Source organism: Macrotis lagotis, chromosome 1, assembly GCF_037893015.1.
Source record: "Macrotis lagotis isolate mMagLag1 chromosome 1, bilby.v1.9.chrom.fasta, whole genome shotgun sequence".
Lineage (NCBI taxonomy): Eukaryota > Metazoa > Chordata > Mammalia > Peramelemorphia > Peramelidae > Macrotis > Macrotis lagotis.
Window position 1 is genome coordinate 929,582,681 of NC_133658.1, and position 137,136 is coordinate 929,719,816.

General features: G+C 50.1%; 4 protein-coding genes and 2 non-coding genes across 7 annotated transcripts; 2 read left to right on the top strand and 4 right to left on the bottom strand.

Moving 5' to 3' along the window:
* Nucleotides 1-2,845: 2,845 nt before the first annotated feature.
* On the bottom strand, nt 2,846-19,616 carry SYT3 (synaptotagmin 3). The gene is made up of 11 exons (XM_074220138.1): nt 18,461-19,616; nt 13,599-13,724; nt 11,117-11,274; nt 9,925-10,444; nt 8,822-9,218; nt 7,919-8,137; nt 5,371-5,491; nt 4,801-4,972; nt 4,425-4,557; nt 3,816-3,884; nt 2,846-3,432 (listed from the first exon to the last, which is right to left on the bottom strand). The coding sequence occupies exons 2-10, from the start codon at nt 13,607-13,609 to the stop codon at nt 3,819-3,821; spliced, it is 1,797 nt and encodes a 598-aa protein (XP_074076239.1). The 5' UTR covers nt 13,610-13,724; nt 18,461-19,616; the 3' UTR covers nt 2,846-3,432; nt 3,816-3,818.
* On the top strand, nt 14,537-19,955 carry C1H19orf81 (chromosome 1 C19orf81 homolog). 2 transcript variants are annotated; one of them, XM_074220140.1, is made up of 7 exons: nt 14,537-14,693; nt 15,180-15,269; nt 17,564-17,756; nt 17,951-18,029; nt 18,212-18,332; nt 18,440-18,579; nt 19,684-19,955. In XM_074220140.1, the coding sequence occupies exons 3-7, from the start codon at nt 17,564-17,566 to the stop codon at nt 19,877-19,879; spliced, it is 729 nt and encodes a 242-aa protein (XP_074076241.1). In that variant the 5' UTR covers nt 14,537-14,693; nt 15,180-15,269; the 3' UTR covers nt 19,880-19,955. The 2 variants fall into 2 exon arrangements, with proteins under 2 accessions (XP_074076241.1, XP_074076240.1); XM_074220139.1 differs by lacking the exons at nt 14,537-14,693; nt 15,180-15,269 and adding an exon at nt 16,479-16,845.
* Nucleotides 19,956-22,771: 2,816 nt separating this feature from the next.
* Nucleotides 22,772-100,390, bottom strand: SHANK1 (SH3 and multiple ankyrin repeat domains 1). Its single transcript, XM_074220254.1, has 24 exons — nt 100,243-100,390; nt 99,492-99,914; nt 98,281-98,376; nt 97,863-97,978; nt 96,241-96,364; nt 94,882-95,033; nt 89,838-90,005; nt 89,352-89,468; nt 82,698-82,775; nt 81,243-81,309; nt 79,961-80,285; nt 77,575-77,768; nt 71,296-71,409; nt 71,072-71,147; nt 59,832-59,914; nt 59,618-59,742; nt 57,973-58,108; nt 57,431-57,511; nt 56,630-56,653; nt 56,353-56,415; nt 55,475-55,593; nt 28,725-28,821; nt 24,144-27,240; nt 22,772-23,492 (listed from the first exon to the last, which is right to left on the bottom strand). Exons 1-24 carry the CDS (start codon nt 100,388-100,390, stop codon nt 22,772-22,774), a joined length of 6,744 nt encoding a protein of 2,247 aa, XP_074076355.1.
* A 4,779-nt stretch (nt 100,391-105,169) lies between these two features.
* On the top strand, nt 105,170-108,364 carry CLEC11A (C-type lectin domain containing 11A). Its single transcript, XM_074193785.1, has 4 exons — nt 105,170-105,726; nt 106,190-106,358; nt 106,730-106,921; nt 107,062-108,364. The coding sequence occupies exons 1-4, from the start codon at nt 105,580-105,582 to the stop codon at nt 107,514-107,516; spliced, it is 963 nt and encodes a 320-aa protein (XP_074049886.1). The 5' UTR covers nt 105,170-105,579; the 3' UTR covers nt 107,517-108,364.
* A 16,807-nt stretch (nt 108,365-125,171) lies between these two features.
* Nucleotides 125,172-125,261, bottom strand: LOC141510735 (small nucleolar RNA SNORD88). The gene has a single exon (XR_012475153.1). It is a non-coding gene; the product is annotated as a small nucleolar RNA SNORD88 (small nucleolar RNA).
* Nucleotides 125,262-125,682: 421 nt separating this feature from the next.
* LOC141510737 (small nucleolar RNA SNORD88) lies at nt 125,683-125,773 on the bottom strand. Its single transcript, XR_012475155.1, has one exon. It is a non-coding gene; the product is annotated as a small nucleolar RNA SNORD88 (small nucleolar RNA).
* Nucleotides 125,774-137,136: the final 11,363 nt, after the last annotated feature.

The following is a 137,136-nucleotide window of genomic DNA, read 5'->3' on the forward strand; positions in this document are numbered from 1 at the left end:
TGTGAGAGACAGAGAGAGACAAAGAGATAGACAGATAGAGACAGAGACAATGTGTGAGAGAGAGACAGAGAGATGAAGAGAGAGAAAGAGAGACAGAGAAAGTGTGTGTGTGAGAGAGAGACAGAGAGACAAAGAGAGAGAGACAGAGATGGAGAGAGAGAGACAGAGAGAGTAAGAGAGACAGAGAGAGTGAGAGAGACAGAGTGTGTGTGAGAGAGAGACAGAGACTGTGTGAGAGAGAGAGACAAAGAGACAGAGAGTGAAAGAGACAGAGAGAGAGAGACAGTGTGTGTGTAAGAGAGAGAGACAGAGAAAGACAGAGAGACAAAGAGAGAGACAGAGAGTAAGAGACAGAGAGTGAGAGAGACAGAGACAGTGTTGTGAGAGAGAGACAGAGACAGTGTGTGTGAGAGACAGAGACAGAGAAACAGAGAGACAAAGAGAGAGACAGAGAGAGAGACAAAGAGATAGAGAGAGAGACAGAGAGATAGAGACAGAAGAGTAACAGAGACAGAGAGAGAGACAGAGAGAGAGACAGAGATAAAGAGAGAGACAGAAACAAAGAGAGAGACAGAGAGAGTAACAGAGACAGAGAGTGAGAGAGACAGAGATAGTGCGTGTGTGTGAGAGAGAGAGACAAAGAGAGACAGAGAGTAACAGAGACAGTGTGTGTGTAAGAGAGAGACAGAGACAGAGACAGAGAGATGGAGAGAGAGACAGAGAGAGTGAGAGAGACAGAGACAGTGTGTGTGAGAGAGAGAGAGAGAGAGAGAGAGAGAGAGAGAGAGAGACAGAGAGAGACAGAGAGAGACAGAGAGAGAAAGACAGAGAGAGTAACAGAGATAGAGAGACAGAGAGAGAGTAACAGAGACAGAGAGAGTGAGAGAGACAGAGAGACAGAGACAAAGAGAGAGACAGAGACAGTGTTTGTGTGAGAGAGACAAAGAGAGAGAGACAGAGAGAGACAGAGAGAGAGACAGAGACAGAGAGAGTGAGAGAGAGTGAGAGAGACAGAGACAGAGAGAGTGAGAGAGACAGAGACAGTGTGTGTGAGAGAGACAGACAGAGAGACAAAGAGGGAGAGAGAGACAGAAGACAGAGAGACAGACAGAGAGACAGAGAGAGACAGAGAGAGACAGAGAGAGAGGGGGGGGGGAGAGGGAGAGAGAGAGAGACAGAGCGAGCAGCCTGAGTGCCCAGCAGCAGCCACAGAGCTTGGAGGGGAGACGCTTCTAGGCTGGAGAGCTGCTGAGGGCCTGGGAGCACAGCACCCAGGGGACAGGTGAGGACACTAAGGTAGACAGAACCTCCGATGGGGAGGTGAAGCCAGGCCTCCAAGGCCTCTGGACCAGGACCTTACCTGCTCCATCTCTCCAGCCTCTCTGAGAAACTCAAGCAGAGGCCACCTGAGCTCCCAGGCCAGTCCAGCCTTTGGCCTCAGCTTCCTGAATACCGCTGAAGCTGTTAGCCCTGGTGAACCGCACCCTGCTGGCCCTTCTTCCCAGCTACTCTTTATAGAAGTATACAGTAAGTGCTTAGTTATGCATCAAATGGAATGGAAATTGTTGAACTGCCTATGGGCTTCTCCAATTGGATGTCATGTTTCTCAGTCAATAAACTTGGATGAAACCCCTTAAGCTGTCATTATTTCACACACACACACACACACACACACACACACACACACACACACACACACACACCTTGCCCTCTCCCAGCTTCTCTCCTGCTTCTGAGGGCCTCACACCCACATCTAGGAGTCATCCCGAACCCCTCCCTCTCTCGTTCACCCCCCCCCCATATCCTGGCTGTTGCCAAGGTCTGATGATCTTGCCTCTGCATCGCCTCTCAAATGCACCCCTTCTCTCCTCAGATGCTGCCCCCACCTGGTACAGGCCCTCATCACCTCACACCTGGCCTATGGCAATAGGTGCTGGGAGGTCTGCCTGCCTCCATTCTCTCCCATTCCAATCTATCCCCCAGCCACTGGTGGTTTTCCTCAAGCACAAATCCAACCATGTCACTCCCTCCTCTCTAAACTGCTGTGGCTCCTTTTGCCTCCCCAAACAAATACACAACGCTCTGTTTGGCATTCCAGCTCCTCACACCTGGCTCCCCAGTGGGCACTCCTCCATTTGGTGACACTGGTCTCCCGGGGAGTCCCGGAGCAGGACACACTCTTCCCACTTTCTGCATCTTCACTGGCGGTGACATTGCCTACATTTCCCTGCTGCCTGGAATGTGCCCACTCCCTGGCTCTCTCTCCCTTGATGCTGGGCCCTTCCTTCCAGCCATATGGCCAGTTGACCCTGGAAGGATCTTGGCGCTACATACTGGATGGCAACTTGTCTCCCCCTTTATACCTTACTCCTCAAGGGCTGGCCTTGTTCCCCATTCCAGTGGGGGTCTCCATAGACTTCTTGGTCCTGGTCCCCAGGTGCCATTGGTGATCTCATGCTCACCCATCGCTCAGAGCTTAGTTTTCAGAGTTCCAACTTTGAAGCAGACAAATGAGGTGCCAGGCCTTGGGGTAGTCAGACATCTATCTGCCTGCAGGGGGGGGCAGGCTCAGAGAAATAAGCTGGAGACAGACACCATCCCCAGACTCTCCCTCTCCACCCAATTGACAAAGTGAGGCTTGGACCATGTCACCCACTGCTCTGCAGTCTTCTCTAGCTCCCAATTTAAAGAAACCAAAAGACCAATTTAAAAAAAAAAAAAAGGAGTTTCCTCATATTTCCCAGTGAGGGAAGGAAGATAAAGGGAGGGAGGGAGTTTGCAAGAAATGCCCCCTCCCAACAACCTCCTCTGGCCTCCACAGATGACACTGGTCTGGTCAGGGTGAGAGACCCACGGTGTGTGTTTATTGTGGTGTTAGCAGCAGCAGTGAGGGAGCCGGAGACACAGAACAAGACACAGGAGGAAGGGGACGGGAGGAGGCCAGCCCAGACATTTCCAGGCTCAGACACCAGACAGGCCTGCCTGCAGGGAGGGCTGCGACATTCACACAGGCCGGGAGGGACACAGGGAGAGGTACTGGGCTGGGGAAGTCCATGGTAGACATTCACAACAGGACGCAGAGGAGAGGAAGTGACCACAGTTCCTGGATGAATCCTGGGAGTGGGGAGGCAGACAGAGGGGAGGGGGGGCCCCCGGGCCCCTCAACATGCACAGTCCCTCCTTGAGAGGAGAGCCCAAGGATGGGGTGGACAGACACAGTGGGCTTGGGGGCCAGGACCCCCCCATACATGGCCCAGACCCTCAGGTCTTGGCCTCCTCGGAGCCCCAAATCCCTGGCTGGGAGGAAGGGGTAGAGGGATGGGTCGAGCAGCCTGGAGCCTCCCTCCCTCCCCAGCATTGGACAGCAAGTCCATATGGCTTTGAGGAGATGAATTCTCTGTGGGGGGGGCATGAGAGCCTAGAGGGCCAGACCTGGTGGAGAGAGGTGAAGCAGAGGCTGGTCAGTCACTCACCATGTGCCAAGCACCCCACCCCCTAAAGTCCTCTCTCTTCTCTTCCCTTCCCTCCTGACTCCCCTCTCTCCTCCCCATTCTTTCCTGGCTCCCCTTTCCCCCTCCACCCTGGGTCCCCTCAGCCCACCCTACTCCCCCTTTCCCCCCTTCTTCCTGACTCCCCTCTCCCCCACTCCCTCCTGATTCCCCTTTCCCCGCTTCCTCCTGACTCCTCTCCCCACTCTCTCTTGGTTCCCCTCTCCCTTCCCCACATCTCCTGGCTCCCCCTGTCTCTCCTGGGCCCAGGGGTTTTCTATGTGGGGTCTCACACATGTCCCCAGGTGCCATTGGTGATCTGCTCACCCATCACTCGGAGCTTTCCCTCTCACTCAGTCCCTTAGTCCCCTTGGTAAAGCTGGTAAGGGTCTTCTCCTGGAAATGAAAATCCAAATGAGTATTTTGAATTAAGAGGCACCAAGTATGGTCCTGGGAGGAGAGCTGTCCGGGGTCATAGAGACCTGGCTAGTCCATGGGTGACTGACCTGGGTGAGGTCACAGGCAACTGGCTTAAAGCTTTTGGCAAATCTTTGAATTCAGAATGCTCCTGAGGGGATGCCGGCAAAAATGGTGGAGCCAATCGTCCTCTGATTGAATTTCAGACCCCACCCACAATTTATTCATTTAGAGCAGTCTAGTTGTTATTAAGAAGCTTGGCCTTTTAGCTGTCTCCTTGTTTCTAAGCTTCATTCCACCCAAAAGCTGTCTGAGAGACCTTCCACGGATGAGGAAAGTGGCCAGGGAGAGGTTGTGATGTGGGGCCAACCTCAGGTAAGTTTGGCAGGCCAGGGAGGGAAACAGAAGGAAATGGGAGCTGTCCTTGGTAGAGTGGTGGGACAAGAGTAGGGCAGTGAGCAGGCCAGGTGAGGCCCTCCTCACCTCTCCCAGTACCCCCCCCCATGACCCAGGCCCCACCTCTACCAGCTGATGCCAATATTCCACAGGCTTTCGGGGATTGGCCAACATTTCTGCCCAGTGTTCTCGGCCGTGGGCATCAGCTGCATCTGCCCCCACTCGGCAGACCCCAATGACCTCATTGTGACCAATGCTTTGATAGAAGTGTGAGAAGGGGAGAAGGCCGGAATGAGGGAGAGAGAAGAGAAGAGCGCCCATCAGTGCATGGTCCTAGTTGGGCATGGGGCCCATCAGTGCCAAGCCTCCCTCCATCCCAACTTGTCCCAGGACCCCCATGCCAACTCTAGTCCAGGCCCCATTGGCCCCTGGTCCCCAAAGTTCTGGCCCAAGCCCCATTAGACCCATGTCCTCCATCCCCATTCCAAGCTGGGCTTACCAGTCATAGTCCACCACAGCAATACTCAGTCCCACTGCCTCCACACTCTCAGGGGCCACATCAAACACCAGGGCTTCATTGTATGTGGGGTTCAGTGTGTTCTTCTTAATGGAGGTCTTGCGTTTCTTTAGCCTCCGCCCCTCCGAAATCAGGGAGGCCTTCACGTAGGGGTCTGGCCGTGGAAGGAGGGAGCAGGGAGAGCAGAGCCTCAGCCCCTCTCCGGAGCCCTGAGGCCCCAGGCCTCAGCCAGACAGCCTTCTAGGGCTCTCAGCTCTTGCCTATAGGGACTTGGGTGGCCAATCCCTTTGTGCTGGGGTCTTCTTGGGTCCTGGTTTCCAAACCCTTTCTGACACTTAGTTTCCCAAGGATCCGGGTGCCCATGCTCCTTGCCCTTCTCTCTGGGATCCAAACATGGCTTCTAGGTTTCCTCCTGAAATCCTTAGGGGACCAGGTGTCTGCCACCCCCAAATAGGGGCTCCCAGGGCCCTTTCATTCAGGCTCCTCCCCCTCTAGGGGAGGCCCTTCCAGGCAGCTGGGGGTGAGGAGAGCTGGGCAGTCCTCTTCCAGTACCTGAGAAGCCTGTGAGATCCATTGCTTTGAGGTTGGAGGCTTTGATGATGGTCACAGTCAGACGCCCGGCCGTGGGGAGGTAGCACAGGGAGAAGTTCAGCTCCCCAAGGTCAGCTTTCTCCTGGGAGGGACAGAGGGAGAGTGAGGAGATGCAATCAGTGGACTGGCCTCAGCCAGCTCTCACATCCCCTTACCTCAACTGCTTACCCCTGTCTGTGACATGGTGACATAGACTAAGAGGTGACTCTTTGGTGTGACCCATCCTCCAAGGAGCCCCAAGGAGGGTGGAGTCCCTCCTACAACCCCTACCCCCCAGGGGCAGAGTGGACCTCTTCCAGGTCCCTTCTTCCGGATGGTGGAGAATGTCCCTATGGAGGGTGGGTGGATCTTCCCAGCACACCGCCCATCCTCCAGCACTCTCAGACGCAGGTCTTTCTCTCCACTCCCAAAGCCCTCATCTCCCCTGGCCCAAGCTCCTGCCTCACATCCCTCCCCACACCAGTCCATCTTCTGTAGAGCTTCTAAAGTCATTTTCCTCTGATGCTCCTCAGCTCCTTCCAAACTCTCACCTATAGCCTCCAGTCCTGGTCTTCATATCCATTAATCCCCTTCATCCCTCTAAAGTCTATCCAGACTGGTCTTTCTGCCTGTGATACCTCATCTCCTGTCTTTGCACTTTTGCACCTTTGCACAGGTGGTCCTCCAAACCACCTTCATCTCTGCCTCTTAGCACCTATGACTGCCTTCAAAGGCAGCCCAAAAGACACCTTCTATCCTACCCAAGACCTTTGCCAGTTCCCCCTCCCAAAATGAACTAGCTAGAATCTACTCTGGGCATATTTATCCCTGGATAGAATGGGAGCTCCTTGAGATCAGGAACTGACCTGCTTTTTGCCCTTGCATCCCCAACCCTGAGGAGAATGCCCATGTGCTGATGGGTCTTAGTGGAAGGCTATTGGTGATGGAGCTGTTCTGGGTGAATACAAGGGTCCCAGGACAGCTGGGTCTTCTCTTTACTTCTCCTTGGGGGAGGGGGGGGGATTCTTCGACTATTCTCTCCTCATGTCTCTGCAGCCCATCTCTTTCCAGTCCTCACTCTCTGTAGCTCTCTCTGTCTCTCTCTTGCTCTCTCTCCCAGCTATCTATGTCTTTCTCCTCTTTCTTCCCATCTTCCCTCCCTTCCTCCACTCCTCTCCATGGCCCATCTTCTCCATCTCAGTTCCTGTCTTTGCTTTCTGAATGCTCTTAGGTTTCGATCCATTTAACATCCTGACTCAGTGCCAGGCCTGGTAAAGCTGTGGCCACAGCCCCCCCCCCCAGGGACCCGTCAAACCCCATTTGTTCTTCAGGGAAGATGGGAAGAGCAGCCAAGTCTGATGGGGTGAGAGGAGGGGAGGGGAAGGTGAAGGGAGGCGAGAGAAAGCAGAGACAGAGAGGGGTAGAGGCAGGAACAGAGACAGAGAAGTCAGAGTCATAGACAAATGAAGGGGAACAGTGAGTCAAGGAGAGTCAGAGAGAGATAAGCTGAGAGTAAAAAAGAAAGACTATCCAGAAACAATGAGAGAAAGAGAAGGGTCCTGAGCAGGGCAGGAGAAGGCTTCAGGAGCTCCAGAACCAGCTGAGGGGAGGGGGTGGGGGAGAGATGAGAGGGCTCAGAGGAGGAGATAAGAGAATCAAGGAAGAGGACTCCCTTATGGGTCTGCACATCAGGGCCAAGGGGCCGTCTACCTGTCTTGGGGCATCTGGTAAGACATGCAGGATTTCAAAGTCAGGAGCATTCAGGATTTTTAGTATGAGCCCTTGGAGATGACCAAGCTTTTTGACAGATAAGGAAGCTGAGGTCTAGAGACAGGAAGGGCCTTGGAGACTGTCCAAGCTGGGATTCAAGGCCAGGTCTTCTGATTCCATCTTTTGAGCATCACACCAACATTTTCAGAGGCTGAGGTCAGGATGCCCAGAGGGAGGGAGAGGAACCTGGGTGTGAGGGATTGGGGGAAATCCAGAGAGCAAGAATCTGGGAAATGAGTGGTGGTCAGATCATGAGGACTTGGGTTGAAGATGGGAAGGGGAGGGGAGCTGTGGAGAAGTCAGAAGCTCAGGGTGTAGGGGAAGGGAACATCAGAACATCTGGGGGTCCAAAAGGCAGCAAGAAGGGGTCAGGCTGCCAGGCAGTCAAGCCTGGAATGGGTGAGGCCCTGGGGGTCAGAATGTCAAGGGGCTGGAATCAGAAGAGCTGGGAGTTGTGATATCAGGAAGACAACACTTCTGGCAGTGTAGAGGCCAAAAGGGGGAGACTGGGCTTGGAATGGGGGGAGAAATCAGGATATTGGGGAATCAGCTCATCTGACCAGAGTTGAAACCTTGCAAACATGGACTATTGTGGGGGTCAAGGAGTCCAAAGATCAAGACCAGGACAACTTAAGGGCCTGGAGGTTAGGAGGTCAAATGTCAGGAAGTCAAGAGATTCAGAGGTGAGGACCATGAGGACTGGGGATCTGGAAATTGAGAGATCAAGGTCAGAGTGATGGGTTCAAGTAGGGGGACTGACCGAGCCGCCTTCAATGATGTCTCTCCAGAGTGGGCGATCAGGGGGCTGCTCTGCCAGTTCCAGAAGGTTGTCCAGCACCACTTGGCCAATAAGGTCATGTCTTGAGAATCGGTCAAAGTCATAGATGCTAAAGTGCAGCTTCCTCTGGGCCAGCTCTGCTAGCGGCACGGAAAATTGGAAAGTCTCGTTGAACACAGGGTTCAGAGTCTTCCTGTGCACCTGGGGATGGGGAATAGGGGATGGCATTTCAGGATCCAAGCATCCAGTCCTCTGGCCTTCTTGAAGACTCAGAGATTCAGGTCCTGTAGGCTGACCTCTTTTGGAGACCAAACCTCCCAGAACCCAGACTCCCAGCCCCTATCTTCCTCAAGAATCCAAACGTGGTTGTCTTTATAACCCAATCAGCTACAATATTAGGCTCATGTTTCTATTACACTTTAGCACTAGAGGTAAGCATTTGTAGTCAGGATTTCATTTGATCCTCACAACACTCTCTGAGGTAGGTACAAGTATTGTCTCCATTTGGCAGATGAGGAAAGAGTAGTCAGATGATCATACAGCTCATGTCTGAGATGGGATTTGAACCCAGGTCTTCCAGACACCAAGTTCCACTCTCTCCCCACTGCCCTAAACTTCCTAACTTTTGAAGCCTCAGATATCCAATGCCCGGTCTTCTACCTCTTCAGGTCTCGATTATGAGAGCCTAGTACCCGCCATCCTTCAGAGAACCATGCCTCCCCCTGCTTCCAGTGCCCATGGGACACTTGCCTTATCACCCCTCCTTCCACCAGCCCTTCCTCCATCACCCCTTCCTCCAACCCTCTCTCTATCACCCCTCAGCCTCTGCCCACTTGGCAACCCAAGTCCCTCTCTCCTTGGGGAACCCATCGTCCCAAACCAGACCTTGGTCTGAAATTTTTTCTTGCGGTCTGGTAGCAGGTAGATCTTGACATAGGGATCAGAGAAGCCATTGGAGTCTTTGGCTGGCAGGTCAAGGGCCTGGAGGACCCGGACGACCAATTGGTCAGAGCCGTAGAGATAGCGCAGGGCGAAGCTGAAGCGGCCGGCCCCTGGCCCCCCACTGGGCCCAGCCCCTGCCCGCCGGCCCCCGGCCCCGGCCCCTGCCCCCTGGTACAACTCAGGCTGGATCTGCCCAATGAGCCTGGCCTTCTCCTCGCCTGCAGGCAGGGGGAGAGGCAGGGCTGGAGCTGGGGGTCTATCCTCAGGCTCAGTCAGGCTCGGAGCTGGGGGCTGGGGAGTCAGGGGCTGCTGAGTGAGGGGCCGGGGAAGAGCTGGATACCTGTTGGGGGGGGAAGGCAGAGAAAGGGTCAGGGAGAGTGTGACCACTTGACCATCATCCCCACCCTGCAATTGGGGAGGTCTCAATTCAGAGACCCATGGGGTCTGAGAGACCTAGGGGGGCAGAGAGACTCAGGGGGCCAGGGGCTGGCCAGGATAGAGGGGCAAAGGCAAGCAGACAAATCCATAAAGAATCAGCAAACAGAAAGAGGGACCCAAACACATAAAGAGACAGAAATACAAGGAGGTGAAACAGACCCTGGTAAAGAGTAATTTCAACAGGTAGAGAGAGGTAGAGGTGCCAAAGAAGAACTGGACAGGGGGATAGCCTGCAGACTAGAAGGAGGGAGACCTGGGGACATTGGGGGGGGGGAGGGAGAGGGGAGAGAGAGAGAGAGAGAGACACACACACATACAGAGAGAGAGACAGGACACAGAGAGAGACAGACAGAGACAGAGACAGACAGACAGAGAAGTATAAACAGAAGTAAAGACAGAGAGACAGAGAGAGAGAGAGAGAGAGAGAGAGAGAGAGAGAGAGAGAGAGAGAGAGAGAGAGCCCCTATCCAGAACTTTAGAGAGAGGAACAGAAAAGATGTACAAAGAGTTAAGAGTAAGAGCAATAAGAGACAGAAGGAGGTAGAGGAATGAAGAGACAAAGGGAGACAGGCATCAAGGTGTATCCAGAGCCCAGGGATACTTCTTACCTCGTAGGAGGGGCCAGGCTGGTGACCTGCTGGTGGGACTGGGCACTGGGCAGCCCACCCCCCCCAGGGGGCACCAGAAGGAGCCCCCCACCAGTCCCAGCACTGCCCTCTGCAGGCAGTTCAGGTGATGTCTGGCTGGGCTTGACCCCAGCAGCCACTGCTGCGGCTGCTGCTGCGGCATCTGGGTAAGAGTCCATATCCAGGTAGGATGGTTCAGGAGGGTCAGGGCCCCCCACCCCTCCAGGCTCGAGGAGCTCAGAGAAGGGTGGATGGTGGTGGGGCCCACCCAGGAGATGATGTGGGCCACCCAGGCCAGGCCCTAGGTGGTGACCAGCCCCACCACCCACCAGCCCTGCCAGTCCGGCCCCAGGGTCCTTGCGAAGGGGTCCACCCCCAGGGGCCGATCCCCCCTTGTCTCGCCAGGGCACCCAGCACAGCTTCCATGACACGAAGAGAGAGACACCCAGCAGGACAATACCACAGAAGGTCACGATCACTGAGAGCAGGCTCACCGAGATGTCTGGAGGTGGGGGAGAGGTGGAGGGGGCATCTTAGAAGGATGGCCAAGCACCAGCAAAAGCCTGCAAGGGGTGATGGGGGCCAAGGCCCCACTTCATTCCTGTCTCATCTCCTGAATTAATTCTCTTGTCCCTCTCTCTTTGTGGGCTACTGACTAATTCACAAATTCATCCAGATGGATGAACTTCTGGGGGGGGGGGCAGGAAATACAAAGGCAAAAAGAACCAGAAGCAAACAACAGCTCTTCCCCTTCCCCCAAGTCCAGCCATCAGACGTGATGAAAGTAGTGGTGAGATGAGGGCAGGATGAAAGAGAACATGGAGAATTTCTCTTTAAAGGGAAAGTGGGGAAGCTAGGACAAGGGGATTATGGGATACCAGATTGAGAACCAGAAAACACCTCTGTGGATGTTGAGTCCAGAAGCGTATTTACCAATGAATCTCTTGGAAACCCAAAGAGAGTGACTTGACCAAGAGCACCAGGTAGAAAAGAATTTGAACCTTGGTCTTGGGAAAAGTTAGAAGAAATTCACCTTTGGGGGTCTCTTCACAGTAGTGAAAATGCCCTTGTCTTAAAGGAGATAGATAGCTAGTATGGAGTTGGTAGGGAAAGAGGGTAGACAGATGGGCTTTGAAAGACAGGAACCTAGACAGAGGGCTTCTAGGAGACAGACCTGCATCTGAGGGCCGGGGGTAGCCTCGCATCCGCCAAAACTCTTGGCATTTCTCATCAGCATCATGGAGCCGGGAGCACAGGTCAGAGACTAAGGTCAGAGCCCGATGACAAAGATCATCCTCATAGTCCCCTGACATGATTGCTAGGTGTCCTGTCCTGGAGAAGAAAGAGAGAGAGAGAGAGACAGAGAGAGAGAGAGACAGAGAGACAGAGAGACAGAGAGAGAAACAGAGACACAGAGAGATAGACAGGGAGACAGAGAGACAGACAAAGAGAGAGAGAGAGAAGAGAGACAGAGAGAGGAGAAACAGAGAGAGAGGGAGAGAGGGAGAGAGAGGGAGAGGGAGAGGGAGAGAGAGGGGGAGAGGGAGAGAGAGAGAGAGAGAGAGAGAGAGAGAGAGAGAGAGAGAGAGAGAGAGAGAGAAAGAGAGTCAGAAATAGAGTGAGGGATAGAGCCAAGGGAAATAGAAGGAAGAATATACTTGGTGTGATAGAACCAAGAGTTGAACAGCTAATGGGACACTAGGGTCAAGCCCAGAAATGGGGAAAGCCAGAGATAATGTGAGAACACTTAAGGCAAACACACCAAATTTAGTTGGAGGGGATATAGGAGGCTGCAGTGGATAGCAAAAGGAAAAGAAGCAGGAAGAAATAAAGGATAGATGGACAGAAGAACAGGAGCAGGGGAGTGGAGAGGAAGCCTGAGATACAGAGTAAACAGGAAGGAAGATGCCAGAGAGAAAGTTTAGACAGATGGTGGGACAGGAGGAGACCAGACAGATGGGGACATCGAGAAGTGATGAATGAAGGAACAGGAAAATCTAGACTAGGAAACAAAGATAAAGATTAGAAAGACTAGGGAAAAGGAGAGGGCATTGGATATGACTACATGAGGATAGAGATCAGGGTTGGGCAGACCAGGAGGCATAGAATGTGCCAACATTTGGGAGAAGGAGATGGAGATAGGAGTTGGCTGATTGGGAGATAGGAATGAGGTTGGATGTAAAGAAAGACTGAAGGAATGCTATATAAATAAAAAATAGACAAGGGAAAGAAATGGCCTAACAGGAAAATGGAGATAAAGATGGGAAGGTAAAAGGATGGACACATGGGGACAGAACCAAGGGATGGTGGGCAGGCAAAAGGAGGACAAATGAAGCTAGACATATGGGACAGACAGGATGAACAGTGGAATAGGAGAAGGGATGAACAGAGGAAAGGGAGAAGCAATGAAGAGAAAAGGAATGGGCAGAGAAGAGAGACAGATGGGATAGATACAGGTGACAAAAGGAATGGGAAGAAACAATGACTAGATTGAAGGACCGGACAGATGAGGGACAGAAAAGTGTACAGAAGAAATGGTCAGATACAGAAAGTGATTAAGTTTAGATAGATGTGAATCAAGGAGAAAGGACCAAAAAGAGGACCAAAGAAGGGATAGGTAACAAGGAAACAGGAAATGGGGGGGGGGGCGGGATGAGAAAGGAATAGAAGTAGGAGATATGAGAGATGGGACAAGAGTAGGGAGTGGTAAGGGAGCAGAGATAAGGGGCAGATGTGCCTGGTAACAGAACGCATGGATTGATGGGGTCAGAAATAGGAAAAAGGGCAGACTGAATAGGAAAGAAAATGGACAAGGTAAGGTTTGTACAGAGGAGAAGAGAAGAGAGGCTGGCCAGGATTAGCAATGAGAGGAAGGGAGGCAAAACAAGAGGGAATGTTCAAGGAGACAGATAGGGACTGAGAGAAAGAGACTGAAGGATTTGATTAGAGGTGGCCAAAACAAAAGACAGAGTTCGACTGGACCAAGATAAGGATAGGGTTAAGAGACGGGGGCAGAAGAGGAAATGATGGGGGCAGGGTTCAGACAAAGGCTAGACGGGCCAAGAGGAGGGTCAGACAAGTAATAAAAAGTCAACAGTGATGACAAAGGTATAGGAGGGACAGGAGGTGAGGAACAGGAAGGGAAGAGACAAAGATAGAAGGTAGGATAGATGGAGAAAGAGATAAAGTTTCGACAGATGGGAGCTAGTAAGGCAGCAGACCAAAGACTAAAAGACGGGATGGAGAAAAAGATGGGGAGATAGAAGGGGACAGATAGGAAGCCAGTGGAAGGGGGATTAGGGGTGACAAAAGAGGGAACAGATTAAAGGATGGGGAAATGGAAGAAAAGAGCGTCCAGAGAGATGGGCTTCATGGGGACCCTGGCAGGGAAGAATCAAGACAGAAGCTAAATAGGGGAGAGTGGCGAGGGAAGGGCAGGACAAGCAGAGGATGACCGAAGACGGAGATGGGGGATGGACAGATAGGGAGACAAGCGACCAGAGAGGAGAGAGAGAGAGAGGAGAGAGAGAGAGAGAGAGAGAGAGAGAGGGTGTGCAGATGGGGAGAAGAAGAGGGACCGAGACTGGAGAGGGGAGCGAGTGAGGGCTGCTGAGCCCAAGGAGGACAGGAGGGCAGGATCGCGTTGGGGCGCTCACCTTGTCCTCATTCCAGGCGAGTCCTAGGGGGCATTCGGGGCGGGCGGGGAGAGCCCATTGGGGAGAGCAGAGTGGGAGGCGACCCCCCCAGCCCGGTCCCCCACGATCTGGGAGATGCCACAGGACCTGGGGGAGGGAGGAGAAGGGAGCCTCAGCCGAGCTCTCCTCTCCCACCGCAGGCTCGGATGGAGGAGCCCTCCCCTCCGCAGCGCTTCTCGGTCCGCCAGCTCTCTAACCTCCGCCGGGATCCCCAGTGCTCTGCACCCCCAGTCACCCCGCAGCCCGCGGCCCCCTTCCCGGGCTCGGGGACTCCATGTCCCAGCAGGCCGCGAGGCGCCGGGCCAGGCGAGCGGGGGCAGGCGAGCCCCGCGGCCTGCCGGGACATGGAGTCCGCGCAGCCTCCGGCGCTGTCCCGCCGGGCTGGGCGCCTGGGCTGGGGCCGGGGACCCGGCACGGAGGCTGCGCCCGAGCGGAGCGCCTGGGCCGGGGAGGCTGTGGCGGCCCGCGGCCCGGGAGGACCCAGGACGCCCGGGGGCTGGAGGTAGGGGGAAGCCCCGGGAGCGCCCGCCCCCCCCGCCCCTCCTCCCCTCCGGAGCCCGGCCCCGGCCCCGGCCCCGGCCCCGGCCCGGCAGGGCCTTCGTGGGGCGGCGCGGGGACACTCACCCGGAGCCGGAGCGGAGCCGGAGCCGCCACCGCCGCAGCCGCCGCCGCAGCCCCGGCCCGGCTCCGCCCCCGCCCCCCCAGCCCGCAGGTTGGCGGCTCCGCCCCCCGCCCCGCGCTCCAGCGGGGAATCGGGAATCGGACCCGGGCGCCCGAGCACACGCGGGCCCTTCCCGCTCTGGCTCAGGGGCCCGGCATCCCGGCCCCGCCCCTGCTCTGCCGAGACCCCCGGCCCGCCCCGCTCCGAGAGCCAGGCGTTCTCGCCCCTGGCTGTCTTGTCCTCCAGGCCCCGGGCGTGACTCAAGTCGGGGTCCCCAGAGTCCTTCCCCCTCAGGGACTCGGGTGTCCTGGGCCCCAGTTCTCCTGCCCCTCTGAATCCTCCTGCTTCGGGGCCTATCGCCTGCCATCTCCCCTCCCCAGTCTCCGAGGACTCCGGTAATTAATTCAGTTCGACTCCATGGAATTCAATTTAAGCATGTATAAAGCGCCTGCGGTGTACCAAGCCCTGTCCTGAGTGCTGAAAAGCCCATCCCCAATCTCCCAGACTATTCCCGTTCTGAAAGAGCTCTTCCATTCTTCTGGGCCCATTTTCTTTTGCTCTCCCCTCCTCCTTCCACTTAAGGACTCAGGGCCCTGCCCAAATCACCCTGAACTTTCTATGCCTCTGCCTTGGTTTGGTGGGTAGAGAACTCTCAGCCCACAAATCCTAAGGGACCTGGGGGGAATGGGGGGGGGGGTGGAACTTGTAGAAAAGAGGCGCCATAGAAAGTCCGAGAGCCAGACTTGAGGGGGAGGGAGGGTAGAGCAGCTCATTAACTTGGCCCCTCTGGGGATCTGCCTTAGTCCTCTCTGAGGAGGGCCCAGTCCTCTCTGAGGTCTTCACTTTTGTCATCTCATATGGGAACAATCTACCTCTTACAGATTTCCCATGCTTCTCCTGAGGTCCAGATGGAGTGTCTGGGGAAAGGGGCCATGTAAAAATCTCAGCTGCTATCTCTGTGGAGTTTTAAGGTAGAAAACACTTTCCTCCCACCACAGTCCAGTGAGGGAGGGAGAGAGTGAAGAATAATTGCTCTTCCTGTTTTATAGATGAGAAAAACTGAGGTTTATAGAGGGGAAAGTGACTTGTCCAGGGGCACAGAGCTGGTAAGATATCAGAATGGAGCCTGGAACCCAGGACTTTTTAACTTCAAGATTCACAAATAGGCACAGAGTGAGACACCCAGAGACACACACTCAGGGACCTAGAAACCCAATATGCAGAGAAATTCAGAGAGCCAGACAATGGGAGATTCGTAAGTAAATAGAGACAATGAAAGAGCTTTTATATATGCAGAGACCAACACACAGAGAGGCATAGACACAGAGGGAAACTCAACCACCCTTAGAAACACCCAGTGAGGGAAATTCAGAGACTTGCTTAGACACATAAACACCCCCCTCCCATGGAGACATGCCCCCTCAGAAATGTACACAGGCACACTGAGGCTAGAATACACACACACACACACACACACACACAGAAACAGCCAACCAGTTTACCAGAGACAAATGATTATAATCTCATAAGCATACACATAGACACACCTTGAAATTCAGATGTATTCAGATAGTTTCAGACAAACTGGGACACGGACACACACAGACACACACACACACACACACACACACACACAACCCAGCTTACTGGTGGTCTGGGTATTTAGGATCCCTTGCAACTCTAACATAATTTCTGTACTTCTAGGGAAAATGCTGAGAGAGACAGAGATATGAGACAGAGAGACAGAGATAGAGATTACATACAAAGAGATATATAGAAAAAGATAAGAAAGCAACATAAGTCAGAAAGAAAGACAACATTTAAAGGATGGTGGAGAACAAAAGAAAGTCAGAGAGAAAGAAAGGGGGGAAAGAGCCAGGAGAAGGCCACTAATAACAAGCAGCAGAGAAGGAGGGAGATGGGAGACAGAGTGCCCCAGATGCATAGATGTGATCAAAGACCAAGAGACACAGTCAGAAATAGAGACAAAGGGCTGAGGAAGGCCTAGGTATGGGCTGGAAATGGAGAGATAAAAACAAGGCCCCCAAACCAGGATCAAAGAATGAACTGTGCAGAACAGTTTCTGTGTGTCATCAAAAGAGAAAAGACACACACACACACACACACACACACTCACATAGACTCACAGAACCACAGGGATGGCTGTATAGAGGGGCCAATTTAGAGAGCCAGAAGCTTGAGATGGGAGGGTAGACTTGAGGGTGAAAGGTTGCAATCCAGAAAAGTCAGAGAGGAAAACAAAATTAGGGGCTGTGTTGAAGAGAGTCAGAGTAGAAGAGAGGACTAAACTTGAATAGAGATCAGAAAAAGTCTGAAAGGATGTTGAGACACAGGTAGACTCTAATTTCCTCATGGAGGTATGTGAGACGTCCATAGAGATCCTGGTCCAGCCAGCCCAGAAGTTCTCATTTAGATCACTATTTCGGAAAGCAGATGCTTTCACCTCGAGAGTCCTTTCTTTCCAGACTGGAGGCTGAGTCCAGACTCCCAGCTCCTACTCAGCCTTTGGGGGCAGCACCAGAGAGGGTATGGAGTTAGCTATTGCCTGACTTTGGGATCTGGTTCCACTTTAGGGCCTCAGGCAACCTATTACCCAGTCCCTAACTTCCCTTTGGGACTCAGGTATCCAGGTGCTCCAGCCTGCCCCTCCCCCTCCATTAGAATCCACTTTCTGTTTGAATCTTTTCTGTTTGTTTATTTCTGAGTGAGATGGGAGACATGGGAGAGAGTCTGGGGAGAGACAAAGAGGCATGGGATGAGATGGAGTAACAGAGAGAGATGAGGAGAGAAGAAGAGAGATGGAAAGAAAGATGGGAGAGGATGGAGAGATGAGAAAAATGGGGGAGAGAGGGGTTAGAGATGAAGAGAGGAGAGAGAGAGAGATAAAGAGAAACTGAGATGAGGATAGAGATATAGAGGGACAGAAGGAAAGGGAGAAAGGAAGAGAGAAATAGGAGGAAGGCAGGGAGAGAAAATGGAGAGTGGAGGGGGAAGAACATCAAGTGGGGGGGGAGATGTCATGAAACATGGTATGAGAGTAGACAAGTCACAGGGGTAGGAGGGGAGAGGCAGGAGAACCAGTGGCCCATGTAGATTCCCACCCAGGTGTATCCCTCAGGGTTTGCACTGTTCCTGCCCCCTCAGCTGGCCTGAGAAATGGGCAGGTGATTAGAGATGGGGGGACTGGTTGAGTTAGGGCCAGGATCATCCCTGACCTCCCTTGTATCCCCACCATTATACACAGATGCAGCAGCCACAACAGCAGCCACAGCCACAGCCGCAGCAGCAGCCACAGCCACAGCCACAGCAGCTGCAGCAGCCACAGCAGCAGTCACAGCAGCCGCAGCCACAGCCACTGCAGCTGCCTCCGCTGCCTCTGCTGCCTCAGCAGTCACAGGAGTCACAGCAGCTGCAGCAGCTGCAACAGCTGCTGGAAGGTGAGCTAGGAGGCTCTGGGAGCCTTCCTGGGCAATAGAAGACAGGTGGTGTGTGTGTGTGTGTGTGTGTGTGTGTGTGTCCGTGTGTGTGTGTGTGTCTGTGCATATGTGTATGTGTGTGGCAACAGGATTAGGGTTCGGGGTGGAAGGGGAAATGGGCCAGGAGGGCCCACCAGCCTTGACTCTGTCTCTAGGACCAGTGCCACTGCTCATGGACCTGGAGTCTCCAGAAGATGTGCAGCTCCGGAACTTGGGCAAAACCATTAAATCCTCGTAAGTTGGAGGGCCTCTGCCCCAAGCTTGGATTTTCCAGTCCCTGTCTTTTGTACCAACTTTCCAAGCCATCATGTGACCTGACCCTTGCCCACCAAGGCCCTGGCTGGGTTCTGACATATGACTTCCTATTTTTGACCTTTGACCTTTCCCTCCCCATTCCTTCCCCCTAAACTTCCCAGGAAGCTTCAAGTTCGACAGATCCTAGCAGAGTATGAGGCGCTGGACCGGGAGCTCCCATGTATTCGAAAGTTCCCCAGCCCACCCCCAGCCCAGCCCCTCTGCTTGTGCATGGAGTCCTTGGTGAGAGGGGAGGGGAGTGGGGGAGGGAGGGCGGAAGCAAAGAAAAGGGGTATGGCTTTGAATGGCCCTAAGCTTGGTGTTAAGCCCTGAGATCTCTCCCCTCCTAGCCTGAACATGACTTCACCCACCTGGACTTGCTGAATGCCCTGGAGGCTGAGGTGCCAGATGCCATAGAGAGTGGGCGAGTGGGCAGCATTCAGTATGAGAACATGAACGTCATCTGTGGCACAGCTGGACGCAAGGACCGGTGAGCTGCCCAGCCTGGGCCCCATGTGGAGAGTAATGACTGAAACGGCAGGCCATAGCCAAGGACCCAGTGGTCATGCTTGGGAGTGACCCCAAGACTGAGCATAGGTAGACCAGGGACTCAGGGAGTCACCCAGAGAATGACCCTGTGACTGAGAAGGGCCATGGGAATTGACCCCAGACTGAGCATGGCCAGACCAGAGACACAGGGAGCCACACTAGGACTGAAAGGGGCTCAGGGAATGATCCTGTGACTGAGGAGGACCATGGAGAGTGACCTGAGATTGAGCATGGCCAGACCAGAGACACAGGGAGTCATCCTAGGACTGAAAGGGGCCCAGGGAATGATCCTGTGATTGAGGACTTTGGGGAGTGACCTGAGACCGAGTATGGACAGAGCAGAGACCCAGGGAGTGACCCAGGGAATGACTGACTATATGACTGAGGAGGGCCATGGGGTGACCCCAAGCCTGAGCATGGACAGACCGGAGGGAGATACCCTAGGACTGAAAGGGGGCTCAGGGAATGATCCTGTGACTGAGGAAGACCATGGGGAGTGACCCCAGGCTGAGCATGGACCAATCAGAGACCCAGGGAATGACTATATGACTTAAAAGGGTTATGGGGAATGACCCCAAGGCTGAGCATAGACAGACCAGAGACACCCTAGTGGAAAAAGGGGCCCGGGGAATGATCCTGTGTCTGAGGAGGACCATGGAGAGTGGCCTGAGACCGAGTATGGACAGAGCAGAGACACAAGGAGTGACCCAGGGAATGACTGACGATATGACTGAGGAGGGCCATGGGGTGACCCCAAGGCTGAGAGTGACCATGGGGAGTGACCTGAGACTGAGCATGGACAGACCAGAGCCCCGGGGAGTCACCCTAGGACTTTAAGGGCCCTCGGACCGCGGAGGGGCCAATGAGACCCCATGGGAAGCCGGGGTTCGAGGGGGGCCACCTCCGCCGTCCTTCGGTGCGCCCCCTTCAGGAGGAAGCTGAGGCGCGGAAAGCTGTGGCCGCCTCGGGGCGGGGCGGGCGGGGCGGGGCCGCCGGGGCGGGGCCGCCGGGGCGGGGCCCGCCGCCAGCCACGCCCTCCCCGCAGGTGGCTCATCAAGGTGACGGACTTCCAGACCCGCTCGCTGCTGCTGCGCTCCGGGCTCCGTCCCCGCGGGATCCTCCACCCCTTGTCGCGCCACGACGAGCTCCTGCTGGGCGACTACCGCCTGCACCTGCGCCGCGCCCTGGCCCGACGGCGCATGCTCGAGGCCCTGGGGGCGGGGCCCGCCGAGGAAGACTGAGGGCGGGGCCGCACCTGCGCACCGGGCCCGCGGCCCCCCGGGGGCGGGGCGGGGCGGGGCTTCCGGGGCGGGGCCTCCCCAGGAAGGAGGCGGCGAGGGCTCGAGGGCAGGGTGGATACTGTGAGTTTAATTATAAAGAATGACCCGGTACAAAAAGCCATTTCTTTGCAAAATCGGGGAGGGGGAAGGGACACCCCTGGTCGGCTCCCCCCACCCCTGCGCCTCCCCAGGCCAGGCCCGGCCGGGGCGCGGAAAGCCGGGGGCCGCCGAGGGCCGCCGCCCCGCCCGCCCCGCCCCCAGGACCCCGGGCGCCCCGCCCCGCCCCGCCCCGCCCCGCCCTTTGGAAGACAATTCTTCGGGGTTTGATTTGAGCTTTTTTTTGTGGGTTTTTGCGTTTTTTTGCTTTGTATCACCTCCCCGCGCTCGGCCCCGCCCCCGCCCCCCTCCCGTCCCACCCTGGGTCTCGCTCCCCTCCCTCCCCCTCCCTGACCCCGCCCCCTTCCGCGGTGCCCATCCGGAATGAACAAGCCCTTGATAGACGGACACCGCGGGGTCCCCGGGGGTGGGGGAGAACAACGGACGACGGACATGAGGGAGGGAGGACGGATTCCCTCACCCCCTTCTCCCCCCTCCCCCCAACCCTCCCGCAAGATAACCCGCAGATCCCTGACGTGGAGAGGGGGAGGAGGGCTGGGAGCCCCCCCCACCCATGGACGGAGCAACCCCCCGGGAATTTGGGGGGGTGGCAGAAGGGAGGGTGGGCTTACAGTGAGGGGGAAGAAAGGGAGCTCCCTTCTTTGGCAGCTGAACGTGTGTGGGGAAGCTTAGAGGGGCTGTCCTTCCCCCCATGGACGTGGGGGAGGGGTCCCGAGGGCAGGGGGAAGGGTGACTTCAGTCCCCTCCCCCCGAGGGCCTGTGAGGGAGCTGGTAGAGGGAAGGAAGCATTGGGGCAAATGGGGGGGGGGGAGCAGAAAGAGGGGAAGCCATGCTGGAAAGGGGAATGAGGGTGGGAGAAGGGAGGAGACACCAGCATGCAGGGGCGCGGGGAGAGGGAGGGGAGAGGCTGACCCCGAAGGCAAGCCAAGAAGGGAGTGGAAAAGGCGAGTGTGCAAGGGGAGTGTAAGGCTAGGGGAGGAACACGCGTGCCGGAAGAGCCAGTGGGTCCGAGAGAGAGGCTGCAGGACCCCCCGAGAATCCTGAAGGGGGGGAGATCGTGGCAGCGAGCTGCAGTGAGCGTGCAACGACAGGGACCAGAAGGCCAAGCAAGGGGTGGCGTGCGAAGGGTCACCGAGAGAGGAGGGAAGCGGGTATAAGAAGTGGGTGTGCAAGAAGAGCAAGGAAGGGACAGAAACAACGTGTGCAAGAGCGGAGAGAGGGACGAGTTTTACAAAAGCAAGCTGGGGAGAGAAGGTCATGTGTCAGCGCTGTGTGCTCGGGACAGAGGGAGAGGAGGAAATGAGTGTGTGAAAGAGGCGGGAATTGAAGGAGAGCACAGGTCGAGTGTGCGAGAGACTCAAGGAGAAAACAATTGCAACGTATGTAGCGCGAGGCAAAAGGGGTCCAAGTGTGTAAACAGGGCGTACAAGGAAAAGGGCGGAAACAAGAGTAAGAATGAGTGAGCGAGAGGAGGGATCAGAAAGCGGGCGAGAACAAAGCGTAGGAAAAGGCAGAGGGAGGTCCTGGGGAGTGGGCAAGACTGAATGTGGTGGTGAGAAAGGAGCGGAAACAGAAGGGGGAGTGTGCAAGGCCAAACTAGAAGTTAAGTCCGAAACGGGGAGGGGAATAAGGAACCGGCACGGACAAATGAGTGCTAGTGAGTGTCCAGGGGAGGCTAAGGAGAGCAAGTTGTGCACCAGACACGTAGGACAGTCAAGGTGAGGTTTTGGACAGGAGATGGAACATGTACGGGTGTGCAGGTGCAGATGAGACAAGGAAGGCTCGGAGCCGGGAAATGTGCCAGTTGGTACCAGAGGGGACCCCCATGGAAGAGCTAGTGTGAGAGGCAGCCCCAAAGGAGCAGTGATCCTGAGCACGTGTGGAGCAGGGTGAGCGTGCAGGCGAGGGGGGGGGGAGCAGAGAACTCTGGGAGCCAATCTAATGAAGAGGGAGGGGAAGGAAAAAAGTGAGCGTGCAAGAGAGCTGGGTCGCAACAGCTTTAAGGGACCTGCAAGCACCACCTTGGGGAGTGTGCAAGAAAGCAATGAGACAGCGCAAATCTGTGCAAAATAGCAGCCCAGGGACGGGGGTGGCGCATAGGCGAGCGGGCGTGCAAAGGAGCGTGCAAGAGGCCGGGATAGATCGTTTGGGAGGGAAGGGAGACAAGAGAGCAGAAGAAGGATGTGAGTTAGGGTTGAGGCGGGAGGTCAGGCGAGAGATGGGGATGGATGTGGGGCTGGGGGAGGGGATTGGGGACCCCTGCTTTGCCCCCCTTCCCCTGCTGCCCAGGGAGCCCCCTTCATCCAAGTTAGCCTTGGGGCTCCCCGTCTATGGCTCTGCTATTCTCCCTTCCTCTCCCAGGGACCTGGAGAGGGGGAGGTCGGGGTACGTCTTCCCTCCTCACGCCTCTCTCGCTTCAGTCATCTCCCTGGGAGGGAGCCGGGTCGCGTCTCTCCCACCGGTTCCCCTCCCACCCCACCCCCCTTCACCCAACCCCGACGCACACACACTGTCCAGTCCCAGCTGCCCCCTCCTCGGAGGTGAGCATGTCCAGTGGGGTGACTGTCGGCGGCCGGTCGAGCGAGTGGGAAGCGAGTGGCCAGCCCGGGTGGTGGTGGGGGGGGGGGGGCGTGGGGCGAGGGCGAAGGGGAATGTCACGTGACATCTGGCCAGCCTTCCAGAGGGGCGGGGCCGCTGCGCGAGAGCCCTCCCCGAGGGTCCTCGGTGGGCCGGCCATCACCTCTCCAGAAAGAACTTGAGAGCGCGGTCAATGTTCATCCGGTGGCCCACCCGGGTGACGCCCAGGTCCACGTAGTCCTCCTTGGTCAGGGCGGGCAGGTGGGAGCCATCGATCTCGTGGTCCAGGAAGCGAGCTCGGTGCTCCGCCAGGCCCAACCACTCCAGCCAATCGGCCACGTCAAACTTGGTCCAGAAGCCCAGGGGTTTGGCCCCAAACGGCTTGTCCGGGGGCAAGGAGAGCAGGCGCGTAGGCGACAGCGAACGAGAGGCCCCTGCCAGCGCCCCGCCCAGGCTTCCCGCCATCCCCGCGTGGGGGGGTACGAAAACGGGAGCGAAGGGGTCCGAGGCGCCCCCGGCCCCTCCAGTGGGCGAGCCTCGAAGGTCGAAGAGGCCGGGATAGAGGGGCCCCGAGGGCAGGATGGGCAGAGAAGAGGGCCGGGGGGCCGGGCTGACTTTGTGGTCCGAGGGGGGCAGCAAGGAGGGGCTGGGGGCACGTCGGAGTAGAGGGGGGCGCATTTCAAAATCCACGCCCTGGAGGTGGCGGCTGGATGAAGAGGAGGACGGCGAGGGCGCCCCGGCGCCGGTTCCCCCAGATGCTGGGGTCACCCCAGACCCTGAGGGGAGCGGGGGGAGCGGGGGGAGCGGTGGCTTGGGCCAGTTCTGGAATAAGCTGCTGACGGGTTTGGAGAGAAGCGAAGATGGGGGGTCATCCGCGAGCCTGGGGGACGGGCGGGCGAGGACGGCCCCATCCGGGGTTGGAGGAGCCGGACAGAGAGAGAGGGAGAGAGAGGGAAGGGGAAAAGGGGGGAGGGGAGAGCGCAGGAATCGAGAGACGGAGAAAGGAATGAGTGGCGGAGGTGAACCACGGACGGACAGAAGGACGGATGGGAGAGAGGGAGGGAGGGAGGGAGAGAGAGAGAGACAGACAGACAGACGGACAGACGGACAGACGGACAGACAGAGAATGGGATGGAGAAAAGGATAAACAAAGATACGGGGAGATCAAGAGAGGAGGAGGAATGTGAAGAGGAAGAAGGAAAGGGAGGAAAGTCGAGCAAAGGAGCAAAGGACAGGAGGAGGAAGAGATGGAGAGGCGGAGAGAGAAAGGGGAAAGTGGGGACGGGAGAGACGTAGAGGGATAAATGAGGAGAGGAAGGGAGAGGGAGGAAGAAGAGCCCGGAGACAAATGAGATCAGGCAACAAGAGGGAAGATGAGAGAGAAAAGAGAGAAGGGAGACTTGGTGAGAAATCTCTCCTCTGGACTTTGGGCCCCCCTCTCCCGCTCGCCCCCCCCCCTCCGGGGCAGCCCCCCTTTCCCTCCGGAATCAATACCCCACCCCCACCCCGGAGGCCTCGGCCTCCTGCTCACCTCTGTCTCTGCAGGGAGGCAGTGCGGTCATAGCTGGGGTTCTCCCCACCTCCCCCACTGCCTCCTCGGGCCCAGGGCAAGGCTCCGCCGGCCGCGGCGCCCCCAAACTGTTGCAGCTTGGAGCTCAGCTCACTGATGATACTGGCCTTGACGGTGGCCAAGGCCGAGGGCGGGGGCTGGGACAAGGGTCCGGGCAGCGGGGGCAAGGGAGGCGGCGGGGGGCCTGGCCCTTCCTCCCAGGGTAGCAGCTTGCGGGGCAGTGAGGTCGCCCCCGACGGACCTGGCTGCCCGTCGGTGTCGGAGGAGCTGGGCGGCTGGGGGCCCCCACAGCCGCTCAGAGCCAGCAGGCCGTCGGCGCCGGCCACCGAGACCGTGGGGCTGGTGGGGGTGGTGGGGTCGCGGAGGCCCCCGCCCGGGCCTGGTCGGAGGGCCCGGCCTCGCAGCTTGGATGGGGTCATCAGCTGCGGGGGGTAGGGCGGGACCCCGCCCCCTCCCCCGAAAGCCTGGCCATCCAGGTAGGCCACGTAGGTGTCCAGGAGCTCGGGCCCACCCCCGCCGCCGCCGCCGCCGCCGCCGCCGCCGCCCCCGCCCCCTCCTTCGGCCGACAAACTGCTCAGTGTAGACGCGCTGCTGATGGTCTCCAGGGGGTGGTCACTGCTGCTGCGGCTGTCCACCTCCTCGATCCCCGAGTCCGTCCCAGGGGGCGGCTCAGGGCCTGAGCCGGGGCCCGGGGCGGCGGGGGCGGCGGGGGCGGGCGCCGCGGGAGCCGGGGGCCCCGGAGCCGGGGGGTCGCCGGGCCCGGGGGCGGCTCCCTGGGTCAGCGTGGCCACCTCGCTGTCGTAGGACGTCAGACTGGACGCGGTGGAGTCCAGAGCCGGGCCGGAGGCGGCCGCCGGGGAAGGGCCCGGGGCCGGGGCGGCGGCGGCGGCGGCAGCGGCGGCGGTGGCGGCGGCGGCGGCGGCGGGGGCCGAGGCTCCCGAAGGCGGGTCGGGCAGCGGGGGCGGGGGGCCGGGGGTCAGCGGGGATTCGGGCTTCTCGAAGCTGTTGGAGAACTCCAGGGGCGGGGGCAGCGGTTCTGCGAAGAGAAACTCGCCGTCCTCCACGTCCACCGACGGGGCGGGCGGGGGCAGCACTAGCAGGGGCAGCCCGTTCTCCTCCCGGCTCCGGGGGGACGAGGCCGAGGCCTGGGGGGGCCCCGGGGCCGCCTCCTCCGAGGGGCCCCCTCGCCCGCCTCCCCGGGGCTCGCAGTTCTCCAGAAAGCGCACGTGCAGCGGGAGCCGCTCCGAGTCGTCGGGGCCGCCCCCGGCCCGCCAGCTCTTGGCCGCAGGGGGAGGCGGGCCGGGCTCGGGCCCCAGCTGCAGCAGCAGGGGCCCCACGCCGGGGGGCCCGGGAGGGAGCCGGTGCAGGAGGGATCGGCGAGCCGCAGGGGGGCTGGCAGGCAGGGCCTTCTCCTGGCTCCCGAGCGCGGCCCGGTAGCCTAGCTCCCTCCGCCCGGGCTCGGGCGGGGAGGCGCCCCAGAGGCGCAGCACTGGCTCGTGGTGGGGGAGAGGGTGCGCGTGGTGGGGGTGCGGGTGCGGGTGCGGGTGCGGGAGGGGGGGCTCGTAGCGGGGCGACGGGGGCCGAGGCGGGGGCTGCGGAAGGGCGCCGCTGCCTTCCGACGACTCCTTCAGCGCCCGCTCCCGGGCGGCCAGGGCCAGCCCGAGGGGCGAGGCGGGGTCCAGGGCTTTGCCGGTGAGCGGGTGGACCAGGGGGCGCGGGGGCAGGAAGCTGGTGAAGGCACTGACCCCGCCGCCGCCGCCCCCGCCACCCCCGCCGCCGCCGCCGCCGTAGGCCCGGCCGGGCCCGTAGCCCCCGTAGGCGCCGCCGGCGCCCGCCTCCAGCCGCAGGTAGGGCTCGGCCGAGAACATGCCCTCGTCGATGGACTTGGAGTGGCGGAGGCGCGGCCCCGGGGGCGCCGAGCCGCCCAGAGCGGCCTCCCCGCCGTCCTCGTCCCCGGCGTCGGTGGACAAGAAGAGGGTGGAGCGGCGGCGGGCCTCGTTCTGCCAGCCCCCCTCGCGCCGGGCCGCCCCCACCAGGGCCGCCCCGAACTGGCTGGTGAAGTCCAGGGTGGCCGGGCCGCCGGGCGACGGCGGGGCGGGCAGCGGCGAGGCCGGGGGCCCGGGGGAGGCCGCGGGGAGCGGGGAGGGCGGCGAGGGCCCGGCCTCGGCGGGGGCCGGGGGCTCGGCCTCCGTGCTGCTGCCCTGGCTGCTGCGCCCGCTGCTGCTGGTGGACGGGGCTTTGATGATGATGGTGGGGATGGGGATGGAGTTCTTCTCGGCCGCGGCCGGCTGCGGGGCGGCCGGCGAGGGGGGCGGCGGGGCGGCGCCCGCCCCGGGGCTGACCTTCTGGGGCTCGCCTTCCACCTTGGTCTGCTTGACCAGGGGCCCTTTGCGGCCGCGGCCCGAGCGCGCGGGGACGTACATGGCGGCGCTGGCCGCCCGGGGCGGGAGCTGGAAGTAGCGCAGGGCGGGCGCCGGGGAGGCGCCCCCGCCGCCGCCCCCGACGCCACCGCCGCCGTGGTGGGAGGGGGAGGGCCCGGGGCCCCCGGGGGACGGACTCGGGCCGCCGCCCCGCCAGCCCCGGAGGCTGGGCTGGGGACCCAGGGCCAGGCGGGGCGGGGGGTCGTCGGGGGCGCCCCCGGTCTCCATCTCCGGGGGGTGGGGCGGGTGGGCGTGGTGGTGGTGGGGCTGCGGGGGCGGGGCGTGGTGGTGGTGGTGGTGCGGCGGGTGGTGGTGGGCCGGGGGCAGGACGCCCGGCCCCGCGTGGTACAGCCCCTTCTCTCGACCCGGAGGCCGGGAATCGGGGAGGGTGGGCCCGTCGAAAGAGGCCGGAGAGGAAGAAGGCAATGGGCCTCCGCTGCCTGGGTTGAATGCTCCAGCCCGAGGGGAGGGGGTGAGACGGCCAGAAGAGGACGACGGGGCCGGCGGCGTGCTGTAAGGGGGCTCAGGTGGGGATGTCGTCGGGGGTGGGGGGATATCTTCTGAGCCCGGGACTGACAGACTTCGGCTGAACTTCATGGCTGGGGGCGTCAGGTACGGCCTGTCGTCCTCCGCTGCCCCTGAATGGGCGGAAGCGAAAGGGGGGGGGGGAGGAGTGAGTCGCCTCCCGACCCTGCCCGACAAGCCTGGGGTCCGGACCTTCTCCATCCATCTTTCGTGGGGGGGGGGGGGTGGCATAGTCCCTCTCTTACTTCGACCTTGCGAGCTCTGTGGATTCTTTCCCGTGGGCTGCCCTCCATCCACTGGTGCAGATCACAACCCTTCCTGCCTTGGAGTCTCCTTGCTCAGTTGCGTTGGCCAAAACAAGCCGTCACTTAGTGACCAGTCCACTGGTGCGGCTAGGCCTCTGTGGATTTGGTCAGACCCGGCCTCGGACTGCAGATCCATGGTCTAGCTCTGAATTAGTCCGAGAAACCCGCACCCACCCACTAAGGAGGAAGGACTTGTCAGGGGCCTTGCCAAGGGCCTGGGCCTGGCCCTTTCTGGGCTTTCCTTTCGTCCTCGATAAGGGAGAAATAGAACTGAGAGAAGGCTTTGCCAGCCTCGAAACTTCTGGAAACAGCCAAGCTGGAATGGGCAGAGAGCGGCTCAGAACCAGGAGGGCCCTGCATTCCCATCCTACCTCTGAAATTACCTGACTGTGTGGCCCTGGACAAGTCACTTAAGCCGGCCACTGATTTACCCAACTCTCTAGACTTGGTTGGGAAGAACTAGCACCCGGTATTTGTAAAGGGAGTTTCTCCCTACTTAGGAGATTACAGGGCCGGCCCCAAGAAGCGGATTGTTAGCAGAGGCCTTGCTGCCAGAGAGGTCTGGAGGAGTCACCCACTGTCCAGCTGCAGAGGCTGCTGGGAGGTCTGCAAAGAGCTCGAGAAATAGCTCAGCTGACCCTCACAAAGATCCTAGCGGGGAATTACTCTCATCTCTGTTATTATCCCCATTTTGCAGAGGAGAAGATTGAGGATGAAAGGATGACTGGCTGGGACTTCATCGGCCAGGGGATTCAGCTTTAGGAAGGCCAAGGATCCTGTCTCGGGTCCGATGGTTTTCTGAGGCAGAATCCAAAATCAGCTCTTTGTGACTAGTCCAGGACTCTCCCCATCCTGGGATTTGCCCCAGGTCTTTGGAATGTGGAGGCCAGCTCTCTGGGCTGAGAAGTAACACTGCCTCTCCCATGGCTGCTTACCAGGCTTTTGGGGGACTGCGGCAACAGGCTTCCTTGTGAAACAGTCCACCATCTCGACACAATTCTGAACCTGACTAGCCTTTCTACCACATCTGAAGTTTGAAAAAAATCCTCTCTTCCCAACAACCCACTGACAGAGAGGGACAAAAAAATGGCCGTCCCTTTTTTTACAGAAAGGGTAAATTAAGGCTTGGAGCAGGGAAATGATGCTCCAAGGTCACACACACACCCCTGAATCTGGGGACAAGGGAAGAAAAGAAGGCTCACGGGATCCCAATTCTGTGGGTGATGTAATAATCAGGTCCTCCACAAAGGTGGTTTGCCCCAGCCCATTTTCTAGCCCCATGCAGGACTTACCAATAGACTTTTGTCGCAGCATGAGACCCGGTCCAGGGGGTAGGTAAGATGGCCGTTCATAACTAGGTTGGGAGCGGTGGTGGGGATCAAAGCTAGACTGGGGAGGGGGCAAGGGCAGGGCGATAGAATAGGCAACAAGGAGAGAAGTTAGAGTCCTGCTTCCTTTCCTTAAGCACCTTCCCAGCTTTCCCTTCCCTTTCCCTTCCCCAAGGAAGGATCACTGATGACAGAAAAAAAGGGGATCAGATAAATTTAGGAGGGGAACCACTAAGATGTACAGATCTGGGTCCCCAGAAATCAAAAGGAACAAAGAGCCCCACCTTCTCCCCCAATCTGCAGTGGTTAAAGAAAGAACCTGGTGTCACCAAAGGCATTTCTGCAGTATATATTTGATTGTGGAATGTCTGAAATATTCTTGGGTGTGGGAGGGGAGAAGGATGAACCCCGCCAGAGATGAGGTATCAGCAAGGAGTCCAGGAAACCATAATAGTAGCTCACATTGCTATAGTGACCCTGGGTAAGTCCCTGTACCTATCCTCATCCTCATACCTAATAAGCATTTCCTTCCCAGGGTTGTTGGGAGGATCCAATGAGATGCTGTTTAGAAAGCACTTTGCAAGCTAAAAGTGTTACCCTTGCCAATTACTATTATTATTATTATATTGTTATTGTATTTCTGTTTGGGAGAGGACCTGTGATAGCAATGACAGAAGGAATTCCCCTTACAATTTAGTCTCAGGAGTTTCCAGGGGACACCCAGGAACCAAAGCTCTCCCAGGTCTTCATGACTCACCAACCAGCTCCCCATCCATCATGACCAGCTGAACCTGCCTTGGTCCTTAGGCTTACAAACCTTCTGGCAAGGGAGCTGACTTCTAAAATCCCACCTCTGAGACACACTGCTTGTGAGGACATCACTTCAGAGCATGCCTTTCCTAAGACTAGAAGTTGCAGACCCAGGCCTGATGGTTAAGGGAGTCCCCTCCTTGGGAGGTCACCAAGGAGACCCCAGGCTGCTCCCCACCTCCCCTAATGATTTGTGAAACAAATTCCTCTCAACAACCCTGGGAGGAAGAGAGTGCAGAGAGAATTAACTGAGGCCCATAGAGGCTAAGGGACTTGCTCAGGGCTAAATGGATAATAAGGGTCAGGAACTATTCAAACTCAGTTATCTACTGATTCTAAAATCCACTCTGCCTCCTTGAGGAAGGGGATATGATTGTCTCATGATCTTCTCTGGAAACTGGGAGCTTGGGAACTTGGAGCATCATGGATCAAAAATTTTGAACTGGAAGGAGTCTCTGAGGGCAAGTCTAAAGCCCTCATTTTAGAGATGGGGAAACTGAGGCCAAAGTAGGAAAGCAATCTGCTTCAAGGTCACACAGACAGTAAGGGGTAAGGGGAAGGATTTGAGCCTGTCCTCTGACTCAAAATCCAGTCTTCTTTCCCTGAGTCTAGTCAGTCACATAATACCTTATGCATATTCCCTTGAACATCACTGTAAATTAAGGAATGCCAAAGTTTCCATCAAGAATAGTTCACTTAGATGCACTCAGTGAATTGCTTTTCTCTGTCCCAAGGAAATGTTCAACATGGAGGGGGGGAAGTACTTCTTGACTTCTGTTCGGTAAAAACAAAAAGGCCTCCATGAAAGAGAAACACAAGGAGCCAGTCCATGCCATGTTTCTTTTTTTGGAAAGGGCCAAGGAACTGGTGGATAGAAAGAATACTTTTGATAGAGTTTATTTAGTTTTTTAAAGCATTTGATAAAGTATCTCATGATTTTCTTGTGGGGAAAAAAAGGGAAAGACGTGGGTTAAGTATGCAATTGCATAGATTTGCACTTGGCTGGAAGGTTAATTTTCTAAAGCAACCATTAAAGGCTGAATATCAATTTGGAACAGGGTTTCTAGTGGAGTGCCCCAGGGATCTGTGCTTGACTCTGGGCTGTTTAGCATTTTCAACAAAGACTTGCTTAGAAGGTATCCTCGTTATATTTTCAGATGACACAAAAGTGGGTGTGAGAACCCACAAAGATATAGAAAGGACTTCACAGGTTAGAAGAAATCCAAGAAGGTCTCACCTAATGAGGAAAAATTTTCATTCAAAAATCAGTTTTTAATGTCTAGGATGGAGGCGACCTGACCAGACATTGGGGAGCTTTAGTAGGTTCCAAATTCAATACATGCAGGTAGTAGAATATGACATAAAAAAGCCCTGGAACTCTGAGGCTGATTAGAAGAGTCCAGAGACACCATCCCCAGATCAGAGTCTTCTGGAATCCTCAAGCTCAATTCTGGGCATCGGAGTTTAGAAAGGATATCGATACTATGGAGGATGTCCAGAATGGTGGAGGGTTTCAAGTTCAGGCTGCCTGGATTATTGGAAGGAGATGAGAAAGCTTAGGGGGTGGAAGACATCTAATGGGGGAAGGAGGGGACCATCAGGGGAATGTGATCACTGTCATCAATCACTGGAAGGGTTGACCCACGGAAGAATGTTTTGACAGATTCATTTTAGTCCAAGAGGGCAGGACCAGGATCATAGGTGAAAGTGAGAGAAGATGACTTAGATTTGACATCAGGAAGAATTTAATTATGATGAGGGGGAATCTCCAAATGGAAAAGGACACCCCCCCCCTTAATGGAAGGCTTTTAGGAGAGGCTGGAGGATCATTGTAGAGGATGGAATAGAGGGCTGCTTCAGGTTCGACTACATGCCTCTGGGCTCCCTTGGAATTCTAGGATTCTCTTCTTCCTCCCTTCAGCCCCTTCCTCTGAAATTGAGGAGCACACTCCTTATACTCCCTCTTTCACTGGACAGATAGCAATGATCCTTTTGCCATTAGAAAATGACAGAAGTTATGGGGGACGACACTGTCCTTCCTAATGATCAAGACTAGACAGATCTTTCTCTCATAAATTCTGGCAGTAGAAATACTTAAAAAGTCAATTTATCTGAGAGTCCCCTGGACTAGTATGATGGCATCCTATAAGATTTCATCCCCTCCATTTTTTTCTCTTCAGTCTTCCCTTCTCCTTCTGAGGGACTCAACCCTATGTTTAGACAACTCCCCCATCTCAGAGTTGACCTGATAGACACATCCTCCTAAAGGTGTCTCCTCCCCTCATGCCCATCCAGCTGCTACTAGGAAAGCTCTGACAAAGGGGAGGGACTGCTTCTCAAGGTGGTCTATCTTACCCAAATTTGCCCCTTTGTATCTTCCCCCTTTCTTCTTCTTCTTCCCTCTAGGTGCAAGAAGAACAAGGCTAGTCCCCTTTCACATCATGGTCCTTTGAGCACTTGACTTTTGAGCACTCTCGGGCTTCTCCCCATTATCAGTTTCCTTTCTAAAATGCTGTGTCCAGAACAAAATAAAATATTCCAGATGGAGCCTGACCAGGTCAAAGGATCACCTCCCTAGTCCTGGAAATTGGGTCTCCTCATGCAGCTCAAATTTGCATTAGCTTAGAATCCCTAGAAGCAAATCAAATTCCTATCTAACCATGCCTATCTCTATCTTATACTTGTGAATTTTTTTTGACCCAAGTATAATGATTTGTATTGAATCCCATCGAATTCCATCTGGTTAAAATCAATCTGTAGTGGGAAATATCTTTTGGGATCATGACAGGCATTCTATGTTGGCTATTCCTCCTAGCTTGGGGGCATCTATTTATTCCTGCTCTCTAGGTCTCAGTTTTCCCACCTGTGTCAAGTGAGAGGATGGGATTAGCTTTCCATTTCAGCACCAAATCTCATCATACCCTCCAGCCCTATTCCTCTCCAAAGCCAAATATAATCACATATTTTCTTCACAAGTTGTAGGATTTCAGACACTGGTGACACTGACAGTCTCCTAGAATGCTGAGCCAGATGGAACCTTCATGACCATTCTTGTCCTTCCTGAATCCAAGACTAATATGGAGCTATCAAGAGAGTGAAGAAGTAAGGATTAAGCAGCTCCTTGGAACCAGACCAAACACCAGTGCATCAAGCAAGTTGAATCTATCGGTACCTCACCCACATGGGTGGTCTTACCCTGGGGCTGAAAACCTGATACTTTAAAAAATAATATTTTGAGAACTGCATTTCAATATAATTGATTTTCTTTGGAATGTTATGTATCTTTTTTTCTGCATTTGAAAATATTATTCTGAGAATGGAGTCAGACTGCACAAGGGGCCGGGACCCAAAAAAGGTTAGATGCCTTTGATCTATGAGACTATAAAAGGGAGAGAGTAACAAAGAAGAGATCACAATGGCCCAGAACTTCCTCTTAGGAAGTCAGGGAGCCCCTTTTGTTGGTTGGAGACATCTGCCTCATGGTTAAGAATCAAGCAGCCTTGGGACTCAGAGGTGGCTACGTGGATAATGTTTTCATGCTTCTGAGTCCCTTTATATTCCTGATTTCATTGGAAGCAGAAAAAAATCCTTGGATGGCATATAATGCAATTATTGTCATGTGCATTTATAGGGGGGAAACTCAGGCCCAGAGATGCCAAGTCGGTTACCTAAAGTCACACAGATAGTAAAGGTCAAGGTTGGACTTGAGTATCAGGTTCTTAAATTCAATGACAACTCTTTCTAAGGCTTTATGCTATCTCCCAGATCCCAAAAGGAAGATGGCATCTTGCCTGATGTCCCCTTGTGGGCTAGGACAATGAACTAAGCTTCTCCCTTTCTAAACCCTGCCATGCTCAATTGCCCTGCAGCAGCCTTAGCAGGGAGGCCATTCCTACATGGGGTGGGGGGGGGTGGATCTGGGAAATAGAAGGGAATAGGAGACACAAGCCTCCTCTATAGAGCTGGGACTAACAACTACCTGGCTCCCTGCCCTCTCCCAGCTGTATCCACCAGCCACAAAGATCCTCTGGGACTCACCTCTCCCCACACTCTAAGGCTCGTTGGAGAGCCTTCTGCTTTGCATGACAATAACAATTCACACTGGTCCCACATGACTCCTTCCAAAGCACCCTCCCCCAAATCTCCCTGGGCCACATGTCAGAAGATTGTCCTGCCTATTTTATAGATGGGAAACTAAGGCTCACAGAAGTCCAAGTAGTTGTTCTCAAATGCCCTCTAGTAGGTGTAAGTATGCTACAGGATGGGAACTCAAGTCCACTTCCTCCAGTTTCATTGTCTTTCCAAAACAACCTGCATTCTCTTCACTCTACACCAAACTGGAATCTCTCTTAGCAGAGGCCCCACACTGGTTACTCTGAGTAGGTCTGGGCTCTGCCTCTGTTTGCCCAGCCCTTCTGCTGGGATCTCTTTCACTAACCCTACTCTTCTCCTAATTTGGATTATGAGTCTGCTTGGGTCTGGGACCTTCCTAAATCCAAGGAATTTAAGAGTTCCTTTACATCAGAAGCCCTTCCTCCCAGAGACTCTTGGCTGAGAGGGACTTCAGAAGTCATCATACTGAACTTTACCTGAAAGCGGGGTGCCCACAACCACAGTCCTAACAAGTGATTGACCTGCCTGAATTCACTTGAACTCCAATAATTGAGAACTCACTCCCTTCCAAGAAAACCAATCTCTCTTCTAGAAAGACTCACCCTCCTCTATTGACAAGTCTTCAGTAATTCACTGTAGCCTTGAGAAATAAAAATTAAATACAAATGCCTCAGTGTTGAAGGTCCTCTCCAGACTGGCTTCAATTGACCTTTATAGTCTGTCTTCTTCACACAGTCTGATCTGGCCAGACTGGATTACCAGTATCCCTAGAGTTCCTGCCTTCTCCCATGCCATCTTCCAGTTCCTGGAATGCCCTTTTGATAGACCTAGAGTTAAAAGGATCTTCAGAAACTTGCTAGTACATTTAAAGATGAGGAAACTGAGGCCCAACATTGTAAGTATCTGAGGCGGGATGGAACCTCAAGGTCTCTGCTTCAATTGGGGCTTCTCTGCTATATCATAATACTTAATCCTGATGAACTCTCTAGCTTTTCTTTTTCTTTTTTCTTTTGCAAGACAAATAGGGTTAAGTGGCTTGCCCAAGGCCACACAGCCAGGTAATTATTAAGTGTCTGAGACCGGATTTGAACCCAGGTACTCCTAACTCCAGGGCCAGTGGTTTATCCACTGTGCCACCTAGCCGTCCCTCTCTCTAGCTTTTCTTGCACAGTCCAACTCAGATCCTCTGCCTCCAGGAAGCTTCCCCTGATTCTCCTACAAAGGTAACTTCCATCTTAAAATATGGTTAAAATATTATTAAAATATGTACCACTCTGAGTGTGTTCTCATTCTTCCTTGTCCCCAATTCTCTGAGTGTGTTCTCATTCTTCCTTGTCCCCAATTCTCCCTCGTAATATAATAACAAATAATGTTGTTTGTCTTTATATCTAGAGATACATTTGTATAGATATCATAACACCCTTGTATACATATCTAGACATAGATACATTTATATAATATATAGATATTAATACATCTGTATATGTGTGTAGGCAAGGATATATTTATATACTCACAACTCCTATAAGACCATGTCATTTTTCCTTTTTGCCTTCATTCAACATTCAGTAAGTATTTGTTGAATTATATTAGGTATCTGTGAAGATAGACTGGTGGGGAGAGGAAGTGGAGATATGATAGAATTTCTTTTTTACTATCTGAAGGACTATCAGGGGAGAAAGAAGGAGGAAGATTCAGTCTGTTTGTCCCCAGAGAGAAAGACCAGAAGTCTGGAAGGAAGCCATAAATGGGCCCATCTAGGCTAGGTAGCTGGAAGAATTTGCTAACAATGGGAGCCCTCCAAAGTGGACTTGATGTTACTCTGGAGAGCTCTCCTGGAGAGGGGCTATTTGGATTAAATGCCACTGACGTCCCTCTGACTCCTAGAGCCTGTGATTCTGGGAAGTTGTGCCAGGCTCTTAACTATTCATCAGGTGGCTACAGAAACAGTCCCAGGGTTTCTGGCCTCAAGGGGATGTCTTCTCTATTAGAATGTGAATTTGAGAGCAGAGACTATCTTACATTTTCTGTTTGTTCCCTCAGTCAGTGCCTAATAAATGTTCGATTTATTCATTCAAAAAGCTTGCATGTTACTTGGAGGAGGGGGACAATATGGTCACAGAGAAGTAAAAACAACAAAGTACAGGGTTATTTCAAGCAGATGAGACCCACGGGGGGGGGGGGCAGAATGGCTTCTTGGAGAAGTTAGTGCTTGGGCTGAGTCTGGAAGGGAACTAGAGCTTTCAAGGGACAGAGAGGGAGAGGGAGAATATTCCAGGCATGCAATACCTGGGCAAAGGCCTGGAGGTTGAATGGCATGTCATATAAGGAAATAACATCCCTACTTTATCACAGAACCTTCAACATGGGATGTATTTAATAAATATGGATTCAATTGCATCATAATGAGCTGAAAATTGCCTCTGTACTAATTATGCTTTGTTTTAGTTCTGAGAAAAAAGAACCTCTGAATCCCTGTCCAATGACAGAAATTGTAGAGATTCTTTCTTCTCTGGGTTGCTTACTAGATTGGACTTGTTTACTGACCTGCCTCACTTGGGAACCTGACCTTGACATTGAAGTTTACCTTCTCAGATCCTCGATTTTTCCATCTGAGAAAGGGCTCAGACTTGATGGTCTTTCAAGCCCCTTTCAGCCCTGACAGTCAATTATTCTATAGGATAGTGTAACAGCAGGGGTCTGAGCCCCTTTGAAGGAAGAGATTTGGGAAGGGTAATAGAATGAGGAGGAAAACCTTTTGGGGAAGTAGGGAAGGAAAGACACTGTTGAAGCACCAAAACCTCCCCAAAGAATATTAAATAGACAAAAAGAAAAGAAGAAGACATTAGAGAAAAAATTAGGCAAGAGATCCCCAAAGTAGATCTGAGGGGTTGGGAAGGAGAAGAGGAGGTATGGACTTACCAATCCCTGAGGCAAAAGTCAGGGAGGACTGGGGGGGGGGCTGGTGAGGGGGGCAGGAAGGGCCGAGTGGGGCCCCTACCCCCACTGCCAGGGGTCTCGAAGGAGGCCCAGGGAAGGGAGGGCTGACGTCGGAGCCTGAGAGAGACAATGGAGATGAGATTATGGGGGTGAGGTACACTGGTGGAATTGGGAGGTCCTTGTAAAGAAGGGAATGAGGATGGGCACTGTCCAATCTGGACACAATTCAAAGTGGAGGGAGCTAGAGACAGATAAGTGAAAAAAAGATATGACATAGATAAAGAGGACAGAGGCTGGTGGGTAGACATATGTATTAGCAGGGGCAGAAGGACTGAGAATGACACAGGTGATGGAGACAGATTGAGGGGGGATTATAATGTCAGGACAGAGCTCTTGAGGAGGGGAGAAGGGAGAATTGAAGAGAGGTAAATCAAGGCAGAGATAGACAAATTGAAAGGGAGAAGGTGGGGGTAGCCTGTCTGCACAGAGCTCATAGGATCAGATTGAAGGGAGACAGACAGATGAAATGACAAGACAGACTGGGACCAGATAGATTGAAGGGGAAGAGGAATTGTCTAGTTTGTACAGAATTCATTGTGGAGGAAGAAGACATGAGTGGAAGACAGATTGACATTGGGAGGAGACACATAGACTGAAGGGAGAACAAAAAAAATAGACTCAAGGCAGACAAACCCACATATTGATGGGAAAAATCTCTCTCTGTCTCTCTGTCTCTGTCTGTCTCTGTCTCTGTCTCTTTCTGTCTCTCTGTCTCTCTCTCTGTCTCTCTCTCTGTCTCTCTCTCTCTCTCTCTCTCTCTCTGTCTCTCTCTCTCTCTGTCTGTCTCTCTCTCTCTGTCTCTGTCTCTCTCTCTCCCTCCCTCCCTCTCTCCTTCTTCCGCTCCCTGGGAGAGGCAAGGGAAAAGAGAAGAGAAAAATGGAGAGTAGATACTAATGAAATAGGAATAGTCAAATAGACTGAGGGAACAGATAGATGAATGGATGGGGAGACAGAAAAACTGAAGGGGACCAAGTTGAGGAAGAACAGACTAAATGAAAGGGGCAGGCAGACTATTGAACAACTGCCTAAAATGACCACTTCTAAAATATGATTTAGATTTTTGGACTACAGTGTGATGGAATACTATTGTGCTATATAAAGAGACAAGTAGGTTGATTTCAGAAAAACCTGGAAAGATTTCTATAAACAGATGCAATGTAAAGTGAGCAGAACCTGGAGAACAGTGACAGCAATATTGTATGATGATCAACTGTGAATGACTCAACTATTCTCATCAATGCAATGATCCAATCCCAGTTCTAAAGGACTATGATGAAAAATGCTGTCTGCTTCCAGAGAAAGATCTGATGGAGTCTGAATACAGATCAAAGCAAAGTTTTTTTACTTTATTTTTCTTGAGATTTTTTATCTGTTTTATTTTGCAGCAGAGCTAATATAAAAATATGCTTTGCATGACTGCATATGTATATTCTATATCAAATAGCTTGACTTTTCAAAGAGAGGAGAGGGGAGGGAGAAAATCTGAAGCTCAATTTAAAAATGAATCTCAAAAATTATTTTTATGTATAATTGAATAAAAATAAAAAATGCTTCCACCCAGGAATGGATGTATGTGACAAAAGTTGGTAAGAATATATTTGCTTTATATCTTACAAATATTATCAAAAGGATTTTAATGTTTAAAAGGATAGGGGAAAGAGGAACTCCCTTCAACCAGATTAGATACCATAGAAAGTAGCTACAGGGAAGAAGGAGAAGGGGAATAGCAAATGAGACAACCAGATCACAGGAGACACAATCCCAGGAAGGAAGAAGTAGTTAAACTTATCACCTCAAATGTTTACAAACAAATATCCATAATTTAGGCACAAGCAAGATGAATTGGAGATCTTAATGCAAGAAGGCATATATGACCCAGGTATCACTGAGTCTTGGTGGGAAGAGATTTATGATTGGAATGTGTCTTTGCTTAACTGTACTTGTTTATAAGAAACAGGACAAGCAATTAGGGTGGTGAGGATAGGGGCAGCTGGATGGTGCAGTGGATAGGGCACCCCAGTGTTCTCTGTCATACTTGCCCTCTTGTATTTTCCTTACTGGTTTATTTTCATAGTACACAATGCTGGGGTTTTTTTGCAAGACAGTGGTGTTAAATGACTTGCCCAAGATCACACAGCTAATTAAGTATTAAATGTCTGATATCATATTTGAACTCAGGCCCTCCTGACTCTAGGGTGAAAATCAGTGAATAGAGAAATTAGTAATTTTTCAATGAAGGATACTACAGATCATTTGGATAGAAAGAAAAAAAAGCAGATGATGAATTTGGGAAACAGATCACTAGCCTGGCACAGAGGTGCCATATAAAAGTGATCGGAGACTTAATTCATCCAGACATTTGTTGAATAAATGCACATCCAAAGCAAAGCAACTAATCATTTCTTTACTCATCTTTGTAAAAATTTTATTCATCATGTGTTTAGTGAAAAGACTGTTTGAACTCTTAGTCCCTGAATGATTGATTGGACCAGATATAAAGCCACAACTGTGATAGTGTCATTGGTATAAATAAGGACAAAGATTACATAAGGGTCATCAACTGCAGTCACATCAAGAATCTGCCCCACCCGATCCATTGACTTGTCTTCCTGCCTGAATGGAATGTTTTGTTTTAGGACTAGTTAGAAGAGATGCTTCTATTACTCAACTGAATGTATCCATAAGACTGGCTAGTTCAAGAATAATAAAATCATCTATTGAATGCATTCATCAAGTGTGGCCTATCTGAAAAGAATAACTTCTTGAAGGTTCTGTTAAAAAATTATTTTATTCATCAAAATGCAGTGCAACCTACAAAATAAGTTCTTTTCCCAGATTTGATATCAAAAAACATCTACTGAGGTAGAAATGATAGGCTCTTTGGAGCAGAAATGTCAAACAGGTGACTTGGGTATACAACACTTTCCAGTACCACCCAACCAGATTAAAATGCCCTTGAGAGGGGGGGCTAGTGCAGTGGATAGAGCACTGATCCTGGAGTCAGGAAAACCTGAGTTCAAATCCAGTCTCAGACACATAATAATGACCTAGCTGTGTGACCTTGGGCAAGTCACTTAACCCCACTTCCTTGAAAAAAAATGTCATTGAGAATTATGGAACAAAATAAATTTAAAATATGCTAGAACATAGATAGTGTTACTATGTGGTTTTCTAAGTCAACATGCAGCACACAGGGATACTTAGGATTTAGTGGTCCCCTTCTATATTTGAGTTTGACACCACTGATCTGGAGCTTTTTTGATAAAGACAGAGAAGAAAGTCAAGCTTCATTTGACATATATCCTATATTGGGAAAGCAAACCTTTAAAAAGTTCAGAGGAAAGATAGGTAAGAACCTAGTGACAAATTCTACAGGGCAAGTCAGCCCAAGAAGGATGGGAGATACTCAAGAATGAAATCCTAAAGAAATAATGAGAGGAGCAGCTAAGTGGTGCAGTGGATAGAGCACCAGCCCTGGAGTCAGGAGGGCCTGAGTTCAAATCTGGTGTCAGACATTTAATACTTACTTAGCTGTGTGACCTTGGAGAAGTCACTTAACCCCATTGCCTTGCAAAACAAATTAAAAAAAAGAGATGAGAAAATTTGTATAAGAAGGAAAAATGGGAATTGTCTGAAGAGTCTAGTGTGGTTTCATAGGGAATTCACTGAGTAACAGGTTTAAAAGACATGTGAACAAGATGCAAATAAGGTTAGGTGATTGAGAATGAATATTAAAACATAACAAGGTCATGTAAAAATCACATCAGGAATGGAAAACTCATAACAATATGAGGTTGGTGATGGAAGAAGGATACAGAAGAAGACATCTTATTTTCACTACAATGGGGGAAAGGAGATCAAAGAAAGGATGAGACTTCTGATTGGGGTACTTGAGGCAGTGGTACCAACAGAGAGAAAACAGGGTTGCTTAGCCCTTACTTAATTTCTGTTTTCTTTGGCAAGTACAGTGACCTTTGGATTGGAAAGGGGAAAACAAATCTGTCTAGTAGGGTACTGACAAATAACAGGGCTAGGAAAGAGTGAGAGAACACCTTATTACTGAGGTGAGCATAGAAAACTGTGCAGCACTGACCAGCAGCAGGCCTTGGGGGGTGATTAAATCTGAAATGGTGGCTTCCAGAGCTTTTGACCAACAGACAGTAAGGAGATTGGACAGCTGGTCAGAAAGGAGATGACAGGGTTCCCTTGCTGGTGCAGGGAGCGGGACTCTGTTGCATTGCCCATATAAGGATGAGAGTCTGCTAACTCAAGGACACTGAGCTTGTCATCAGTTTATGGCCGCACTCTAGAACGAGTTATTAAAGAAACCATGAGTGGATATCTAGAAAAAGGAAGGCGCAGATCAGGGAAATTCTGCAGATATAATTTACCAAAGCTTTCACAAAATGTAAAGATGTATCTCATGTTATTCTTATGGAAGAGATGGGGAGAGGTGGAGTAGATGATGGACAAAATTCAGCATCTGTATGGTCAAACTAAAAAAATTCTTACTAGTTCAATTCAGCTCCCACTGACTATATGTGCTTGGTCCTGTGTTGTTTACCATTTTGACCGATGATATAGACGTATAGACAGAATGTTTACCAAGTGTGCAATTTATTCGACACTGGGAGGGAGAGCTGAGCCACTCAGTGATAGTCAGGATCCAGAGAATTCTTGACAGTCTAGATTCTAATATGAAAATGTCAGGACAAATTATAAAGTATTATATTTCAGTTCAAAGAATTCATTTCACAAGTACATGATGATGAAGTCAGGACTAGGTAGCAATTTGCATGAAAAAAAAAATCTGGGTTTTGGACCACAAACTCAACTTGGTTGCACAGCATTATTGCTTGGTTGTAGTCCTTCAATCTCAAAGAAAACCAAAATGGCATCACTATATTGGAGTTGAGTTACAGTGTGACCATCTGTGACTGCTCAGACCATTACAAACTTAGATTTCTACCGCAGGACGGGAACAAATAGTCCCAATGAACATTTTGAGTGGAACAATATTATAGAGCAATTGAAAAATCTAATAGGATTTGGAATTGAATTAAGAAAAACTTGGCTCCATTCCCCAATTGATAAATGGTCAAAAATATAATTTTATTTATATGAAAGCCTCTCCATACAGCAAAGTCATTTTAATTCGCTTTCTCTTAGTCTGTTATTGTTCTGTTATATCCTTTTATTCTTTGCCAAGGCAATTAGGGTTAAGTGGGTTTGTCCAGGGTCCTACAACTAGTAAGAGTCAAGGGTCGGACCTGAAATCAAGTCCTTCAGACTCCACGTCGCCACCTAGCGGCCCCGACAGTTAAAAAGTGTCAGAAGACAAAATGAACACTATCTATAATCGCATGGAAAATGCTCTAAATCACTATTGATACATGAGGAACCCCCTCACCCCTGTCAGAAATGATGCGGAGGGGGTGTGGAAAAATAGGGAGCCTCCTGAACCGCTGGTGGTGGAACTCTACCCAAAGGGCAATAAAACTGCCTGCCCTATGGCCCAGCAAGGCCGCCCCGTATCCCAAGGAGCCCAAGAAGGAGGGGAAGGCCTGATAGGCGCGGGGCAGTGCGAGCCGGGGCGCTCCGTGCAGGAACCGGGGCCCCAGTGCAAGGGCCGGGTGGGGGGCCGGGTGGGGGAGGGACTGCGGGGGGGCGCGGGGCACCGGGAGGGGGAGGAGAGAGGCCGCGGAAGTAGTAAGGAAGGAATCGTTTCCCGCCTCAAGACCTCCAACCAATCAGGCCGCGCCCCGTTCTCGGTGACGTCACTCGAGGGCTCGTGCGCCCCCTGGCGCCTCGCGCAGGCTCAGGAGGGCCGAAGGTCGCTTCGGACGCATGCGTAGAAGGGAGGGCTGGGGGGAGCTCAAGGCCGCAGGAAAAGAGCGGGAAAGGACGCAGGGGGAGGAGCCAGGAGGGGGCGGGGCCTGAGCCAGGTGTTCCGGCAGAGACTGGCCGAGGCCGCGCGAACAGCCGCGGGGGGCGGAGCCCGATGGAGGGGCCAGAGCAGACCCTGTCCCGGGGAAGGGGCCGTTGTCCACTGGAGCCCCCCAGCTCCATCGTCCCGCGCGAATTCTCCCGCTGGACCCCCCATGGGCACGTGACTTCCCCCATCAGTCCCCCCAGCCTAGCAGCCCGCTCTTCTCCCCTCCCCCACTCAGCCCCCCACTCCCCCCCACTGCCCCGGGGCGCCGGGCCTCCTGCCCAGGCAGCCCCCTCCGCTTTCCCCCAGGATTGCCTCCTCTGTGTGTCGTCTGTCTGTGTGTGTGTCTGTGTGTCTGTGTGTCTGTGTCTGTGTCTGTCGTCTGTGTGTCTGTCTGTCGTCTGTGTGTGTCTGTGTGTCTGTGTGTCTGTCTGTGTGTCTGTGTGTGTGTGTCTGTGTGTCTGTGTCTGTTGTCTGTGTGTCTGTCTGTCGTCTGTGTGTCTGTCTGTGTGTGTCTGTGTGTCTGTGTCTGTTGTCTGTGTGTCTGTCTGTCGTCTGTGTGTCTGTCGTCTGTCTGTCTGTGTCTGTGTGTCTGTCTCATATCCAGCCTGTGTGGTCCAGTCTATACAGCACCGGGTCTGGAGTCAGGAAACTCAGAGTTCAAACCCTGCCTCACACACGCAGGAGCTGTGTGACCCTGAGCAAGTCACTTGATCCTCTTTGCTCCGATTCCTCATCTGTAAAATGAGTTGGAGAAGAAAATGGCAAAAGCACTCCAGGATCTTGACCAGGAAAACCCCAAAATAGGGTCACAGAGTCAGACGTGACTCAAACAACTGAGCAACAAAAAGCAGCTCATACACTCGGCGCTCATCCTCCACCTCTCCTCCCCTTCTTAGCCAAACTCCTACAAAAAGCTCCCTGATTACTTCCATTTCCTCTCACCCTCCAGCCTTTTGCAATCTGGATTCTCAGCTCGTTGCTTGACTCAATCAGCTCTCTCCAAAATTATCAATGACAAATCTAATAGCCTCCTCGCCCTCCTCTTCACTCCCACCCTCTCATCATGGATGTTTCCTCCAATCTGGGCTTCCAGGAAGCCCCTCCTTCTCTTGGTTCTCTCCTTCTCTGCCTAATCTCATCCATCCCAAAGTACCTGGATCTGTCCTGTGCCCCCTGCTCATTTTTCCCTACACCCTCTCTTGGTGACCTCATGACTCCCTTGGATTTAAGGATCACCTCTCTGACCCTGACTCCCAGATAGACAGCTCCAGTCTATCCCTGAGGTTCGGTGGCACCGACAGTTGGTTGCCTGTCAAACTTTCAAACTGGATGTCCTGGAGTCAGCTTAAAGAAACCATGTCATGACTCATCCCCCAAATTCACCCTTTTCCTTCCTCTTTTTTTTCACAATTTTCATTGCAGTTCATAACCTTGGCATCCTCCTGGACTCCTCACAGTCCCTTCATCCCACAGACTAAATCTATTGCCACACTTCCCTGTACCTGTTCTGGGCTTCTGCTTTAAAAGTTCAGGCCCTTGCATCTCCCCACTTCAACGTCCCTCCCCACTGCTGCCAAAGTAACTATTTTTAAATGCATGTTTGGTTTGACCATGGCACTCACTGCCTCAATAATGCCTGTGGCTCCCTATTGCCTCTAGAATCCAAACCTCAGCTTCCAGCCTCTTTCTCTCCTATCTTCAACCAAACTGCCAAAGGAGCCTCCCACCCATCATCTCCTTTCCCCTCCATCTCCTTGAATCCCACTCTCTCCTCTCTTGTGTCTCTCTATTTTTTTTAGTTTTTTTTTTTTTGCAAGGTGACGGAATTAAGTGACTTGCCCAAGGTCACACAGCTAGGTAAATAAGTCTCTGAGAGCAGAATTTAACTCAGGGCTGGTGCTCTATCCACTGCACCACCTAGCTGCCCCTCCTCTCTAGTCTCTTGAACAGACCAGTCCAGGTAGCCCTTCTCCACAAATCCATTCCTCAACTTCAATGCCAGCCTCCCTGAAGAATTTGTATAGTTCTATATTTATTCTCCTTGTTTATTCTGTGGGCACTGACCTAGGACTTTATGGTCTCTCTCCAGGGTTCAGATGGAAGCCCTTTGCAGGAGAGATGGCTGCTTCCATTGCCATAACATCCCAAACCACCCTCATAGTGACTGGCACACAGCAGGTGACAAATTAGTGCTTGTCCTGAGTGGATGCTCATGCTGCTTCGGGTCAGCCAAGCTGATCTTTTGTCTGTTTCTCCTATCTGTCCTCCCGCTAGAAGCACACCACCTTCTCTTGGAGTCTCTAACTTTAAGACTCATAGCTGGAGCCACCATCTGCAGGAGCCCTTTGTGAGGTTCCTCAGGGAAGGTCCCCGGTATCTGTTAGGAACACATGTACACATATGTGTCCATATGTAAGGAAAGATACTGATAGCAAAGGCAGGGTATGCCAGTGGGTAGAAACAGCTAGAAGCCCTCTTACTGGCTGTGGGATGTTGGGCATCTCTACACCCTATCTCATGACCCAAAAACTTCTCTATGGTTGGAAAGTATGGACAAGGTGCCAACCTATGATGGACAGATGATGCCATGACCTGACTGCCTCCTGTGGGCATGTATGTGTGCCCAATACTCACACAATACTAATGAAGTCCTGAAAGTGCAGAGTCAAAACCTAGGCCTAACCTTCTCCTGTGAATGTATATACAGAGGCATGGGACAAACTCATTCTATGCTAATGAGATTGTAAAACCACCCATCTAGTCCCTATTTCAAAACCTTTCCTACATTTGCACATCTGTCTTTGTGCATACACAGACACAGGCACAGAAGCACACACACATTATTAATGAATCATGGAATCAGACTCACTAAGCCTCTCCTATTTATGTGTGTGTATGGTCACACACACACACACACACACACATATCGTTCCCATTTCTTGAGGGCAGAGGCTGTCTTCTGTCTTTCATGACTGGCACACAATAGGATCCTGACAAATGCATGCTGACTATTGAATAAATATGAATAAAAAAAGTTTATATGGATCTTAGGGTTTTCAAAGGACTTTGCCATCCAGTGGGAGCTACCTGAACCTTCCCAGACTACCTTGTAGAATGGTTATCTGCTATGTGCCTTAGGACCCCCTGGTCAGGTTCCCTAAGGAATGAGGCCAGGGTATACCAGTCTGCTCCTTGGGCAGCCTTAGACCCTAGCCTGGCTCTTGCCACCCTGTGAGGTTAGTGGGGGATCCCACACATCAGAGGTGAGAAGTAACTGGTCCAAGGCTACCTAGGAGAGGGATGAGACTCCTGCTGAGCTTCTTCTCAAGGCTCAGATCATCCTCTTCTGAGCAGGAAGCTCAATGACATGATTTAGAGTTAAAGGATCACAGATTTAGAGCTGAAAGGGATCTCAGCAAGGGCTTTGTCTCATCTCTTCCCAATAGGAGGAAACTGAGTTCCACTGAGATAAAATGACTTGTTTCCAGTCACCCAATGAGTCAACAACAGAACCAGCACAGCCTCAGTCCTCTGACTCCAGTCCCGGGTGCCCCCAAACCAAGGTTTTGATCAGCTCTGAGCCTCTAAGATTCTCTGCTGTTGGGGAAATTCCTCTGTGGGTGAAGTGGGAACACACATAAAATGACATCTGGGGTGCTACCTAGCCCTGAGGTTGGCCAGAATCACAGGTTTCTTTGGAGATGGAGCTGGTAGCAGTCTTCTGCCACTTTGCTTTTTCCATCCTTCCCCATTCCACTTATTCTATGATCCAGTGACACCGGTCTCCCTCCTGGCTCTTCCTCAGACATGACCCTCCATCTCCTCACTCCAGCCATTCTTGCTGGTCATCTCCCATGCCTGAAATATTCCCCCTTTCATCTCTGCTTCTGGGCTTCCCTGGCTTCCTTCAAGTCCCAACCAAAATCCCAGCTTCTGAAAGAAGCCCTCCCCAATCCCTCTTAATCCTAGAGCTTTCCATAAATTGATTATCTCCAATTTATCTTGTCTCTAGCTTGTTTTGCCCCCCTTATTAGACTGTGAAGAGGAAAGGCTGTCTTTTGCTCTTTTTTGTACTCTCAGTTCTAAGTAGGCACTTACATAAAGATTGGTTCACTGACTTGTGTTCGATCAGAGAAATAGCCATTCTTCAAAATCTAATTTACACAAGGGAATCAAAGAACAACATGACGGAAGGTGGTCTAGTCATAACAGAGCTCCTGCTATATTACAGGACCATAGTCGTGGCAACAACTTGGCATTGGCTGAGAAACAGAGCACAAATTAAGTGGAATAGATTAGGTAAAAGAGACACAAATGACCACAGTAATCTAGTGCTGGCTAAACCCAAAGGTCCAATATTTGTGTGCAAGAACCAACTACTTGACAAAAACTTAGGGGAAAACTGGAAAGTTAGTTTGGCAGAAATTAGGCAAAGACCAACATCTCACACCACAGACCAAGATAAGGTCAAAACACACACAATTTAGATTTAAAGGATGACATCATATGTAAATTAGGGAGCCTGGAAAATTTTACTGGTCAGATCTAGGTAACTCTTCAAGGGAAGAGTTTATGACCAAAAAAGAGAGAAAGAGGATCATAGGAAGTAAAATAAATTATTTTGATTATATGAATTAGAAAACTTTTGCACAACCAAACCAATGCAACCGAAATTGGAAAGAAAGCAGAAAACTGAGGAGGAAATTCTCAACAAATTTTTCTGGTCAAGGCCTCATTTCCTAATTATATTGGGAACTGAACCAAAATTATAAAAATAAGAATCATTCTACAATTGATAAATGATTAAAGGATATGAACAGGTAATTTTCAGAAGAAGAAGAAATCTTAGTTAGCAATAGTCATATTTTAAAAAATTCTCAAAATCACTAATAACTAGAGAAATGTAAATTAAAATAACTCTGAGGTACCATCTAACTCCTATCAGATTGTCTAACATGGCAGAAAAGGAAAATGATAAATGCTAGAGGAGATATGGAAAAATTGGAACTTTAATTCACTATTGGCTGAGTTGTGAATAGTCAAGCCATTCTGGAGAATGATTTGGAAGAATGGCCAAAGGTTTATAAAACTATACCTAACCTTTGACCAAGCAACACCACTACTAGGTCTGTATCCCAGAGAAACTAAAGAAAAAATGAGAAGGATCCATATGTACACAAATATTGGGTAAATTTACACAATTTTTTTTTCATAGCAGCTCCTTTAGTGGCAGCAAAGAATTTGAAATCAAAGGGATGCTCATCAATTGGCAAATGGACAAACATTGTGGCATATGAGCAAAATGAAATATTATTATGCTGTAAGAAATTATAAAGGGAATAGTTTCAGAGAAACCTAGGAAGACTTATATGAATAGATGCAAAGTGAAGTGGGCAGATCTAGGAGAACATTATACAGAGCAGCAGCAATATTGTAATGATAATCAACTGTGAAAGACTTAGGTACTCTGATCATGATAATGATTCAAGACAATCCCATAGGATCTATGATGAAAAATGATGTCCACCTCCAAAGAGAGAATTGATGAACTCTGAAAGTAGATTGAACCATAGGTTTTCACTTTATTTTTTTTTTGCAATATGGATAACATGGAAATGTGTTTTGCATAACTTCACATATTTAATGGTTATCAGTGCTTGCTTTCTCAGTAAAGGAGAGAATTTGAAACTCAAAATTTAAAAAATAATTTAAAAAATAAGTATGTTAAAAAACTAATTAGAAAATATCTGAGGGACACAGGCTGGTAAATTCAGGAGGAGTGGAGGGGGCAGAGGGAGGTAGTCAATAGGGTTGGATACCAGAGTCACCCTAGAGGCACAGTGGAAAGAACTTTAGACTGAAATTCAAAAGAGATGAATTCAAATTCCATCTCTGCCACTAATTTCACTGAATGATTTTCAACAGGTCAATTCTTTTTCCTGAGGCTCAGTTTCCTATATGTTAAAAATGAGAGATCTAGAACTCCAAAAATTACTCAAAGAAAGTCAAACTTTGAGAGATTTAAAAGAGATGATGGCCTTGGAGAAGAGATAATGAAGCATTTCACCTTCCCACAGCTGAAGTTCAGGATACTACTGGGGCAGATGTGGCCACTACATTTGGGTAGTTTTGCTTAATCATTTTTCTTTACTACTACAAAGAGTTCAGTATGAGTGGGGGAGGGTTTCTTCCCTCTAGATGACTGGGTTGTAAAAACAGAAGACATCAATAAACTGTATTTTAAAAAATAAATTGAAATGAAAGTATTATATAGAGTTCTTCTAAGTCAGTCAGTCAGTCAATAGGCTCCAACTGTTCACCATGCATTGTGCTAAGAGATAGGGATGAAAAAAAAAGACAATTCCTGTTCTTAAGGGTCTCAGTCTAAATGGGGAGACCAAATGCCAATGGTCATGTGCAAACAAGATCAAGACCAGCTGAACCTGATACAATCAAGAGAGGGAAGGCACTAAGATGAAGGTACATTAGGAGAGGCCTGCCAGAGAAGGAGGGATTTTAAGGATACTAGGAGGCAGAGAGGAGGGAGGGCATTCTAGTCATGGAAGACAGCCCAGTAAAGTATCCTAATTGGAGATCAAGTATGGAGTTCAAGGAAAATCCAGGAGGTCAATGTCATTGAGTCTGAATGTGTTATGAAGGGCTTAGAGCATCAAACAGAAGATTTTATATTTGATCCTAAAGGTGATAAGGAACATCAGACTTTATTGAGTTGGAGTTGACATGGTGAGATCTGTGCTTTAGCAAGTTTAGTTTGTAAATGCATCATTTTCAGATCATGATGCAAAACAGATCAAGTGTCATAAAGGGCCTTGGAAAGATAAGGATAAAAATTAATTTGAAACTAAATAACCTAATTTTACAGAATGAGTGGATCAAACAACAAATCAAAATATAATTATAATTTCATTCAAAAATAACAATATGAAACATATCAAAAGTTGCAGGATACAGCCAAAGCAGTTATTTGGGGAAATTGTATATCTCTAAATGCTTACATGAATAAAACAGAGAAAGAGAAGAACAATGAATTGAGCATGCAACCAAAAAAATCTAGAAAAAAATTAAAAATCTTCACTTAAATATCAAATCAGAAATTCTGAAAATCAAAGGAGAGATTAATAAAAATCAAAAGCAAGAAAACTATTGAACCAATAAATAAAACTAAAAGTTGGTTTTATTTTTTTAAAAAACAGTAAAATAGATAAACCTTTGGTTAATTTGATTAAAAAAAAGAAAAAAAGAAAATCAAATTACCAGTATCAAAAATGAAGAGCGTAAATTCACCACCAATGAGGAGGAAATTAATATAAAAATCTGGAGCTATTTTGCACAACTCTATGCCAATAAATTTGACAATCTAAGTGAAATGGATGAATATTCACAAAAATATTAATCACCCAGATTAACAGAAGCAGAAATTAAATACATAAATAACCCTGTTTCAGAAAAAAAGATTGAACAAGCCATCAATGAACTCCCTAAGAAAACATCTCTAGGGCTAGATGAAATCACAAGTGAATTCAACCAAACATTTAAAGGACAATTAACTCCCATTCTATTTAAACCATTTGAAAAAACAGGTGAAAAAGGATTTATCGTTTTTGTTCTATGACATCAAGAGGATTTTGGATAGCTAAACTAGGAAGAGTCAAAACAGAAAAGAAAACTGTAGATCAATTTCCCTAATAAAAATTGATGCAAGCATTTTAAATAAAATAATAGCAAAGTGATTACAGCAGTTATCACTAGGATGATATACTATGAGCAGGCTGGATTTATATTAGGAATACAGGGTTGTATCAATATTAGGAAACTATCAGCATAATTGACCATATCAGTAACAAAGCTAAAAAGCTAACAGAAATCATACAGCACCCATTTTCATTAAAAAAAAAAACAACACTAGAAAGCATAGAAATAAATGGAATTTTCCAAAATGATAAGCAAGTACCTATCTAAAACCATCAGCAAGCATTATATGTAATGGGGAGAAGCTAAAAGCATTCCCAGTAAGATCAGGGTTGAAATGAGGATGCCTGTTATCACCACTATTATTAAATATTGTATTAGAAATGTTAGCTTTAGCAATAAGAAAAGAAATCGAAGGAAATAGAATAATCAATGAAGAAACAAAACTCTCACTCTTTGCAGATGATTTGATGATAATCTTAGAGAATCCTAGAAAATCAACCTAAAAAACTACCTGAAACAATTAGCAACCTGATCAAGACCAGCTGAACCTGATACAATCAAGAGAGGGAAGGCACTAAGATGAAGTTGCAGGATATAAAATAAATCTACATAAATCATCAGCATTTCTAAATATTGCCAACAAAGCACAGCAGCCAGAGATAGAAAGAGGAATTCCATTTAAAGTAATTGTAGATGACATGAAATTCTTGGGAGGAAGATGACTTTGACAAACTGAACAGAGAAGATACTGAATTGGGGAGAGACTGAAGGCAAGAAGGCCAACAATAGGTTCTTGCAAAAGTCCACATATGCATTGCTAAAGTCTTGTACCAGAGTGGTAGAGATGTTAGAAAAAGAGAAGAGGGTATATATAATAAGATGTTACAAAAGTAGAATTGATCTTGGAAACAAATTGGGTATGGGAGCTGAAAGGCTGAGCAGTCAAGAATGACACTTGATTTGCAAGCTTGTGTGACTGGGAGGATGGTGATACCCTCAATAGCAATAGGGAAGATAGGGAGAAAGATAAGGAATTCAATTTTAGACATGTTGAGTTTCTGATATTTATAAGACATCCAACAGAAGATGTACTACAGGCAGCTGGAGATGCCAGACTGAAAAAAAGGTTAGGGTTAGATAAGTAGATTTGAGAATCATCAGTATAAAGATGGTCATTAAATTCGTGAGAGTTGAAGAGGTCACCAAGTGAAGTAGATAGAGGGAGAAGAGCAAAGGATCCAGGACAGAGTCCTGAGAGATAGCTATGATTAGAGGGTGTGATCTGGAAGAGAATTCCACCAAGAAGAGAGAAGGAGGACACAGAGAGGTAGAAAGAGAAGCAGGAGAGTGGTCCCAAACACCTAGAGTGAAGAGAGGGTCAAGGAGGAGTTATGACCAATAGTGTCATTTTCAGACAGGTCAAGAGTGAGAACTGAGAAAAGGTCATTGGATTTGGCAGTTAGAGACAATTAGTAGATCTGGAGAGCAATTTCAGTTAAATGATAAGAAGTGGGTCAAAGTTAAGGTTAAATAGGGTCAGAATATGTTAATCAAGATAATAAAGGGAGAAGAAAGGGAGTGGAAGTGCCTATCATAGATGGCTTTCTCAAGGCGTTTAACCACAAAAGGGAGTAGAGAATATATGGGAATATAGGTAGAGGATGGATGGAGCAAGGGAGGATTTTTTTGAGGATGGCGGAAACATGAATACATTTGTAGGTATAGGGAAGGAGCCAACAGACAGAGAAACATGAAGATGAATGAGAGAGTGGGGATGATGGGATGAACTGTGTATGTAGAAGGGTTTGCCATGGCAAGAAGACAGTTCATCATATGAAATAAAGATGAAAGAGGGGGTAGTGAAGGAAAGCATAGTGATGATTTAAAATGAAGAAGAGAGGAGAAAGAACTCCCAATGAATGGTCTCAATTTTTCTGTAAAATATCAGGCAAGATTCTCAACTGGAAAGATGGGTAAAGGGAAGTCATGGGAGGTTTGAGGAAGAATGAAAAGATTTGAAGGAGCTGCTGCCTAGCAGTGGTGAGAACCCAGGTGAAGTTATGTAATACAAATTTGTAATGGGTTCCATCAAAACTGTTGCAAGATCTTTTCTACCTTCATTCAATGGTGGAAGCAGTTCAAGGTTGAAGCTAGGCAGGACTAGATTGGGGATTGGATAAGGGAGCAAGAGATTTTTTTTTAGTTTTTTAGTTTTTGCAAGGCAATAGGGTCAAGTGATTTGCCCAAGATCACACAACTAGGTAATTACTAGGTGTGTGAGGCCAGATTTGACTCCAGGACCAGTGCTCTATCTACTGAGCAACCTAGCTGCCCCAGAGCAAAAGATTTAAAGAAGTAGGTGGTATAGTTTTGGAAGAGTTCACCAACAGGTCAAGATTGGAAAAGGAGAGCGTGACTAATACGGGGTGATGACCTGGGAAAGAACAGAGGGGCAAAGGAATCAAACAGAAGAGTTGGAAGTTGGAAGGCAGAGGAAGAGGAAGAATGACAATAGATTTTGATTAATTAAGAGATTTTCAAAGTTTACAAACTTGTAAATTGTGCATTTATGGAAAATGACAAGATCTGTGTATGACGATTTGTGTGTGCATGTGTGTGTGATGAGGTGGAAATAAGTAAGTTGGAGAACTGAGAAGTTTGGGTGTTTGAGAGTGTCCCAATATAGTGAAGTTCCCTAAAACAAGGGGAGCAGTTGAAGAGATAAGAGTATAAGTCAAGCCCTGACCGCATCAAATAGGAGTGTCCTGGGGTCAGTAGATAACAGCAACCAGGATCTTGGTTGTGTGATATGTCTTGGAGAAAGTTCCTTGGAGGAGAGGTTACTGTGAGACAGGAGTAGACGGAGAGCCTGGAAATAACTGGGGGAACTCTCTATATCCTCACTGCTCTATGTTCTAGAAATCAGCTACTCAAATAGTGAAGTGGTCTGATTCATTCAACCTGTCTGATGTTCATCGCAGCCTGTCCTGTGTCCCTTATCCATGTCCTCCCGTACATTTGATATAGAAGTCCATTACAAATGTACAAATACTGCTCTGTTACCACTGTCACTGGAAAGCTAAGGGAAAGAATGAGAATGATCTCTTCAAATCCTGACTTTGGGGAAAACCAATGAATGTAGGGGTCCCAAGAGCTGCAGTTTCACCAGAGAGTACATCAACTGATATAAGGCCTATTACATGTAAGAGAAGACCAAGGATCATTGTACATGTTGGAGCAGGAGGGGCATGCCCAGGGACAGGAAGATTAGGACTTGAAAGAGGAAGCTGCTTTGAGAAAGGGATCTCAAGAATCAATGCAGATGGCGAAGCTGGAGGGGGGCCATAGAATACCTCCCTCTTTATAGTAAGAAGTGTGCTGATACATGTTTAATAACTTCTCCCAGGGGAAGAAATATCTCCATGAAATACTTTTAAAACTTTTTCATCTGAATCATTAACCTTTCCTCCAACACTTTGTCAAATCTAGAAAACCAACAAAACAATAAATCAAGCCCTGATTTATAACATTTTCCCATATCTGAGATGTAACCATTCACACCAAACATTTAACAATCAGCTCTTCAAGCTAGTAACAGTTGGCTCCGGCTCATTCCAACACACTTCTTAGGCGTGGAGAATATATAAGAAGGAAGTGACATGAGAAACTATTTAGTCCAAACTCTTCATCTAATGGATGAGAAAATGGAGACGCCAAGTAGAGGTGAGAGGAGCACGTCCAAAGCCCTGTGAACAGGTTATCGACAGAACCAGAACATTTTGTAGACCTAAATTTCTTATTTGCTAAAATGTCTTCCTTGACTCATAATAAAGGAAGTGTGTATGTGTGGAGTACATGTGAGCACATGTGTACACAGGGGTGGTTGTCATGGGTGCATTGTGTGGATTGTGGGTCTGCATGTGCACGTGTATAGTGTTTTATAATCACATGTGTAGGTGGGTGTATAGATATGTGAGTGCACATGTGAACTCAAGCTAACATTTTAACAAGGAAAGTGACAGAGAGAATGATGATTTCTGGGTTTGGAGGAATGCAGAGAGTCCAGGAGGTCCATAGACTTGCTTTTTAAAAACTATTTTGATGACTATTTCAATAGAACCAGGTTCCTTCATCAAGTGAGATACTTGTAAAATGCTTAGCCTTGAACCTAACACATGGCAATCAATGATGATTTCCCCTCCCCTTCCCCTGGATAATCCTCTGCTTTGTTTGTCACTTGAAAACATCAATCTAAGAGCAGCTCAATTGGCTGGGCCTCCTGCCAAGGGGTTGAGGGCATACTAAAAGCCAAGAGCTCCTGCTCTGATGACCTGGAAGCCCTTTATGGCCATCCTTCTTGCATTTGCTTCCCTACCATCTATCATGGGACCAGAGACAATGGAGTTGCTTGATAAAAACTTGAATTGAATTGATTTGGGGAAGTCTGGACAGTCTTGGTCTGTTTTCTGTCTTTGGCAGTGGCAGCAGAAATTCCAGGAGCCTACAAGCTCAACTGGCAAAAATGGGCTCTGAGAAGTGAGTCCCTGTCTCATTTCATCATGGAAGGTCAACAGAGGACACAGAGAGAAGAGGAAGAGAGAACAAGCCCAAGGGCTGAAGGAAGATGGAAGGAAAGAAGTGAGGGAGGGAGGAAAGAAGAAAGGAAGGAGAAAAAGAGAGGTGGAGAGAAGAAAGAAAGGAGGGAGAGAGGAAGAGGAGGAAGGCGGAAAGGAAAGGAAGGAAGCACAATGGGAAGAAGTAGACAGGAAACAAGGGAAGGGATGGACAGAGCTGGAAAGAGGGATGGCTGGTGAGGGAAAGGAACAGGTAAGAATGAGAGAATTGGGGAGGGAGACTGGTATCATGGCCAGACCTGGGCATGCCATGAGGCAGCCAAGGAAGGGGATCTAGCTAATGAAGGGAACAGGAGAGGGGTGTGTGGAGCTCGACATTGAAGAGGAACAGACAGACAGAAAATGGAAGAGAGTGGAGGCTTGGACTGGCCAGAAATGAGGAGGGACTATTCCCTGGGGTTTAGGATAGAAAGGGAACAAGGGCTCCTGAGAAACTGGAGTGAGGGCCAAGAGCACCGGCTCCCAAACCTACCAGGCACCTAACCTCCACTGGTGGCTCATCTCCTTACCTCAGTGGCGAAGAAGCCCTTTGCTCGGTGTTTGCCCAGAGAAGGAAGGCCGCCTGGCCCAGGCCCCTCGCTTGCGCTGATCGTCTGCTGAGCAGCCGCCAATATCTCATCCAGCTTGTCTGGAGGGAGGAAGGGGAGGCATGTGGTAAGGTTGCTTCCAATCTCTCCCCTCCCTAAGTCCTTTCTATCACTCACCACAACTGGCTGGAATCTGGGGGATGCCGGGAGAGCAGGGCAGAAGGGACTTGGAGTTTGTGTGTGCAAAAAGGAGTGTGAGTAGGGGGAGAAAGGGAAAGGGAAAGAGAAGGAAGAAAGTCAGTGGGATGATAAAGAGACAAAGGGAGGGAGGACTATGGATCAGGAGGAGCACAGGGCCAGATGCCCAAGGAAGAGGGAAGCCTGACATTTCCCCGGGTTCATATCAGACACAAGTAGGGACACACAGCAATGGCAAGTTTGAAGAAGAGACATCTTAGAGCTGAGAGGCAGTGGAGGGGGCTACACCATCATGACTGGCCAAGGTGTGTGAGGATGGGCAGAAAAGGAGAGGCAGAATGGAAGACTCAACAGAATGGGGGAAAGGACCAAGTATGAGGACAGACAGAAGAGTCTGGTGATGGACAGCAAGCAGCAAGACAGAGGGCAGAGACAGAGAGAGGGGGGACAGAGACAGGGGGGGCTCCCAATGGGAGAACAGAGAATAATGCCAAAATGAAGGGAGTCCAGAATGCTGGTACAGGCAGAGTGAGAGACCAGAGAGAATGAGGTAACAGACAGTGGAGTGGACTGGAATGTGTGACCAAGACCTGTGTGGGGAGAGTTGGCCAGGGATGAGGAAGAGCAGGCTTGGGGGGGGGGGGGAAGGGGTTTGAGCTTACTCAGTGCCATCTGATAGACTGTTCTCTTCTTCTCCACGCTGGGCATTGGTGCTTGCTCATAGTCTGTGGACAGAGACAGATGAGGATCAGCGGGACCCCAGATACGGGGGGAGGACAGAACAAAAGGACTGCCAGCCAGGTGAAACAGCGGGTGCCAATGGATTGTCTGGAAGTGGAGGACTATCCCCTGGGGCCACCAGAGTTGGGGGGGCTAGTTGAAGGGGGTGATACAGGGATGTGCCTGGGGACCCTCCCCCCAGCCCTGGGACCCACTCACCACTCTTCTTCTTCCAGGGGGAGACTAGCCAGGGGGAGCAGCAGAGGAGCCAAGAATTAGGAGGTGAGGGGGGAGGCTCAGGGTCTTGGAAACTGCCCACCCCTCAGCCCCAAGGAAACCTGCCCTCCCAAAGGGGCCATGACCCTCTCCTAAAAGCCTAGGGGTGAGCCACACCTTCCTGTACTATCATGGGTGGCCAGGGAGAGGGTGGAGAGGGCAAGGGAGACACAGAGAAACAGAGACAGCAAGAGACGGGCACAGCTTAACTCCCATTTCTATAGCTCTTTGGCCTACAAAGCACTTTGCTCCTAACACCCTGCAAGGCAGATTGCGCACACTGTAGAAAGTGGACAGGGGCCAAGTGTCATCCTGAACTTGGTCCAGTGTCCCCAGTCCCTGAGGACCACCACTCAGTACTCAATACTCAGGCTAAAGTCAGTGCTCAGCCATGTTTAGTGTATTTGTATTGTCTCCAGTTTACATATCAGGATAGCGGAGCCCAGAGAAAATAAGGGACTCGCCCAAGGTCCCCCGGCTGGCATGTGGTCAGGCCAAGACTAGAACTCAAGTCTTTGAACCCCCAGTCCAGGGCTCATCCACTCTGCCAGCAGTCAAACTGCAAAAGAGCCTGAGACACAGAAATGGAGAGAGGAACGAGGACATGGAGACCAGACCAGGAGCAAAGCCAGAGAGACAGTGGGCCAGACACTGCGGGCTCCAGAGGCGCTGACGAGGACCCATGGTGCTAGCGACACTAACAAGCCCTTGGTGCCCACCCTGCCCCACCCAATCACGCCTCACCCATCTCCTCCAGCTCCGAAGTCATGGACTTGGACCGCAATGAGATGGCGGGGGGTGGGAGACGTTTAGCCTGCTGGGGCACTGAAGGAACAGAAAAATGAGTTGACACCAAAGCGGGTGGACTTCCTGCCTGCTCACAGCCTGGTGGTGGCCCAGTAGATGGGCTCGCATTGACTCCATCCAGGCTGAGGTTCCTCTGGGGTGGGAAGTTGACTCTCTTGTAGAAGAGGAGATACTCCTACCAAGGACAAGACCTGGGGCTTTCCCATCAGACTTGGGTTTTCTCAATCAATGAACACTTGCTTAGCAACTACCTTTCTCAAGGAGTAAAAAGATCATATGGCCTTCATTAAACTGGAGGTGGGGTGGGGGAGATAGACTGATTAACTCCATTTCCCAGGAGTCTAAGGACTGGCCCATGGGTCCATGGATGGGAATGATAGACATGTGCCTTGGTGGGAAGGTGGAGGTCTGGCCCCAGAAGAAGCTATTCCCGAATGGGAGGGTCCTTGGAAGTCACAGAGGAAACCAACCCAGGTCACCTTTCTTGTGGACAGCCTCATCCATGTCCGGATGCCGTGTTACCATCACCACCTTCACCATCAGGGTGTTGCCACCCTGGCGGATCATATTGACCACTTGCCGATGCCCAACCTTTACAACATTCTGTCCATTCACCTAGGACAGAAACACCCCAAAAATAAAAATTCAGGGTTCACATATTCCATAAACATTTGTTATAAATCTCACTCATGCCAAGCTCTGGAAATACAAAGAAGAAAATGAAAATGCCTCTGCCCTCCCCCTGTACTGAGAGAATAAATGTGGACCCATGGAAGTAGAAACAAAGCCGAGTGATTCTAGGATTTCTCTGAGATCTGTTGACCCGATGACCCCTTTATAGCCCTCTCTCTGCTAAACACACCCTGTCCCCAAACATCCCTTTCCCTGTGATTCCCAAACACATACTTCTCCCTCTTCAGTACCTTCATCTAAGAAAACAACTAGGGAGCGTCACAGTCTACTGAGAGTCAGGTCTGGAATCAGGAGGAGCTGAGTTCAAATTCAGCCTCAGACACTTACTGAGGATTCCCTGGACAAATCATGTCATCTCTGTCTGTCTCAATTTCCTCCTCCATTAAAAAAAATAATACTAGCCTCTCCCTCCCAAGGTGGCTGTGAGGACCGAATGAGATCGTTTGACTCCAGTTAGACTAGGAACCCCTTAAAAGCAAAAGCTGCCAGCACCATGCTTTTGTCCCTTAACTAATTATTGACTCCTTGAGACTCTTCCCAGGTTTCTCTTCTCTTGTAACTTTCGAGTTCTGCCTCCCTAGGACCCTGCCAAGCTCTCTCTCTCTCTCTCTCTCTCTCTCTCTCTCTCTCTCTCTCTCTCTCTCTCTCTCTCTTCCTTCAATGTGACATCACTCACTCCATCCCTTCCTGTGACCAGCCCAGAATTTTCCCTGTCCTAATGATCAAGAGAACATCTTTATCTGACCTCCCTATGTGTCCCTTCCCTTTCCAACATAGCCTTATACAAACCCAGAATTCTGTTTTGCCATCAATCCCCAAACACCTGATACCATCTCTCCCATTGCACCTTTCCCATAGCATGGTCCCTGAAAAACTGGCAAGAAGGAAAGCTGCAGAATTCTTTTAGCTCCTGAAGGGAGAGGAAGCTGGGGCGGGGGGGCCTTCCTGACTCCAGACCCAACATTCGAACCACTAGGCCCCCTAGTTCCCCTTAATGTTTGTCCTTCATTTTCAAAGAAGATCATGACATCAGGGAGGTGATGTCATGAGAAGCACATGAACTAGATGGGGGGGGGGGGGCAGGGCTGTGCTAAGTCACCAGGCTCACTTTCTCCTCCAAAGGCATCTGGGTCCAGTGACCAGATAGGCATCAGGATGACTGGACATGACCCTGGATTCAAGGAAGTCAGGGTTAATTGACCTGTTCAAGGTCACACAACTAGTAAGAGTCAAATGTCTGAAGCCAAATTCCAATTCCCGTCCTCCTGAATCCAAGGTCAATGCTCTATCCACTGCACCATCTAGCTGAACCTAGTCCCCTAGTGGGGAGGAGTCTAGAGAATTAGATATGAGGTCCAGAGGAAGACAACCAGACACTGGGAAGTCAGAAGTCTGAATCGCTAGGGGGTCACCTAGGAGCTGGGGGCTCACCTCGATGAGGAAGTCCCCCATCCGAAGTCCTGCTCTCCAAGCCACGCCACCCTCATCCACAGATTCGAGGTACTGTAGGGCAGGGAATGCTGGGGTGGGAGTGAACTCCTCGATGGGGGTCTGCGCTGCGGGGAGGAGCAGACAGGGTCGGTGGGGAGGGGGGAAGGAGCCCTTCCCATTCCTTGGGCCTTCCTAACCCATTCCCAGTACTCACCCTTGGCCCCCCGGAGCACAAAACCGAAGCCCTCACTGTCCTTCTTCTGGAGCAGGACGGTCTTCTCCTTGATGATGTAGTCACTGTGCGTAGAAAGGGAAAGGTTAGAAAAAAGTGGAATGAGCCCCAAGATCCATGCCTCCATCCCTCATTCTAGAATGCCTCCTATGCTGGTACAGGCTCCCTTTACTGATCCCAACATATTTCCCAGTATTCCTAGACTATAGTCTGATATTTATTGGCAATAACACGCCATGCAATCCAAGATGCCCAAAGTCAGAATGTTGATCTTCTTCTGAGATCTCTAGAGACTGAGCAAGATGGATGGAGCCAGACTGCCTGACCATTGAGATCCTGGAGTCACCAAAGGAATAAACCTGTATCCTTCTGACATATTCTTATTCCCAGGACCTTCCAATGATGAAGCTCCTTGTTGAATAGGTCAGTAATGTTTCTTATGCAAATACTCACTAGAATCCAATAATGCCTCAACACACCCCAAGTATACTTTAGCAAGTCCAATAGCACACTAATATTTTCATTAATGCTCCATTTCACATTCATGCCTCATCAGCAATTCCCAGACATGCATCAAATATATCCTAATAATGCCTATGTCACCCCAATAATCTCTACTGCCAAGACCCACTTCAAGTGGACTCGAGCAACAGTTGCACCCATGATCTATATCCAGAAGGCCAGGTGACCTCAGTAATGGTTAAATATGTGTACCCTAAAGCATTCAGGCACCTTCTATAGCATACACAGGTGTGCTTGGGCAATGGTTTACTAACAGTCTTATTCATAAAATTAGATTTTATTCTACATAGTTTATTTCCAGAATGTAATATAATAGCCTGTTATTGAACTATAAAGAATTGATTTCTGAAGGGGGGGGAGATCATGAATGCTATATATCCCTTTTATAGATGTGAGGGAAACCCAGGATCCATGAAGAGGAAATCATTTGTCTAGGGTCACACAAAGAAAGAAGTCAAATTCAAGGTTTAGGTCACTAGATCCATAAATCTAATCTTTTCTATCTATACAAGACCCTATAGGGAGACTAGATAACTCCATGGATATAGCACCAGCCCTGGAGTCAGGAGGACCTCAGTTCACATCCGACTTCAGACACATGATTTTTACTACTGTGTGACCTTGGGCAAATCACTTCACCCTGATTGCCTCACATCCAAAACCATCTTCAGTCATCCTGATTCATATCTGACCATTGGACACAGATGCTCTGAAGGAGAAAATGATGCTGGTGACTTAGCAAAGCAAACAGCCCCCTCCAATCCAACTCATGGCATCAACTCCCTGATGTTGTGATTTTCTTTCTTTTTTTTTTCTTTTTTCTTTTAGGTTCTTTTTTTTGCAAGGCAATGGGGTTAAGTGGCTTGTCCAAGGCCACACAGTCAGGTAATTATTGTTGTCACATCGCCACACTGATGTGGTGATTTTCCTCAAGAATGAAGAACAGAGACCATCATCATCATACAAGTGTACCAATTAAGAATAGATCCACCATAATTGTAGTAGTGACCAAATTTACACCTACTGCATGCTAGTACACTACCCCTCCAAATGGTCTAGTAACTCCAAGGTTCCCAGGTTGACCCTACGTGTACTCCAGTGATACCCAGTCCAAGATAAATCCAGATAAATCATATCAAATCCAGATAAATGATATCAAAATTTAATGCTAATATGAGTCAATAGTGCTCAAATATACATACCACAACCATTTGCATGCTCTAGTAGGTATCAGTAATATCTAAATACTCTCTTTAGGCTTCAGTTCCCAACCTCAGGTACATTGTCATATCCAATCATCCACTTCAATAATGTCCAAAAAGGCTCCAAATACTCTAGCAAATAACCACACATTTCAGTACAGGTCACCATGCAGAGAAGTCATAAGCAGACTTCATAAATAACAGCCAACCACATACTCATTTTGCACCAAGGACCACCCAAAAGATTTCAATAAGATGCAGGTAGCCATGTATACTATGGTATATTCCAATAATGCACCTTAATATCCCCCATACTCCAAGTATAACCTAGCAAGGCCATCACATCCCAAAGACATTATAGGCCATGATACTAATGTCCTCAACTCAATTCAGCACAAAGCATTCATCAAGGAACTGCTATATGATGGGGGATTCTGTTCTAGCAGATACAAAGGTAAAACCAAAGAGTTCCTGTCCTCAAGGAGCTTACATTCTACCAGGGCAATGCAATGGAGAACAGAGAAATCAACCCCAAATCTACTCAAAGTAAATCCATGGCCATTTCAGGGGAAGGGTAAAAAAGTGCTCTGACCCTTGAGGAGATCAGACAGGGTCTCTGAAGAATAATGGAACTGGAACTGCATATTCCAAGAGGCAGAGGAAAAGAGGGAGAACATTCCAGGCAGGGGGCACAATCAAAAATATTTTTAACCATCTACTGTATAATCTCAAGGAATTGGGGATGGGGTAACCCTGTAATTTTTTCATTGTGGAAATTCCCTTCACCAGGGGGAAAATGCTCCTCCACAATGTCCAGTGGTAGAGAGTTACCTCGTGGATTGAGAGTGTCTACAACACTTGCCTGAAGTCACGCATCTAGTATGCTAGAGGCAGACTTTGAACCCAGGTCTTTCTGACTCCAGGATCATCACCTTTTGCAATGTGCCCCACTGCCAGGATTCAAAAATTCTAAAGGAAACCATTCTTGTCTTCAAGTTTTAACATCCAATTCATATATATCCCAGGATACTTCAATCAAATGCAATTACACACCTGTATTCTCTAGTAATACCTAATCCCAGACCAAATATACGTAAAATTAATTTGATTAATAGCAGATCACACAACCCACATATTATCCAAGATTCCTGGAGGAAATTCTAGTAATACCTCATCAGTACCCCAATATAATTCAATAAACTGCCATCTGGTTGCATGCCAGCAATGCCCCAATGTACCCAGAAGAGACCAGAACACTCGACATACCCCTAAAGGGGATCCAAATTACCCAGTCAAACACATGTGGCACAATTATGTATTTGAATATTATAGTATAATATCTCTAGGTAAAAACTCTAGTATCCTTCAAGAATATCTCTATTTCCCAAGATATAGAGATAGAAAAATCCTGTGATGCTGATGCTCAAACAAACCATACTATACTAAGACCTCCCACTAATACAACATGGAATATTCCCCATATTTGCAGGGAAATCTCATTATAGACCACAGTGTATTCCACTCCTCCTTAAAAATACTCCAATGCTCCAATATTTCCTATATATTTCATTATCTTCTAGCAGTAACATAATAGATTCCAGTATAATATACACTCATACCCCAGCTTGCTGCTCCCATCAATATGGTGTAGAATACTTGTCTAGCTACCTTGGTGATTCGGCAACCTCCAAAGCTCATTCTCTTGTTGCACTAGGAAACATCAAATGTGGAGAGTCAGGAAGTGGTAAGCTTCTGGGGTGGGGGTGGGTGTAGGGGCTGCTCTGCCCTGTCTAGGTCTGACCACACCTGAGTGCTGAGGTTAGTCATTGGCACCAAGTTTAAAAGGAAGACAGCAAAACTGTCCAGGAACTTTGAGGCCATAGCATGAGACCTGGCTATGGTTAGTCTGGAGAAGAGGGACCTCAAGGTAGGCATACTGTCTTCAAGCCTTTGAAGGGCTCTATGGAGAAGAGATTTGCTAGCTCCAGGACAGACAGAATAAGGAGAAATAGGTAGAGGTGGCAGAGTCAAGGACTTGATGGAAAGAATAATTTTCTAACAAAGGGAGGTATCCATACCTGGGCTGGGCTGTCTCGGCAGGTGGTGGGTTCTTCCTCACTTCACATGGATACTGGATGACCCTTGTCCACTCTGTTCCAGAGGGAGCTGTTGGTCAGGTATGCCTGGTCTCTAAGAATCTGAGGTAGCATGGATGCCCGGACACAAGCCTTCAGCCCAACTTAGCACTCTTGCAGATGCTGCACCTCCATACAGCACCCACCTTCCCAGGGTACTTCTCCAACATGACACAGACAACCTCCAACATTCCCTCTTTCTAAAGAGTAGACCCCAGTCTAACACAAACCTGGACCCCAACATCCTAACTCCAATACATTATATCCTGCCCACCCACAATACACCCAGGCTCTTACCCTAGACAAACAACCCACTTCAGAGAACATAGGACCTACTCCGAACAGAACATTCTATCCATTAAATGGCTCATTCCAACATAATCTCTGCACTCCTGCCTTGGTATCCCTCCCACAATGTGGCAAACTCCATTGTTCTATACACAGTTCTGGTGACCCCTGTGCTGCTCTCACTTAGAGCACACTGCAGCATAATCACACACACACACACACACACACACACACACACACACACACACACACACACACACACTGGCTCCAGTGTCTTTACAGTATGGTCCAGTATGACCCAGAGACACACAGGTCTGTGCACACCCACTCCCACATTACATCAGCATATGTTCACCATGTGTCCACTGGAATGATCCATTAGAGTTCAGCCCTCACCTTCCTAGCAAATATGTGGGATCAAGTACCTTTGTAACTCAGTGGGAGCCTCGATGCTCCTTATAGATTTGAAAAAAGAAGTGTGAGAGAGAAACAAGCATGTATTCAAGGATCACAATATGAGGAAGAAGGAAGGAGATCTTTGGGACAGTAAAGATGGAGGAGGAGAGAGGGTTCAAGGCTGTCTAGAGTGTGTCCAGTCACTGCAATCCCTAGTGCTTGTTCCAGACTCCCTACCCCGCCCCCCCCAGGAGGCAGTGTGGCACAATTGAAAACTTTATGAATTTAGAGTCAGGGAAACTGAGTTTGAATCCCAGCTCTGTTACTTCTCATCTATGTGACCTTGGGCAAATCACTGAACCTCTCCATAGTACCTCATCTGTAAAATAAGGAAGCATCCCATATCTTTCCTAAACTCCTTGGTCTCTGGCACACTCAGGATCCCCTTCCAAGTTTCTCGATCACCTGCATGTCATCTCCCTATAGTTCTCAGTCTCCAGGAAGAGTCACATTCTCCTTCCTATCCCTTCATCATGAGGAATCTCATCATGCCACCTTTGTTTTCTTACACTCACTACATCCCACCTTCACCCTCCCATAGTATAATTTCCAACTATCATGCTCTCTAATACCTCTGTATCCCTCTTGTAACTCCCATCTCCTCTCACAACCTCTGTCTTTTCCTCTCATCCTCACATCCCTAGATCTGCTTTCACTCATAGGCACTTCCATATTCCCAGAATCTCCTCACTTGGGAAAGCTTTCTCCTGTAGAATTCTATATAGCAAGGAAATCTTAGATTTGGTTAAAAAAAATCTCTCCACACTCCTTGTAGCTTCTTATTCTGCCCCTCCTCCTTCATAAAGCCTCTGCTCTCCATTCTCCCCATGTTTTGTAGTTCCCCTCATTCCCACATATCTTCCTCAGATTCCCTATATCCTCATATTTTCTTCACCCCTGTATCTGCTCCTTAGCTATGTCTCCTTCTCATTTCTCATCTTCTCACCCTCCATACAATCCTCTCTATGTCCTTTCATTCCCTCAATTTCCCTCTTATCTCCCATATTCTCCAAACCTTCAAATTCTCCTACATCTCATAATGCCTTCACCCTTGCTATTATTAAAACTACTGTCCTCATCTTTTCTTGTGCTGCATCCCTCATGTCTCTACCTACCCCTGCCTGGATGCCTTCCTATTGATTCTTCTTCAATATATTCTATCTGCATCCCTCATCTGCCCTTCCCAGCACCCTAATCATGTGGGCACATCTGGCATGCCTTCACCCAGGCATGCTTCCAAAGACCCCTGCAGGATCACTCAGCATTAAGGCCTGGCCCACACATCTCACACACAGAGAATGCAGCACCTCTTTCCTCCCCTGCCCCTCCACTTCCCCTCCTGCCTGCACACACACACACACACACACACACACACACACACACACACACCTCATTCAGAATCCCTCCCACACTGGCCTCTTTTGTATGGAGGGACCTGTGTTCACCCCACCTCTTCCCATGTGTGCTGGCTTCTGAGTAATGTCCCAAAAAGCAGGGGCATCATCTCCTGACAGGAACATTGCAAATGGACAAGGCTAGAACTGGGGGTGGGGAAAGAGAAGGTCCTGCACATTGACAGACACAGAGAGACATATGCAGATTTACAGAAATATGTGAAAATACAGAAGATATAAACACAATGATTCCCCAATAGACCCTTGTATCTACACCTGCTCTAGTACCCTAGCAGGCACAAGCATTTCTGAGTATAGATACAGAAATGGACATACAGACAGGCATTCAGAGCTAGAAAACACACAATTTTTGGAGCACACACAAGAAGAGGGACATAGATTCTGGAGGAAGCACATGGAGATAGAAGACAATTATGACAGAAAGATGGGGGAAACTGCCATTGATTAAAGACCCCAAAGCTTGGAACAAGCACGCAGAAGCATTTATAATCTCTGGACACTCCCCCCTGCCCACACATGGTCTCATGCCCCCAAGACACAGGACATATACCTTCACACAGGAATATATGGGCAGAAATCCAGATACATAGGACTCTTGGGGTCAGACAGAATCCACCATTTTGCGCGCACACACACACACACACACACACACACACACCCCTCTCTCTGTCTCTCTCCCTCTCTCTCTCTCTTCCTCCCTCCTCTCTCTCTCTCTCTCTCTCTCTCTCTCTCTCTCTCTCTCTCTCTCTCTCTCTCTCCCTCCCTCTCCTTCTGACACAGTCGCATAGTGACATGCAGTGAGGGAAAGGGGAGGGGAGGGAAAGAGGGGGCGGGGTGTGTGTATGCTAGGGGGGCGGTGAATGACTGTGAATGGAGAGAGGGGGATGAATGGGGTGGAGGGGTTTGCTGGCTCTGAGAGGGGTGAATGGAAAATGGGGGGGATGGAAGATTAGAGGAGTGTGTATATGGGGGTTCAATTGGAAGTGGAAAGAAAGAGTTGGGGAGCTGAGTGATGTAGAGGGGTGTCAGAGAAGAGCAGAAAGAGCTTGGGACTTGAGTGAATTGGTGGGCATAGTGCTTAGGAAATAGAGCTGGAAAGAGAGAATACTAGAGGGAAAGGATCTGAAATAAAGGTGATGCTTAGGTTAAGAAGACACTGAAGGGAGAGTCTGAAGAGTTTGGGGGAAGCAGGGAAAGGGCTCAGGAGTGAGTTGAGGAGAAAGGTCCTGGCAGGGAACTATAGAGCTAAGAGAAAGGGACGAGGGCTAGAGAGAGAGAGAAAGGCAAGGAGAAGGTCTGGGAAGGGAGAGGTAAGGAGGAGAGGTTCTGCAATGGGTCCCATTGGGGCTAGACAGGTAGAGGAGGGGAGGGCTAGGGACTGGAGATTGGGAGATAAGGGGAAAACCAAGGGAGTTGGAATAGAGTGGGGCCTTCGGATGGGGGAAGCTAAGGAGAGGTATGGGGGTGGGGAGAGAGATATGTGGAAAGTGGTGCCCTGGGATTAGGGGGCACTAGGGGGATGGTTCTTAGGGGCCTGGAGAGTCGAGGAAGGACATGGGATTGAAGAGATGGAAAGGGAAAGGTAGGGACCCAGGGTGGAAGGACTGGAGATAGAGTGTCCCTGAAGTTGGGGGAGGGGTTCTGGAGAAACCAGGGTTAAGGAAGATAGGTTAAAGAGATGGCAAATTAGGAGGGGGCTGTGGGGTACAGGCAGAAACCAGTGAAAGTGCTGAGGGAGGGAAAGGCAATGGGGGGGTCTGGGAGGAGAGGTAAGGGGGCTTGTGGCCGAGGGGAACTGGAAAACGAGATCCTGGGAAAGGGATCCATCCAGTGGGAGGAGGGGGAAAGGGGATGTTTGGGGGCTCCATTACCTGTAGATATACCAGACGCTGCGCCGCCGGGGCCCCAGGGCCGGCCAGCTGGAGGACAGGGGGGGCGGCTGCGGCAGGGGGGCCCCCCCTTCACCGCTACTGCCACCGGCCGCAGACAAAGCCATCGCCCTGGCCCCGGCCCCGGTCCCGGCCGCCCCCGCGTCCCCCGTGTCCGGGCCCCCAGGCCCCACCTCATGCTGACCCGCGCCGGGGGAGGGAGGGGGCACGACCCCCCCCGGGGGGGCAGGGAGGAAGGAGGGTGGGGAGAGGGAGGCTCACATGCTGGGGGGGCGCGGGGGGCTGGGTTCAGTACCACGGACAGCGCCGGGGTTCAGCACCAGGGACAGCGCCGCCGGTTTCAGCACCGCTGACAGAGCGGGAGGCGGGCGGGCAGGCGCCTGGCTTTAACCCCTTGGCAACCTGCGCTGGGCTGCGCGGGGGGCTGGGAGGGAGGGGGAGGGGAGACCTGGAGGGGAACGCAGGGCCCCCTTGGCGGGAGAAGGGGGAGGGGCGAGCAGGGGGGAGGAGGAGGAGAAGGGGGGAGGCACTTCCGGTCTGGTCCCCCCCCCACTTCTCCTCCCTCCAGAGCCCTCCCGCGCAGGTGCAGACTGAGGGAGAGAGGAGAGAGGAGAGAGAGAGAGGAGAGAGGAGAGAGAGAGAGGAGAGAGGAGAGAGAGAGAGGAGAGAGGACCACACAACACAAAACAAACCCCAGTGCACAAGCCCGGGCCGGGCCGAGCCACCGGAGCCGCAGCCCCGAGCTGACCCCCCTGAGCTGCAGGGGAGGGCAGCCGGGCTCGGCCTCTGCCCCTGCCCCTGCCTCCCTGCCTCTGCTTCTCTCTCCCGCTGTCTCTGCCTCTGCCTGGGTCTCTTTCTCTGTCTCTGTCCGTCTCTCTCTTTCTGTTTCTCTCTTTGCCTCTGTCTCTTTGTTTTTCTCTCTCTGTCTCTGTCCCTCTGTCCCTCTGCCCCTGCTTCCCTGTCTCTGTTTCTCCCTCTGCCTCTCTGTCTCTCTGTCTCTCTGTCTCTCTGTCTCTGTCTCTGTCTCTGTCTCTGTCTCTCTGTCTCTTTCTGTCTCTCTCTCTGTCTCGATCTCTTTGTTTCTCTCTCCCTCTGTCTTTATTTTTCTCTCTGTCTTTGTTTCTCTCTCTCTCCCTCTCTCTCTCTCTCTCTCTCTCTCTCTCTCTTCCTGCCTCTTATCTTCCTATCTGTTTCTCTCTTCCTCTGTTTCCCTGTGTCTATCTCTCTCCTTCTGTCTCTCTGTCCCTATATCTGTTTCTCTCTGTGTCTATCTGTCTCTGTCTCTCTCTCTGACTCTATCTCTGTCACACACACACACACACACACACACACACACACACTGGTCAGAGTGAAGTATACAATGTGGATAGGGATGCAGAAAGTTTGACAGTCTTAGGGAGATGATTCTCAACTCCAAACACTACAGCAGCATGAGAGTGATAGAAAAACAGGCCCAGGGTAGGGATACAAGGAGAGAGAGAGAGAGAGAGAGAGATAAACAGACAGACAGATACACACACACACACACACACACACACACACACACACACACACAGACAGAGATGGAGGAGAGAGAGAGAGACAGAGAGAGAGAGAGAGAGAGAGAGAGAAGGACAATTAGAATGAAATGGATGGGGGAGGGGAAAGCACAATGAGAGGTGCACAAAGGAGAACAGGAGAAGAGAGACAGCTATAAGGAGTTGTCAAAGAAAGAGTGAAACAGGCAAACGGAACAACAGAGAGAACCTCTCCCACACTTAACTGGAGCCAGAAAGAAATGTCTTCCTTGGGGAGATGAAGAGGTCTAGATGCCTCAGACATAAAGACAAGTGTAGGGTATCACAGTCCTTCTCCCCAAATCTCCCTTTTCCCCTCCATCCACCCTCCAACCCTTTTCCACTGGCCAGCACACAGACACACAGGTTTGGGACACATTTAATGCAACAACATATTAGTGCAGGACCTTCTTGATTTTGCTCTAAGACACTAAACTGGGCCTCCTCGTCCCCTGTGGGCTTCTGTCCTGGGAGCAGAGGTAGCCAAAGCCTCCCAAAGACCCAGATACCAAGGCACGTAGATACACAAAGTTAGATGCACAAAGACACAAAAGAGGAAGTTAGGCATGTGATGAGACAGACACTCTCAGAAAGCACATGTGGCCACATACATACACATACAAACACATGCATGTATACACTGGAAACACACAGCCACTCATAGGGACACACATGTATCTATAGACAAATTCAGAAACATGCCCATGGAGACAAATAGGCATGTATCAGAAAATACATATACTCTAGAGAAAAACACAGGTAAATACACAAGGCCATAAACAGAGACCCAAGTAGGAAACACCCGTAACACCAAGACTTAAAGGTATGTGAGCATGTCCTCAGGGGCATATACCCCAAAAGATGGAATTATAAGGGAAACAGCCCCTCCCACTGGATCACGTATAGTATCACCAAGACACCTATCCTAATCATGTTTGCACAGGCTTTGCACATTGTAGGAGCTTAACAAAAGTCATGAAATGAATGAGTGAGCATAGCTATTGGAAAATCCATATTCAGGAAAACATAGTCATACTCACATATATTCACACAGAAGTGCACAGGCACATAAAGGTGAGCTAGCCTTGGAAAAGGAAACCCCCAGACACATCTACACACACCCATTCACACAGGTCTTTCCTTTTCCAAACCAAGTTCAACCCTTTGCATTTACTAATTTCCAAAGATCAATCAGAAGCTAGAGAAAGAAAACAATCCAGTACCTACTTTTAACAGTTTCCTCCTCCCCCTTTTGCCACCAAATCCAATTCTTTCTGACCCAGGTCCCCAGGAACAGGACATTTGTCCAACACACTAGTCTTGAGTATAAGGATTAGGGAGAAGGGACACGTGCTTATTGTTTTACCCTGGCCCCTGGAAGGTTGGGATGTATACGTCTCCTTCAGCTAATTCTGGCCCTATTCAACAGAGTCAGAATTCCCTTATTAGAGGACTCCCTATGGAGAAGGAAAAGGGTCTGCATTCAAAAGGAGTGTATAAAAAGGTGGACACAAGGACAGAGGCTCTAGATTGGGGTCTGAATTCTCATTCTGCTTCTAATGCTGCCAGCTATGGGATCTCAGGAAGGTCACTTGCATTCTCGGAGCTCATTTTCCTCTACAAAATTAAGAGATAGGAAAAGGTGATCTTAAATATAACTTTCAGATAGAACAATCTATGAATGGATTGGGGAAATGAGATTCAAAAGGACTGGAAAATTAGAGAGGACAAAAGCAAGGGAATTGGGAGAATTCCTTACCTGGGGGCGTCAAAGCTGTCATAAGAGCCCACGGTGTAATGTCTGAAGAGCCTTTTGGCTTTGTCACTTCGACTTTCTAGATGGAGGAATGGTCAGGGGAGAAGCTGAGTGACATTCCCAGATCCTTCCCTTACTCCACCCACAACCTTCTCTCTCCCCTAGACAGACTTTTCATCAGTAATTCAATCCCCTCAACCCCAACCGAAGAAATGGAGGTTTGTTACCTTGCTTTCCCTCCTGGGAGCGATTAGCCACCTCCTCTAGGCACTCTGAGGGGAACCAGCCAACTCGACCTTTGACCTGACCTTCCCAGAAGCCTCCTTCCCCGATGCTGAGCACTGGGTCAGAGAGGAAGACAGGGGAGCACATTCAAAATCCATTCACCACTTTCCACCATTCAGCTTCCAGCAGCTTTTCTCTATCACCTGCACAGACCTCTACAGTCCCCCCCCCCCCCGCCATCAACAACCTTTAAGTATAAAATTATACATAACCCTGTTCTTATTGGCTTGCATTGCAGAAAATGCCTGGGCAGGTGAGGAGTGGATGAGATGATCTCCGAAGTCCCTTCAATTGTGATACTGTATAATTCTATACAGTAGCCCAGTGCAACAGTTCAAGTTTCTGGTGTCTCTTCTCCTCTGAAGGTCAATGATATCTTGCCCCCCAAGTATCTCTCAATTGTCTCAAAAACATAATCAGTTGTGAGGGAGTTTCTTTAATCTATCCTTGAGGCTCTTTTTCTCTTTCACTTTCTCTATCCCTCTTCCTTCCTTCCTTCCTTCCTTCCTTCCTTCCTTCCTTCCTTGCTTCCTTCCTTCCATCCATCCATCCTGTTTTTGGCCTATACTACCTCTAGTAAAAAAGATCTTGGACCTATCTTCTCATTCCTTTATCTCATTGTATAATAACATTTCCAAATTGGAAGTGATCTTGAAAGTCGCCCCCCCCCCCGCCAGGCTGGGAGAGACTTCAGAAGGCATCTCATCCAACCTGTATTTGTCCCTGAAGAGAAGTCAGTCAGTCTTTTATTGAAGGGCATAGCTCCGCTTTCCAAAGGAACAGCTCTCTTTCTGGATAGTTCTAGTTAGGATAACAAACTAAAGTCTTTCCTCCCATCCCCGATGATAGCAAGATGGACAAGTCTACACCCTCTTCTTCAAAATAGTCAGTCCTTCCCATACTTGAAGATAGTAGCCCTACCCCACACCTTAAAAATCTTCTCTTTTCCAGGTGAAACATCTTGTTTAAAGATCAGTTTAAGCAATTAAGGAATGCTTCTCTAGCAAGCTTTTCAGTCTCTGCTCTCCCCATCCCACCTACAAGCATCTCTTCTCATCACTACTGTTATTATTCTTTTTTGGTCAAGGAGTTCTCCTATGTCCCGCAGTTCAGGTTTGCAGAAGTAAAGAGAATCACAATTTCTCCTCTCCCATTAGCCTCCCACACACACAACTGGATGCAATTTTTCACCACCATGAACCCCTAGAGAGGGGTCCAGAGAAACAGAATTGAGAACAAAATGTTTTTTTTCCTGTGCTTAAAATTATTGGCATGAATTACAGAAAGTAATGTCAAATGACAAGTCAATTCTATACTGTTTCACTCGGTATTGAGGGGTTCCATTCTATCTTATCCTGCCCCTATCATAGAAGCCTAGCACCTCAGAACTGGGCTGGACCTCTGAGCTATGACATCCACATAGAGATTGACCAAATGGAAGGAACTCGGAAGTCATAAAGAATTCCTTTGATCATATCACAGAGCTAATAGGTGATGACCTCAGAGATCATTTTATATAAGCTGACACCCAGGACTTCAGAGAGGGGCTCCAGGGGGCACCTTGGCCAAATAGGACCTGAGTAGGAATTCACACAATCAAGTCTCATTCTTCCATAACCACCTTTCAAATACTCATTCCCATTCATGTATCTCTTTTCCATGCTAAGCACCCCATGTTGCTTCAATCAAATTCACCCATTCTGGCCTACATGTTTGCATCTTTTCCACAGGAAAAGCCCAAGAAACTTGATCAAATGTTTTGCTAAAATAGAGTCAAATGGCATTTATAGCACTAAAACATTCAATCAGGAAACAACAGTTTGTTAAATGCTGACATTTTCACTATTCATGAGCACATCTCTCTACTAGATTCAGGGGACACAAAATTAAAAAATGAAGCCCATGTAGGGGGTAGAAAGGCTATGATAGAGCAAAGGAGAAATCTTCTCAGAGCATTCAAAGGAAACTTGAAATTATTTCACTTGGAAGGGAGATGAGGGAAGGTTTCAATGTGATATCCAAGTTGAACTCCAAAGAAATGTCTGAGAGATTGGGGGAACTTCAAATGGTTCTCCTCTTGCCTGGCTGGAAATCTCCTTCCTACCACAGGTCCTGCTTCTCTGGATGAGCTTTCATTTGTCAACATTATTCCTCGGAGGTGACCCCCAGAATCAAACACAGAACTCTAGGCAAGCTGACAGGGGAAGAGTACAATGGGGCTAATAGAGGCCCCTCATCCACCCCCACCCCTACTCTGGGCACTCTCTCTTTGTGCTAAGATCACCTTAGACTATAAGCCTGTTCCTTATGACATTCAACTTATCTGGAGCTGGAAGTTTCCGAAGATCTTCAGGATCTTTTCACACCAGCTACAGACATTGGGGATTGAAGGACAAAATTGACTATTTCTCCATACCCAATTTCATCTTGATAAAGATGGTCCAATATTTCAAATTCTCTTTGAAGGTCAGTGGTGCCATCTCATGTAGTAGCAGCTGGTCCTCACCAGCTTTTTCAACTGAATCTCGCTTTGCTCTATCTACACCACTGACATGGCTTCCCCATTAGCTGTACATACCACACTCCAAGTCTAGAGAGTGAACAAGGAGTTCAGAATTGCTCAACCACCTCTTCTCACATTGGCTGAATCTATGACTCAGAGTGAATGTGCAGGGGATTTGACCAAAGCCACAGGTACCAGGACCAGGACCTGATCCTTCTTCCTCCAAATCTGCTTGTCCACTCTCTGCTCAGCTCTCATGCTTACTCCACTGACTATCTGTTTCCGTCAGCCTTTTGCATCTACTCCTATGCTCAGTTTATTCCATACAGAATGGCACTATAGATTTACACAGTTTCTAAAACACTACAAAACTTAATGTTTGTCCTTCATTTTCGAAGACCACAACATCAGGGAGCTAATGTTATGACAAGTACATGAATTGGATTGGGGCGGGGGGAGCTGTGCTAAGTCCCCAGCCTCACTTTATCCTCCAGAGTCATCTGGGTCCAGTGGCCAGATAGGAATCAGAACAACTAAAGATGGCCCTGAATGTGAGGTAATCGGGGTTAAGTGAATTGCCCAAGAGCACACAGAAAGTAAGAGACAAGTGTCTGAAGTCAGATTCAAACTCCCATCCTCCTTCTCATGACAACTCTCTAAGCTACGTTTTGCCAGTATCATTTCCTGCATTTTACAGATCAAGAGACTGAAGCTCAGAGAACTAAGATGACTTGCCTGGTGTCACACCACTAGTAAAAATGTTAAACCAGGTCTCATGGGTCCAAGTTCAGGACCCTTTAAGGACAGTGGGTGTTCTAATTTTATACCTGAGGAAACTGAGTCCCAGAAAGGTTAATCAGCTTGCTTCAGGTCATGGCTAAGAAGTGGCATTTGGTTTATTGAAACATATTTATTCTTTGTTGTAAGCAATAACTTCCTGGGGAAGAGGAAAGGTAGCAAAAGGATCCATTTGTAACCGCAGGTGGTGGAGCAATAAGATAGCAAGAAATAGACTTAAAATCTGAAACAAAATTCTAAGTTGCAGAAGATCCAATTTGCAATAGAAGAGGGAGTTTCATGTACCCATGAAATCACAGTCCTCATCTCATTCAATCCATCTATCAATAAAGATGTTTAAGAAAGTGGCAAGCTAACACTGAAACCCAAACCCAGTTAATTTCAGCTCCAGACCAGCTCTCAGCCTCCTCTCCATGGCACCCCCTTGCCTCTTGGAGGAGGAGGAGGAAGATGAAGATCATAAACAGTGGACCTTTATCTAAGTCTCCAGGCACAGAAACACTTGATGTCTGGGATCTCAGTGGATGCCCACAAGAACCCTATGGCATCAGTGCCTAGGTATTACCACCCCCATTTTACAAATGAAGAAGCTGGCACAGAGTACTTTAAGTCATTCACTCTGGGTCATATGGAAAGTAGTGGAGCTGGGATTTGAAAGTTGGTCTCTTGGAACATTTTACACTCCAGCGCTGCCTTCCCCTTCCCCCTCTCTCAAGATCCCAAGCATGTCATAACTTCTTGGTGAAGTCTTCCTTGACTACCCATCCCACAGTGATCTCTCCCTTTGAACTCAAAACATTCACTGCACACTTCTCAGGGTCTTCCCACCAGCATCTCTATTGATTTGTATGGGCAACTAGGGAGCACCACAGTGCACAGAACACTGGACCCAGAGAGAGGAAGACACTTCTGCATCAGTTCAGATCTGGCCTCTGCATCTAGCTGTGTGACTATGGACAAGTCACTTTACCCTACTTGCCTTGGTTCCTCATCTGTAAAATGAGCTGGAGAAGGAAATGGCAAACCACTCTAGGATGTCTGCCAAGAAAACCCCAGATGGGTCCATAGAGAGTCAGACATGAAAAACACAGAAAACAACTGAACAACAATTAGTTTGACTACTGGCCACCATTTTCCTCTCAAATCTGACTCATGTTCAGCGATAGTACAGTCTAAAATTGGTATTTTTAAAATAAATAATTCTTCCATAATGAAAAATTGCTGTGGTAGGATCTACATGGGTCCTGCTTCCACCAAAAGAACTCACCACTGGTCACACCTTCTTGCCCTTTTGAGTTCTTAGTCAGATCATTGCATAAGCTCCCAAAGAGGCTGAACTCAGTGGGTTAGAGGAATTCCTCCAATTATCATGCCCCCAGACAAAAAGATCAGACTTCTTAATTTTGCTTTCAGGACTCTCCACAAACCTATATTCCCATCCCTGTCCTATCCCAATGCTGCACCCTCAAGTCAAACAAGATCAAAGACCATTCCTCAAACATACCTAGTACTTCTTTTCTTCCAGGACTTAGTTTATCATATGCCCTAAACTCCAGTGATTCTCTGTCTCTTCCCTCTTATTGCTGAATCTCATCTCTCCCCTCCTCCAATGCACCACTTAACACCTTGTTGGAACTTCTCTGGTAGACTGATCTCTTTTAGTCTGCATCATTCATGTCTTTGTATGCATCATGGCCCCCATCATAGTGGCCAAGCTTTGAAGGGCAGAGACAAGACCACACTTTTTCAACATTCTCTGCCAATTCCAGCGTTTGAGCAGTGTTTGTTGAATTGAATTGAATTAGGGCAGAATGGAGGGTAGGATAGAAAAAGGGTTGGATTTGGAATTGGGGGGTACCCACAATTTTGGCCCTTCTCTGTTTTTCATCACCTATAAAATGGAGGAAGGATTTTTGCAATCCCTGCTCCACACTAGTGATCATAGGAAAGTTTGCTATTAATATGAGTTGGTTGTTGTTCCAAGCTATGTATTCACTTCAGATATAAATATATATATATATATATATATATATATATATAAATATATATATATATATATATATATATATGTATTCCTGGACACTTCTTGTCTATGACTACGCTGAAATCTCTGTGGAGAATGTTAGCTTCTTGGAGGCAGCTGTTGCTTTACTCGGTCTAGGTATCCCCAACCTACCAATCAACTAGACAGTTGAGCACTTCATCAGTGGTTCTGGATGGACTAACAGATAGTTTCATCCATTTTGTCAACTCACTCTACCGATATGCATCCAATTGATGGCTCTTCAATAGTCTTTCAGAGTGATTGAAAAGTGCATTCCTTGTGACCAACCTGGTAATGAACCCTCTAGACAAAACTCATCCAGCTCTTGGAAGACAGACATTCACTTTGTCCTTGGACTTGTTTCTTGTGACTTCTTGAGCTACCTCAGCCCTACTAGAACTTTCCTGGCCTTGGTCATTGAGCACCAGTTGCCTTCACTTGGTAGTAACACATGAGAGATCCTTCCATTCTTTTCAGAGAGGCTACAAAGTCTAGGCACTATTGGGCTAGTTCAGCCAAACACCCCCACATCATTGATACATCATGCTACCTGACTGTGGTCAAATTGCTTCACCTCTGTTTGTCCCTTGGGTAAAACTCCCTATTAAGTTACAGGCCAGTATCTATCTGCTTTGGTAGAGGGAGGTCCTAATGAGATCAAAAATATTTATCATAGTATTATATTTTATTTTGATATTTTTTGCATATATGTCCTGTCTAACCAACTAAATCATAACTTCCTTGAGGGTAGGATCATGTCTTATTCATTTGTATTCCAGGGTCTTACACAAAGTAAGCACTCAAGAAACAATAGTGAATTGATTCCATTCCCAAACATGCTGACCAAGCCCATCCCAGCATCCCAACCCCAGGTACCTTTGATCTTCTCTCCCTTGCTCAAGGAGATCTCCCCCTCGCCCTGGGCCTGGTATGGCTTCACGGCCATGAAGGAGCGTCCTGGTACGGCTGTGTAGAGCTTCCGTCGCCGTCCCCGGCTTCCCAGGGAGCCCCCAGGGCCCCCGGATCCCCCTGTGCCCCCAGATGGCCCCTCTCTGGGTGTCCCACTGGAGCTGGGATATATATATAAGGAGTGTTGAGGGAAAGGGGATGTCCAGAGGAATACCATGGTGGGGAAGGGAGGAGGGGGAAGGAGGGGAGAAGGAGGGAAGAAGGGGATAGGGCTTGGGCCATATCAAGTGGAAGGGCTCTTACTGAGAACTAAAATGGGAAGGGAGCTGGAAAGTCAGGGAGGGGTTATTGGGGGCTTCCTGTTTCTCTCCATAGCTGCTCCCACTCCAAAATAGGTTTATTGTAGAAGTCTCTTCATCCATCCACCTCTACCTGTTAAATGTTTTTCATACGCTATGAGTGGCATATCCTCACATGCTTACCCTCTGGCCAGGTCCCTACTCTGCTCAAGAAACACTCATGGCTCCCTATGACCCCTAGAAACAAGTCTGGATTAGTTTGCTTGGCATTTGAGGTGTTCTTTTGAAGGGCTTGACCCTCTCTATTTATAATTACAGAATATCAGAGCTGAAGGAGTTGGAAATAGGCAAATCATGAACATATTAGGTAAAGCACATCCATGAATGGGTAGGCATCCAGATCTCCAAGGATGGAGAACTCCCCATTGTGGGCCAGTTCTGTTGCTAGGACATTGCATTAAACTCATCTCTACCTTCCTGAAACTCACTGTTCTTCTTCCCAGCTCAATCCTCTGATGAAGTAAATCCCTTCCTAATGACAGTCCTGAGAATGGAAACCAGTTAGCCTGCTTCCCTAGATCTTTTCTCCTTCTGACTAAGCCTCTGAGTTCCTTCAGCCAAACCTAAACTGGCATACTGTGAAATCCCTTCTTTCCCTCATACCCACCATTATCTACTATCCTCTAGACAAGCTCCAAGTTGTCAAGAACTTTCCTCAAATGTGGTCCCCAGAAGTGAACCCAGTATTTTGAGTAATGCTCCAGCTATTGCCTACCTAGGGAAGGAGGCTTCAGGTCATTGCCCCTCCTTCAGGACACTATCTCTGATCCTATATCCTATAGATACATTTGCTTTAGGGATTCATTCCAGATTGAGACCCCCAAACATTTCTTTTTCGGAAATATAGTCTTGCCACACCTCCTCCATCCTGTACTTATGTTGTTGGCTTTTTGAGTGCCACAGTGGCTTTACATTTATTCCTATTAAATCCCTTCTTAAAATCACCAACCCATTAGCCTATCGTTCTAGCTTGACAAGATCTTGGCCTCTAACTCATTTAACCTATTAATTTTCCTTCCCAGCTTTTGGATAGCTCTACATTTAATAAGCATGCTAACTATCTGTTGATGGGCCCAAGGAAAGAGACCTGTGACACTCTACTAGAAACTTCTCTCCTGACATTGATCCTATAAGTCTCACATAGCCTGACTTGCCTATAAGTTTGCCTTGAAAGTAGGGAATATATTTTATCTTTGTATCTTTCCCAGTGTTGGGCATAGGATTCTACACAAGGTAGATAGAATTTATAATGGAAATGTTTGCATTGAAGGGGTCTTGGGAAACTAATTTGGGTGTCATTAGAGAATGAAACGAGTGATTCAGAGAATGAATGTGGAAGGTTAGGGATATGAGCTTCTCTGAGAAAGGAGGTATAGGGGACCATCCATGAAAAAGGAATGCATTGGGAATGCATTGGGAAATGCATTGGGGAATGCATTTGGAAGTCCATGAGGAAGAAAGATTTGAGGGAATATATGGAGGATAAATAATTTATGGAGAGCTGGAGATTCCAGGCCATCTGTGGGTTGAGAATTAGGACTGATGGGAGGGTTAGAAGCTTGTCTGGCCATCCATGGCAAGGAAAGATGGGTACTGGGAACAGTCATAGGAAAAGAACAGTGGGGAGGTCGAGGTATTCATGAGGAAGTGGTGAGGAAGAGGAACATCCAGGGGAGTTGGGAGCTTTCCTGGCTCTCCATAGGAAAGTAGAGTATTGAGAGCAGGGGAAGGGGAAGAAAGGTATTAAGAGTAGTGGGAGGGGTGAAGATTAGAAATGTTATGGGGAAAGGGGATGTTGGAAGTAGGAAAAGAGGACTGGGGGGAAGAGGATTTCCCTGAATGTTCTTGGGGTGATGCTGTTGGGATGTAGGAAGAGAAATAGGGTGTTCCTGACCATCTGTGGACCTGAAGGCCAGGAGAGAAGGCCACTCATGAGGAAAGAGGTCTTGGGAAGAAGGAAGAAGGATTTGGGGGTGGTCAGCAGTGCCCCCTACCTGGGCCGTCCCCGGGGCTGCCTCCTTGCCTCCTCTGGGTGCCTCCCTCGAGAAGGGGAGCGGGCCCGGGCACCCCGGGGACTGCTGGCACTACGCAGAGTGCCGCTGCTGAGTTTGGTGCCTGGGGTAGAGGGCGCTGTTGGAGCTGGGGCCGCTGGGGCCGGGCCAGGACCAGGGGGCCCAGAGGGTGAAAACACCATCCAATCAGGTAGGGCCATGCTGGTGTCGCTGTTAGCACGGAGCAACATCGGGGGCACAGTCAGCCCTGTGCTTGGTGGACCCCCCCTCCGACGGGCTGCATACTTGGGGGACTCCTGGAAGGGGACTAGTGGGGGGGTTAGAGAGGAGATGAGGAAGAGAGATTTGGGGGTGAAGATGGTGGAAAGGAGAGAGGTGAGAAAAGGAGAGATGAAAGAGGGAGGAAGACAATGGGAAGAGATAGGAGGAAGAGGAGATGAGAGGAAGGAGGAGGGGGAGGTACAAAATTGGGAAAGAGGCAAATGAAGAAAAAGGGAGATCCAGGAGAGGAGAAGATGGAAAGATGCATGAGAAAGGAAGCAACAGGGAAAGGAGGTTGGGAAGATAGAGAAAGTGATGAGAGAAGAAATGGAGGTATGAAGAGAGGGAAATGGAGATGAAAGGGGAGATCAGAAGGGGAGTATGGACAAGGGAAAAGGATAAGGGATGAAAGCAGAGAGGAGGGAGGGAGGGAAAGAAGAGCGGTGAAGGAAAATGAGAGGTGAGAGTGGAGTTAGAAAGATGAGGGTGAGAGAGAAAGATGAGGGAAGTGGCAAGACATGAGGAAAGAAGCATAAAAGAGAAGGAAAAAGGACAACAAAATGAAAGGAGGAGAAGTTAGGGGAAGAGATGAAGGAGGGAAAGAAGGGAAGAGAGTTGGAAAGAAATTAGAAAGTATATCAGAAGAAAAAGGAAGATGGAGTTGTGAAGAGATGAGAGGGAAGAGATGAAAGGAGAATCAGAAGGAAAATGGGGGAAAGGAGAGGGATGGAGTGGCAAGATGGAGATATGGAAAGAGATAAAGGAGAGAGTTTTTTTGGGGGGGAGGGATGAAGGCAGAGATGTGGAGGGAAAGGGGAAAGGGTAAGATGAGCTTGGGTAGAGGCAAGCACAGCTCCACACCCTTCCCAGCTCTCCCTCAACCCTGAAGTCCTTCCTAGCCCGCCCATAAGAGTAGGCACTACCAAGTTCCAAACACGCTCCTCTCTCCAGTCGGCCATGTCACCCTCACCATCCCCCAACTTCCAATTCCCACCTCACTCACCCACATCCTGGTCTCGGTGGTTTCGAATCAGCTCCCCCAGCTCAAAGTTGCCAGCTATTACAGCCACCTGGCCCAGATGGGGGCAGAGGAGAGAGGAGGTGACCCCAGGGGCCAGGTAAGAACAATCATGATAGTAAGCCTAGCTCTAACCTGCTCCCCCAAACCTTGCTAATTCTCCATTTTTCTCTAACACCCCCCCACCCCACTCTCTCCCTATCCCTATTCTCCCTCATCTCATTTTCTGATCATTCCTTGCCCTGAATGCCCCCTCCTGCCCCTTGTCCTCTCCTTCTCTATCTCTTCTCTCTCCTGATTGTCTTCTCCCCAGCTGCCCTTCTTGGCCATCACCTGCATCTGCTCCTGGGTCTCCTCTTCTGCATTGTCTCTTTCTCTCCTTCTTCCTTCATTTCCTTCCTGTGCTTTTCCCTTTTCTCTTTCCCCTCCCCATTCTTCAGTGCCCCCTCTCCACCACTGCCCCTCACACCTGCTTCTCTTTCCCCTCTTTATTCTCTCCTTGCCTTCCCACTTTCTTCAATCACTTCTCTCTCCTAAGATCTTCCCACTTCTCTTCCAGCCAAGCTCTCTCCATGTCCTTCCCTCCCTCTTCCATTTCTCCTGTCCTGCCTTCCAGCTTCCCCTTAACTCTTGTTCTACTTCCCTCCTTGCTTTGTTCTGTCACCACTGCCACTTCCAGGCCTTTTCTCTGGCACTCCCTCCCCTCTTCTCTCAGCCTCCTAACTTCCTTGATTTCCTTCAAGCCTACACTCAAATCTCACCTTCTGGGATAGTCTTCTTCTCCTGTCTTTTGTTGGTTTGTTTTTGCAAGGCAATGGGGTTAAGTGACTTGCCCAAGGTCACACAGCTAAGCAAGCATTAAGTGTCTGAGACTCAGGTCCTCCTGACTTCAGAGTTGGTCCTCTATCCACTGTGCCACCTCACTGCCCCCTAGTCTTCTCCTGTCTTGATACTCATGTCTCTCTCTAGATTACCTCTAGTTTGCCTCACATGTGTCTTGTTTGAACAGAGTTGTTTGCATGTTGCTTCTGCCATGAGATCTGAAGCTCCTTGACAGAAGGACTATCCTTTGCCTTTCTCTGTATCCTCAGCTCTAGTGCCTTACATATAGTAGGCACTTCATAAATGCTTGCTGCCTTCCTGACCATCTTCGATCAGCACCTTCTAACTTTCCTCTTATTTCTCCCCACTTCCTGTCTCCCCTGTCCTCCTCCTCATCCCTCTCTCCTAGCCTTTTCCGTCTTTGCTATCTCTTCTTCCACTCCACCATTCTCTTCCATCTTGCATGTCGCCCATATCCCTTCTCCTATTTCTTCCAATCTCCCTTCTCGCTTTACTTTTACCTCCTCTTCTGTTTGCCTTTTATGAACCCTTCCATCCTTCAAGACCTCCCCTCCACCTCCTCCCCTCCCCACTCTAACCTCTCCAAGGTCTCCTTACCTGAAAAGGTGTCTGTCCATTGTTGTTCTTCACCTCCTTGTTGGCCCCCCGATAGAGGAGGATTCGGGCACAAGTCTCCTGTAGGCAGGGTTGGGGGAGAGGTTCAGGGTTAGGGCAGATCAGGGGAGGGGAAGAGATCTCAGGTCAATCTAGGGCATCCCAAAGGGAGTGGGATGGGAGGAATGGACATGAGAACATCAGAATTGGAATCCATTCTGGGGGGCAGCCCCTTAAGCCCCTCATGCACTTTCTCATTCCTAGCCTAGAATGACCTTCTCATTGACTCACTCACTCACTTATTCATGCCTTTTCAATCTTTTTTCTTAGTCCAGTTTCTCAGCCTATTTCATTCATTCATATAAAAAACACTTATTAAGACTCCACTGTGCCAGTGTTAAGATCCAGAGAAGATTAAAAACAAGAGAACATGGGGGCAGGTAGGTGGTGCAGTGGATGAAGCACTGGCCCTGGAGTCAGGAGTCCCTGGGTTCAAATCCGGTGTCAGACACTTAATAATGACCTAGCTGTGTGGCCTTGGGCAAGCCACTTAATCCCATTTGCCTTGCAAAAAAAAAAAAACCTTAAAAAAAAAAGAGAACAAGAGTCAGACCCTAAACTTGCCCTCAAGGGGCTTCCAGGCCAATGATGAAGCTTGGCAAGGGACACAGTAGTGTCAGTGTGGGCTACTTACTTGCCTTTCTTTGCTGGTTCCTTGCATCTAAACCCTTAGAAGATGCTTATTGCTGACAGACACTCCCTCACTAGGAGAGGAGCTCTACTGTAAACTGGAGCTTCTCAGAAATTTAGCTAGGTCAGAGAGTCCATAGACAAGAGACTTCCAGTCTCATTTCAAGAATATACCCAGAAAAATGATGCCTCAGTATCTCCTGAGGGTAGATCCAGTCCATGAAAGTCCTGTTCAGATGCCTCCCTATGGTCTATGGGTCATCCGGGCTCTCCAGGGCTCTGCCAGCATGTTGGCCAGCCTAGGGAAGGGCAGAGGGCTCCTCCCAAGCTCAGCTGCACAGGGAGAGATTTTTCAGCTACAATTCTTGAAGACCCTTCACTGAGGACAGGAAAGTCCCAAAGTCAGCACAGTAAGAACTGATGACAGAGCAGACCCAGCTCCTCAAGGCCAGGAGTGGTAGGGGCCAAGTCTGTGGGACTGAGAAGCCTGCCTTGAGTTGGGTCACCCTCAACACCCAACCCTGGTCACAGATGAAGCCTTTTGAACCCGACAGGGTCTGAGCTCCTTGCCACACTAAAGCATCCTCTGAGACTTTGCCACATCTAGAGAAAACTCGTGTTTCAAAGGAGTCATCTGGGTGGGGATACAGAGGCCACCCTTTACTCTTCCACTGCATGATTTAATAATTCAAATAGATAGAATGTCCCCAGCTTCAATCTTTAGTAGCTTGGGGCAGCTAGGTGGCACAGTGGATAGAGCACCAGCCCTCGAGTCAGGAAGACCCGAGTTCCAATTCGGCCTCAGAGATTTAATAATTACCTAGTTGTGTGACCTTGGGCAAGTCACATAACCCTATTGCCTTGGGGAAGGAATCTTTACTAGTTTACAACCTCAATGGGACTTTGGGGATGTGCTACATGGAGCCTTCCAAGTGGATAAAGCTCTCTCCCTGGTTTCACTTGATTCTCTGAGGGAGGTCACCTAAGTACTCCTGGAGAAGCATGGCAGTGGCCCTCCATGAAAGGCCCAGCTGAGGGGTCTACCTTGGTTAGGATCTCAAGGGAGATTTTAAATAGTAACTGAATTTTTCCTCCCTCAGACAAATCTAGGAGTACATGTGAAAGATGAATAAAAGAAGCAAAAAAAAATGGAAGTGAATGGGAGGAGCTAGGTGGTGCAGCGGATGGAGCATCAGCTCTGGAGTCAGGAGAACTTGAGTTCAAATCTGACCTCAGACACTTAAAATTGCCTAATTGTGTGACCTTGGACAAATCACTCAACCCCACTGCCTTAAATAAAGTTTTTTGAAAAGATGGAGGTTGAATGGAGATATGAGGCGTCTTTTGATAGCAGAAAGGTCAAGATCCAGGGAAAGGTCCATGGCCAGCAGTAGAGAGACTCAGGACAAAAGTGTGGTTTGGGACCAGGTCAGAGAGAACTCCAGGCTCCTCTGAGATGGCTATCCCCATCGTTCAAGGCTCAGTCCAAGAGAGCTCCCCATCACTAAATGTCTTCAAAATGAGGCAGACTATCACTGATCAGGAATTCTTTTCAGAGAAAGGCTACAGACTAATATGAACAGAGACTAGGGGGTGCTATCACACACAGAGCACAAGACTTCAGTACAGGAAGACTCATCTCCCTGAGTTCAAATCTAACCTCAGACACTTACTGGCTGGATGACTCTGGGCAAGTCACTTCACCCAGTTTGCCTCAGTTTCCTCCTCTGTAAAATGAGTTAGAGAAGGAAATGGCAAACCACTCTTGCATCTGCCAAGAAAACTCCAAATTAGGACATGAAAGTCAGACAGGATTGAACAACAAGATGAATGCTGAGATTCCCCAGGACTCGAAGACTTTATGTTTTTGTTTCATAGTCCCTCAAAGAATCCCTGGAGCAAAGGGGCCCCTCTCCTTTCTAAACTCTACTATCACCTCTAGTCTGGAGCCAGAGGCATTCCATCATGAACCTCAGTTTCTTCCTCTATACCCTGGGAATGGGCTTTGAAAAATCTTGCAGAATGGGAGAGGTGCCCAAGAAAGCAGAACTGGAAGGAATATGGAGAAGTCACAGGGAGGCGGATTTGGGCTCCTTCTCCATTTCTCCCATCTGTAAAATGAAAGACTTGGACTGGGGGTTCTCTGAGGACTCTTCTAGTTCTGAAATTCAATGATTCTAAGATTGGAGCCTGGTGATTATTCTGATTTGTACAAAGGCAAAGCGGTGGATTTTTCCAAATCTAGGCTGATAGACCTTACTCCTGATAAAAAAAAAAAACAATCTTGAAGATGAAATGATGGGAATGCTGAGAGAGATGCAGCTGGGCCCCATGGAATGATGAAGAGCGGGCCTTTCTACAGAGAAGACTGGGAGAGCAACAATGGAGAGGGCAGGCTTGTCGGATGTTTTGTGGTCAAGACAGAGAGCTGTGGGTGCAGGAAATTTGGAACTGGTCCCCTGGATCGGTGGTTAATTGATCAATATGATCAATCTTAAACTGGAGAGCCCCATCCAGCAGAATACCTCAGACAGCTCTCCTTGGTCTCATTCTTTTTTTCAGTCTCAGATGAAAGCAGAGGGAAAAGGTGTATTAAACTTGTAGTCAATGTAGCACTGGAGAAGAGAATTGGTATGGAGAAGCACAGACATTTAGAGCAGGCAGGGTCTTCAGTAGCCCCCCAGGTCACATTAAGGCCCACAAGGACTCCCCACAACATAGCAGACTAGTGGTCAGTCCAACCTCTGCTAGGGCTCCAGCTCCAGTTTGGGGAGCTCACCACCTCCAGGGGCTGTTCTTCCTTTGGACACTCCAATTGCTAGAAAGGTTTTCTTCACATCCAGTCTAAGGTTGCAGTCCCTTCTCATTGCTTCTAGAAGGTCAGCTTTAACAAGTGCAATTCCTTCAACACGGCAGCCCTTCCAATAAGGGAAGACGGCTACTTTGTTCCCCTCAATCTCCTCTTGTCCACTCTAAACATCCCAAATTCCCTTGATGAGTACTCAGTTGGCATGATGTCAGGACCCTCCTAGCCTTCCATTAGACACTCTATAGCTGATCAATAGCTTTCCTATCCCCAGGCCACCAGGACTGAACCCATTCCTCCAGAGAGAAATCTGAGGAGGACAGCAAGACTGTTGCCTTACTGCTCCTGGAAGCTATTCCCTGTTCAGGTAACTTCAAATCCCATGAGCTTTGGGGGCTGCCATATATCACTAGGTGGATAAACCAGACTGGGCTTGGAATCAGAAAGTTCTAAGTTCAAATCCAGTCTCACACACCTGCTAGCTGAGTGACCTTGGGCAAGTCATTTAACTTATCTGCCTGTTTCCTGATTTATTAAATGGGAATAATGATAGGAGCTAGGGCACAACAGGTAGACCTCCTGAGTCTGGAGTCAAGAAGATTCATCTTCCTGAGTTCAAATCTGACCTCAGACACTAGTTGTGTGCCCCTGGGCAAGTCATTGAATCCTGTCTGCCTCTGTTTCCTCACCTGTAAAATGAGCTGGAAAAGGAAATGACAGATCACTCCAATATCCCTGCCAAGAATACCTCAAATGGGATAAGAAAGAGTCAAAGAAGACTGAAAAATGACAGGACATCAACACCTACTTTGCAGGGTTGCTATGAGGATCAAATGAGACATTTGAAAAACTCTTAGTATAATACCTGACCACAGTAAGGGCTTAATTAAAATATGTTTCTTAATGAATATATGTCTACAATTCCCCAAAAACTTTTCATGACTTTCATAGAGAAGGCTTATGAAACTGGTTTAAACCCAAGAATAAGACTTTACATTGATCCCTGCTGAATTTCACCTCAGTAGATTCAGCCCAATGCTCCTAGACTGTCAAGATCTTAGTGAGACTTGACTTTGTCATCTAATGTCTTAGTTTTGTGGCTTCCACAAGTGTGTCGTGGAGAAGACATGCGTGCACACCTCACCAGATCCCTGTGGCACTCCACTGGAGACTTCCCATCCATTGACACTGAACTATTAAGGACTACTTGGGGGTTCTGGCTACACCGCCAGTTCCAAGTTTATAGCCCTAGCCTACATCTCTCCATCTCTCCCAACAAGAATTGCATGCGATTTCTCAAATTTCTCAAATTTCTCAAATGCTTTGTTCAAACCTAAGTAAATCACAATATCCAGAATTTCTCTGCTGGTTTTGAAACTATCAGATGAAAATGAAATGAGGTTTGGGTGGTATGGTCTCTTAAAGATGAAGCCCCTCCCTTTGTAGATGTTCAACTACCACCTTTTGAATAATAAACTTGGGGACTTAAGGTCCAGCTCAGGGACCTCTTCCCATTGGGGAACATTCCCTGTCCCTGGGGAGATCTCCTGCTCTCCCAAACCACACCCACCATTTCGTTCCTAACCCAAGGATGGAGTTCATCTGGATTATCTCATGCCCTCATTTGTTATCTTAGATAGCATATAAAACCAGAACAAAGGGATGGACTTCATAACATTATATCTAAAGCCTATTTTGAGGGAAAACATAAATGTAAGATGAAGGAGGAGGGGAAGGAAGAGCCTCTATAGAGCACCTACTATGTGCTAAGAGCTTTACAACTATGATCTTATTTGATACTCATAACAACCTCAGGTTCTATTGTTATCCCCATTTTACAGATGAAGAAACTGAGGCAGTCAGCTATTGATGATTTTCCCAAAGGCACATAGCTAGTAAATGTTTGAGGCAGGATTTGAATTCATGTCTTCCTGACCATGGTGCCTACAGCATGTTTGGCCATACCATAGTCCTTGTGATAAAGATCAGAGGACTTAAGTAGACCTCAATTTGCCACAAGATGGGAAGGTAATGTCCCAGCCAAGCGACCTGGATCTTGGGCAGTGGGAAAAGAACCATCATATCCGGAACAAGGGGTGGTCATGGGTCTCTATTCAGACCTTCATCTGAAATGGTGGGACCTGTTAGAGGAAGGACATTGATAAGCCCAAAGGGGGACAAAGACCAGGTGGAGGTCCAGATGGGAACTGCACCCTTGCTCAGGGAAGATGAGAGATACATGTTCAGTGACTGTGAAGGGTTACCAGAGAAAAGAGGGAGGGAAGGGACTTGTTCTGCCTGACTTCAGGAGATAGACCAGGGGCAATGAGTACAAGTTGGAGAGAGGTAGAAGCCAGTCCAATGGAAGGAAAAACTTCCTACTTGCTGCTCCAAAGTGGAGCTATCTTGGTAGATGATGAGCTTCCCGTCTCTGGAGGTGTGCAAGTGGAGGCTGGATGATCTTTTCTCAGGGTGGCCTAGATAGCTGCTGAGATCCCTGGTACCTCAGAAATTCTAGGATTCTGGGACACTGCAAGTGTCTGCTCTTGTGGGAATATACTTCTAATGGGGGAAGGAAGGAGCTGGGCTCATCTTGGATGTAGCCCAGTGGCTGCCCCAGAAGGCCGACCTCCCTGGAGAGGGCAGGTTCTCTGGGGGTGACATGGAGGAGCAGGATGAACAAGAAGAGTTAAGGTAATGGAGAGGCCACCCTTCCAAACTCCTAGGCAGGGAATACCACAGAAGGGCTCAGCAAACATCAGCAAGACCCCAGACTCCTCCAGAAGCCTGGACCATCAGCAGGACCAGGGTCCCATCCTGAGCCTCAGTTGCCTCAAATGTAAAATGTAAGAGCACAAAGAGCTGCTTGGAGGGTCCTTCCTGTGCTGATGCTCTGGGCTCCTAGGAGGGGTTAATATTCCCCCAACACCTCCAGCCTCTTCCTGAGCACAGCCTGCATCTCCCCACTCTCTTGTAAACTTGCGGACGAGGCCCGAAGCAGACGTCTGCCATCCCCCTCCCAGAGTACACAAGACTGATCACACACATGTTTCTTGGCTGTGGGTGGAGGGTGGGCTGGTACAGGGGAAAACCCAGAAAGAGGGGCTGGGGAGGGAGGCAAGGCAAGATGGGGAGGGGGAGCGATCCCTGACAAGACACACCTTGTTGTAGAGAGCACAGATGTGCAAGGCAGTGTTCCCAGAAGCGTTCTGGGCCCCTGGCTCAGCCCCATAAAACAAGAGATGTTCCAGGTGTTGGGAGTTACCTCTCTGACAGGCCTGGCAAGAGGTATTAGAGAAGAGGAGCAAAAGTGAGGAGAGGTCTTTCAGAGACCCCCTTATAGCCCACCCCCCAGCCCTTACTGCCCTCAGGACCCAGGCACCCATTCCTTGTTAACTCCATTCCCAGGCCACCAGAGCCCCAGACAATCACATATACCCCAGCCCCACCCCCCCAGGTACAAGAGCATCTCCTCCAGCTCTGGTCCCTAATCTTCCACCTATCCACAAGCATCCTCCATTCCCTCCCATCTTTAGAAACCCAGGCCTCTGACCTCCCAGCCTCCTACCCCCAGTCCTGGCCTGCCCCCCCAATCTGTCCCATCTCCCTCCCTTCTGCCCCCCCAAGGAAGCCTTGAATCCTGAGACCTGGTGGATCTCCTGCCAGCCGTTCTCATCAGCGATGCCCAGCTGGGCCCGGTTATAGAGCAGTAACTCACAGCATCGCGGATCTCCCCCCACCATAGCCGTGTGGAACAAGGGAGTCAGGCCCCGGCGGTCCTTGTAGTTGGGGGATCCCCCAAGATCCAGCAGAGCCTGGACAGGAGGAAAAAGAAAAAAAAGAAGTCACAGGTTAATGCAAACCCTTGACTCTCCTAAGGAGACAGACTGGAGGGAGCCATGGAAATGGAGGCTGGATTTCATTAGCACGGGAGGACAAGGCTGGGAATCATGGGGGAAGGAATGGGTGTTCTCTAAAGTGACCTTGAGCAAAGGTCATCATGGCATGGTGAAAAAACACAGGGTTGGAGAGATGGAAGATCTGAAGTCTAATTCTGACTCAGCTAAGTTACCCACTTGTTATCACCTTGGTCAAGTCATTTAGTTGTTATAGTTCTCAGTTTCCTCTTCTGGAAAGTGGAGGACTATTGGACTACCTGATCTCAAAGGTCTTTTCCAGCTTTTAGGATCCATGTCCCTCCCTGGCTTCAGTTTCTCCATCCGAGCACAAGATATGAGGAAAAAAACCTTGGACTTAGTCCTGGCTCTGTTCTGGGGTCAGCCTGGGAGCAGATAGGGAGAGGGCCCAGAGGTTCAGTATGAAGGGTGGGCTGAGCTGGGACTGATCCTCTCAAGGTCTATATATTTGTCCCATCACAGTGCATCGATGAACCCTTGGTCATCATTTCCCTTTTCTTCACCCTGAAAGCATTCAGTGCTTCTCTCATTCTCTCTCTCTCTCTCTCTCTCTCTCTCTCTCTTTTTAGGTTTTTGCAAGGCAAACGGGGGTTAAGTGGCTTGCCCAAGGCCACACAGCTAGGTAATTATTAAGTGTCTGAGACCGGATTTGAACCCAGGTACTCCTGACTCCAAGGTCTCTCTCTCTCTTTCTCTCAGTTTTTGCAAGGCAATGGGATCAAGTGTTCCCTTATTTATTCATCATGAAAATGAAAAGGTTGGATTTAGGCTTCATTTAGCACAAAAAAAAAAAAAAAACGCAGAAGATCTCGGTTCCAATTCTAACAATCTTATTTTTTTTTAACACTGAAGCCACCTCAAAGGCCATGTGGGTCAGCTATTTCAGCAGTCTAGGAAGCTCTGGATGAGCTTCATCCATCAGCTGCCAGGAGGGAGAGAAGGTGGGATCTTGTTCATTGAAACCTGTACCTACTGTAAGACATCATCCTTAAGGGAGTGCGGACCACTTATGGATAGCCTTAGCTGTTGGAAAGCTTTGCTTGCTATATTGAGGAAATCTCTCTCCCTATCCTGGCCCTTGGGGTCAGGTGGAATCCAGCCCTCCCCAGGACTTCTCATCTCTAAACTGACCTCCCATGGCCTAATCTCTGGTTCCCTCACTTTTCCTGGGTTCCTTCTGAATCCCAACCGTTTGTCAACGTCCTGCCTAAACATGGCACCTTGACCCGGATGCAGTTCTCCACATGTGGCCAAAGAAGGGCAAAGCCCAGTGGGACTCTCACCTCCCTCTCTCCAGATGCCAGCCCAAGCTTTGGTTGGGGTTTTGGGGTTTCCATATTGAATTGATGACTGACAGTGAGCTCGAATCCCCCAAAATCCCCCAGGTCTTTTTCTCATAAACTCTCATCTAGCCACAAATCCCCCATCCTGTACTTGAGCAGCTGACTTAAAAAAAAAACACAAATGTAGGCTTTTACATTCCTATTAAATGTCATCTTATTAAATTCAACCCACATCTTCCACTCATGAAGTTGATTTTTTGAGCCCAAGTGTAGGCAGCAATTTACATTGATCTGTTCATTTCATTCAGCCCATCACTGCAGCCTGTTGACAGCTTTGGGGAGTCAAGGAGGAGGAACATATGACTTTGGGAGGCCGCCCTTTCTACTCTTCGCTAGCGCTGATAGTTAGAAAGTTTGTCCTGTCAGGAAGCAGACATTTTCTGTATTTATAGAGCTTTTCTCCATGCTCCTAGATTCCTCCCACTGGGTTCAAGTAAAACAAATCAAAACCTTCTTCCCATTGATAACCCTTCAGATACCTGAAGACAACTGTAGTGTCTTCCTCAGGTCTTTTTTGTCCACCCTGAGTGTCCCTGCCTCCTTCAACTGATCATGACTCAATGGTGGCCATCCCTATTTTATCCATCTCTTTCCTATATCATGATACCCAGAATGGAACCCATACATAAGATGTGATCAGACACAGAGTACAGGGGGTTGTCCCCTGTGAAAGTCCTGGATAGAACATTCAGTCTTTCTGAATGCTGCCTGTTCCACTCGGCTAGGTCACTGGGTTGACAGTCTAACCCAAATCTCCTACTAAAACTCCCAGATCTTTTTTCAGAGCAACTGCTATATTGCCATGCCTCCTCCAACTTTTGCTTAAGAAATTTATTTTTTGAACCAAAGAATAGGACTTTATATTGATCTCTACTAAAGCTTATCTTCTTTTTAAAGACTTTGTCTTCCAATGAGTTAGCTTTTTGCCATCAGCAATTCTAAGTATGTCATTCATGCTTCTATCCAAGCCACTGGTAAAATGTTAAATAGCTCAGATTCCTGGAACTCTCCATTGGAAGAGACTTTCTGCCAAGATGATAGTAAATTACTGACCACCCTCGAGCCTAACCATTCAAACACTTCCAATTCCATATAATTGTATAATGGTTTTGCCCACATCTCTCTGTTCTTTCTATAAAAGTAGCAGGAGAGGTTTTATCAAATTCTTTGCTATCTCTGTACGTACACTTATGCTCCTGAGCTAGCAACTCTGACAGAGAAGGAAATGAGGTTCACTTGCCAGAACCCCAACCAGAGGAAACCATGTGACTTCTCTGTGATCAAGACATCCCTTTCTAAACTCTCATTGACTATCTTTTCAAAAAAATACATTATAAAATTCTGTCAATAAAGTTTTGCCCTATGTCCAGCTACTGAAAATCTAGCCCACCTTTAAGATAGAGTTCAGGAGCCTCTCCTTACTCTCCCCTCCTCCAACCCAAAATGATCTCCCATCTTCAGTTCCCATCACCCTTGTGAACCAGGCTGTACTGGACTGTACTTATGAATGGACCTAAAGAATTATCTATTGAGGTCCCCAGAACTTGGTACAGAGCCTACACCTAGCCATTGCTTAATACATGGGGAACATCTGGATTCTAGCACTGGTTTGAGCAGTGTCCTGTATGACCTTGAAAAGGTCACTTTTCCTCTCTGCCTCAGTTTCTAATTCTTCAAAATAAGAGAAAGATGAGAGGGCTCTCTAACCCATTCCAGCTATAATGTCATCATAATGGGTCTCCTGAGGCATCCCTAACCTTGGAAAATCTGTGTTCTAGCTTCCCTCCCAGGCTCTTCTCAGCACCATCCTTGTGCTCTAAACTCCATTTCATTCTTTGCTCCAAGGACCCTCTCTGTCCAAATATTCCCAGCCTCAGAGCCTTGTAATTCTACAGTTCTGTGTGTTTGATCCCAAGATGCAGCATAATGGATAAAATGGAGGTTGGAAAAGGGTGAAGTCAAGAAAGGGGAAGGGTAACCAGAGCCTGCTCCCTTGGATTTACTCACTAAAATCAGAGATGAAGAGGGACCTTCATCAGTACTTAATACAATCCTTTCATTTTAGAGGAGAAATGGAATTGCAAAGAGACAAGGGACTTCTTCAAGGTCATCTAATAATGAATGACTCGAACCTGTCTCTCCAAAATGACTCTAGTGTTCTTTCTGCTACACCAAATATCTGTGCAGATTCAATGGATGGAAGGGTGCTTACTTCCTCTGAGAAAGCTGGGAAGATAATTTGTAAGGAAGAGGAGATGGAAGAGGGCATTTCCAGGCTTTTCAAGACCCTGGGGAAAGTGAGTCAGGATCTGAAACCTGTGACAATAGGCTGAGTGTTCGGCCTCCTAGGAATGAGATGGGAATATAAAGATTGGCAGATTCAGTAGACCCCAGCTCAACCTGAGTCAGTCTGGAGGCAGAGCAGCAGAGAATGCTGATGAGCCCTTTGGGAGTATTGGGGGGGCATTGCACAGCATTGGGCACCATGTCCTCTGAGGCAGCCACACCTGAAGGTTTGTGTTTGGCTCTCCAGCCCACCACAAGGGTGGGGAAGGCTCAACCAAAGGCACTTGGAGCATCTCATCTGGAGAACAGCCTTGGAAGGGACACAGACTCAGATTTCCAAGGGCTAGCCCTGGGAAGAGGGGTTACCCTGATCCTGATTGACCCCAAGGGTAGGATGAGGAATGGGGAGAGGAAGGGGCAGAATCTGATGTCAGAACTGCGCCAAGTGGAAGAAGCTGCCTTTGGAGACAGGAAGCTCAGGGATCGGTAAATGGTGAAGGTTGGATGATGACTTGTGGCTTGGCTGTGCAGTGGCAGGGGCAAAGGAGAGAGGAAGAGTGGGCATCCCGGGCTAAGTCAGAGCCATCTGGGAGCAAGCAGGAGAACCACTGTCTGGATAGGTTGGGAGTTGACATGGCTCATTTGGGGGATATTTTGGTAGTCCTGATAAGACTATCTCTGAAGAGACAGTGGGGGGGGGTCTTCCTTAGGAGATCTCAGGGGTCATTGTTTATTTGAGTTGTGTGCTTTCTTTGGGAGGGAGAGTGAAGAATCGATATTTCAAAGCTTCTCGGGGGGGGGATCCCTAAGACCTTGGAAGGGCCTCTGTTGGAGCATCTCTCTCTCTCTCTCTCTCTCTCTCTCTCTCTCTCTCTATCTATCTATCTATCTACCTATCTATCTATCTATCTATTTATCTATCTATCTATCTTAATGGTTTCTGGGGAATCTTTCTGAGTCTTCTGTCTTTGGGGCAGTTCTTGGAGGTCCTTGAAGTTTCTGTTAGAAGGATCTTTGCTGTTGGTGTCTTTCCAAAATGATCTGCCAAAAAAGGGGCTTGGAAAACATCTAGGGAGTCTGAATGGGAGATGTTTGGGGAAGAATGCATATTGCTGGGAGCCTACTTGTGGGAAATGGGGACTCACCGTGAGGGCCATGCAATGTCGAGCACACACAGCCTTATGGAGCGCAGTCATTCCATCCCGAGCCCGGAAGTCGATGTGGGCTCCACCCAAGCACAGTGTTCGGATCACATCCACCGAACCCTCGATCTGGGCTGCCAGCGTCAGAGGAGTCTCTGAGGAAGAGTTAAAGGGATTCTTATGGCCTCCAGTTCCAATTTCTCTATCTCAGCACATCACCCACTTGGTTCTCTGACCTCCTTCTTCAAACCTTTGACCCCTGATCCACAAACATTAAATCCTGGTTCCCAGCTTTCTGGCTTCTGTCAAACCACCAAATTTCCATGTCCTTTAGTCTCAACCTCCCAGAATTCCCCAGTTCCCCTGCACCCTCAGACCTCCTGAACCTGTAGCCCATATAATCTCTCCCCTCCTGCCACCATCCTCCAAACCTAGAATCACAGAATATTCCTTTTAAAAGCACCCCAGGGGAAGCTAGGTGGCACAGTGGATCAAGCACCGGCCCTGTAGTCAGGAGGACCTGAGTTCAAATGCGGTCTCAGACACTTAATAATTACCTAGCTGTGTGGCCTTGGGCAAGCCACTTAACCCCATTTGCCTTAAAAAAAAAACCTTAAAACACAAAAAATAATTAAGGACCCTAAAAATTATCTAGTCTAACCCACTAATAAACCTCTGAGAAGTGTTCTGCCAACCTCCACCCAAAGCCCTCCTGGGAGGGGGCCACCACCCATCCACCACCCATCCACCACTCATCCACCACCCATCTACCACCCATCCACCACCCATCCACCACCCATCCACCACCCATCCACCACCCATCCACCACCCATCTACCACCCATCCACCACCCATCTACCACCATTTTTTGTTGCCAAATTCATCTCCCTCTGCTCCTACACTTGCCTCTGGGGTTATAGAGCACAGCTTCACTCACAAAACTGCCCTTCAAAAACTTCATGATTGCCAGATACCCCAAGCCCTCTAATCATTTGTCCTCTCAAACCCAGTCCCTCTATCCCAGAGCCCCTTGGTCCTCTGCTCCCCAGCTCCCAGAATCCCTAAGTTCCTAGATCTTCAGAAATAGTTTGCCTTTTAACACTAAAACCTATAAGCTTTTGCCAGACTCCAGATCCCACCCTACCAATTTCATAGCTCTCCTCAACCTCTCAGGACCCTCTTGGTCTCTACTTTCTTAACTCCTTTAGTCCTTTAAAATGTCCTCAATCTTCCAGGGTCTCCTGGTGTGATCTCTGGATCCCACCAAATTCTGAATCTTACAATTTGTCATCTCAGATTCCAGCCCCCAAGCCCCTATTCACCCAGTCACCCCTCTAATCCCTAGAAGCCTAGAGATCATACCTCCTGAGTCAGAGTCATGATAATTGGGGTCCAGCCCCTTGTCCAACAGTCTTGCCACCTTGTCAGATGTACCAAGCTGTACATACTCCAGAAACTTCTTCAACCCGGTCTGGGTCAGGACATACACACATGTACACACACACACACACACACACACACACACACACACACACAAATAACAGCACATTTAGAATCATAAAAGAGTAGGGACTGATGGGGAAAGGATGGAGGATGGGAGAGGTTTGGGGCCACTCTCTTCCCATAGCAGATGTCCTCTACCTCCTTTCTCTAATGGACTCAGGAGTCCCCAGTCTAGCCCTCTCAGGGGGGAAGGAGTTTAGGAAGGGATAGGAATGGAGACTTCCTGGAAAAGAAGTCAGAAAAGGAGTCTCTGAGGGTCAACAGGGGATGCTCGTAGAACCATAAGATGAGAAAACAACACAATGGGGCCACAGGAGTGAGGTTGCAGTCAGTCAGTGAAATTCAATCATTCAAAAAGTATTTATTAAGCATCTGCAACAAGACCCTGAGTTGGGAGCTATGGATAGAAAGACAAGAAGAAGGTATCCCTTCCCCTCAAGGAACTTGCCTTTTACTTGAGGAAATTGAAGGAGGACCCACAGCTGCTTCTCTCCTCCCACCTCCCATCCCACCCTCTTGCAAAGAAAGAGAGATAGGAGATATAAAGAAAGGAATAATTACAAAGGTAGGGAAGTAGACACACAGTGGTAGATAGATGAATAGATAAGAATGATGATAGATAGATAGATAGATAGATAGATAGATAGATAGATAGATAGATGATAGATGATAATAGATAAATTGATAGGTAGGTAGACAGAGAGGTAGATAGATGGATGGATGGATAGAGAGATGATGGATAGAGAGGTAAGCAAGCAGACAGGCAGGCAGGTAGGTAGGCAGGTAGGTAGGTAGGTAGGGTAGGTAGGTAGGTAGGTAGGTAGGTAGGCAGGTAGGTAGGTAAGTAGGTAGGTAGGGGAAAGTGAAGGAGGTTGAGGTGGAAAGAGATGTGGAGAAGAGAAATAAGGGGAGGGGAGGCAGGGGGCTCCTGGGGGGGGGGACCAGGCCAGACTGGACTGAGGTTAGGGAGACCAGAGGGAAGCAGTGGGGAATGGGGGAGGGAAGGGCAGAGAGGAGCCTCCTGGAGATGGCCAAGAGAGGCTTTCCAGGAATGAGAGTGGAGGAAGGGGGGGGGCAGGAGGTGTAATGAGGGGAAGGAGAGCAGAAAACCTGGTGGTAGTGAGGGGGGGAAAGGGGAGACTGGCCCAAATCTGGGGAAAGGGGGAGGGAGTAAGAGGCTGGGGGAGGGGTGCAAGGAAAGAAGGAAGAGGAAAGGGAAGAGTGTCATAGGAGGAGGTGAATGAGGGAAGGAGAGCTGGGATGGCAGTGGGAGGAAGAAGAGCCATGGGAGAAGGAGACTAAGGTGTTAATGGGGCACGGGGTTAACGAGTCCTGGCGAGGGATGGGGGGGGGGAGAGGAGCATGGGAAGGAGGAGAGAAGGGGGCAGGGAGAAAGAGATGGCAGGAGAGATGGGGATCGATGGGAAAGAGGCAAGGAGGAAAGCCAGGGAGTAGAGATGAGGCCAAAAGAGTGGGGAGACAGGGGGCCCCGAGGGGGGAGGCTCGGAGAAGGGGGCTTTTCGGGGGAAGCGGAAGGGCGCTGAGGCCCAGGCCTCCCCAAGGGGAGGGGGACACGAGGTGAGGGCTTCTGGAGGGCCTGGAATGAGGGAATGGAAAGCTGGGGCAGGGGAGACGCGAGAATGAGGAAGAGGAGGGAGAACAAAGGGGACAGAGGACAAAAAAGAGACAAGAGAGCCGGGTGACAGGGGTCAAGGAGAAAGGACAAGAGAGATGGGTGGGGGCGCTGGGGAGAGAGGCGAAGGGCCAGAGAAGGCAAAGACAGATGGGGTCAGAGAGGACAGGGGGCAGCGGGACTGAGAGAGGTGAGGGCCACCGGGGCCCAGGGACCACGGGGGAGTGGCCGGGGAAGGGGGGAGACTGGAGCTGGAGCACCCAAACCCAGGAGGCTGGGGAGGTAGGAGGGGAGCAGCAAGGCCGTGATCTGGGGGAGACGGCCCCCGGGGGGGGACAGCCCCCTCCCGCTTGGCTCCGGATCTGGGACAGGACACCGGGGACTGGGGCGTAACCCAATTCAACGTTGCCCGAGGCAACCGTTCCCCTCCCCCAAATGGGGGAGGCAGCGGCTAGAGACAGCTTGGAGCGCCCACCCCCCACCATTCCTGCTAGCCGCACTCACACATGTGCCAAACCCCGACCCCCCCCCCCCCCGCGCCCCTCGTCCCCCTTACCTGACCGGCGGGGCTGTGGAATCCCAGTCGGCGGCGCCCGCGGCCCCCTGTCCCCCCTCCCTCCCCACCCCCCCACCCCCCCGAAGACAGAGACCCCCCCTCAGGCCATGCCCCAGCACCCCGGAGGGGGGAGGGGGGAGGGGAGGACCGGGGACCTCACCCCCCCCTCGGCCCGGGCCGAGCCCTGGGCATCCGCAGAACGCCCCCTCCCTCTGCGGGCCGCCCCCCGGGCCGCCTCCGGTGGGCTCCGGGCTCCGGGCTCCCTCCTTCCCCGCCCCCCTCGCGGCTGGCAGGCAGGCTCGGCGGAGGCTCCCGGCTGCCTTCTCCTCCTCCTCCTCCTCCTCCAGCCGCCGCCGCCGCGGCCGCCTCCCGCTCCTTCCTCCTGGCCTCCTCCTCCTCCTCCTCCTCCTCCTCCTCCTCCTCCTCGCTTCCTTCCTCCCTTCCTTCCCTGCTCCCTCTCTCCTGCCGCCTGCTCTCCCTCTCTGTCTCTCCCTCTCGGAGTGTGTGTGTCTCTCTCCTCCCCCTCGCCGTTCCCTCCCTCTCCCAGCCGGCAGAAGAGACCTCGCCCCTCCCCACGCCCCCAAACCCTGCCCGCCCCTCCTCTTCGCGAGTGGGACCCCCAGCCCTTTCGTTCCCTCCCCGCCTCCCACTGAGTCCCCCCTCCCGTGACCCGCCCACCTGAGGCTTGGCCCCTCCCCCTGCCCCCCCGCACCCCAGCCAACCCACGCGGATTGAGGAGGCCTTCCCCTTCTCACCTTCCTCTCCTTTTCCGCCTCGGACCCCCCCCCCATCACCACCTTGGAATGGTCCTCCTTTCCCCCTCGGTTGTCCAGCTGGGGGGGGGGCTTCCTCACCCTAAGCCCCGCCCAGCCCTTTCAGGCCCGCCCCTTCCCCCCTGAGGGCCGACCATCCTGAACTGACCCCCTCCGGACTGACCACACTCATACTCACCCACATGGGACCACACACATTGGCACATGTTCACACGCGCACCTAGGTACATCCAGACTCCTCCACGCCCAGACCCAAACGTGTTCACACTCATAATCCGAGCTTCCTTATTGGCACCCTGGAACACCACCGGCATCATCTTGTGTTCCACTTGTCGGGGACCTGTTGGGTGGCTCCCTAGCAGACTGACAGCTCTCTGGGAGCTAAGGCTGGCTCCGCGGTGCCTTGGCAGCTCCGCCACTGCCCAGTCTCCCCAAGGCAGAGGCCAGGTCCATTCATTACTCCAGCCCAGGTCTATCCCCTGCTCTGATGCAAAATGCCCAACAGCTCTCTGCATCCCTTCATTGGCGGTGTGGAGATTAGGAGACTGAGAATTTTGGATTAACCAGGGATCTGTCAAAAGTGGTCCAGGAATAGCTGGGGCCTATTGTAGTCCTCAAGTCACCAGAACATGGAGGACCAGACCCTGTCATGGCCCTCTTGGGCAAGCATCCCCCCTGCTCTGTGACTGAATAGCCACAACCAGAGGGTCTCCCTGTGCCTGTATTGAACAAGGAAACCTAGTTTGACCTTAACATGGACTGACACTAAGAGATCCCCTCCTCCCCATTCAGGGTCTCTGCCTCCTGGTCTTCTCTTTGGTCCTCACACTTGACTGTCCATCTCCCATCATCTAGCCTGTGCAGCCATCTGCCAGGCCAGGAATGCCCTTCCTTCTTACCTCTGCCTCCTGGAGTCTCTCCCTTAGTTTGTTGATTCTGTTCAGGACCCATCTTCTGCATGGAGCCTTCCCTGGTCCTCTCCCAACTGCTGGTGCTCTCTCCTTCCCCAAGGATCTGGTGTGTAGCTACTTTGGATGTATTTGCCATGATTCACTCTCTGTTCTTCTGTGCATTTTGACACGAGCAGCTTGCTCCGTCTCTCTAGAACACAAGTGGCATTGTTGGCCCTCTTTGGCCTTGACTCCCGATGGGTACCTGAGAACAGTGTGTTCAGAATGACTGACCAAGTCATGGAACCATTCAAAGCTGCTGCTGCTCAGCCCACTCGAGTGATGATCCTTGTTAAAAACCAACAAATGGCAAAAACCAAGGGATCTTGTATCCTCAGCACCTTCCAGGACCTTGTCTGACAAGACATTGTCTGCTCTACAGCTTGCAAATGCCGACCTGGTGGGTCCATTCCCATGTTTTTGTTAAGAATATCAATCATCCCTGTAATTCCAGGCTGCTTCCTAAGACAAAGAGTCATCTTCCTTCCTTCCTTCCTTCCTTCCTTCCTTCCTTCCTTCCTTCCTTCCTTCCTTTCTTTCTTTCTTTCTTTCTTTCTTTCTTTCTCCCTTCCTTCCTTCCTTCTTTCCTTCCTTTCTTTCTTTCACCTCTGGACTCATTTTCCAGCTTTAATAAACTATGATTACCTGGATCTAAATATCTGCATATACTCATTTTTTCCCATTCTAGGAATGGAAAAAATGGGAAAGAAAAAAGAAGAGAAAACATGTTGCCAGAGCATCTCGAGGATCATTAGAAATCATCCCTTCCTTCCTTCCTTCTTTCCTTCCTTCCTTCCTTCCTTCCTTCCTTCCTTCCTTCCTTCCTTCCTTCCTTCCTTCCTTCCTTCTTTCTTACCTTCCTCCCCCTCCCTTTATTTCTTCCTTTCTTCCTCCTTCCCTTTTTTCCTCTCTCTTATTCTTAAGCTAATGCAAAATGGTCATATAACTTCAGAACATCCCAGTGTCCAAAGGGTCACAGTGACAGATGATCCAAAGGGTGATGGAGTAGCAAGGCTGCTGCATTTCTCCCAGGAGAATGGACCAAGAAGTGCCTTCAAGGGTGTGATGGATGAAACAATTTACCAGAAAAAGAGCTGGGCAGTGTGGATAGTGAGGGCACCTTTGGTACCCAGGCACATTAAGACCCTCAAGGAAGACGCTGGGGACAGAGGGTCAATAGAAGAACTTGAGCAAGGATCCAACAGGCCTCTGGACCAAGACCTTCATTCAAATAATACACATTTCTTTCTGGCCCTTGTATGACTATGACCTCTCCCCAGGATTCACGGGGGCCAACCTCAAGCCCCCTAAAATGGGACAAGTCAGTTCTTGTCACTCTCCAAATGGGATTGCTTTGCCCCAAGGTTGGTCACACCCCACATGACCGGGAAGAAAGGCAGTTCCTGTAATTGGTTGGGGATTCCAGTTCTCTCCCTCATTGAATGATTGGTTTATGAAAAGGATGAAAGGGCCCACTGAAGGGAAAGCCTGAAGAAGCCCACCATCCCCTTTAAATAGTGGTTACTTCCTCTAACAATGTAGATAGCAACCATCCTCATGAGACCTAGTTCCTTTCTACCAGAAATATGCCACATGAAGTCCACCAAAGGATCTGGTGGTTTTCCTGGAGCTCTCTGCTCCCACTAAGAGCCAGAAATCCTCCATCACCTATATTTTCTATACAGGAAGGGAAGACCTTCAACCCCCTACTCAAGATTTCCTATTGCCCCCAGAACAAATACAAAATGTTCCGTTGCATGCTCAAAGCTCTTCATGACCTGCTTCCTTCTACCTTCTCAAGCTTGTTACACCTCAGTGCCCACTATGTCCTCCAGTCCCCTGTCCCTGGCCTTTTGGTTGTTCCATAAATAAGACCCTCCAATGGCAATCCTGCTATTTTCTCTAGTTCCACACACCTAGAATGCTCTTTCTTCATCATCTACTAACTGGTTTCTGTCAGTTCCTACCTACCTTACAGGAAACCTTCCTCAATTCCTCTTAATTTTAGGATCTGTTAATTATTTCCTACATATCCTGTTCAGAGTTTGTTTGCATATATTTTTATGTTCTCCCCCATTAGATTGTAAACTCCTTGAGGGAAGGGATTATCCTTTGCCTCTTTTTTTAGGTTTTTGCAGGGCAAATGGGGTTAAGTGGCTTGCCCAAGGCCACACAGCTAGGTCATTATGAAGTGTCTGAGCCCGGATTTGAACCCAGGGACTCCTGCCTCCAGGGCCGGTGCTTTATCCACTGCGCCACCTAGCTGCCCCACCTCTTTTTTGAATTTCCAACTCTCCCTGACCACATACCCCATACAAAGCCCCCTATGCATATATCATGTCCATGTGTACTGGATGAACATGAATACTACACATACACTTACCTTCACCCCTTACATTCATGGGCTGTTATTTGTCTTTTGTTTTTGAAGAGAATTAATGACATAATGTGTGATGTCTTGACTTCTGTATAAATTGAATTGAAGTAAGGCAGAATGGGACAAAAGTCAGGATGACTGGGATAGATTGGATTTCAGGGGATGACCTTGGTATCCTTGATGCTTGACCAAGTTCTAAATCTTCACAGTGTCTCCTTCAGCCACCTTCATAGCCATTGGAACAAATTGTTCGCATTTGCCCATTCTTCTGGAGGAAGTCTTCACTGCCAACTCACCAACAGATATGAGAACCAATGGTTCCCCTCAGGATGGTTTAGTTCATCTGCTACCAAGTTGCAGCCCCCTTAGACCCAAACATATAAAAGTCACAGAGAACTATAAGACACACACACACACACACACACACACACATACAGAGTCTCCCTACTATCTCTCACACACATATCCATATGGCACATACCTTCAGCATAGTGGGAGGACTTGGAACCAATGACTTTGGAACCTTGCTATCATGAAGTCCTCTAAGCTTAGAATCTCAGAGCTGGAAGTGAGGTCAGAAGTCTTGCCAGAGCAGAATGCCTTCCTTCCTCCATATCCTGTCCCTGCCAGGTGATGATCCAATCTCTTCTCAAGCATTTCCAGTGACAGGGAGCTCACTGTGTCCAGAGGCAGCCTATTCTATATTTTTTTCCTCGAAGAAGACCCTGACATCAGGGAGATGACGTCATGACATGCATGGGACTTAGATTTGAGTGAGGGGGTGGTGTGCTAAGTCACTCCGGAGTCATCGCGATCAGGTGACCAGCTGTATGGATCAGAACGACAGGAGATGGCCCTGGAGGTGAGGGTTAAGTGACGTGCCCAAGGTCACACAGCTAAGTGTCGGAGTTCAAATTTGAATTCGTCTCCTCCTAACTTCAGGACCGATTCTCACCCACTGCGCCACCTAGCTGCTGTACAGACCAGAGAAAGCTGAGTGAGAGTGAGAGAGTGAGAGCCAGAAATAGAAAGTGAGAGAGAACTGGGAGGGAATGGTATTGTTAAGCACCTGTTATTTGCCAAATGCTGGGCTGAGTGAAAGGCACTCAAATCCAACAGGCCCTGCCCTCAGGGATCTCACAGTCAACCCAGGGCGCTGTGGGGGGGAGAAGGGGTACACAGCCAGTTTGGACCCCAGAAGCTCTGCAGAGACCTGGTTCTAGGTCCTGGGTTTCAAGATGGTCCTTCAGATGCTCAAAGACCAGGTATAATATGGCTCTCTACCCTGGTCAAGCCCATCTGGATCAGAATGTTAACGCTCTGTGTAAACTATACTGCCCACCACCAACCAGATGATCCAGAAATGATCTGACCAGAGCAGAAGCCAAAAAGAGCCCTGGCTATGCCCTCTGCTAGAGCAGTGGCTGCTGGGCTCCTCTTGCCCCTGCCCACTCCTGAGAGCGAGAAGTCCGATAAGACCCTGAGATCACTGCCCCCACACAGGTCACTGAATTTTTGAACCCAAGGAGACAGTTTTATACTGGAACCAATTAAATGTCTTTATTAGTTCTAATTCATCCCTCCAGACTACTGAGCCCTTTGGGAATTCTGCTTATATTGTCCACCTTGTTAACTATTCTTCCCAGCCTATTGGATCCACCAAACCACTGAGCAGGAACCTGGCTCTGGGGCTTCTTCCATTCCATGCCCCTCCCACCCCCCCCCCCAAAGACCCAAGGATTCAAAAAGTTGACTCCAGCCCCTCGAAGAGTCCCTGAGTATAGGCCCAGCATCCCTCCCCACATCAGCTTCTGGCACAGTCCTTTAGGTCCCGGCTCCGGTTGATCTTGGTGGCCCAGGCTCCTAAACCCCAGCTTCAGTGCCCCTTGGGGCCCAGTCTCCTAAAGCCCCAGCTCCAGTGGCCCTCGGGGATGGATCACCTAAGCCCCGCTCTTCTTTCTCTTGTTCTGCCACCACAAACATCCCTCCTAATGGGAGTCCTGGGGATTAAAAGAAAATTCCAGAAATTCCTGGTGGCAAAGTGGGAGCCATTGTCATGAGAGTCCTAGCCCAGGCTTCAGCTGAGTAATGTCAACTATTTAGCTGGGCTCCTTCCATCCCCTCTGGGAATGGGACTCCAAAATGGCAGGAGAAATGGGACTGGGCTCACTGCCACCACAGCCCTGGGACCAGCCAGCTGGGGGAGGGGAGGGGGGAGGGGATCTTGCTGGAGGGACCTCCATGGGCATGGGGGAGGGGCTGCAACCTTACATCCCTAGGATTCAAGCCCTAGGCTCTGGGTCCTAAAATTCTGAATATTTGAGGAGGACAACTGAAGGCCCTAGATCTCTTGAGTTCTAAGAAACCCCTTGAAACACATCCATTCCTCCAGCCCAGCCTGAACTCATGGAAAGAATGGGGCGGAGAGCTCTGGGAAGTAAGAAGGGAGGAGGTGGAGGGGGGACCCAGGGCGGGGGAGTCGAGCTAGGGAACGTTAGAGGTTTCCGGCCACAGCGGCAAGACCTCCTGGGAGCCAAGGCAGGGAGGGATAGCAGAGAGGAAAAGAAAGAAGGGAAAAGGAAGGAAAGAGAAAAAAAGCAAGAGAAAGAAGGAGTGGAGAAAGACAGAGACAGAGACAGAGACAGAAACAGAGAGAGAGAGACAGACAGACAGACAGACAGAGACAGAGACAGAGACAGAGACAGAGAGAGGAAGGAAGGAAGGAAGGAAGGAAGGAAGGAAGGAAGGAAGGAAGGAAGGAAGGAAGGAAGGAAGGAAGGAAGGAAGGAAGGAAGGAGGGAAAGAGGGAGGGAGGAAAACAGAAAGGCAGACAGGACAGTGAAGATTAAGAGACAGAGATAAAGAAGAGAGCCCATCTCTGAGGCCAGGTGTTCTGACGGGGCCGGACCATGCAGTGGGTCTGGATCCTGAGCTTCCTTCTGGTCCTGGGGTCCCTCAGTAGTGGGAAAGGAAAGAAGGGTCTGGGGAGGAAAAGGAAAGGAAACCAGGCAGATGCCCAGGCAGACGAACAGGAGAGAGAGTCCCTTATGCTTAAGGTAAGCAGAATAAAAGGAAGGTGGGGGTGAGATGAGGTGGGATGGGAAAGGTCTGAGGGAGGGGAGGTAGAAGGGGGAGATGGAGAGAAGGACGGGGCTAAGGGAGATGGAGGCAGCTGGGCCTGGACTTGGGAGTTAGGGAAGCTGGCATTCCAATGATGGGTTTCAAGCTTCCTAAGTAGGCCAATCACTTGTGCACTTAGCCTCAGGTTCCCCAAATGTAAATCTTTCACTACCATCTAAATGTCAGTTATAATGGGGAGCAGACCTGGAATAAAGAAAGGATGAGGAAGAATTCTAACATGGGAATCAGGAAAGAGGAGAATGAGGAATGGAGAGAAAAGGGTCAGAGAACAGGAATCATGAGCTGGAGAAGAGCTGCAGGGTTGGAAGGGGGTGGAGGACCGCTGGGACTAAAGGGGTCCCAAGCCTGGAGTAAAACCCTGCCCCCCTCACCCAGCAGCATTTACAAGAGGTTCTGGAGCTATCCTCTTTCCAAGGGACCGGAAGCCCACCTAGAACTGTCGAGGAGAATGGTGCTGGCGGGGAGGAAGATGACAAAGACCCCACCGTGAATCCCACCCTCAGCTTGGCACCGACCCCCACACCCGAGGACGCAATTTCCTATATCTGTGAGTAATGGGAGGGGAGGGCATCACCTTTGGATGGTGCTGAATTCACCTCCTACCTTGGGTCTCCCTCCTCATCCTCAGAAACAGGCCTGGTTCCAACCAGAAGCCCAATCCAGCCAGTGTTCCCCCTCCCACTGGCCTCGCCCTCTCTGACCGTCCCTGGATTCATCCCAGCTGAGCTCCCCTCTGCCAGACCTCCCCACCCTAGGTCCATGCCCAGGGATGACCTCCATGGACGTTTTGCCAGCCCTCTGCACCCTAGACCCATGCCCCCAGATGCTCTGTCGCCCCTCCCTACCCTAGGCCCGTGCCCGGGGATGCCCCGGCGCCCCCCTCTCACAGTGGTCCTGTCTCTCCTGCTCCCTCCCCAGTGGGTCGCCTAACCGGACTGGATTCCGGGCTGCATCAGCTCCACGTCAGACTCTACACATTGGATGCCAGGGTGGCAGAGCTATCTCGGGGGCTGCAGCTGCTGAGGAAAGAGGCCCGAGACACCCGGGAGGCCCTGGAGGCTCTGGAGGCCACCCAGAAGCAGGGGCGCCGAGAGCGAGGGCGCCTGGAAGGTGAGTGTGCGGCAGGGGCCCCGGGGCTGGGGGCTGGCTGGGGTCCTGGCCAGGGCGGACTCGGAGTGGAAGGCGGGGAGGCTGTCCGGAGCAGGGTCTGCTGGGGCCCAGGAGCCCACCCTGTGCACCACTTCTTGCAGGCTGCCTGAAGGGCCTCCGCCTGGGCCACAAGTGTTTCCTCCTCTTCCGGGATTTCCAGGCCCAAAGTGCTGCCCACGCCCAATGCGGGGTGCGAGGGGGCAGCCTGGCCATGCCTGCTGACCGGACCCAGATGGAGGGCCTGAGCCGCTACCTGAAGGCTGCCCTGGCCCCCTACAACTGGCCCGTGTGGCTGGGCATCCACGACCGTAGGGCAGAGGGCCTCTACCTCTTCGAGAACAGCCAGAGGGTCTCCTTCTTTGCCTGGCATCGAACCCCAGTCTTGGATAGCCCAGGGGCCCCCACTCCTCATGGCCCAGGCCACCCTGCCCTGGGACCTGACCAACCCAATGGGCGAGAGCAAGAGAATTGTGTGGCCCAGGCCTCAGATGATGGCTCCTGGTGGGATCACGACTGCGAGAGACGATTCTACTATGTCTGTGAATTCCCCCTGTAGGGACCCAGACTCCTGCCTCCTGGTGCCCTCCCATCACCCTCGTACCCCCCCACCCATCATTCCCCTCCTGGGATCTCTCCCTCCTTCCCTGTCTCTCAGCCTCCCTAAGGTCTTCCTCAATGACCTTTTCCTCCTCCTCTCACCTCCCCACCACTCCCTTGCTTGTCCTGGAGCACCCCAAGACTCTCCTGGCCTTCCTTTGGTCTCCTCTCCCTCTACTTTCCTTTTTAGGGGGAGTTCCAGAATTCCTCCTTCAAGATCCAGATCAAACCCACCGGACCATCTACCCCCTCCTCCGAAATCTCAGCCCCTCCATGAGTACACCCAGAAGTTCAGAGGGTCCCTCCCCTGCCGGGACAAGGGTCTCCTTCCTCCCCCACCTGGTGCCTGATGCAGGGCAGGCCCCCCAAAAGGGCACCAGAAAAAGCTGACTGACGACCATTAATGGAGCAAGCTGCCTTGGGAGGTAGTGAGCTCCCCGTACCTGGAGACTGGATGACCTCGAGTCAGTAAGGCTACCAGAGCTCGGTGCTCAGTGGGTGAATGGATGAGATGATCTCGGAAGTCCCAGCTCTAAGGTCGGGGAGCTTCCACCTTCCCACGTGTTGCCCACCAAGGACTGGCCGGAGGGCTCCTTCCTCCCCCCTCCCCCTCGTCCTCCCCAGCTCCCTTTCTCTGCTCTCCCCCTCGGGTGGACCGGGAGAAGGTGGGCCCTCAAGGCCCCTGCAGCCAAGGCTATGATGACAAGCAGGAGGGGGAAACATAGCAGGGCTGAAAAGGGAGGCCTGGGAGTGGGAAGACCTTACCCAAGTCCTTTCCTCCTTTGTGAAATAAAGCTTAGAAAGAGGCGGCACAAGACCAGGCGGCCAGTCTGAATAATTCAAAAATGATTTATTAAGGGCACTGTGACTGCAAAGGCAGCATGAAAACAGCCCCTTCCCTCAGGGGACTTACCTGCTTCTGGTAGACTTCCCCTCCCCCCCCAGCCTGTCTGGCCTAGGCAGGGGTCCCCACAAGGGCTGCCCTTTGGTCCTCCTCTGTCTCTCCTAGGTGCTAAGCAGGCCTCCCAGCTCTTCTGTCCCCCATCAGCAGATGGCCCTCACACACTTCCCTAGGGCTCTCTGTGTCAGAACACGGGAGAGTGGAAATGTTTTCTCTCTGCCCCTAAAGCACCCTGGGAACCTAGGAACCCCTGCTTGGAATCACTCTCTTAAATATTAAGATACATAAGATTGGGGCAGCTAGGTGGCACAAGTGGATAGATCACTGGCCCTGGAGTCAGGAGGACCTGAGTTCAAATCTGACCTCAGACATTTAATAATGACCTAGCTGTGTGGCCTTGGGCAAGCCACTTAACCCCATTGCCTTGCAAAAACCTTAAAAAAAAAAAGGACACATAAGATTGCAACAGAAACCCATCATACTAAAGTACAGTTATTGAAAGACTATTTAAGAACAGGCTCCTCGACCCCCAGTCAGGAACCCCTATTCTGGGGGAACCTCTCGCTGGGTCAGTGACTCCCCATTGTCTGAAACCCTTTCTGGATGCTGACTCTCCATCCTCTCATGCTACGGTGGGACCACTGGGGCTTTGTTCCGGACCTAATGTCTAGTAGGCCTCCCTAGCCTAGCCCGCCCAGGGGCAGCCCCCAGGAAGTGCTCCCCTCCCCACCTTGGCCGCCATGGTGCCCCCACGGAAGCATAGCAGCCCGGAGCTCTCTCAGCCTCGGACCGGACCGCCAGGGAACACAGCCCAACCGTCCCTCCTCAGTCTTCCGCCCTCCAGGGTCTATGTCTGTCCCCGGCCTGCCTGCCGGCAGCGGGCCCCTCCGACCTCAGACACTTTGAGAGCCTGGGTCTGACTCTCAGTCTTGACCCTGAGACAGTTCTGGCTTGGGAGTGGGCCAAAAAGGACCCATTAACACGCATCCCCTCCTGTCACTGTCAGCCTAGTGTCCCGGCTCTCAGAGGCCACAGGAGGGAGGGGAGGGGTGTGGGTGGGGCCTCCAGGAGCCCTGCTGAGGGGTGCCCACCGGTGCCCAGAGAGTCTTCTCAGGGATTTCACAGCCCCCGAGAGCTGGCGTCATCTTTAGCGACATGAAGAGGGGCCAGCGACAGAACGGCTCCACAGTAGTGGACTCTGAGCCCCCACGTTTTAGGGAGAATGTTGACCAGCTAGATCTGGGTCCAAGGAGGGCATCTAGGAGGGCAAAGGGTCCTGGAGACAAGGGCATGCAAGGCTCTGCTGAAGAGAAGAGTCAGCCTCCCCCTTTGGCGGTGCCACTGGGGGAGAGTCTGGATGGTGGCCCCACTCAAGACTATCCACCTGGGAAAGAATTGTACTGGCCGAGGGTGCAAGGGGCACAAGATGGGAGACCAGGGTTGATTGTAGAGGGCACTGTGGGAACAATGAGATCCCTCCTGGAGGCTGGGTGGGCCTGGCATTGGCCTCCAGGAACCCCCCTCAGGCAGCTACAGAGGAGCCCAAATCTGTCTCTAGAGTGCTGAGGAGGAACGCTGTCCCACTGCCTCCCCTGCCTCCTGGCCCTGGCTTCTGCTAGGCCAATGATGGCATTGGACTGGGGGTGGGGGTCGGTGGGTCTTGGGCTCCAGATGGGCGTCTTCATGAATCCCTGTGGATTCGCAGGCTGACGGACTGAATAGTCCATGGACCAGGAAGCAAGTCCGGACCCCCCCCCACCTCTTCCAGGTGCAGCCCCATTCCAAGAATCCTGAGCCAGAGGGAAGTCACAGCTCCCAGGGCAGAAGGGATAGGCTTCCCCCAATATAGTCAGATGGTCATGGCTCCCCCCCATGTGACTAGGACTCCCCAGCACCCCGAGGCACAGGCTAGGTTGTGGCTGAACAGAGATGGGGCCCGAATTCTGTACCTCCCCTCCCCCACACACTCACATACACTCACTCGCTCATGTGTTGTGTTTCTTCTTCAGGAAAATGAAGGAAAAGGGTCAGACCAGACCAGAGACCCACCAGGAGTCTAGGCCTCAATGTGACCTCCCAGGACCCCGAGTCTGGGTCTCCCCATCAAGAACCCAAGAGCTATATCGAAGATGAAGAAACTGAGGCCCAGGTGGAGGAGGTTGACTTCCCTTCATTTCTCAGCACAAGTGCGGGGAGGGGGAGGTCACTCCACTAAGATGTCCTGGCAGTGTTTGCCCGGAGTCAGCAATGGAGACCCCAAAGCTAGTTGTAGAGTCCAGGCAGCAGACCCTGGCATTCAGACCTGGAAGGACCTCTAGAAGACATCTCTCTGGACAACTTCCTCACTGCACGAGGCAGACCACACTATGGAGGGAGGTGCCCCGATGGTCTGAGACCCTTCCTCGTTGGGGGACCCAGCCAATCTCTCAGCCTCAGTTTCCTCATGGGGGGTGATAGTTACAGCACCTCCCAGCCAGGGTTATTGTGTGAGGAGAAAGTGAAATAATATGGTACTTTGTTTCCCCGTTCATAAAATGAGAAGATGGGGCATGGGCTGGCTGCACCCTGACGGCCAAGCCAGAGGCTCTGGAAATGGATGCTTGGACCCCAAGAGCCAGAGTCCCAGCATGGCAGCAGACCTGGGCCAGCCTCAACGCAGAGTCTGTCCTGGAAGTCCAGAAGCCTGGGCTTTAGGCACCTGGCCCTGCATCATCGGGTGCCATCCTCTCCTATGAATGGGAAACACTGAGGCCCAGGGACTGGTCCCCGATCTGGAGCTCCTGGGGTCCTTGGAGAACACTCTCTGGCATCTTAGCCACGCACGGCGTGTAGCTCGCGGCTAGCTCCCAGAGCCGACAGGCCATCCTGGAGGGGTGCTCAGCATTGATGGCGCAGACACTTCACAAGGATGACCTCAGCTAGGCGGTGTCTGAGGCCAGACCCCAAGTCAGACAGGGATTCAGGAAGGCCAGGCTGTGTCTGTCCTGCACCAAGCTCCAGGGCCTCTCCCAGACCCAGCCGCCTCTAGGATTCTCTGTTGTCTGACCATCAGCTGCCGGCTTGCTGAAGGACCTGAGCAGGGGGACTGAGAGGAGAAGACCCAGGGTGGGGAGGAGCCCAAGAGCTGGCTCCAGGTGTTTGAGGGGCTTCCAGGGGCCGGGTGACCCAAGACAGATCACTTCATCTCAGTGATCTGAGGCGGGCAGGTAGTGAGCAGTAATGAAGGACCTACTGTAGGCCAAGCCTCTGGGACTGCAGACCTTGCCCTCAGGGAGCTTACGTACCAATGTCCTACAGGTAGGAGGAGGAGCGCCTAATTAACAGAAGGCAGACTGTAGCTCTAATCCTGGAGGGCCACATGGCAGGGGCTGGATGAGAGGTTTTGGAGGCCCCCTCCAGGGCTCCCCCCATAAGCCCAGGCCCAGGGATGTCTGGAGATCTTGGGAGACTAGGGGCCTGGACATCTGAGGTGGTTGATGCCTAGCTATCTGGGGGGTGTCTGGGGATCTTTGGCTCTGAGGATCTGGGCATCTGTGGGGGTCCAGGGCCTAAGAATCTGGGGGGGGGGGGGACTGGTGGCCTGGGCATCTGGGGAATGGGGATATCTAAGGGGCCTGGGGAGAACTGGTATCAAAGCCTGGGTGCCTGAGGTGGGACTGGGACCTGGACATCTGGCCGGGGGACCTGGAGGTCTGTTGAGGCTCTTGGGGAGGGACCCTGGGAGCTCTCTGTCTATGACAGGGTCTCCATAATCATCTATATATAGGTCTGGGCTGTTGTCTAGGGACTGAATGTGAGGGAGTGCAAAGAATGAATTCCTTCTCATCCCATTCTGTGTCCCCTCCAAGCACCTTCTGGAGGTGTCCCTTGGACGTGTCTGGGGTGCTGGTTGCCATCTAAGGGCCTGGGGAGGGGAGTCACCTCTCTGCCATCAACTCCCAAGGTCATCTCTTACCCATCCCATCCCTTCTCTGGGACTCTGTTTCCCCATGTGTAAAATGAGAGGGTTAGGGCAGAGAGGGCTCTCAAACTAGGCCCCTTTACTCCTTTTTCTCTGGCCTCACCAGAAAAGGGACTCCCTGCCTCCCTACATGCTCTGAGTCTGGGCCTGTCCAGAGACAGGTTGGAGAACCTGGGAATGGGGAGTGGTGACAGGGAAAGAAACGAAGGGACAGGGCTGGGCAGCCTATGGATCAAAAAGGAGACACTGTGTCACAGTGGACCCCAAGCCAAGGAGCGGCTGGCGTTTCGGGCTGCCCAGTCTGTAGAAGGGGCTCCAGCCCAGCCCTCTGCTCAGCCTCCACTCCATTCAGTGCTAGGATACAACATATTTTTTCATGGACTTCATTTTGGTCCTGGCACCCTGAGTCTAGGACTAGGGGCACAGTAGGAACCAACTACGTGTATGTTGGGGTGAATCCGAAGCGGGGCAGGAGGAGGCGGAGCAGATCTGAGTGGACGGGGGATGCCCACTAAGGTGGAGTCCCCTAGGGGAGATGCAGCAGCCAAGGCTGTCAGAGGCAAGAAGGGCAGTCGCCAGGGCTCCTGGCCCCCCAGTTCCCAGCTCCCCGAGGGAGAGGATCCGGGATCCCCTCACGTAATCTGTGCCTTAGGGTCATGGGAAGCAGGGCAGGCAGAGGGGACCCTCCTCAAGGCGTCTGCTGCTGGGGGGGGCAGAATCCCCAGTCCCCGATGGTGTTCTCCTGGGCCCTTCTCGCAATCCTAAGCTCTGGGCCCCGTCGTCAGCCACTTCCCCATCGCTACTCTTTCTTGTGACAGGCAGAATATGGCATGAAAATGATCTGGTTTGTGGGGGACGCTGGCGAGGAGGGGGTGCTGGGCTGAATGAGAGCGGCGGGGAGTCTAAGCGGGAGGGCCAGCCTTGGGAGAGCCCCGAGGTGGGCCATGAATGAAGGCCAGTTTGTGAAGGCGAGGACGCACAGGAGGTGTCAGGAGGCCGGAATCGGGTTGCAAGAGGGAGCATGTTTGGGGGGGTAATGAAGGAAGGTGCCCCCAGAAATACTGGGGGGCGGCTAGGTGGCGCGGCGGATAGAGCCCCGGCCCTGGGGTCCGGAGGACCGAGTTCAAATCCGCCTCAGACACTTCATAAAGACCTAGCCCTGTGGCCTTGGGCAAGTCATTAGCCCCATCTTCTTCCAAAAACCACAAATTTTAAAAATAAGAAACAGTAGGGTCGGCAGGGGGTGCAGCGAGCGCTCCAGACTGGCGAATGTGGGGCGCCCCGTGCTGCCACGGCCCGGCCTGCGCCCCGCTGCCCCCCACCCCCCACCAGTGGCCCTTAAGGCTCCGAAGGCCACGTGCTGCCCCCGCCTGTGGCTTGTTTGGACCCGGCTGCTTGCCTGGGGTCCCCCCGGACTGGGGTGGGGGGCTTAGCGCCTTGCAACGACCCGGGGGGCGCGGATGGGGCAGCCCGTGAGGGAAAAGGCCCGGACGGAGCCGGGGACCCCTGCAGCTGGGGGGCCCAGAGAGAAGCGGCGGTCCGGAGCCGGGCGCCCCGCTGCCCCCCGGCCCCCGCCGGCTCTGGGTCGGGGCTCGGGAGCCGCAGCCCGGCGGGCACTGCCAGCTGCGGGGCAGCGGCCGCCGGCCGCCACGTGGCCGCCCCGCCCCCTCGGCGCCGCCAGCGTCGCGCACGCGCAGACTCGGCCGCGGCCCCTGCGGCGCGGAGCCGTCAGCCCGTCCGGCCCAGGCTCAAGGGCTCCTTGCACTGCGCATGCGGCCGCCCCTCCCCCCGCACTTGCGCACTGCACACTAGCCGGCCTTGACAGACAGGGAGGGGGCGGAGCCCTGGGCCCTGCGGATCCAATAAGGACGAGGGGCCTCAGGGAGGCCTGGCGGCGGGGTGGGGGGGGGGGGAGGGGCGGGGGGCTCTGTCTGGCCTCGGCCCCTCTATTCGGGTCCCACTGAAAGCGGGTTCGCTGGAGCCCTCAGTCCCTGCGGACAGCGGGGCCACACCAGTGATGAGAGGGAGGATTTGAAAACAGGCCTCCTCCTCTTCCTCCCCCTCCCCCCTCCTCCTCTTCCTCCTCTTCCTCCCCCTCCCCCCTCCTCCTCTTCCTCCCCCTCCCCCTCCTCCTCCTCCTTCCTCCCTCCCTCCTCTTCCTCCCTCCTCTTCCTCCCCCTCCCCCTCCTCCTCCTCCTTCCTCCCTCCCTCCCCTCCTCCCCTCCCTCCTCTTCCTCCTCCTCCTCTTCCTCCCTCCCTCCCTCCTCCCTCCTCCCCCCCCAGCCAGCCCAAGCAGGTTCTTTCAATAAAACAATTTAGGCAAATAGATGTTCTCAGCTTGTCTTTTACTCAAATAAGAGTTCCTTCCCTTTCCCGCTTCATGACTCAGGATCCCCCTTCCTGCAGGCGGCAGCGCATCCCTTACCCCCATCTTTGCCAGGCTGCAATGCAGACCTTTCTTCTAGGAATCCCTAGGATGAGGCCCTTTGTGGGGACCCCCCCACAGATACCTCCTTGGTAATGAGGGATACCTTGTCTCCAGACCCTGTAAGGGCCTTCGTCCAGAAAGCCTGGGGGAAAGCTGAAGTCACCGTGACCGGCTCCCCAGGGGTGGCTTGCACAGGCCCACGGCTGCTGCACTTTCCATTTCCCAGTCACCGGTGGAAAGAAGGGAAGCTGGGGGTCCATTCCCAGGCTTTTAACCCTGATGCTTTCACCAAGGTTACTGCCCAGAAGCCACAACCTGAAAAGGCCACGAGCAGAGACTAAAATGGATGGAAGGTTATTGTGCAAATTTTTGTTTGCAGATGGTTGTGCGCCTCTGAAGCTGAGATGCTGCCCGCCGTGGATCCATTCCTGGCTGCTTGGGCTTAGCACCCACCATCCACATGTGGAACTATCCATTCCAGCAAATGCAGAAGTTTTCAGCACTGTGGATAAGTTCATTGACCTGGGCAGTGCCCTTTCCATGGATGTATGCATAGATGATGACGTGGACACAGGCCACTGGCAGAGCTAATGTAGTGTTTGGGAGCCCCTGAAAGAAAATGGGGAGAGAAGAGGTATTACCCTACCAGACTGAAGTCCAGAGAGCCCTTGCGCTGACCTCATCGGTTGTAGCCTGTGAAACTGGACAGTCTGCCAGCGCGCCAGGAAACTGAATCGCTTCCATTTAAATTGCCTTAGGAAGATTCTAAGATCACCTGGCAGGAGAAGGTTCCAGACCCTGAGGTCCTTTCTCAAAGAAAGCTGCCAAGCATTGAAATGTTACTACAGAGAGCTCAACTGCGATGGACTGGCCATGTTGTTAGAATGCCAAACATGCCCTTGCCAAGAAGACCATTTTATGGACGATTCCCAAAGGGCAAGCGCTCACAAGGGGGTCAGAAGAAGTGATACAAGGACACTCAAGGTCTCTTAAATGCTTGGCAGTTATGGGGGATTAGGCAGTATGGGAGGCACTGGTACTGGACCGCCGGCATGGACTTGGCAGTTATGGGAGACTAGGCGAATGGGAGGCACTGGCACTAGACCGCCCGGCGTGGCATGCCCTCTTCAGAGAGGAGACTGCTCTGTGAACAAGACTAAAGGGAAGCAGCTCAAATGAAATATGAGATGTGCCAGTTTAGAGTAACCTCCCAGGTGTTCCCATGGATTGTGACCAGCTCCTGGTAGACCTCTCTGAGCTCCTATTGTTCTGATAAGCCACTTTCCTATGTCCCGCCACATAGGGAAGTTACCTCAGAGAACAAAGGCCAAACTACAAGAGCCTTCAATTGTATCCTCATCCATTAAAATGTAAACTCCTTAAGAGCAGGAATTCTCCCTTTTGTCTTGGGATGCACTTATTTCCAAGCTTGACGAGTCCAGTTCTTTTACTGCTATTTCACCTTTGCAGCAGCCAAAACAGAAAACCCTATTCCCCCCAAAGACGTTCATGCCAATGGCGGTAAATCGGTAGTTCTGTCTTTGAGAAACCTGTGAAATTCTTGAGTCCTGTCCCAAATGGAAGACTTTCAGGTTCAGCCACTTCTTGCTGACACACAGGACGTCCCAAAGACCAAATGCGTCTTGTTTGTAGCAAGCAGACTTTTTACTTAAAGTCGAGAAACAGCAACTGAGTGGCAGAATTAATAGACGAGTCTTTCCTTTCTCATCTGAGCATTATGTTCTTACGTTGGGGAACAACAAATATTCGCTATCGATTAACCCTAGCTCTCTTTCATAAACGAAGTCAATATAGGTTTCCAAATCAGAGCACAAAATTGAAGCCCACATTGACTTCTTTAGGAAATTGATTAAATGAATTTGCCTCCACTTTATTATCATTAAGAAAAAGGGCCATGCCTTCATTCAGCTCAAACATTCTTCCAAAGTATTTGGCAAGGGGCGGCTCAGTGGCACAGTGGATAGAGCACCGGCCCTGGAGTCAGGAGACCCTGAGTTCTAATACAGCCTCAGACACTTAATAATGACCCAGCTGTGTGGCCTTGGGCACGCCACTTAACCCCATTGCCTTGCCAAAACCTAAAAACAAACAAACTGTATTTGGCAAAAGAAAGTAATAATAGAGAAGGTTCTTCTTATGTTCTGCCCCCATATTGGACCATTTTTGTAAAAAGTCTCCCACTGAATGGACTGTTTTGAAAAGCTGATCACCCGTGTAACAATATGAGAAATGGGAGGTAGCTGCTCTTCCCTCAGTTGTTAAGAGCAGTAATTGTCTGTGAAGGATGGAATGGGTCCCAATAGCCCAGGAGGCCACCATGTTACCTAGTGCTGGTTGATCTGCATTCACTCAAAGATCCATTGAGCTATGTCAGTATAGAATTATCATCCCTTTCTCTGGGGAGCTCAAAGCTGGTGGATCCCTTGAGTTTAGGAGATCTAAGCTGCCTTCTGGCTACAGCTGATCTTGGGTCGGCATTAAATCCTTCCCCAATATGTTGACCTCCTGGGGGGGGGGGAGGCCCACCGGTCTACCTAAGGTGAGCAGAATGGCCCAGATCAGAAGAAACTGAACAGGTTAAAGCTTCTTTCTGTGCTGTTCAATATAGGAATTTTGCCTGTGAGTGATCCCCCGCAAGTCCAATCTTGGTAAGATGGGGAGAGTAAATCTTAAAAACAAAACCTCCATTAGGATTATATAGCAGACAGATCTCTGAGCTTGGAGTCAAGAGTTGACTTTAGATCTTGCCTTAAATACATCCTAATTGTAGGAGCCTAGACATGCCCCTTGGACTCTCTGTGGACCCATTTCCTCAACTATCAAATAAGGGGCTTGGACTCTGACCTCTGAGGTCCCTCCCAGTTCCAAATTGATGAGCCTGAGTTTCACAAATGTGCTTTCCATTGATGTTGTGGTTGCCATCTTGTATATCATTTCTTCCTGGTTCTTCTGCTTTGCTCTGCCCCAGTTCATCTTCTATACTTCTCTGAATTCTTCATACTTCTTACTTTCTTCTATTCAAGTGGCTCCATGACCTCATCAAATTAGATGTTTCCCCTATGGCCAAGTAATCAAAAAAGCAATTATTAAATGTCCTCTATGTGCCAGACCCTGGGGCTCCAAATACAAAGAATGAAATCCCCATCATCAAGGAATTTGTAGCCTAATGGGAAGAGACAAATACAGAGGAAGGCACTGGTGAATTCTGTGGGATAAGGGTGAGAATGATGGAAATTCCAGAACAGAAGGTTCTTCAATGGAAGGAACGGATACAAGGCCAGTTGGACCGGGTGGCAGAATGTGGGAAGAAGAAGAGGTCCAGTGAAGGTGGACAGGTCCACCGGCCAGGTTCTGAAGGACTTTATGAGACAAACAGAATATTGCACGTTCTATCCTGGAAGCCATAGGCGCTGCTGGCATGAATGGAGGAGGGGAGGTGCATGGTCAGACCTGCACTTTAGGAAAATCACTTTGGCAGCCATGTGGAGGGTGGATGGGGAGAGACTTGAAGGAAGCCAGATGAGAAGAGAGTATTCCAGGCAGAAAGGGACGGGCCAGCCTGAGGAAGGAGATGGAGTGCCCAGGGACAACCTGGAGCTGTGAGGAGCTCAGTGGCTCTGTATTCAAGAATGTGTGTGTGTGTGTGTGTGTGTGTGTGTGTGGTATGGTATAACATGAATGGTATGTGATGTGTGTTTGTGTGTGTAGTATGGTGTGGGGGATGTATCCGTGTGTGGGGGTGTCTCTATATGTGTGATGTGTATTTGGTTTGGTGCGTGCTGTGTGTGTGTGTGTGTGTGTAGTATGAGTGTGAGCATGTGTGTATGTGTGTTGGGACTGGCCTCCGATGTCAAATAGTGGATTTTATATCTGATCCTGAATGTTTACTGAGATGATCAGACCAGAGATCTGGGGAAATCACTGCAGTGGCTCAGTGGAGGATGGATAGGGAGCGATCTGAGGCAAGAAGAAGATGCCCCAGAGTTCCAGTTGTAAGGAGTCCAGGTGTGAGGCGATAAGAACCTGTTCCAGGGTGTGACAGCATTGGAGAAGAGAAAGGGGAACAGCTCTTGTCAATGGATCGGTTCTGAGGGTGAGATAGTGAAGAATCTAGAATGGCGCCTCAGTTGGGAGCCTGGAAAACCAGGACGCTGGGGTGCTCCTCTGCAGTAATAGGGAAGCTTGCAGTCAGGGAGGGTTTGGGGGAGAAATCATGAGTTCTATTTTGGACATATTGAGGTTAAGATGTTTCCTGGACATCCAGTTCAAGATGTAGGAAAGATACTTGGAGGTGTGAGATCACAGATCAGCACAGAAGCTAGGGCAGCAAAGTACATCTGGGAATGATAGGCATAAAAATCATAATTAAATCCAAGGGAGGTGATGAGATCTCCATTGAAGTGGTACAGAGGGAGAAGAGAGCCCAGCTCAGAGAGCCAAGAGGGCCACCCAAGTTTAGAGGATGGGATCTGTAGGAGGATTCTACTAAGGAGACAGAGGAGTGGTTAGAGAGGGAGGGGGAGATCCACAAGAGATAGGGTGTGTCCAGAAAAACTTGAAAAGAGGATTAAAGAGAGAACAGTCACCAGGGTTCAAGGCAGAGAGGTCAAGGAGTATGAGTGCAGAGAAAAGACCAGGGGATTTGGTCACTAAGAAGTCATTAGTCACTTTGGAGAGAGCAACGTGGGTGGTCAGAAGCCAGATCTCAAGGGGTTCAGAAGAGAGGAAGCAGAGGCCCGATTGCAGGAGGTTAGCCACAAAAGGAAGGAATGATATGGGATGACAGAGGGGAGAGAAGGATCCCGAGAGGGTTTTCAGAATGGGGAAGACAGGGGTGTGTATATAGGTAGTAGGGAATGACAGCAAGAAGGGTGATGTTCTGGAGGAGAGGAGATGGAAGGGGTGTCCTCTTCATTTCCTGCCCAGTTGTGTTCCTTTGAATATGATGATGCCCCCAGGAAACTCCTGCATGACCTCAGCCTTGGTACCCTCAGTAGCCTCTGCCCCTCTGAAAAGGGGCTGAACTAGGCTGAATCTCTGTTTAAAGAGGTCCTAGACCAACCCTACCCTCATTTCCTACCAGACCACATCCTTTAGACTTCCATCTTCGTTTATAATCTCCTTGAGGGCAAGGAGGGTCAGTCTGCCTTCTTTGTTTTTGTGTCCCAGCTTAGCATAAAGGCTGGCACATGGTAGATGATTTCTAAAGATTTACTGACACATCAGCTTGTGTCTAGTGATTGATTATATTAGGCTTTTCTTGTGCCTGGGCTATTCGCATTATCCCAAGAGTTTATCACAGGGAGGCCCTCCATCTTTGCTATCTACCTCCCGCCAGTGGGAAACTCAGTGGAGTAGTCCAGCTGGTGTCACCCTTGACCCTCCCACCATGACTAATCCATCCTCCTTTTCCATCAGACACTGCCTAGATGGCATCTTTTGCTCTGGTTCCCCCAGTTCTTCATGGGATGCATACTTCAGGACATTCCCACTCCCACAGGCCTCTCCACTACTTTCTCTCTGGTGTTCATTTTCCAGTTCTTTAGTGCTGGAAATCCAGTAGAGTTCAGATGCCAAGGTTGGTCATAGACTCCTATTGACAGATAACAAACTCACTTGGCTGAAGAGCTTCCTAGATGAGATTAGATTGGGTTGGCCACCCATACAGGAAGGAAAGATTGGAAAATTGTCTACTGGCCTGAGGAGGTATCTGGGAAATGCAATACAAACAGACCACAATCAGACCCAGAATCCACCTAAGGGAATGTGATGAAGAAAACAAACCTCCTTTAATGACTCCAGCCTTCTTTAAGAGCAAAGGCCCACCCTTTTAATAGGAATACCTTTCTTTTTTTGTTGTTTGTTTTTGCTAGGCAATGGGATTAATTGACTTGCCCAGGGTCACACAGCTAGGTAATTATTAAGTGTCTGAGTCTGAATTTGAACTCAGGTCCTCCTGACTCCAGGGCCTGTGCTCTATCCACTGCACCACCTAGCTGCCCCAGATCTCAGGGTACACCAATACATTGAATTACATAAGAACCTAAGGTCAGCTACTTTGCTTCCAGGTCTTTGCCATCAGAAAAGGTTCAGTCAAGAATGTTTTGAATAAGAATCATGTACTTCCTGGAGTACCTACCTAGCAGCAGGATCTAAGGAATAAAAACAATTTAGTCACTTTTTGAAAGGAAGCATCCTTCCAAACTCACATGTTCAATTAATTTCTTTTCAAAAAATATTTTCATTTATTTATTTATTTGGTCTTGGCTACATTTTGAGTTCCAAATTACCTCCCTCCTTCTGTTTCTCCCATTAGAGAAAGGCAGCATTTGGCACAGACACATAGATCAGTTCTTTCTCTGGAGGTGGAGAGCATCTTTCTTCATCATAGGTCCTTTGTAATTGATTTGAGTATTTATAATATCAGAATAGCTCAGTCATTCAGTTATTCGGAACAATCTTGCTCTTATGCGGACAACATTCTTAGTTCTGCTCATTTCACTTTGCATTATTTTTTTTTTAGGTTTTTGCACGACAATGGGGTGAAGTGGCTTGCCCAAGACCACACAGCTAGGTAATTATTAAATGTCTGAGGCTGGATTCGAACTCAGGTACTCCTGATTACAGGGCTGGTGCTCTATCCACTGTGCCACCTAGCCACCCCCCACTTTGCATTATTTCATGAATATCTTTTTGTGTTTTTCTAAAACCAACCTGCTTGACATTTCTTACAGCACCATGGTATTCTATTATGTATAATGAATTTCAAGGTATTGTTTCAGTGTTAGAGGTTGTGCCAGCTGCTTCTGGGCCCCTAAGTGACACCACAGTGGATAGAGCACTGACCTTGGAATCAGAAGGACAAGGGTTCGAATCTGGCCTCAGGACACTTGACTCTCACTAGCGGTGTGACCTTGGGTAAGTCACTTAACTCTGATTGCTTGGCAGCCAGGTCCATCCCAGGCATTCTGATTCATAACTGGCTACTGGACCCAGAGGGCTCTGGAGGAGAAAGTGAGGCTGATGACTTAGCTCAGCACCCTCCTCATTCAAATACAATTCACATGGTGGTCATGGCATCATCATCTCCCTGATGTCATGGTCTTTGAAATTGAAGGACACACATCATCATCATTATTATTATCATCATTATTATTATTATTAGTCAGGAAGACTTCTTGAGTTCCAATCTAGCCTCAGTCACTTACTAGCTGGATGACCCTGGGCAAGTCACTTAAACTGTTTCTTCACCTATAAATTGAACTGGAGAAGGAAATGGCAAACCATTTTAGTGTCTTTGCCAAGAGAACCCCAAATGGCCCCGACTGAACAGCAACCACCATCTACTTCTAAAGTAGCCACTCAAAGTGATCACTGGCTGCATGATTTTTGGGAACCCCAAAGATGAATGAGTAGCTCATATTTACATCAATAAACACGCATTAAGGTGAATGCCCCACACATGCCCCTCAGGAGTTGGTCCTGTGATTCATTAGCAGAGGAAACCCCCTCCATCCCTTCAAGAACCTATGGATCTGACTGGCGTGTCCAAGGTAGGTCTTTTAATTCTACTCCAATTCCATTATGGTTACACATGAGGTAACTTTGGGCAGACCTGGCATACCTGCCAATCAGGAGAACCGAGGCAGTGTTGGAGCAGTTTTGAAGGAAGTCAGCGAGGGGTTGGGGCAGGAGGGAGTGAATTCCAGGTGAGAGGGACAGCCTGTGCAGACATGGGACATGGGCCCCCATGAGAAGATGACCACTGTGGATGGACTGCAGGATGTTCAAATTTGATAATAATCATAATAACTAGAGCATTTTATATGAGGCAATGCCAAACATTTTATAATAATTTACAATCTCATTTGATTTCACAATCACCCTAAGAGGTAAGCATTGTTCTTAGCCTCACTTTACAGATGGGAGAAATGGAGGCAAACAAAGGTTGTGACTTGACTAGGGTCTTCCAGACAGGAAGCATTTAAAGTCAAATTTGAACCCAGATCCGGCTGACTCCAGGCTCAGCACCAGCAGCCACTGCCAAGCAGAGAAAGAACAGGGTCGGACCTGTGTTTTAGAAGCCTCCCTTTGGCATCTGTGTGGAGGATGATTGAGAGAAGAGAGCCTTGAGAAAAGAAAGCAAGGGGAGGTTATGGCAGTGGTCCAGGGGAGCAGTGCCAAGGGCCTGAGCCAGGGTGGTGGCTGGGAGCAGAGAGAAGGGGATGATGGGACAGCTGCTATGGAGGTGGCACCAGCATCCCTAGCGATTGACTGGCTATGGGGGAGGGGGCACCAAGGAATTGAAGATGGCAGCAATGAGAAAGCTGGTTTGAGGGGGAACTTGGGAGGGAAAGATCCATCAGTCTGTGCATTTCTCCACTTAAAATCTCTCAGATTGTCTTTGTACTGGTTTCAGCTTCTGTAAAAGATTCTCTCTTCAATGCAGCTATGTATTAAGCCACTACAAAAAAAAATATTTCATCTAGTGAAAGTTAGACAATAAGATATTTAAGATAATTAAACCTAAATTTAACTGTTGAATGTTTCAATGATGACCTGAAACCAACAATTATTACAATTGCAAAAGGGTCTTTTTTGCAGCTATATTATATTGCACTAAGAAATAATGCATTTGCCAGTGCTTTGCCCTTTCACCACTATTACTGGTGCAACTTGAAGCTTACACACTCCACGATGCAGGGAGAGCAGCCTGACAATCTAGCTCATCTGGGTCATGAACCCCCTGCTCACTGCTGGCACCTATTTCCTGGTGCTTCCCCCCCACATCCACTCTGATCTCATTTGCCCAAGCAAGTTATTCACTGAGGTGCAGCCTCTGGGACTTAGAGGATTTCACAAAGCGTCTTGTATGTATGTCACCTTCTTTTCCTTTGATTGAAAAAATGAATGTGCTTAGCCTTGCAAACCTCCCTTGTCTTGGTCATTGGTTCTGTCTGATGCACACAAGTGGCTCTTGCGCCTCCCACCCCAGGTTAGTGTTCAGTCGTGTTTGACCCTGTGATCCCATTTGAGGTTTTCTTGGTGGAGATACTGGAGCATCAGTAGTTTTGACAGATGAGGAAACTGAAGCAAACAGGGCTGGCTGGGCAAGTCACCCAGCCATAAGTCTGAAGGCTGACCCTGCAACTCTACCCATATGCCCCTTCCCCACAACTTTCCCGGCCCCCAGATTAAGGGACTTGCTCCTTGCTCCACTCTGGCCCTTGGCACCAGCAGAATCACACTGCCCCCTGCTGGAAAGGCTTGGGAAAACCTGGCCTTAACCTGAAAGGCCTGGACCTAGATCTGTTCACTGAGCAGGTTGGACCTCACAGGCTCCCACTATGAACTGTGAATCTGTACTGGGGAGTCCCCTCAACCCACGCCCTAACATTCCTGTTTCACAGGGATTGGGCATCCAAGGGTGGGGGAAGGAATACCCTCTGCCAAGATGATGGGGCAGTGACAAGCTCAAAGAGCCCTAAGGGGTCCTGGAGAAAGGAACACCCTTATCCATGATCTAAGAAAGAAGCTCACCTAAAGCTAGGCCCCAGGATCTCAGTTCTAGGGTCCTCTGTGACAGCCCATGTCCTTCACAGTATCCCAAACCCAACACCCCTTCTAGGCTAGAGGTGCCCTTTGGGCCAGATTCCTGCCTTGGGCTTTCAAGGTCCTTTCTAACCAGGACAGCACTGATCCTCCACACCAGTCCAGTCAAGCCCCCTTCTAGGGTCCAAACATCTTTGACCACAAAGATCCCAAACAAGTAAAAAATATAACCCACCCATCCACATGCTTACCAATTTCATCTGCGTAATATGCTTGCATTCATCTGCTTGCCTTATAAAATACACTAAAGTTAAAAAGGACAAGACTGACTTGTTCGTAAAATAATTTATTTTCTTTCACAGTAACAGCACCAACCCCCTGGCCTTGTCTCTGAAGAGGGTCCTCTTCAAAGGTCCATCCTTGGAATGGAAACCTCTCATTTCCTGAGTGTTCTCTCTCCACCAGAGTCCAGAGGTTTCTCAGTCACTGTGGTCATCCTCTTTCCCTAGAAGAGCCAATTAAATGTTTTTTGCTTCGTTGTTTCATATGGGGCAGTTGTCACAAGACAAAACAGGCCCACCCCATTTGGGACCCTTCTATTTTGAGTAAGAGACAACCGCAGAAAAGACCTGCTCATGCCTCCTCTCTCAGAAGGCAGCAGCAAACTGGGGGCACACCTCTGCCCCGTGCTTTCACTGGGAAACCCTCTGAGTTCCACAAGTTAACAAAGGGGCAGTAAGGGGCTAGAGCAGGGCCCCTCAGACCCCTGGGAGTCAAAGGCCCAGGGGGCACCGAGTGTCTCCATAGGAATCAGAGCCCAGTGCTGCCATCATTGGGGTCCTGTCTCCCTCTAGCCCCGACTCCCCAGTCCTACTCCACCCAGGATAGGTCTTTGCCAAGAAGCCGAGGCTTCTGGGATCAAGGGGGCAACCTAGGTCCCCTCCATGCCACCCCCCAAGGAAGGGAGAGGAGGCCCCAGAGGCAGGCTGATCTTGCACAGCTGGGGGTGGCGGGCCTTTTTCTTCCTTTTTTAATGAGGTGGAAGGGAGAGGGGGCAAAGGTGGCATAGATGGACAGAGCGCAGACCCAGACCCCCCCCAATCTGGAGCAGGTGGATGGATGGGCAGGTGGGTGGGAAATCTCACCGGGGGTGAGCGCGGCTGGCTCCGGGCAGCTGGCACCTCTGTAAGACAAAAGGCGGAGGGGATTAGAAGCAGACCAGGGCCCAGGGGATGGGGGCAGACCCGCCCTCCCAAGAGCCGGGAGCCCTCAGACCCCCAGGAGTCAAAGGCTGGGGGGCACCGACTTTATCGTCAGGAGACTCGGAGCCCAGTGCTGGCATCACAGGGGGAGGCTCTCTGGGCAGAGGGGCTGCAGGACCCCCTCCCCCCGGACCCAGGGAATCCCCCCGTCGGGGTCGGGGCGGCCGGCCAGGTGGCCTCGGGGGGCCACTCAAGGGGCCTCCACGCGCTCCCCCGGGGCCCGGAGAGGAGGAGGAGGAGGGGGCGCGGCAGGAGCCGCGGGCCGGGCCCCCGCCACGTGCTCGCCCTTCCCCCCCGCCATGTGCTTCCCCCTCACCCGCCGACTCCGGGGGGCCCAACGGGCCGGTCACGCGCGCTCGCCCCACCTTGGCGGGGCAGACCGGCTCCCCCGAGGCCCCCGCGGGGCGCGCGTGGACTCACGAGACACGGCCGAGCCCCCGTGGCGTGCGCGGCCGCGCCGAGCCCCCGGCCCCAGCCTCGCCGCCCGCCGCACCTGCGCACTGAGGCCGAGCTCCGCCCCGACTTCCGGCCGAGCTCCGCCCCGACTTCCGGCCATGCGCACTGCGAGCCCGGGCCTCTGGCGAGGGGGGCTTCCGGGCATGCGCAGGAGGCGCGGGAGGCGGAGCCGGGCCGGGGCCGGGAGGGGCCAGGACCCAGCAGAGGACCCCGCCCCCCCCGAGCCCCAGCACAGCCCCCCCAGAGACACCCCCATAGCAGCCCTCCAGGACTGCTCCCGCCACTCCCGCCCGAGGAGGCTGACAGGGCCCAGAGGCGGCAGAGACGGCGGACCCTTCCCCGGGGGTCCTCGGGACCCCTGCTCTCTCTAGCACTTCAGGACGCACCCCCGGCCCTCTCCGTCTCTTCTGCCGCATGCTCTCCCCTTGGGCGCCCCTCGGGCCTGGGCCTGGGCCTCCAGCTGCAGCCTAGATTATTGCAATGGGGGCAGGGAGGTGGGCCGCCCCAAGTCTCTCCTAGTGCAGGCCTTCCCCACCCCAGCGATCTCCCTCTCCACGCCCTCCCCCTGCTCGATAACCTCCAGGGACTTCTCTCCAGGATCCGATCCAAAATGCTCGTCCTCCCAAGACTCAATCTCTGACCCCTCCTCCCTTCCTAGTCTTCCTACACCTCCCTGCCCCCCCACATCTTCTTCCTGGGTCCACCGACAACCTTCTGGCTCTTCCACTTCAGTCTCTGGGCTCCATCCTCTCTGGGCTCCATCCTCTCTCTCTGGGCTCCATCCTCTATCTCTGGGCTCCATCCTCTATCTCTGGGCTCCATCCTCTCTCTCTGGGCTCCATCCTCTATCTCTGGGCTCCATCCTCTCTCTCTGGGCTCCATCCTCTCTCTCTGGGCTCCATCCTCTCTCTCTGGGCTCCATCCTCTCTGAGCTCCATCCTCTCTGGGCTCCATCCTCTCTCTCTGGGCTCCATCCTCTCTCTCTGGGCTCCATCCTCTCTGGGCTCCATCCTCTCTCTCTGGGCTCCATCCTCTCTCTCTGGGCTCCATCCTCTCTCTCTGGGCTCCATCCTCTCTCTCTGGGCTCCATCCTCTCTGGGCTCCATCCTCTCTCTCTGGGCTCCATCCTCTCTGGGCTCCATCCTCTCTCTCTGGGCTCCATCCTCTCTGGGCTCCATCCTCTCTCTCTGGGCTCCATCTTCTCTGAGCTCCATCCTCTCTGGGCTCCATCCTCTCTCTCTGGGCTCCATCCTCTCTCTCTGGGCTCCATCCTCTCTCTCTGGGCTCCATCTTCTCTGGGCTCCATCCTCTCTCTCTGGGCTCCATCTCTCTCTGGGCTCCATCCTCTCTCTCTGGGCTCCATCCTCTCTCTCTGGGCTCCATCCTCTCTCTCTGGGCTCCATCTTCTCTGGGCTCCATCCTCTATCTCTGGGCTCCATCCTCTATCTCTGGGCTCCATCCTCTCTCTCTGGGCTCCATCCTCTATCTCTGGGCTCCATCCTCTCTCTCTGGGCTCCATCCTCTCTCTCTGGGCTCCATCCTCTCTCTCTGGGCTCCATCCTCTCTGAGCTCCATCCTCTCTGGGCTCCATCCTCTCTCTCTGGGCTCCATCCTCTCTCTCTGGGCTCCATCCTCTCTGGGCTCCATCCTCTCTCTCTGGGCTCCATCCTCTCTCTCTGGGCTCCATCCTCTCTCTCTGGGCTCCATCCTCTCTCTCTGGGCTCCATCCTCTCTGGGCTCCATCCTCTCTCTCTGGGCTCCATCCTCTCTGGGCTCCATCCTCTCTCTCTGGGCTCCATCCTCTCTGGGCTCCATCCTCTCTCTCTGGGCTCCATCTTCTCTGAGCTCCATCCTCTCTGGGCTCCATCCTCTCTCTCTGGGCTCCATCCTCTCTCTCTGGGCTCCATCCTCTCTCTCTGGGCTCCATCTTCTCTGGGCTCCATCCTCTCTCTCTCTCTGGGCTCCATCCACTCTGGGCTCCATCCTCTCTGGGCTCCATCCTCTCTCTCTGGGCTCCATCCTCTCTGGGCCCTATGTCTGGTGTGCTCTTGCCTCATCTCCACCTCCTGGTCTTCCTGCCAAAACCCCCTTCTACAGAATCTCTTGACTGCCCCCTCCATTCCTTTCTCAATGATCTCTGATTGATCCTGTCTAAGGTTTAGTGATATAAACTGGTTCACATGCTGTCTCCCCCATTAGACTGCAAACTCCTTGAGAGTCAGAATTGGCTTTTGCCTTGCTTTGCATTCTCAGTCCCCAGCACAGTGTCTGAACTGTAGGTAGTGCATGCAGAAATATAAGGAGCCCTTAGATCCATGCACATAAGCTGTGCAGTACGACGCAGCATGCTAAATGGGTCTGCCATATACTTGGCACACATCACATCCATCCTGGGGCTGTGAGTAGAAATGTCAAAAGACCAATTCAACCAACAAGGTGGTCTGCCTGGCATCTGTCTCCTATTTCCAATCAATTGGCCAGGATGGAGTTCACTTGGGTGACCTGCTGCACAGTTCCAAAGTGGTGTGGACATTCTACAGGAAAAACAGAATTCTACCAGTGAATACTGTTGTGGTGTAGGGTAAAATGTGGTTGGCCAGAGAAGTTCATTGGTATTATGCCTCAATTCCATGGCAGCATGCTTGCTTGGGTTCTGAGTAATGGATGATGCAGTCAATGGACTGAAACAAGACTTTGTCCTGCTCTTTAACATGATATTTTCAGTCATATTATCAAACACCCTCACTGAGGATGAACCTGGCCTCAGGGTCAGCTACTGCACTGATGGCAAATTCTTCCACTTGAAAAGGCTCCAAGCCAAGACTAAAGTGGAGGGAGTGTTGGTGGAGGATCTCCTGTTTGCAGATGCTCACTCAATGCAGTCTCTGAGGCCAAGCTGCAATGATGTATGGATCAATTCTCTGCTGCTTGCACTCATGTTGGCCTAACAGTTAACACCTAGGTCCTCCATCCTAAAGCACTAAACCAGCCATATGTAGAACCATCATTACAGCAAATGGAATAGTTTTGAGTACTGCGAACAAGTTCACTTCCCTTGGCAGCATCCTTTCCAAGGAGGTTCACACTGACAATGAGGTTGACACTCACATTGTCAGAACTAGTTCAGCATTTGGAAGGCTCCAAAAGAAAGTATGAAAGAGAAGAGGTGGTAGACTGACCTCCAAACTGAAAGTCTACAGAACCATTGTGCTGACCTCATTGCTATATGCCTGTGAAACTGGACAGTCTTACACCAGCACCATGGCAAGAAAGGGAATCCCTTCCATTTAAATTGTCTTAGGGGCAGCTAGGTGGTGCAGTGGATACAGCACCAGCCCTGGAGTCAGAAGGACCTGAGTTCAAATACAGCCTCAGAAACTTAATGATTGCCTGGCTGTGTTGACCTTGGGCAAGTCACTAAACCCCATTGCCTTGCCAAAAAAAAATTGAAAACATAAGTTTTCTTAGAAAGACTCTGAAGATTACCCGCAGGAGAAGACAGCAGACCCTGAGGTCCTTTCTTGTTTTGTTTTGTTTTTAGATTTTTCAAGGCAATGGGGTTAAGTGGCTTGCCCAATAGCTAAGGTAAGTATTAAGTATCTGAGTTCAGATTTGATCCCAAGTACTCTTGACTCCAAGGCCAGTGCCACCTACCTACCCCCCTGAGGTCCCTTCTTGAACTAAACTGCCAAGCATTTAAATATTACCACAGAGAGGGCAACTATGCCAGGCTAGTCATTCAAATACCAAACATAAGCTTGCCAAAAAGATTATTTTATGGAGAATTCACAAGGGGCAAGCTGTCATGGGGGGAGGGGGAGGTCAGAAAAAGTGATTTAAGGACTCAAAGTTTCTCTTAAGAATTTTGGAATTGATTGACATGGGAGATACTGGCACAGAACTGCTCAGTCTGGTGTGCCCTTGTCTGAGAGGGAGCTGTACTCTATAAGCAAGGCAGAATGGAAGCCCTCAAAGGAAACATGAGATGCACAAGTTTAGAGAATCTATCCTAGATGTTCCCATGGACTAATTTGTTTATTTATTTGTTTGTTTGTTTGTTTATTGATTGATTGATTTAAGACAATGGGGTTAAGTGACTTGCCCAAGGTCACACAGCTAAGTATTACTTGTCTGAGGTTGGATTTGAACTCAGGTCCTCCTGACTCCAGGCTGGTGCTCTATACACTGTGCCACCTAACTGCCCCCCGCCATGGACTATTTGTGCCCAATTTGTGGTAAAGCTTTCTGACTTTAATCAATCCCATTTGGACTTAGTTGATGTCATTGTGATCCAACAATAAAACAAACAGTTGAGGACGTGTCCCCTGACCACATTTATCTAGACCTTACTCCATGTCAGAACTTATTAATTATTATCTATTAGGTTCTCACTGGGAGGTAGGTGCTATTATTATTCCCATTTTACAAATGAGGAAATTGAGGCAAATAGAGGTGAAGTGACTTGCCCCCATCACACAGCTAGGATATGTTGGAGGTTGAATTTGAATTCAGGTCTTCCTGACTCCAGGTTCATCTCTTTGTCTTATCACCTACCTGAAAAAGTGAATAAACATTTATTAAGGGCCTACTGTATCCTAAGCATTGAGCTAAGGGTTATATGCTTTCAGTGTTGGAAACAGAGTCAAGACTGAATGACTTCAGGTTTTAACAAATGCAAATGGTCATTTGTTTGGTGATTCAAATACCAAATCACAAAGAAGTGAGGCCATTAGTCCAAGTTTTTCTCAGGCAACTGTGGAACAGGCACTCCCATATGTACATGTGGCGATGGGGTTCATCTGAAGCTGTTTTGCATGTCACACCACTCATGTGTGAAGATCTGTGACATTTTTTTAAATTGAAAAGTGCGAGGCAACACTCCACAGTGCCACTGAGAGTGGCAGCTCTAGCAGGGGAAGGATCACAGTGAAGATGCCCAGATACCCACAGGACAATACAGTCTGGTGGAAACCTCTAGTCTCAGGTGGCTCTTCACATTTGCCCTAAGTATAGGCAGACCTCTTTCCATCTCCCCTCAAAGAAGACATGGTGCTTCTTACAGATTGTGGGTATGCTACAGCCCTGAACAAGCCTATCGGAGCCACTTTTCCAACATGTGCTCATATTGAGTCCCCAGTCACATTTAATTAATTAAATGATATTTCAAAATTCTTCATTATTATTACTATATCTATATGGTGATCTGTGATCAGTAATCTTTGATGTTCTTGCTGTTGTTTTTAAACTCCTCAAACCAGGACCATTTAAGACGAAATTTTTCAATCAATGTTTGTGTTCTGACTGTTCCACCAACATTTCTCTGCCTCTTCTAGGGGCCCATTCCTATTCCCTGAGATCCAACAATATTGAAATTAGATCAATTAATAACTCTACAATGGCCCCTAAGTGTTCAAGTGAGAGGACGACTCCTTCTATGCAGCAAATTTCACTGTCTTATTTTAAGAAATTGCTCCAGTCCCTCCAGCCTTCACCAGCCACCACCCTGGGTAGTCCCAGTCTCAATATGGAGGTAAGACCCTTCCCTAGAAAAAAGATCAAGACTTTCTGAAAGCTCAGATGATGAGTAGCATTTTTTTTTAGCAATAAAACGTTTTTCATTCAGGTATGTACATTGCTTTTTTAGTTATTTTACTGTTTCATATTTAATAGATTATGACATAGTGTAAACATAACTTTTGTTTGCTCTGGGAAACAAAAAATTTCCTGAAACTCATTTTTTGCAATATTTGCTTTATTACAGTGGTCTGGAACTGAAGTCCCACTGTTGCCATCATAGACCTGTACAGGAAACAAGCAAAGGGAACTTAGGACTCCTCCCATATTTGGTGGGTAGTGCTGATGAGGGCTGATGGCCTGTTGCCCAGGCTCTGAGGAAAGAAGGGTGAGCCAAGAGGGCTACCCTGGGCCCAAGGGGAAAGGTAATTCAATTAAGTAGAGGCTGGTGAAAGGCCAAACTATGGGACCAGGACAGAAACAGCAGCAGGTTCTGCCTGGCCCTGGAGAGGTAGAAGAGGGCCATCATCATCAGCAGGGCTAGAATACTTGGGAGAGTCTGGGCAGGGGAGCAGTGAGGGGAAGGCCTATCACCAGACCTCATCCAGGGCAGTGCTATGAGTTGCTAGTGTTATATAGGTTCCTAAAGGAAGGGGAAAAGGAGGAAAGGAAGGAAGGAAGGAAGGAAGGAAGGAAGGAAGGAAGGAAGGAAGGAAGGAGGCAGGGAGGGAGGGAGGGAGGGAGGGAAGGAAGGAGGGAAGGAGGGAAAGAGGAAGGAAGGGAGGAAGGAGTGAAAGAAGGAAGGACAGTACAAAAGAAGAAAGAAGTGATGGAAAGAAGGAGGGAAGGAGAGAAAAAGGAAGGAAAGAAAGGAGGGGAGGAAAGGTCTCTTGGAGTGCCTTCCTCTTTCCCTATTCCTCCTTGAAACCCAAGTTTTCTTGTACACCCAGACCAAACTCAGCCTTCTTCACCACACCTCTCCTGTTGTCCCCCACAAATTACATTGCATTTATTTGGTATCTGCTTCTGTAGCAAGACTTTGGAACTTGATCTCCGCAGCCATGCATGCCCTAGGAGGCAGGGCCCTGAACAGGGATGGCTGGATCTCCCCAAAGTATTCCAGGAATCCCTCTGAAGGGAGTAGGGCTCTTCTTCTGCTATTGGGCTTCAATTCCAAGTCAGGTGTGCTCTCCCTAATATCAGTCATCAGTACCCCCCCAATATCACACCTGTGATCTTTTATTTTCCCCAATATCCGTTTGACCATTTGCTTTCTGCTCAATATCAACGGACCAATTAGCTTTGATTTTCTTTAACAAAGGATTCAGAGTCAGGGATTACATTTTCCTGAAAGCCTCAGGCTCTGGGGAGAGTGGCTCACTCTCCCAGAGCTTACAACAGCCTTCTTCCTTCCACCTTGTCTCTGCTACTTGGTTGAGCCCCTACTGGCTCTGTTCCCACAGGTTGTTGGTAAGGGCTGTGAATCTCACCAGGCTCTAGTGCCAACAAATTGCAATGAGGGGCCCCCAACTCTTGAGACCCTCTGAAGTTCTCAAAGTAAGGCCAATCTATTCTGTCTGTAACACATCTAAGAATGAAAAACAAAAATCCAAAACAAAATAATCCAGAGGCAAAGAAAGAACAGAGCCTCAAGTGAACAGGCCATATGGTAACCCCTCAAGATAAGACCCAAGGCCTTTTTTCCAAAAAAATATTTCTTGTGAAATAGCTTCCCTGGACTGCCACCAGGAAAGAGAGAGCTCTGTTTAGGTCTAGAACACACTGTTCCAGCTTGGTAGCAAATAAAAATCTTTTTCTTCACCGGGAAGTAAGAGACCAGGAAAACCAATCCACCTGAATGTCTGTGAGTACTCTGAATCAAAGGCCAGGGTTCTTACCTCAGGCTGCCAGGAAATGGGCTCCCAAGTACCAGGGGCTTGGCAATGGGCAGAGCAAATTGAGCATTCTTGAAGGAATAGACCCTCCTCAACCAGCCCATCTCTCCTCACTCCTGTTCCCCAGGAGAAAAGAAGCTTCTGGAGAACAGCAGTTCTTCTATTTTGGTTTTTTGTATTTCTGGCATGGGACACTTCGTAGGGGCTAACTAAATGCATGTTAGTCTATGGGGTAACTGTGAAGGTCCTTCTGCCTCTTGGATTGTGCAAGTAAAACATCTAGATTTGGAAGCTTTGGACCAGGTGGAATATGGTGGAAGAGATAAGATATAAATTTCAAGTTTTATCCTCACTATCAAAAAACTCAACTTCCTCAGTTCAAGATGGGGAAGATCTGGTTATATAGCACGCCCCTGAGCGGTTATTTGGTGGAGGGGGCGGGTCTAGAAAGAGCTGGGATTCAAGAGTCACATTGAAGTCAGAGTGACCGAAGAAGTGAAATTGTTAAATTTTGAGCTTATGCTATTACATCTTGGAATACCACCAATTAGGTTTGATTTATCATTTTGCTGGTTTCCAGACTTAAGAAAATGCTAATAATTGGGAATTAAATTTTAAACGTATCCTGCATACAACCAGGATATTGAAAGGGGATATTTAACATTTAAGTAAATGTTATTTACCATTCACCAGCCCTTGGCTGGATTTGTGAAAGCAGGTACTAGGGACACAATAGACAATCATAAAGTGATATGCTCTGGCCTAATGAGGACACTTGTAGTGGGCTAGTAAGAGATTGCACAGAGGCCTATAGAGGCACATGAGTCACAGAGGAGTAGGGGTATCACATGGTAGGAGCCATGGAAGGTGAAGGAAAAACAGACTGAGACAGAGAAGAGAGACATAGAATTTTAAAAAAAGGCATCTCAGGATGCTTTCTCTGAGGGTGTTTAAGTCCTCCTGGAGCTAGGGGAGTCATTGGTCCTGCTGATCCTAACAATTTTAGATAGGAAGGGGGCAGTATCTTGGAACCTTAAGGCTCCACCTTACCTACCACAAGAGATGTCACCATCCCAGCTCTTAGACCTGCTCCAGCAGGAATGCTAGACAAGTCATGAGTACCCATTCCCTTCCCCAAACTGGATGCTGAACCAATGTCAGCAAGCAGAATTAGACCTGACAGGACTAGACTTGTGGGAGACAGTCACTTTGGCATAAATAAGGTCAGAATGCTCCAATTATTGCCTATCATGGTGTGACTAGAGGGGACAGTTCAGAGGAAGGGGACTCAGAGCTACAAATGAGTAGGTGACTCTACTGACTCTAGCACCTTGAATGTGGCTACATCTGCATTTATTAAATATCCATCAGGTATGTGCTTGGTTCTAGAAATACCAAAATGAAACAGGTTCTACACTTAAAGAGCTTCATTCTACTGGGGAGATAGAATATAAGTAGAAGTAAATAAGTACAAGGTGATTTTAAGAGGTGTCCAATTCTACCACAAAACTCTGGGGTTTGGCTGAACCAGGTCAAAATTGGAAAATGTTTGACCAAATCGATGAAAATAGAATAAAATACAGATAATGTTAATAGGTGGTTCTCTAAGTCTATAGACAGACACAGGGATCGGTTTGTATTTGAGTCTGACTCTAATGGACTAGAACATAGGCAACTGGGAGCTTAGAGGATCAGGAAAGTTTTCTGATTGATGGAGAGCTTGGGATTCTTGAAGGAGAAGGTGAGGAGAGAGGTAAGAAAGGCAGCCTTACAAAGGCACAGAGTGAGTTATTCCATTTGATTGTAGTATATAATGTATGAAGGACACTAATAGGAAATACATTTGGGAAAATAGGGGAGATGAGTTGTAGAGGGTCTGAATAATCCTAGAGGCAATGGAAAGCCATTTTTGAACTGGGGAGGGTCATGGTCAAATCTGTACCATCTCTTCTCTCTTTAAAATCCTTATGAAGGGGCAGAGTCAAGATGGCAGAGGAAAGGCAGGGGCTCTCGAAGTTCTTATTGAAGAGGAGAGCCTTCTCCTGTGTCTTAGGGAATCCCTAATTTTCTTCAAGGTTTAGCTGAAACTTTACATTCTACTAAAGCCCACCTTGATTCTCATTTTGTCAGTGCCTATAAAAGAAAGTAAATTTTGAGAGCATATGTCCCTCTTTAGAGAAGACAGTTAATGCAGAAGAAATAGAGGAGGACTCTACCAGAACTAATTATAATAACTGTAAGAGTAACAGCAGCTACCATTAATACAGCACCTGAAGGGTCACAAACACTTCTCACTTGACCCTCACAACCACCTTTGGGGATACCCGTTATTCTATTTTACAGATGAAGGGACTGAAGTGACTTGTCCCCAGTCACACAGCTAGTGTCTGAGATTGAATTTGAATTCAAGTTCCCCTGACTGCAGCACTCTGTCCACTGAGCTTCCCAGATGCTCTCCCCTGTTGAAGTCACTTTGGATTTTCAGTGCTGTTAATACTTTACGTTCAATGTTTTATTGAGCTCCATTTACTCAAAATGCCGAGAGAACAACTCTTTTGTAGTTATTATGGAAGGGAAATTAAGGTCGAGAACCCAAGTGAGAATGGGAGTTGAATTGTTTGACAAGTTATAATTCAGAGAGCAATCATTCTACAATGTTGGGAGTGAACACAGGCTGAGTTAGTAAATGCATAGTTCAATTGAGCTGGTGGAACACTAGCTTCCAATGCCACCTGGTGGTTCATTTCATTACAGTACAACACTCCTTCAAACCACTCTTCTCCAGATGATACTTCCAAGGCATCAAACAAAACAAGTGCCTCACTTATGAAATCCAATTTGTTAATAGTCCAGATGAGAGGAGACAGGGATCTGAACTATGATAGTGATCATGGTGGGTGGGTGGGTGGGAAGACAGATGCAAGAGATGTTAGAAAGATAGACTCGACTTAGGAACAGATTGGAGTGGGGAAGAGGGAAGGATCAGAGATGACTCTGAAATTGGGAACCTGGATCGTTGGAAGGTTGGTTGTGCCTTCAACAGAAACAGGGAAATGTGGAGAAGAATGTTTTTAAATGCAGACTCCTTGGATATGTGGACTTTGAAATGCCAACAGGAAGACAACTAGCAGCCATTTGAATTCAGGTAGTCTAATCTATATGTTTAGATTTGGAGTCATCTGAATAAAGCTCTGTGGGGCAGTCACCAGGTCTAGAGAGAGCAGAGAAAGAGAGAGGCTCAGAAGAGCTCTGTGGAGACACAAGTTCAATGACTCAGAGGATCATAGAGCTCAAAAGACATCTAGTCCATCTCCCTCATTTGATCTTATCTTTTGCAATGAACAACCTATTGTTACCCCTCCCCTCAACTGTTCAAGAAACCTCCAAAATATGCATAGCCAAGTGAAGGAAATTCTCTCTTTGGTCATGTCCAAAAATATCTATCCAATTCTGCATCTTGAATCTGACAGCAGGTGTATATGTGCTTCATCTTGGGTCCATCCTCTGATTTTACAGATGAGAAACTTGAGGCATGACTGGGGGGGGGTGGTATAAGTGATTTATCCATAGTTGTGATAGCAAAGGAGGC

What these genes read in the sequence shown, in the direction of transcription:
- SYT3 (XM_074220138.1), bottom strand. An exon ending in CCCCCGGCCCTCAGATGCAG is followed by an intron (nt 10,445 to 11,116) that starts GTCTGTCTCCTA and finishes CCCCACCTCCAG; the next exon opens with ACATCTCGGTGAGCCTGCTC. An exon ending in AGCCTGGCCCCTCCTACGAG is followed by an intron (nt 9,219 to 9,924) that starts GTAAGAAGTATC and finishes CCCCCCCAACAG; the next exon opens with GTATCCAGCTCTTCCCCGGC.
- C1H19orf81 (XM_074220139.1), top strand. Translation starts at nt 16,753, where the DNA reads ATGCTTTCACCTCGAGAGTCCTTTCTTTCCAGACTGGAGGCTGAGTCC. An exon ending in GGCAAAACCATTAAATCCTC is followed by an intron (nt 18,030 to 18,211) that starts GTAAGTTGGAGG and finishes TAAACTTCCCAG; the next exon opens with GAAGCTTCAAGTTCGACAGA. An exon ending in GCTTGTGCATGGAGTCCTTG is followed by an intron (nt 18,333 to 18,439) that starts GTGAGAGGGGAG and finishes CTCCCCTCCTAG; the next exon opens with CCTGAACATGACTTCACCCA.
- SHANK1 (XM_074220254.1), bottom strand. Translation starts at nt 100,390, where the DNA reads ATGGCAAATACATCCAAAGTAGCTACACACCAGATCCTTGGGGAAGGA. An exon ending in ATGGACAGACACCTTTTCAG is followed by an intron (nt 81,310 to 82,697) that starts GTAAGGAGACCT and finishes CATCTGGGCCAG; the next exon opens with GTGGCTGTAATAGCTGGCAA. An exon ending in CAAGGGAGAGAAGATCAAAG is followed by an intron (nt 71,410 to 77,574) that starts GTACCTGGGGTT and finishes TCTCTGACCCAG; the next exon opens with TGCTCAGCATCGGGGAAGGA.
- CLEC11A (XM_074193785.1), top strand. Translation starts at nt 105,580, where the DNA reads ATGCAGTGGGTCTGGATCCTGAGCTTCCTTCTGGTCCTGGGGTCCCTC. An exon ending in GAGAGTCCCTTATGCTTAAG is followed by an intron (nt 105,727 to 106,189) that starts GTAAGCAGAATA and finishes CTCACCCAGCAG; the next exon opens with CATTTACAAGAGGTTCTGGA. An exon ending in GGACGCAATTTCCTATATCT is followed by an intron (nt 106,359 to 106,729) that starts GTGAGTAATGGG and finishes CTCCCTCCCCAG; the next exon opens with TGGGTCGCCTAACCGGACTG.